We start from the raw sequence: 143,534 nt of genomic DNA, 5'->3' as shown, positions 1-143,534 counted from the left end.
TCACGGTAGGTGTGCAGGCAGCAAGCACCAATGTATCTCCTCCAGCTTGCCAACAAGTCATCAGTACCCTGTACCTTGCACCAAACTCAGGGTATTTTTGCCTGAAGCTGATGTTTTTCATGTGTGATTTTTATTCTTTCCCACAGACGCTGCTCGGCACATGTATAGCTAAGAGTGTCTGAAGGACTTTACACCCATGTGAGAGGTTCCTTAGAGGTATTCAGAAACAGAGGGGCACGGTGTTCTCTGCTGCACTGCACAGCTCAAGTCCAGCCAGGCTGCGTATACAGCTCTCCTTCTCCTCCAATGCTTGAGAGAATGGGAACTCTCTATACCTGGAAATTAAACAGCCTAGAACCTTCCCAGCTTCTGGCATAGCTTCCTTGGGTTCGCCATGTTGGCCCATGGATGCTCTTGAATCTGAGCTCTGAGGAAACCCAGGTTCAACATACTCTCTGTCTTTACTCAGAGAAGGACTAGGCTGGCACCTGGCGGGGGGTGACAGTGTGACCCACTCTGCTGCCTACAGAGCCCAGTGGAGCTCCGTCTCCTGCTGGACCTCAGGCCACCTCTGCTGTCCGTGTCCTCATCTCTCGGTGGTCCTTTGGTGCTGATCTATTGGAAACGAGACCTGCTATATTCCCAACACCAAGTGTGCCAATGGGAAAGAATCGTGACATCAGTTGTAAAATACACAAGAGTGTTCCCCCATAAAGCAGGTGTGTGGTTGGTTTTAGTGGTGTGTGGTGTAATGCCAGATTCTTCCCCACTCCAAATCTTAACATTTTCTAAACACCCGAGGCAAAGGAGTCGGATATTTTTGCCTCCAGCATAGTTCCAGGCTGTCCCCGGTCCTGGTTTGGTCCCTTATCTGGAAGCTGAGCCAGGCTTCTACGGAAACAAAGCCAGGGTAGAGGGAAGGTGAGAAGCATCTAGAATGTTCTAGGCCAACATGGCGGCTCTAGTGCTAACTCTGACACCTGCTGGAGCATGAGTACATATGGCAGAGCAGAAGGAAAGTCCTCTCACCCAGGATATCAGGATGAGGTGTGCCAGGTGGTCCTCTCTGCCGGTGTGAACTGCTACAGTGACAAGGACAGCTTAGAAAGCAAAGAAATGACCTGGAAGTAGATGCTCCGAGGAGCCCAGGGCCATGGGGCAGGGCCAGCCACATGGAGCTTTCCCTTGGCCCTGGGTCCTGTCCCCCTTACCACCATGGCCCTAGAACTCACCCAAACTGCTGTACTTGAACCAACAGCAGATGGCCTGAGGATAGGATGATCTGGTTGCCACACAGGCCACATCCACCTCTTCAGGCAGGACAGGCATCACCTATGTGGCTCAGAAGGACACACGCTAAGCCAACTAATCAGAAGTTGAGCAACAGACTGACGTAGCCAGTACACCCCAGAGCCTTCCCCTAGCCCCGGTCCAGCCATTCAGCAGGTCCTCAGCAACGGTTCTGACCCCAGCTGGACCAACGTTACAGTCAGTCAGGAGATAGAGCCAGTGCTGGCCCAAGACTGCCAGAGACATGGTGGTGTCCCAGCAAGGACGGGGCTGTGTTTCAGAGCCACAGTGCACACAACAGGATCTGAGACACAGCATTGACTGCCCCGCTTCAAGGCCAAAGCTGGAAGTAACTTCTGTGATCCAGAGATGGCAGCGGGAGTCCAGGGTCCAAAGCCAAGAACACATAATAAGGAAATGGAGGTGGTCACCCAGGGGCCCCAGGATGCATCACGGGGGCTTTTTTTTCCCCTCTACTCCTAACATATTTCTTGTTGCAGAGTCAATGGTCTCTGCTGACCAAGAATTAAAAGACTATGAAATGGCCGTGGCATTTTGGTAAAAGAGCAGCTAGAACTTCTAGAAACAACACAGACTGTGACAGAAACAAGGTGAGTGACGGAGCCACGGCAGTCTCTGTTTGATCAAGGTGCACAGGTTTGGCGCACCAGCTGCTGCTGTAAGCACCAGACGGGGAGTTTGAGTGTTGCTTACCCGTGTAGAGTTGGAAACAGGTGCTCCTGACAGCCAGGCCCTGCTCCCTGGTCCTTGTGTCTGTGGCTTCACCACCTTGAACACACAACCTCCAAGCCTGCCATATTTGATTGCCTCTCCTGAGCATTGGGGAGCCCCAGCATCCTCCAGAACCAGACTCACAAGCCTGCATCTCACTTTATTCATGCCTGTTGACTAGGCTTCCCTGGGCTACATCAGATTGCAAAGGAGGCTGGGTAATGTAGTCCAGTGCAAGCCTAGTGGGAGGGAGAAAGGGGTTGGTAAGCATCCAGGCTGTCTGGGGTATGGCTGCTGATGGAAGGGGAGGATCTAGCTAAAGCTAGCTGTGGCCTTTGTCTAGCATGTGGCCCAGCTCAAACACTGTCCATCACTCTCTCAGTTACTCTGTCAGCTCCCTCCCTGCTATTTAACCCAAGTAGGGAGGCTCATTCCCATTTTTGACATAAGGAAACCCCAGTTCAGAGAGAGGCCATGATTTACCCAACAGCACACAACTGCTAAGAGCCCTGGTTGGAGATGGGGCCCAGCCTCCCGACCTCACACCACTGCCTCTCCCGCTAGATAGCAGGGGAAGGAAGAAAGAAAGCAGAGAACGCCTTCATCCCCATTTTCTTGGCTGAGCTGAGGAGCCCACTGTGGTGGTATTATTTCCCCCCAAATATTGTGCACCCTAATAAACTTATCTGGGGTCAGAGACAGAACAGCCACAATACTAAACATAGAGGATAGGTAGTGGTAGCACACCCCTTTAATACCAGCACTTGGGAGGCAGAGCTAGGCAGAAATCCATGTGTTCAAGGATACAGCCAAGCATGGTGACTCACGCCTTTAATCCCAGAAAGTGAGCCTTTAATCCCAGGGAGTGATGGCAGATAGCAGAAAGGTATATAAGGCGTGAGGACCAGAAACTAGAAGCATTTGGCTGGTTAAGCTTCAGGCTTTTGAGCAGCACAGTTCAGCTGAGAGCCATTCGGATATGAGGACACAGAGGCTTCCAATTTGAGGAAACAAGATCAGCTGAGAAGTTGGCCAGGTGAGGTTAGCTGTGGCTTGTTCTGTCTCTCTGATCTTCCAGCATTTCACCCCAATACTTGGCTCCAGATTTGATTTTATTAATAAGACTCTCTAAGATCCATGCTACAGGCCACAAGTCCAGATCAGGGGTCAGGGAAGTGTCAGGAGTCGGTTCCAGCTTTACCATTGGCATCCTGGGGTGCTAAGGTCTCAGAGGCTGGGGGCTGGGGTGCAAGGCAGCATGTCTAGATCTGCCTGACCTGGAAGGTTTAAGAGGCCACCATCAGTGTATCTTCCACCAAGTATTTACACAGTGCCACCTGCATGCCCACAGGTGAGACTGGGGCAAGGATGCATAGAATGCTCCCCAGTTCCTGGCCCCGAATGCCCAATGTGAACTAGGCCCCTGGCCTCCTGTCCCTCATGTCACGGCAGGCTCACTAGGATGGAGGAGGGGACTTCCAGCCTTGTCTTCGAGAGGAGTGGTGGTAGTGAGGGTGATGAAGATGATAATGATGGTGATGATTACGAGGACAGTGATGCTGGTGATGGGGTTGCTAATGTGAATAGTGATGGTGGTAATAAAGATGATGATGTGGTGGTGCCTGTGGTGATAATGATAATTGTGCTGCCGGTGGTGGTGATGGCAATGACGGTGAGGATAGTCTGGTTTTGAGGGTAATAATGATGATGGTGGTGGTGGTGATGGTGGTGGTGGTGATGGTGGTGGTGGTGATGGTGGGGGTGATGGTGGTGGTGGTGGAGGTGGTGGTGGTGATGGTGGTGGTGGTGATGGTGGGGGTGATGGTGGTGGTGGTGGTGGTGGTGGTGGTGGTAGTGGTGGTGATGGTGGGGGTGATGGTGGTGGAGGTGGTGGTGGTGATGGTGGTGGTGGTGATGGTGGTGGTAGTGGTGGTGGTGATGGTGGGGGTGATGGTGGTGGTGGTGGTGGTGATGATGTGATGGTGGTGGTGGTGGTGGTGATGATGTGATGGTGGTGGTGGTGGTGGTGATGATGTGATGGTGGTGGTGGTGGTGGTGATGTGCTGTGGGATGGTCTGTATGTCAAATGTGTTGCTGATTGGTCAATAAATAAATCACTGATTGGCCAGTGGCCAGGCAGGAAGTATAGGCGGGACTAACAGAGAGGAGAATTGAGAGAACAAGAAGCTGGGTGAGAGAGACACTGCCAGCCGCCATGATGACAAACAGCACGTGAAGATGCCGGTAAGCCACGAGCCATGTGGCAAGGTATAGATTTATAGAAATGGATTAATTTAAGCTGTAAGAACAGTTAGCAAGAAGCCTGCCACGGCCATACAGTTTGTAATCAATATAAGTCTCTGTGTTTACTTGGTTGGGTCTGAGCGGCTGTGGGACTGGCAGGTGAGAGAGATTTGCCCTGACTGTGGGCCAGGCAGGAGAACTCTAGCTACAGTGATGTGATGTTGGTGATGGTGGTGGTGGTGATGGTGGTGGTGGTGATGGTGGTGGTGATGGTGATGTGGTGGTGGTGATGGTGATAACGATATGCAATATTTTATTGAGTGTCATATGTCTAGCCATACTTCAAGCTCTTCAGATGTATTCTCCATGTAACTTTCACAAAAATCTCATGAGGAATAGATTCCTTCTTGCTTCCACTTAACAGACAAAGACTCTGAGGCCCAGGGAGGTAAGCAATCTGTTCAGAGTCTGGTGTGGGGAAAGGATGTATTCAGGGATCACATGGCAAAAGCTGGCCCAAACGTTATATGTAAACCAGCAGTCAAGCAGTGGGCCCCGAGCTCCTCAGACTCCAGTCTCTCCACCGCTAGCTCCCTGCTCCAAGCCTTGCACACAGGAAGTACACACAGGAAGGCCTATTGAGTTCAGACAGAGCAGGCTCCAGGGTGGGGAAGCCCCTTTGTTCAGTTGTCAATCAGTATGAAAGGCATGTGGGTGAATGAAAGAATCTAAGTAATTGTTGGCCAGCCTGGGGAGGGGAGAGTGGGCCAGGCCCTGGAAGAATCATTTCTGGGGTGTCCTCCTTGTCTGTTCTCCACCCAACCAGGCCTCCTCAGAATCTACAGCAGCATCTCAACCAAGACCTTCTACTGACAGAGGAGGCCAGGATGCTCCCTGGGCTACCGCCCACCCCTCTTGCCGCCCAGCTGGTGAGGACCCTTCTGGAATGGAAGGAGCTGCAGGTCCCTCCACAAGACTTATAAGGAAAGGAGATGGAGGCAATGGGGGAGGGTAGCTTTGATCCGTAGCCAAAAGAGTGGGGAGTGGGCAACACTTCTGCAGACAAGCTGTTCCTCACCAGCTGACTTTGGTAAAAGAAAGGAAACTCACTAACACCATCTGTTCCCAGAGCGGGGCTAGTGTGGGGCCGGGGGCTCCCGCGACTCCCTCGGCTCCCGCGGCCAGACCCAGTTTCGGGAGCTGAGACAGCTGCCCCCGGATTATTTTGGGAATCGGCTCAACTCCGAGGCACCCCGGCCTTCGAGGCATTTCCCGTCACTCTGAAGCTGTTTGCATGCCCCACCAGGGCTGCCAGCTCCTTCTCTAGCCCTGGATGTCTTCCCATCTTCCCGTTCAGCCCACTATAATTATCCTGCTTCCAGCCTCATCGCCAACAGCAGTTGCAACTGGAGTCAGATTTCATGCAGTGGAGGAGGGAAGAGTAGCCGCTGGACCACGGAGGAGCATGGGAAGGGTGTCTCTCCTCTCAGCCTCCTGTGGGGCACACTTCCTCCACTCACTCCACAAGCATCCTCTCCCAAGCTCCGGGGATGCCCCCACTCCCTCCGGGGATGGTGTGTTTCTGGCTGGATGGCATGGGACCTCTTGGGCAGAGTTGACATCAGGCATGCTGGAGAGAGCTTGGGGATGCCAGGCACTAACAGAGGCAGGAGGGAGAAGACTAGACCATGAGTCAGCAGCTCCTGCTGTGCCCAGAGGCCAGACAGGGTTAGAACAGCTTTTAACGGGTCACTCAGGCTGTCGTGGAACTGCAGTTAGAAGGGATAAGGCAGGGAGACCAGGGATCTAGACTTGAGGGTGCGAGAAGAGAGGGTGAGCTGGAGAGAAGCACTGGGTTTGGGTGCCCAGACTGGGTTAGAATGGGCCACTGCTCTCAAGTATCGGGGATCATGACACTGGAAGCCTAGATCAAAGAGAGCATGCCTTTAATCCCGGCACTCCAGAGGCAGAGGCAGGCGGATCTCTGCGAGTTCGAGGCCAACCTGGTCTACAAATTGAGTTCCAGGACAGACTCCAAAGGTACACAGAGAAACCTTGCCTCAAAAAACCGAGAGAGAGAGAGAGAGAGAGAGAGAGAGAGAGAGAGAGAGAGAGAGAGAGAGAGAGAAGGAGACAGGGTCAGGGAGTGCAGACTCTGACTTAGAGGAGAGGGGTTTGAGTGGCACCCCCAACACCCCAACAGAAGCCAGGCTCTGGACAGTAACTGAATTAAGAGGAAGTAGCCTGGTGGCTGCCAAGAGCTGGGGACGGGACGAAGTTGTTACCTAATAAGGACAGTTTCCGCTGCAGAGACGGCTCAGCAGTTAATAGAGGACCTGGGTTCAATTCCCAGCACCCACATGGCAGCTCACAACTGTCTGTAACTCCATTCTAGGCGACCTGCCACCCATGGCAAAACACCAATACACATAAAATAGAAATAAATAAAATTAAAAAAAAAAAAAAGGACAGTTTCCATGTGGAGAGGGTGGTGATGACCCTTCAGTGCTGTGAATGAACTCAGCATTGCTGAACCACACAGTTAGCGATCTCCCATCATGGAGACAGGGAGACAGCAAATATTTAAAAAAGAAATACTTTTGTATTACATTTTTATTTATTTGGCAGCTACCATATGAATGCCACCGCACCTATGTGGAGTGAAGTCAGAGGACGGCTTTTGTGGGCTGGTTCTCTCCTTCTACTGTGGGTCCCAAGAGACTGAACTCGGGTCAACACACCAACTCATCTCACATACCCCAAGAACTATTGTAAAAGAAACTCAACGCTCAATGATATAAAATCCATGATGTACATTTTTGCTGAGCATGCTTTTTTTTTTTTTTTACAAGATAGACATATAACATAATCAGGAGAAGAACTGATCAAAAGAAAGAAGCCTGAAATATCACAGACAACAGATGAGTAGACGGAAGTGTTTAAACACAAGGATAAACGGGCCTCAGATTCATGGAAAGTGAAAGGAAGCGTGGGTGTGGGGAGAGCTGGGAGATGTTTTAAATGACCTAAATGGATTCCCAAGGTGATGGAGTCCAGCGTCTGAGGCTGGAAACACAATGGAGATAAAAGCAAAGGAGACCGTGCTGGAGAAGCGATCGATGAGCTTGAAAACAAAGGAAAGGCTGACACAAGAGAAGACACCACTGAGCAACAGGGCGGACGGAGCACTGGCCCAGCAGGCGTGATTCCCCGGCTTTGCCACCCAGCACCTGAAGAAAAAGGAAAGACAAAAATACAGCATCCGCATGTGACAATGTCAAAAGTCACTTAACCTGGAATTCAGGAAGAATCAGAGAGAAGGGGACAGGGGGAAAAAATGTTTGCAGAAATAATGGCCGAAATCTTCCCAAATTTAATAAAAATTGTAAGTCTGCAGAACCAAAATTCTCTACAAACTCAAAACACAAGACAAATATACAAATTGATACCAAGACCCTGCAAGGTCACATGACTGAAAAACAGGGATAAGGCAGGCAGTGGTAAGGCATGCCTTTAATCCCAGCATTCCAGAAGCAGAGGCAGGCAGATCTCTAAGTTCGAGGCTAGCCTCGTCTGGAGAGCAAGTTCCAGAACAGTCAGGGCTGCACAGAGAAACCCTGTCTCAAAAAAAACAACAACAAAAAAACAAAAAAAAAAAACAAAACAACAACAACAACAACAAAAACAGAGAGAAATGGAAAAATCACATAAAACAGCCAAATAGAAAAAGATACAGTGGGTAAGAGGGGAGGAATGGACAGCTTCTCCTGTTTGCAAAGTTTAAAAGTTGGAAGAAAGAACAGCAAAGGGGCTGGGGAGATGGCTCAGTGGTTAAGAACATTGGCTGCTCTCTCAAAGGGCCTGGGTTCAATTCCCAGCACCCACATGGCAGTTAACATCTGTCTGTAACTCCAGTTCCAGGGGATCTGACACCTTCAGGCAGGCATAACACCAATGCATATGAGATGAAAATAAATAAATTTAAAAAGAAAAAAAGAACAACAAAGAATGAAGAAAGAGGTGAAAATAAATAAATAAATAAATAAATAAATAAATAAATAAATAAATAAATAAATTGCTGGAGAAATGGCTCTGTGGTTAAGAACACTGGCTGCTCTTCTAGAGGACCCGAGTTCTATTTTCAGGGCCTATGTAAGGCAGCTCACAACAGACTCTGATTCCAGCTCCAGGGGATCTGGCGCCCTCTTTTGGACTCCAGGGGCGCTGCCCTCATATGCACATACCCACACAGGAATTGTAGATGTAATTCAGTTTAGATGTAGCCAACGGTTTTATCAGACAAGAAACACAGAGCCGATTCAGAGAAGAAAGCCAAGAGGTCAGAGCCAAGAGCCTCACCTTTCCTGATTCAGGGATCCTCCTCAGCCAAGAGAGCTCTCCGAAAAAGAGAGCCCTACTTCCTGTGTGTCTGTCTCCATAGTCTCCTTGTTCTGGCTTCTGATTGGTTGTAAACCCAATCATGTGACTGCCTCATCACTGCCTGTATGTACCGCCCTCCAGGTCCTTAAAGGCATACGCCACCACTGCCACGCACTTGCTATGGCTCTAATAGCTCTGACCCCAGGCAACTTTATTTATACCACCACAAAAATAAATAAAAAGAGTGAAAGAAAACCCTGTCCCCCCGGAATGTCACACCCAGAGACCTTTTTCTTTAGAGTGAATCCATTCCTGAAGATACAGACTCCCTAACAGCATGCTGGCACTGTGGTGAAGGCTGAAAGGGGCTGCTCTGCTTTGAGCTGAGTTTGTCCTGAAAGCCTGTAGGCTAGAAACTTCATCCCCCATGCAGATGTTGGAATAGGGGCCTAAAATTTTTTTTAGATCACTGGGGCTCCACCTCCATGAGCATATGCACAGCCATTATAAAAGGGCTCAAGGCTGCCTGTCCTAGGTCTGTTACTCTCTTTACCCACCTGCCTTCCACCACAGGATGATGTAAGAATACCCAGTAGTGTGGTCTCCTTCACTCTGGATTCCTCAGCCTCCAGAACTGTAAGAAACAAACCTCTGTTCTTTATAAATCACCCAAGTATCCTGTTATAGCAACAGAAAATGAATATACACCACCACACTTGGCATTTTTATACAGGTTCTAGGGCCTGAACTCAGGTCCTTGCACTTACAAAGCACATACTTTGGCAAACATGCTACCCACCCATTCCCAAGTTAGGGAGTGTGAAATGGGCTCGGGTGATTTTGGGGTTATAAATCCCACAGCAAGTGTTCTTACAGGAGACCCAGGAAGAGGGTTCAGAGAAAGAACTAGGGGGGTGAGGTGGAGTGGTGCACACCTTTAATCCCAGCACTTGAGGGGAGGCAGGAGCAAGCAGATCTCTGTGAGTTGGAGGCCAGACTACTCTATAAAGTGAGTTCCAGGACAGCCATGGCGAAATAGAACCTGTCTCAAAAAGAAAGAAAGGAAGAGAGAGAGAGAGTCACAGAGATGGGACACAGAAAAGTGGCCTCCCCCAAGGCTGGGGAGGGGATTTGGGATGAAGACGAGGTAAGGCAGCGTCTCAGCCTGGAGACACAGGTGCGGGTGGACAGAGAACTGGTGGTACAACAGTATGAACATACTTGGTACCATAGAAATCGTGCATGAGAATGATGATCTGGTGAAGTTCATGCCAGAAAAAGTTGCTACAATAAAAAAAAAAATGTGAATGAGGTCCCCCAGAGATGGTCTCAACAGTTCAGAGCATGCACTGCTCTTGCAAAGGATCTGAATTTGTTTTCCCAGCACCCACATCAGGTGGCTCACAACCACCTGTAACTCCAGCTCCTGGAGACCTAAACCGCCTTTTCTGGACCTTGGGGGGCACCTGCACTCATGTGCATACACAGACTTAAAAATCAATCTTTTTGTTGTGAGATGATCTTTTTGTACACTGTGAAGATGTGCCTTTGCCAAGGCACCTTCTGATTGGTTTAATAAAGAGCTAAATGGCCAATAGGTAGGCAGGAGAGGATAGGTGGGACTTCCAGGCAGAGATAGGAACTTTGGGAAGAATAAAATAAAATCTTTAAAGGAAGAGTAAAGTAAAGTAATATAAAAAGAATAAGCCACGTAACAATGGGAAATATACAGGGCATTTGCATCTTATATAGTATTTTAATTAACTTTAAATTGTTAAAAAAGCTAATAAGCAAAAAAAACAAATGCTACTGAGAAACTTTGGACAGTGGGAAAAAACTACTAAATTAAACCATCCTATATATATTTTAAGAATGTTTTAACTTCAGCATGGAAGTCAGGAAATGTGTTACATTGGGGTAGAGGTTATGCCTTTGTTTCCACAGGAAATGAAAAACTATGCATTCCTTCAAAATTAATAAAGATCAGATTTGACTGGGAGAAACCTACTGAAAATCTTGGCTGCAGACATGAAGGAAGAAACCAAGAAAAACTACAAAACAGGTGTTGTATATGCTGATCCACATGGGAACAGCTCTGAGACTGGATGAGACATGATAAATCTTGTTGGCTACAGAGTCCTCATGACTTATTACATGCCATCCTTTCATACAGCATGGATAGAGATTTATATTACAGTTTGGTTATGCAGTCCCAAATGGACTTATAAAGTTAACAGATGACATTTACCTGCTCAATTATAGAACAGAGAATCATCTTTAGCTGACTTGTGCACAGTGCATATTCCATACTTGTATTAATGCAGATATGTATGTTACCTTTAAAAGTGTTTTCAGAAAAAAAGGACCAGACACCAATAATGACAAGTAGCTCAGGTGAGCCAGTCTCTAAAAATGCCTCTGTTGCCATTTCCTCAGAAATCTGCATTCAGGACAACTTCAAAGCAACCAGCTAAGATGGTCTAGTCTCACAGATTACTCCAGCCAGAACTTCAGATAAGCCCTACATTTTCTCATCACACAGAGACTGAAAAACACATGATACAGCTAGTTCTCCCAGGACTGGACCATCAATTATGCCAATTTTCTCAGGGTCCCCTAAAGATGCCATCACCCCCAGACATCAAGAGGTAATTTTAAGAGCATGATGCCCACATTCCCAAGTAGTGGGGTGGGTGGTTTTTGGTTGCTTGGTGGGTTATGGGTGTTTGTCACTGTTTAGAGGGGTTAGTTGCAAGTTGTTATTGGTCATGGTCAGGGAGGAAGCTAAACAAAGAAGGTTAGATTAAGGAATTTCTTTTTTTTCTCCTTTTTCTTTTCTCTATCCTATTTCTTCTAAATGGTGTCCTAAAAATGGGGAGGGAGATTAAAAGAAAAAAAAAGGGGGAGAATATAAGAATGATAGGACAAAAGAATAGATTATTGAATCTACTTTTAGACTAAAAAAACAACTCATCTCAAATATTTTACAGTGGTATGGATTTTTATATACTGATACAAATTTGAGGTTATTTTTGTTATAACATACTGTAAAGTATTATACCTATGCGACTCATTTAAAATTGCAATATAAAGTTCTAGTCTTTGAAAACTACTATTACCCGCTTAGGATAATTAAGACAAAAATCAAACTTGTAGTCATGTTAGATATGTTTTCAAGGTTAAACCAATATATTAAGGTAAATAGGCAGTCTTCCAGCACTTCAGAGATCTATAGAATATGGCATTTAAAAAAGTTTTAATAACATAAGGCTTTTCATGATAGTAAGTCACATATATTCCTGGCAACACCAATCTACTTCAGAGAAGATAATGGGCATCAAAGAATCTCCATATGGAATTTGCTTTCAACATGGCAAAGCTAGCCACTGGGCAAGAAACTGCCCTTGCCTCAACTGCTGACAGTATGCTGTCCAAATTGGACAAGCAGGACACACAAAAAAGGGTGACTGTTGAACTTGCCAAGACAAGGTAGGTCAGTCATCCAAAAAAAAAGTCTGTCAGATATTCTAGGTCTGTAGGCTGAAAATGAGTGCCTCCAATGTTGTAGAAAAAACCTTGGGTGATTGTCCAGGCAGCCAGCTGTTTCTGTCATTTCTATAATTTCAGAAGTTGTTTGCTCTGCACTTCTTGTTTACTCAAGCAGTATTTTATCCTCAGGTCTCCGATGGGAGTTGAAGACTAGATAGTTTTACCATATTCTCTGTTACCAAATTTAAAAAAAACTCACAAAAGAGATGTAAAGTTTATAAAGGTTGAGCAACATAGAAGCTTAAGTTGTTTATCTGAGAAAATGTTTTAAGGTCTAAAAAGATATTTTTAGGTTGGTAATACAAGTTATGATAAAAAATTGGTTTAATTAGGTATAAAACTTTGAACTCACCAAGATAGAATAGATAATAGAGTATTTTCTCTGAATTTGCCAAATACAAATGGACTGGACATTATGAATATAATTCTAACCTGATAATTGTTCTTATTGTATATAGTTTTAACTGTGTTAGAGTTAAGACCTTTTCTTTTTATTTAGATAAGAAGGGGGATATGTTGTGGGGTAGTCTTTTTGTACACTATCAAGATGTGTCTCTGCCAAGGCACCTTCTGATGGGTTTAATAAAGAGCTGAATGGCCAATAGCTTGGCAGGAGAGGATAGGCAGGACTTCCAGGAAGAGAGAGAACTCTGGGGAAACAAAAGAGGTGAGATTCACCAGTCAGACATGGACGAAGGTACTGAGAAAAGGTAATGAGCCACATACATGGCAGAACACAGATGAATAAACAGGTTAATTTAAGTTTTAAGAGCTAGTTGGAAATAAGCCTAAGCTAAGGCCAAGCTTTCATACTTAATAAGAAATCTCCAGGTCATTATTTGGGAGCTGGCAGTTCAAAGAAAGACCTGATACATCTTTTAAAAATGTAAATGAACTAGACAGCATAATCAAAAGGCAGAGTTTTCAGATCCAAGTGTGATGATGCACAACTGTAATTCCAGCACTTAGAGATGGAGTCAGGAGTATCAGCAATGTAAGGTCACCCTGCACTACATAGTGAGACCAGAGGCCAGCCTGGGCTACACTGGATCTGTGATGGCTAGTCTTGGTTTTGACAACTTAACTATATCTGGAATTAACTAAAACCCAAATGGCTGGGCACACCCGTGAGGGAGGGAGTGTTTTTCTTTTTCTTTCTTTTTTCTTTTTTTTTTGGGGGGGTGGGGTATTTTGAGACAGGGTTTCTCTGTATAGCCCTGGCTATCCTAGAACTCTCTCTCTGTAGACCAGGCTGGCCTCAAACTCAGAGATCCACCTGCCTCTGCCTCCTGAGTGCTGGGATTAAAGGAATACACCACCACCACCTGACTTTTTTTTTTAAATATCATTCTTTATTTTTATATAATTTTAATATTAATGATTTATTTATTTTATGTTATGTGCATTGGTGTTTTGCCTGCATGTAGGTCTGCGTGAGGATGTCAGATCTCATGGAACTGGAGTTACAGTTGTGAGCTGCCAAGTGGGTGCTGGGAATTGAACTTGGGTGGTCTGGAAGAGCAGCCAATGTTCTAAACCACAGAGCCATCTCTCCAACCTGAGGGAGCTTTTCATTTGAAGTGGGAAAACCCACTTCTAGCCTGGATCCACTTTTAATCTGGACCACACCTCCAGGGTGGGGCAGGGGGATGCTGGGTGTGGGGGCCTATAAACAGGATGTGGAGGAAGGAAGCTCTTGTTCTTTGCCTGCTTGTTCTCATTCTCATTAGCAAGTCCATTCCTTGACTGGCATTAGGGCCTACTTCTACAGGATTCCAGCATATACTTAAGACCAGCTGAGACATCTAGCCTCATGGACTGAGCAGTTCCTGGATTCTTGGACTTTCCATTTGCAGGCAGCCACTGTCGGACTGGTTGGACCATAGCCTGTAAACCACTCTAGTAAATCCCTTTTCTCTCTCTCTCTCTCTCTCTCTCTCTCTCTCTCTCTCTATATATATATATATATATATATATATATATATAATATATATATATATATATATATACATATAGATAGATAGATAGATAGATAGATAGATTCGTTTTATAAGTTCTGTTCCTCTAGAGAATCCTGACCAATACAAGATCTTATATCAAAACAAATAAAAACAAACAAACAAACAAAACAAAACAAACCACTACCCCTTACTGAGGCGTTATGGACAGTTGATGGTTTCTGGGGAGGGAGAGGCAGTTTTCTTTAAGGGTGGGGTGTAGCTAGAGTTTTTTTGCCTGGCCCACAGTCAGGACAAACTCTCTCACCCGCCAGTCCCACAGTCACTCAGACCCGACCAAGTAAACACAGAGACTTATATTGGTTACAAACTGTATGGCCGTGGCAGGCTTCTTGCTAACTGTTCTTACAGCTTAAATTAATCCATTTCTATTAATCTATACCTTGCCACGTGGCTTGTGGCTTACCGGTACTTTACATCTTCCTTGTCCTGATGGCGGCTGGCAGTGTCCCCCTTACCCAGCTTCCTGTTCTCTCAATTCTCCTCATCTGTTAGTCCCGCCTATACTTCCTGCCTGGCCACTGGCCAAATCAGTGATTTATTTATTGACCAATCAGCAACACATATGACATACAGACCATCCCACAGCAGTGGAGCTCCTGGTTGCTGGACCATGCTCCAATGGATGGCCACACACCAGGAGTCTGTTGGGGGCTAAGGGGATAGGAATGGGTCTGGGAGGAGTTAGAGGAAGAGTTGGGGTGAATATGATCAAAATACATTGTATGAAATTCTCAAAGAATTAATAAAAATATTTCTAAATTACAATAGAAAAAGGGGGGAGGGAGGGGGAAGAAGAGGAAGGAAAAGAGATAAAGGAGGAGTGGAGAGGGTGAAAGGAGGGAGGAGAGGGGAGGTCCCCACGTCAGCGACCCAGCTTCCAGAGTTCTAGGCCGTGGGCTGACCCCCCCTTGACTGAAGGGTCAGCACAGCTCCAATCAAAATCTCAGAGGCTGTTTTAAAATTAGAAAATGACAAACTGACTCTAATTTTACATCCAGATCAAATGAATTTAATAGGGCTCCGAGGAGCCGACGCTGCTTTGCAAAGAGAGAACAAAGCTGAGGACCCACGGCTTGGTCTCACGACTTCGTGGACTCCCCAGCAGCGAAGACCCTGGCGCCGCCACCCGCCACCATGGTGCCCGCTGCACACAGGATGAGCGCCGCCCGGCCCTGGGCCGGAAGTCATGCGGCAAACTGATTTTCCCACCGAGGCACCGCGGAGATTTGGTGGGCGAAGGGAAGTCTTTACAACAGATTGCGCTGGAATAATGAGGCACCCAGCGGGAAAAAATTACAACTCAACCCTTGCCCTCTATGTAAAAATTAACTCAAAATGCATCCAACGCTACACAGGAAGCTTAAATTACAATAATTTTTCTACAAAAAAAAAAAAAAAAAAAGGCAAATGGGGCTGGAACGGTTAGCTTACGGAGGCTCGGTCCAGAGGATCCAGACTCCATTCCCAGCACCCACATCAGGCCTGTAGCCCCCAGCTCCAGGGGATCCAAAGCGTGATTATTTTTAAGGCCAAATGATTGAAACCAACTCTTTGCCAAGGAAGACACAGGGATGGAAAACACAGAAGACACCGCCTGGGACGGACGCTGCCCCCTCCCCAAGTCCCTGTGTTGACCCCCTTGCACACACCCCCACCCCCACCCTACCCCCACCCCCCCACCCCGACCACCACACTATGTGGAGGGATACTATGTGGGGGGTGATTAGATTCAGATGAAGGGTGGGGGTCCCCAGAAGAAAGTGAAGCCTTTCTTTCTCCATCTCCTCTCTCGTAGCCCCCCTTACACACACACACACACACACACACACACACACACACACACACACCCTCGTGAAGACACAGAAAGAAAAACATTAACATTTCTGGGCCAGGAGAAGGGTTCTTCACCAGCCACCAGATCTGCCAGCTCCTCAGTCTTCCAAGTCCCAGCCACCGTAACTGCTCAACAGACTGTTATATAAACTGCCTGGTCTGTGGCATTTTGTTACAGTATCCAGAACTGACTAAATACAGATTCTCAAAAACCCTCCGTCATTAGAGGAATAACATTTAAAATCAACACGGTGGAGATACCACCACGCACCGTTTTGAAGGGCTAACATCGAAAAGACAGATAATACCAAGTGTTGGCAAGATACAGAGTAACTGGAGCTCTTGGGCATTGCAGGTGGGAATGAAAAACAGTATATTTACTTCCCAAAAACCATTTCACAGTATCCTACAGAATAAAGCATACAATTACTGTATGAATCAGTCATGTCAGTCCTGGGTATTCACCCAGGAAAAGTGAAAGGAAAGTGTCCAGACAAGGAGGAGCGCCATGCTCAGCAAATCTGAAAAGACAGGAAGGGCAATCCCTGTCAACGACATAAAAAACTGGACAGTAAGGAGAGTCCTCGTGTTCTGTAGGCAGCGAAAGCATGAATGCGTGATTGGCACCCCGCTGAGGGGGCCCATTGTCAGCAAGCAGAGGGATGGGCTGTGGGCGTCCCACGGAGACAGCAGAATTGCACCAGGGCAAAGAACCCCCACGTGGAAGACCACTTCCCCTCTGATGCAGTTTCTAAAAGATATAGAACAGGCAAAATGACCGTAACAGAAAGTGGATCGGTCACTTCCAAGGCCAGGACTCGGAAGGCTGGGACATCAGGCGGCAGGCTGTTTCAGTGCTTGACCCCTTCTGAAGTGGAGGTATGTGACTGCATAAGCTTGTCAACTGTCATTCACTTTGTACATTTAAACTGGGACATGTTAGTTACTCCTCAATAAAATTACAAAAATTATTATTATCGTCAGAACTTAAGTTTGCTATCAGACAGGAGGTGGGGACGTGGAGGAGCCAAGTGGGCAAGCAGGCAGTGAAGGAGGAGAGAGGGAGCCAAGAGCCCAGGAGGTGAGTGTGGACTCTGGCCACCATGGCTCAGGATGCTCCAAAGAGAACAAATGGGGCCTAGAGGAAGGTCTTCGATGAAAGGTTACCTGAAGTTAGAGACAACTAGCCCCCAGCTACTGTGATGATGCCGCCGCCATGGGAGAGGGACATGTCCCAGAGGCGAGTGGGAGAGAGGAGATATGCGATGAGAACCCCCCACTGTAAGACTTATGAGCAGGCAAGGGGACAGGTGGATGGGAGGTGGGTGGAGGGAAGAGCCTCTAGACCCCTCACATCAGACACCAGTGCCCCAGGTCACTCCCAACTCCACCCACTGTCTTAAGAGGGGTGTCCTGTCCCATCCAGACTCTGCTCCAAAGTCCCCCAAAAGCAAAACTGTTCCACTATACCACCCCAAACACAGACGCCTTTCTTCCCAGAGGCATGAATCTGGGCAGACAGGAAAAAGTCCAGAGAAGTGACAATGGGCTGGCCTCCCCCACATCCCTGCACCTGCGAACCGGTACACCTCTAAGTGTCTGCAACCTCACACCCCATGCCATATGTCTCCCCTAACAGCTTCTCCTCCAGCCTGGATGGACCCAGCTCAGTTCTTTGCAGAAGACACAAAGTCTCACAGGACAGAATGCTCATGGCTCCCTAAAGATGACCAGAGATAGCCTGAACCCAGGAACCAACTACAGGCTCTCTTCCCCAGGGCTCGGGGTGAAGCTCAGGGCTGCAGCTGTAGGGATAGCCTGGCCAGGGTCCTTTGACAAGAAACTGAATCCACTTCTCCCTCATGGTGCTCCTCCGGTCTTTGGGTGATGACCCTGGGCCAAGTGGGGGGCCGACAGCCAGGAGCTGAGTGCACTCAGGCCATCAGCCTTAATGCCAAAGAGCCTATGGCTGAGGAAAGTCAGCTTTGTGGGCAGCCACTAACTGTCCAGGTATAGCCTTAGCAGACAGATTGGGGGCTGTTGAGGTCTGGTCTAGCCTGAGAACCAAAGTCTTTTCACCATAGTTAAAGGCTCACCCAGGACTCCGCAGGCACCCAGAGCGCCACCCTTCCCCCACTCACAGAATACAATTTATACAGCTGTCAAAATACTCTGAGCAAAGCAGGGGTAGGCTCAAAACAGATCCCCATCTGGTGGGGTCAAAGGTATCAGCCCACGTGTACATGTAAGCAGGACGGGTGTGGGAGCGAAGCATGTCACCCACCCACAGTAACAAGGCTGGGGTGGGAGGATCTAGGATTGCTGGGTCCTCCAGAGGTGGCAGGTCCTGAGAAATGGCTTGGGGGAGGCAGAGGTGACTAATTTGGGGTACCACGGGGTGCCCCATCACCCTCTGCCCTCCGTGCATGCTTCTGGAACAGGCTGTAGAGTATCCTCAGTGTGCTCTTGGCATCCTTGTTCACAATATCTGTGGGCAGAGGGAGCAAGGCAGCCTGTCAGGCCAGGCTAGGGAGGACCATTGGTCCCCAGGGATGGAGGAGGGTCCCTTCTCTTGTCTGGGCTTCCCCTGCATCCATGTTCCCTCCCCCAGCAGTGACTGGAAATCTGGCTGCTCTGAGCACTCATTCCCACGGACTTCATTCCCTGCGTGCAGACATGACGGCCACAGCATCCTTCCTAGGAAACCTCACAGCCAGCATCTCTTTATGGACCAGCAAGCAGGCAGACTCCGTTTACCAATGCTTGTCCCCCAACTCCTCACAACCGCTCCCAGTCACATCCACAGCAGGTCATCCGGGCAATGGGCGGCCCATGCACTCACCTTCAGGATTGACAGGGTGGCTGAGCAGGCCTTCATCCTTCAGCAGCTCCAGGGCTAGGGTGACATTGTGCAGCTATGACGATAAAGCCAATCAAATGTCAGCCAATGAGACCCTGGGTCCAGGCACCAGGCTCATGCTGTCACCAATGGCATCTGTCTTTGCCCATCCAAGGTTTGAATCCCTGAACCACAGTAGCAATTAGGGGATACCCAAAATCTCCTTCCATGCCCTGCAAATGGAGAGCTCACTCCCTCGCACCGAGATCCTCATCAGCACATAGCCCTCAGCAGATGCCACATGCTGGACATGGGCCATCAAGTAGACATTGCGGGAGGGAAAGACCCTCACTGAGGAGATTCCATGGGAGTGGGAGGGGAGGGTGTTCTGGTGGAGGTGACACTCTGCGTGTGAGTCTGTCAGGTGAGGGGACTTTGTCTCAGAAGGGAGCCAGGGCTTGCAGGTGGTAGAGCCCCCCCCCCCACCTCCTTAGAAGGTGATAAGCAGTCTTTCTGCTTGGAGGGCCATCAGGAGTAGGGTCATGATGCAAAACAAGAACACTGGGAAGATGGGTCACTGGCCCACAGCTCTACAGGGCTAGGCACCCTCAGGAAGGTCCAGACCAAGAGGAAAGTAGTCTGAGTAAATGCTCAGGCCTGCCTGCCTCTGTGGTCCCAAGTCTCTTCCCACAGAACATCCTGGGAAGAGGGACTACCCATTATTGACACATTCTCAGCAGGAGTGCTGCTGGCCAGCACCCCGGAAGTAAATATCTGTAAGAGGGAACTCCAGCTCCCTCCTGCTCTGCACCGCAGGGTCCCACCCCGGATGCTCTTGACAACACAGCACCCTAGAAAGGGATCTGGGATGTCAAGGAAGAGGTATCTGCGGCCAAATGGTTTTGGCAACTGTTGGATCCCTCACTGAAGGACCTCTCAGAGCCTTGAACACACCAATACATGTCAAGCTTCCAGGGTATTTCTATTTCCCCTGCGTTAATTGACCACAGACTCCATTTGTCACAGCACCTCATGTGGCCAATTTGGGGGAATGCTTCATTCATGCACTTCTGGGGATTGGCCTCCCACACATGCTCTACCACAGAGCCATACCTCCAGGGCTATATTTACTTTTTATTTTGAGGCAAGGTCTCACCGAGCTGTCCAGACTGGCTTTGACCTCACTCTATAGCCCAGGCTGGCCTCAAACTTGTGATCTTTTGCCTCAGCCTCTCAAATAACCGGGGTTGCAAGCAGGCACCAACCGCGGGTCTCCTACACCGCAGTTTCTTCCACCAGCCCCCTCCTCTCTTGGGCCCTGAGCTAAGCAGCTACCCTGTTTCCCTCACTTATTCCAACTCACGATCTGATGTTCTGATGTCATGGGGTTTAAAGCTGACTGTGCCAGGAATGTTGGATGCCTGTGTGGCTGCCCTGTCCTGTAACTGCACTTATTTTATTTTTACACTTATTTATTTATTTATGGAGGGGACTGTATGCCACAGCATGCATGGAGGTCAGAGGACAACGTGCAGGAGTCAGTTCTCTCTTTCCACCACGTGAGTTCTGGGGATCCATCTCAGGTCACCAGGCTTGGCAGCAAGCATGCCTAGCCACTGAGCCATCTGGCCTGCCTATCACTCTCATATTTTACAAATACTTGTGGACCATCAACTGTAGGCCTGCCATACACAAAGCCCAGAATCGGAACAGCGCCTCCTCTCAGGGAGTCCATGCGGAAGAGTGTGTTTGAGCGACTCATGGAACACCAGGCTTCCCTTAGCACACTTCCTCCGCGAAGCTTGTGAACCAAAGATCTGGTCAGGCTCCTGAGAGGCCCACTTCACCCTCCCCAGCCTGTCCTTTGCTTCTAAGCAGTTTGGGATGATGAAGAGAAAGCTCCGTGTTCTACAGAGCCTAGAAAGGCCAGGACCCAGGAGATGCGTTTCTATCTTCCTGAGAGAGATAATTGAACGTGGGAGGAAGCTAGAGCTTCCTGGCTTTGGCGCGTTGATTTCTGCAAAGCAAATGACCACCTCTCTCTGTGTCCCTAACTTGACTCCAGAAATGAATGCTGACATCCTTGCATCTACACTGCAATCAAGCACAACCTGAGAATGAAAGCCACAGTCCTGGGAGGCCGCTCCACAAGAGAATCACCGGGGTTCCGGCTTCCAGCTAAGGACCTGAGTGTTGTCAGCCATGCTCCTGCTCCAAGGGACTGGCCCACAGCTCTACAGGGCTAGGCACCCTCTGGAAGGTCCGGACCAAGAGGGAAGTAGTCTGAGTAAATGCTCAGGCCTGCCTCTGTGGTCCCAAGTCTCTTCCCACAGAACATCCTGGGAAGAGGGACTCCCCATTATTGACACATTCTCAGCAGGATTGGGCTCTGAGCTAAAGCCATGCCTCCACATCTATTCCCTAGAAGGGTCAGAAGAGGATCTAATGGTGGGTTCACAGACTAGCTGTGCCACGAATGCTGGCCCTCTGTGCACTAGCTTGACCTCTGTGCACTGGCTTGACCTGGTTTGGAGCATGTGAAGTAGCAAGCACGGGCCTGGAGTCCCAAGAAGCCTGGCTGCTGAATGACGTGGGCATGGGCCCACATTGCCGAGCCTGGGTTCCTGTGGTGCCTGCCTCCCTCCAAAGACTCTTCTCATGGTTCGTTCCTGATGTCTCACTCCATGGATGTAGGTTTGTCCTACACTGTGAGCCTCCCACAGGCCCGCCCTGCTCCTAAGAAGGGTTCAGGGATGGATTGTTCCTGGGGGACACACTTGCATCAAGGATCTGTGTGGTCCCAGGGGAGCACTACCAGACTCCAAGATCTCGGTCTCATTCTATAAAGTGGGGACACCATCCACCCGCCTCTTCCTGGGGGTACAGAAGGAAAGGCCAGGGAGGTTAAGGCCAAGAGGCCTGGGAGAAGCTTCATCTAGAAGTTTCTACAGGCCTTCCTCATGGCTTGGAATTGAATAAAGACTGTCAGGCCAATGCCATAAATCTGTCTACCACCACCCCCCAAAAAAATCCATGGAGGGAAACCTTGGAAGCTTACCATTTCTGTGGGAGAGCTGGGAGTAAGATAGAATTCCTTCAGATGCAGGAAGAAGCCTTCCAGCTGTCCAATCAGCAGGAGCAGGATGACGCCATCTGCAAACTGCAGGTGTTGTGTGTCAGTCCGAACCCCCCACAGCACGCTGTGAACACTTGGTCCCCAGCTGGACACTTTGTGGGGTGGGGCCTGGCTAGAGGAAGTAGATTACTGGGGGGTGGATCCTTGGAGGGTACAGTCTCCCTGGCCCCTTCCTGCTGGGCTCTCAGCTTCCTGTCCACCATGGTGTGTACAGCTGCCCTCCACCAGACACTCCTGCCCAGGCATGTGGGGCCCGAGCAAAGAGACCACGCCTGAACCTGTGAGCTAAATGAACCCTTCCCCTTGGCTCAGGCATTTGTCACAGTGACATACAAGGAACCACATACAAGGAACTAACACACTAAAGAAAGGAACCAGGCCTCCTGTCCGTGTGGGAGAGGCTGACATGGGAGGGAAGTCGCACCACCTCTCTGAGCCTCGAGTTCCTTCTGAGAAGTGGGATGGCATTCCCAGCTGCATGGGGTTGTCAACAGCAGCATGAAGCAGTTTGAGGGGCTGTCTGCCTCTTTGAATACATTCAATTAAAAGAGCAGTTTCTAACCTTACTACGGAATAGTCTCATGCTCTGTGTGTGTGTGTGTGTGTGTGTGTGTGTGTGTGTGTGTGTGTGTTTTCATATGTGTGCGGGTATGTGTATATGTGTGAATGAATACTCACGCGCATACACACATGTGCATGTAGGGGCCAAAGGGCAATCTAGGGCATTTATTATTTCTCAGGGACAGTCTACCTATTAGGGGGTGGGAGGAGGTGATCTTTCACTGGCCTAGAACTTGCCAAGTAGACAAGGCAGGCTGACCAGCAAGCCTCAGGACTCCACCTGTCTCTGCCTACCCGGTACTGGGTTTAACTATGTGTGCCTGGACTCAGCAGTTAAGACCACTCTCTGCTCTTACACAGAACTGGGGCTTGCTTCCCAGCACCCACCCAGCAGCTCACAACCATCTATAAACTCCAGTTCCAGGGAGTCCGACCCCTCCTTCTGGCCTCTGCGGTGATCAGGCACACAGGTGTTGCGCATACACACCTGTAGGCGAGCACTGCCACATATAAAAAAGAAATGCGTGCCACCGCACCCCAGGATTCTGGCTTGCCAGGCGAGCGCTGTACCAGCGGAACCACCCCCATCATGTCCAGTTTTAAATGACAATTTATTCCCTGAGCTACAGAGAGATGTGTGAAAACAGAGTTCGTATAAAATTCGCCCATCAGGACAGGCAGAGTAGAGCACACGGGCCCATTAATATTTCTGTCTGTTCTGTGTGCACGCTCTGAGATAACGCTGCCATGAGCGTACCATATGCTAATGTAATCCTACTGAATCTCTTCAAACGCACAAAGCACGAGATTGGATGCCGCTGTTCGAAAGGCGCTGTTCGGTCTTTAATGGAATTTCCCCCGATTAAGTCTGTTCGGATGTTATTAGTTTGGGCCCGGAAGCTTCTCTACTGCTGTCCTCAAAAGGTAGCTGAGAAAACCTAACTCTGAGGCCGCCTCTACCGTCCCAGCACGTCTAAATGTCACCCCTGCTCACTCACTCTTGTTTTACCACAGGAGGGAAGGACCGGGGAAGTGAGTAAACCGGAGATATTGTCCTACGGCTCCCCACAGAAAACATAGTCAGAGATGGGTGTGTTGCTCCGGGAAGTCAACAGTGAGTCAAGTGACAGATACAAAATGACACTAAATAGCAGTGCTCCCCGACTCACAATTCCAGGAGGTGGAATTGTTCCCATTTTATAAAGCGAGGAGCCTAAGGTTCAGAGAAGTCCAGTAATTCACCCAAGGTCACACAGCCGTATGGAAGTGCCCTCAGAGCCCGGGGGCACGAAGTGGCAGGCACAGGATGGAAACACACATGTGTATGGCCCTGAAGTCTGTGCTTCCACCCCTCTATGTTGCCACAGCACTCACAAAGCTCACGTGACCACCCACCATGAGCAGTGGCTGTAAGCATAGACTTGAACCCCAACTGCCTTGGTCCAAAACCTAGGACCACCCCTTAATCACTGTGTGACTTTAGCTAAGTTACCTAACCTCTCTGTGTCTTAAAAGTCTCATCTGTTGAATGGGGTTTTAGTTCTCACAGGGGGTAGGGGGGATTGCAGAGTTGACGGCAGGGAGAACTTCGCTCCGGGCAGAACAGGTACCAAGAACTTTCCCGTTTGGCCCCAAACTGGGGACTATGTAGCCTGGCCCTCCCTAGCTAACAGTCACCCACGTGTCCCTGAGAAGACAGCAGCTGTGGCCAGTTCTGCATAGGCCTTGACACATGGCCGATACCCACAGCCTGTGGCGGTCTGCCCAGTGTCCACCAGACCCCATCATCACCCCGTAGAGCCCAGCAGTGTCAGACCTGCATTTCCAACCCCTTGTGCTGAGGGAACACCGGAGACACAGAATCTCCGTGGAGGGCACGGTTAGGTGAGGCACTTTGAATCTGCTCACACCCTAGGACGACTGAGTTTGTGTCCTCACGGTGGGCTGAGCCCTCGGGGCTCAGGACGGAGCCCACTGAGGGTGGCGCTGCGTCAGCTTCTCCAACCACTCCTGGCACCAAGCTCAGAAATGGACCCATCATGAATCTCAGTGCTACGTCTGAATAAACATGATCACAGGGGAGGATCCTCGCTCTGGCTTCAGTATGCCCTAGAGTGTCCCATGACCTAGGAGTCATTCTGATAAATGAGTAACAACAAAGCCAGCAGTAGAGATGGCTCAGCCTTCACAGCTTCCCACAGGCCTCCAGTCCAGCGGCCCCAGGGGCTCCCTGTGGCAATACTGCCTGCCAGCAGCACATCCCACTAGAGAGGGCCCTGAGATCACTGAAGGTAATGCCTCACTTCACTTCCGGTCACACAGTAAGCTTCTCGGGCCCAGGAGCCCTCGTCCCTGCATAGGGACCCACAAGTGTCCTTACCTGGGTGTCCAGACTCTGCACAGACAGGCCCAGGCGCTCCAACTTCTGGTTGACAAAGTTCACGATGGCCTAAGACACAAGAACAAGGACCTCAAGACCACTCAGGGACCCTCATGCCACCTTCCAACCTGGGGTGACAGAAAGCCTTCCCTTCTATTACCCAGTACCCAATTGGCGTGGAGTGAGACCTGTGTCCTCCCCCATCACCCTGAGACACAGGCAGGTGGGTAGTGGGCGTGGGAAGCTTTGATCTCCTACCTCTTCAACGGCATGCACTTTCTCCGGAGCCAGCTTAAATAATTCATCAAAGGCGTCCTCTGCAGACCAGAGCGATAAACAGCTCATTACGACGCTGTTATCTTTGTGCCAAACAGAATGTTTTCACACAAAAGTTTCCCAGAAAAAAAAAAAAACAGTCCCACGGGAGCTACAGCTTGATCTTCGGGTTCCTGAATGAAACAGGCCTGCATCTGGGACACACGGCTCCTTGACTGGGGGTGGGGTGGAGTGCGGCTTCCCTCTCTGTACCTCGATTTCCTCATCTCAAACACCTAGTGAATGCTAGGCTAGGTCATTTAGAGATCAAAATGGGTGACAGGCATGCATATCAGTAACTGCAGTGGGATAAGTGGGTGGGTAGATGGAGGATGGTTGGGTAGATATATATCTGGCTACTTTGTGTATAGATGAATGAATGGATAAATGGGGGTGTGTGTGTGTATGTGTGTGTGTGTATGAATGACAGATGGATATATATATATATATATATGAATAATGGATATGTGTGTATGTATATATATGAATGACAGATATATATATATATGAATGACATATATATATGAATGAGGGATACGTGTGTGTGTGTAATGGGTGAATATATATGTTCTTATGAATGGATGGACGGATAGATGGTTGGATATATAAATAGCCAGATGTATGGATGGGTGGCTAGATAGATGGATGGATGGTTAAGTAGATACATAGCTGGTTGGATGGACGATGGGTGAATGGATAGATATATAAATGAATGGATGGATGATTGTATAGGTATATAGATGGATGGATAGATATATAAATCAATGGATATATAGATGAGTGGATGGATGATTGTATAGGTATATAGATGAATGGATAGATATATAAATGAATGGATATATAGATGAGTGAATGGATGGTTGTACAGGTATATAGATGGATGGATAGATGATGGATATATAAATGAATGGATATATAGATGAGTGGATGGATGATTGTATATGTATATGGATGGATGGATGGATGGATGGATGGATGGATGGATGGATGGATGAATGGATATATAAATGAATGGATATATAGATGGATGGATGGATGAATGGATATATAAATGAATGGATATATAAATGAATGGATATATAGATGGATGGATGGATGGATGGATGGATGGATATATAAATGAATGGATATATAGATGGATGGATGGATGGATGGATGAATGGATATATAAATGAATGGATATATAGATGGATGGATGGGTGATTATATAGGTATATAGATGGCTGGCTGGCTGCATGATAGAAAGATGAGTGGGTGGGTAGATAGATGGATAATTGGAAGAAGGAATAAATGGGTGAACAGTTGACTCGTCCATCTGAGGAACAGGTAAGTGAAAGAAGTAACAGCTGGTCAGTGCACTGACCGGTGAACCACTCGCCACATTAGCAGCAGCCATGTTATCGCACACCTACCATTGAGAGTGTTCCATGTGCTAAGCACACCCACAGACACCTCCTTCAGCCCGCACCACCAGCTGAAGAAGTGGGTTCCAGACGAGGAAACTGAGGCACAGACCGGTTAAGGCACCTACCCAAGCCCACCTGGTTAATGAGTGAGGGAAGAGTTAGTGGCATTGGGCATCACCACCATTCTGCCCTTGTGGTGTGGACTGTGGGTCTCTCCCCGTAAGAACAGTACTAAGAAGCCAGCTAAAGGCCAGGCAGACAGAAGGATGGACACATTCATGAACAAATCCTGCCCCAGGAGAGTAAGGGACCACAGTGGAAACAGTTAACAGCTCCATCACAGTTGCTTTGACCCCATCAGAAGGGAAAAATCTTCCTGCAGTTACTAAGTTACTTACGTGAAGGCCGGTCCTTGTGTGCGCTAGAGGAGAAATTGCAGGAGACAGAAAAGCAATCAAAGACTTAGTCAAAAGTCTGCAGCCCTCTCATCACCTAATGTAACAAGCTTGGTGCCAGCAGGGGGCAAGGAGATGGGCTCGGTTTCCTGGGCAATCAAGGCGGGGGAGTTGCAGAGACTCTGCGTGTGGAAGGCAAGGCTAAGAGGCTGGCAGCCTTGCCCTGCGCGCACACACCTCACAACACTTGGATACTGTGTTGTAGGGGCTGGCGGGGGAGGGCTGCACAGGGCTGGGGGTCTCTGCAGCCTGCTGGGGACTGAGAAGCAGCAGGCACAATGAGAGCTTCGCTGGCCCAGCACCTCCTGCACCTCCCACCCCGCCAAGGCCCGGCCCACCCTCACCTGCATCCTGTGAGCTGCTCCACCAGCTTGTCTGACTTCAGGCCGGTCCTGGTGCTCTAAACAGGGGAAGAGGAGGAAATGGGGTGACTCCAGAGTACCCCAGAACCAAGCCCACAGGGCCAAAGCAGTGTAAGAGAACACAGTATACTCTGCTTTGCCCCCATCTCAGGATGCTACCATGGGCCAGCTTCCTTGTCCATTTTTAATGTGATTATTAAACCCATGAGGATAGCACTATGGATACCTCATTCCTAAGACACCCTAGAGAGATGTGTGTGTGTGTGTGTGTGTGTGTGTGTGTGTGTGTGTGTGTGTGTAAATGAATATGTGTTCTGTGAATAAACATACAAATTAATGGTCACCTATGATTTTTCCCCTGCTTATTTTGTGTGTGTGTGTGTGTGTGTGTGTGTGTGTGTGTGTGTGTGTGTGTATGCGTGTGCGTGCATATGTGTGGGGAGTACACACATGCCATATTGGACATATGAAGGTCACAGACAAGTTTCAGGAGTCAATTCCCCCTTCCTACCATGTGGGTCTCCGGGACTGAATGAACTCAGGCTTGACAAGCCAACACCTGTACCTGCCAAGTTCTCTTGTCGGCCTTACCTGATTTACCCAAGTTTGAGAAAGCCATGAAACTGCTGAGCAGTCAACTTTAAGGAAAGACTTGGGAAAGGTGGTAAGGGGTTTGACAAGGCCCAGCTGGATACAGCTGGTTCTGTAAGGCAAGTAGAAGGAAGACACACACACACACACACACACACACACACACACACACACACACACACCATAGAACACAAGCTTGTGCTGCCCAATAACAAAGGTTTCTCAGAAGAGGAGACAGGATGTGGTCTTGGGTGGCAGATGAAAGACATGATATCTAGGGTAGCCACGGAGAGATGGCCACCTGTGACCCAGGAAATATGGTGGCACCAGCAGACCTCCCTATGGTATACCTGTTCCTGCCTCTGCTAGGCAGAGCTGGCTGCTGAGAACAGGGCTGGCTGGCCAGGGCTCTCCTCCTACCCTCCTTGTCTCTACCAGCCCAGCCCCCCACTGCTGTCCTGATGTGATGAGATGTTCCCCATAGGCCCCTGGAGTCACTCCCCATGCAAAGACCCCCCCCCCCATAGATGTAGTGGCATGGAGCAGTATGTTCAGATGACCTGCCCCATCCCACCATCTCACAAGTACCTCAATGTGGATGACTTCCACCTGGACGTTGTCTGGAAGAAGCAGGTCCGGCTGGAAGCGTTTGGCCAGGGCCACCAGGAGATGCAAGGTGGCCAGCAGGTCCTTGTTGAAGATGGCTAAAGAGGAGAAGACAGAAAGTCAGAGTTGAGGGGCTACCAAAACCTGCAGACACCCTCAGAACTGTCCTGTGAAGACCACTGAGGTCAGAATCTGTGTGTGTGTGTGTGTCTGTCTGTCTGTCTGCCTTTCTGTCTCTGTTTCTGTTGCTCTCTGTCTCTATCTCTCTCTTCCTCTCTGTCTCTCTTTCTCTGTGTCTCTCTCACTGTCTGTGTGTGTGTGTGTCTGTCTGTCTCTTTGTCTCTGTCTCTCTCTGTCTCTCTGTCTCTGTCTCTCTCTGTCTCTCTGTCTCTGTCTCTGTCTCTCTCTCTGTCTCTCTCTCTCTCGTGTGTGTGTGTGTGTGTGTGTGTGTGTGTGTGTGTGTGTGTGTGTGTTTACCAAACTGAAGGGTGGATGGGAGGCATGCGCACACACAGCACACTCATTTGTTAACAGGCAGAAATTAGTGAGGCCGGACTGTGAGCGCTGTGCAACCCGGCTGAGAGGTGTGGTGTGTTCAGAGGCTCAGCAGAACCCGTGTCCCTGGGAAGTCATTATCCTTGGGCTGCACTGGCCGCAGTGGTACCCCCAGGACCATGTGCGTAGGTCAGTTTCTCTCCCACCAGACACCTGACTTTGTGTCCAGCGCTTGTGCTCACGCTATGGGCTGCCTGAGGCCTCTGTGTCCTTCTAGCCCACGGTGGTGGTTCTTGGGTGGATGAGTGTGCTGATTATGGAGTGAGAAGCCAGTGCAGACGGTCCCGCCTCCCCTCCCAGGTACCAGCCTGGCTCAGCCCCACGTACTCTCCACGCTCCACTGGGCCTGTTGCTCTTCGACCTGCAGACTCCGGTTGGTGGCCTCCAAGACGACCCCCAGCTTGCGCCTCTGGCTGGCTGAGGTCAGAGAGATTTCCTCCACTTCCAGTTTGAGGGCTGACAGCTTCTCTGAAAGCAAAAGAGCAGTAAGGACCAGGAAGTGCCCGGCAGCTGTCACTGGGACCCTCTGCCGTGAGGATAATGCCACCTTGTTAGAATATATGGATCTGTGGGATATATGCTGTTAATGCTGAGCCCTGGGCAACCCAGAACCCTCAACCAAACATCCAAGGAGTCCCCATCCACATGGGAAATGGGCCAACAGGGCACATGGACCATGTCTGTGAGCGGGATGCAATCCTTCGCGCTGTCCCCTCTGGCCCACCTCATCTTGATCATTGACCCACACCTTGGTATCTGCACTGCTGTGGCCATGCCATTCCACAGGGCAGCGCCCCTGCTTTCTCCACTGAGACCCGGGCATATCGTTCTGTGTCTGGGAGCCTTGGTCTCACCCACAGCCGGAGAGAGGAACAGTAGTGAACTGTGCAGAAAAGCTGACCATGCCTGCTCCCTGAGAAGTACCCAGAAGCCTCGGCGGGGGCTGGAGGATCACTCCGGAGCTCGTATGCCAAGCTCTGCAGAGTAGTAGAGGCTCTGAGAACATGGGTCTGGGCCCTACCGCTTCCAGGACCCCCTTCCTGCACAAGACATCTGCAGGCCAGACACGGGTAGGAAAACTACTCAGAGGCAGGAACTTGGCCTGACTTTGGACATCACTTCCAGGCACACTGGGACCCGCCAGGCAGAACCAGCCCTGCCTCTGCCTCTGGAATGTCCCGCTCAGGATAGCCTGGGTCCTTCCAGCAGCACAGGGAACTCTAAGGACAGGGACAGTTGATGTCCCAGCTCCTAAAATGATCAGACACTTCATAAATGCTAGATAGGCCACAGTGTGGCAGAAGGAGCAGCAGCCCAGACATTAGACACCAGGTGGAATCACAGCTCTGTCCTGCCATGCCCAGGTGTGGGCAGGGTCTCCACCTCTGCAGCTCTGCAATCTGGAAAGCCACAGAGGAGTCCCTCCCCCCCGCCCGGGGTTATAGTAGGAAGCCATTTGAGGGGTCAAGGGGGTGCACTTGGCTCCAAAGCCCCAGGAGCAGCTGCTTAGGAAACACAGGTCGGGTGAAGTGGGGCCTGGGCCTCTGCTTACGGAACAGGTGGTGCAAAATGAGTCCATCAAACATGTCCTCCTCCAGGCTGCGGACGACGATGTGCTCTGGGAGCAGCGTGGTATTGATCCACTCCATCAGCACCTGCCGGTCACAAGGGGACAGCTGACAGGGGTAGGAGTCAGCTGGCCAAGCTCTCATTTCAGGCTAGAGTGACCTCTTCTACCCGCCAACTACGACCCACTCTTCAAGGCCTGGCCAAGTGGTGTCTCTTCCAGAAAGTTCCCCCTGATCTCCCCGAGTGGAGCCTCCTCTGAGATCTCAAAGACGCTCCTCCCAAGATCCTCCACATACCTGCCTGAACCCTGAGGAGCTGTTATCCTGTACACGGGGTTTTAGTACCTGGGAGTCGCCATCACTGTAGCAAATACTTAAAACCGGGGGCGTGGCTGTGGAATTGGGGTGATGGCAACGGCTGGTAATGGGCACTTGGTTACAAAGCCTAGACTGCCCCCAAGAGAGGGTTGTAGAAACACAGAGGCTACAGGTGATGCTGGGGATGTCTCAGGAGGAAAAGAACTGGTGTGATGTTGGAACGGAGGAAGGTGGTGTCAGGGTGGGGGTGGACAGGGGTGTGGTGTCTATAAAAGTCAGGGGCACCAAGCCTGGCTCCAGAGACTTCAGGGCTGGGCGTGATCATGTACCTTCTGTAGTTCTTCAAACTTGGGGTCCTTCCGGGAATTGGGGGACAGGTATTTCTTCTTTCCTCCTGGAAGCAGAGGTGGGTATGACGTGTGTGAGGACCATGAGAGCCCTTGGCAGATATCTCCCTGCAGGTCACCCACTGAACCCGGGCCCCCGGGGCGAACCTAGGCCTGCCTCTCACTCTCACTTCCTCATGAGCACTGGGGGTGCACACTTAAACTCTGAGGTCATCCCTTACCCTGAAGGTCATCAAGCAGATGTGTGGCATCTTCGAGAAACCCCACCTATACCTGCCTCGAGTGGAGGCACAGCCCAAAAGGAGCAATATTACCTATGCTGCCAAGCAGCTCTGGCCAGGGTGTAGCACCAAGGTCCCCTGTGCTCTCTTTGGCTTGGCCACTCCCTTCCATGAGGCCTTGGCCAACAGGGTCCCCACATTTTAAATTCTTAGAACCCTTGGGGCTGGAGAGATGGCTTAGCAGTTAAGAGCACTGACTGCTCTTCCAGAGGACCCAGGTTCAATTCCCAGCACCCACATGGGAGCTCACAACTGTCTGTAACTCCAGTTCCAGGGGACCCTCACACAGACACACACACACACACACACAGGCAAAACACCAATGCACATACAATAAAAATAAATCAATTATTTTTAAAAATAAAATTCGTAGAACCCACAAAGCATCAGGCCCAGAGGGACTTTGTAGATCAGCTGACCTCAATGCACATGAAGAAACTGAGTCAGCACATGGGGCTGACCTGCCCAAGCTCATAAAATATAACCTGCCATGTGACCCACCTAGATGCTAGATCTCCCAAAACCTTGGCGTATCCCCACTCCTGCTGGGAGAATAAGTAGAACATTGCGCTCATGGCTTGGGGTCAACTACTGATAACATGAGTGAATTAGTGAATGAATGTGGAGGGAGGGGAGGAAGACGTGAGTGTGGGATGGAAGGAGGGAGAGATGGAAAGAAGGGAGAGAGGGATAGGAGGAAGGAGGGAGGGATAAATATATGGATGGGTGTATGGATGAAAGGATGGATGGATGATTCATGGATGAGTGAGTGGACGGAGATGAAGAGAGGATGGATGGCGGATGGACAGATAGATGGCTACATGGACAGTCCTCAGGTACAGCTGTCGCGTTCTAGTGACCTGGTCACACACTCTCTCCCTCCTCTGATTCAACAACCCTTGCCCCGCCAGGACCAGCACCTCGTGGGAGCTCCTCCTCTGTGGGCTGGTTCACCTCCTTTGGGAACTGCAGCAGGTTGTAGAGAGGTTCTGACTCCATCTTCTCCTCGCCTTCCCTGGAGGAGACAGGAGACAGAGCGCATCACTGTCCCCAACGCCCAGACTGGCTGCTCGCTCATTCTTTCATTCAGACTGGGAGAGACGGAGGATGGGATCGCATGTGACTCTGAGCAGACAAGATTCGAAGAGCCAAGCGAGGGGGAGGGGAGGGGCCTGGTGTGGAGACATCTGAAGCTGAGCCTTGCGGGGGTGGAGATGGTGCCAGTCTGTGATGATTATTCTTGACTGTCACTGTAGCCGGATCTAGACTCACCTGATAGATAGGCAAGGCTCTGCCTAGATTCCCTCAGTGTAAGAAAGAAAGCGCCATCCCACGCACGAGCTGAATGAGAAAGGAGAAAGTGAACTGAACACATCATTTCTCTCTCTCTCTCTCTCTCTCTCTCTCTCTCTCTCTCTCTCTCTCTCTCTCTCTCTCTCTCATCTTCCCGATACATTTGGCCAGCTGCCTCATTCCTCTGCTGCCATGACTTTCCCGTCACAAGGGTCTGTCTGAGCTAAAGAAGTCCTTCCTTCCTTCCTTCCTTCCTTCCGTTCCTTCTGTCCTTTCGTTGGGGTATTAAGTTAATACATAGGCTGAGGGCAAAGCCTGGGCAAAGGCCTGGTGAGGAAGTGGGTTCCCTGCCAGCCAGGCACACAGGAGCCTGCCCACCACTCCTGGCCAGGAGCTCCAGCCCTCTCTCTGCAGCCAGGAGGACAGAACCCCAGCTCCCACAGAGCCTCAGACTAGTGTGGGAGGGGGACTCTGGGTCAATCTGTATCAAGATGAACCAGTGGGGTGGAGTGGCCATCCATCCCTTCAGGGTCCCTGAATCCAAGACCTGACTCCCCCAGCTGTGGATGGGGTGGACCAGGCCACAGGCCAAAGCCACCTAGACCTGTTCCCCATTCCATGCTGGCTTGGCTTGCAGAGGGAGATTGGCCCATCTGGCCTCTAGTTCTGAATGGGGCTTTCTCAGATGAGCTTGGCATCCCCAGACTTGGGGTGTGGGGCTTCTGCTCATGAAGCCCAGAGCACATGCTTCTTATGGAAGACAAGCAGCACCCTCCCCCCAAGACTGAGGGCAGTATCAGGCCCGAGACCAGCAATCCCCGCTCAGATTCATGAAGGGCGGTGTTAGGCCCCATCAATATCCGCGCGCCCCACCCCCAGCCTCATGATGGACAGTATCAGGCCTGCCCCACACCCAGAGGGGGTCAAATTCAGAAGCTAACGCCTTTCTGGTTCTTTACCCTACTCCGAGTTCTTCTACCCACTTCCCCTCTGAAAGTTTCACTTGCTGCATGGCCACCGTTGACCCTCCCCTGCTGCCCCTCATTCAGTCTCTGCATCTGCCCCACAGCTCCAGGATCACAGAGATAGCTGAGGTCTGGGGTCAAGCCAGAAGAAGTTAAAACAAGGAGCCCCAGAGTTATGTGGAAGGAGAGGCACCGGCGGGGCCTGGGAGCTACCTTCCTCAAACTGGCTGCAGCCTGGGGACCTTGAGAAGCTGAGCCCTGCTCTGAAGCCAGAAGCAAGAGCACAGAGCCCCTGGGAATGAGTCTCAAGCCCCAATCACTGAAGAAGAGGAGAAGAGTTGGGCTGGGGTGGGAGAGCCTGGGCCCCAGCCAGCTAGCTCCTCCTTGCTTGGGCTGAGTGATTATAGGCCAGTTCGCTCCTTCTTTGGCCCTGATGCATCTTTACAGGAGGAGGCTGGATCCTGTGTCTAGCCACGTACACACAGACCTGAAACTGCCTCTGGTGACCAGTCCCAGATAAGTCCCTTCCCTGCACCATATGACAGTTTCTTCGTGGTCGGGAGAGCTCGACTTTCTCCTCACGCAGTGAAGTTCTGAGGGTCCCTGGTCCAAAACACTGCTCATCTGGCTGCAGGAGAGGTAGGCAGGGCCCTGCTGTGTGGACAGGGCTCACAGCTCTTCCATAAAGTGAGGTGACAGCCTCAGCAACAGGGCAGGACTCGGGGTTCCCCTTTGACAGACCCCCTAACTCTGGGGCCCCAGCTGAGATGTGGCTCTGGGTTCCTATTCACGGGGCATCTCTGCCTTCCTCCATGAATGTTAGTACCCGGGCGTGTGAACAGATAGAAGATTCTAGTAGCTCAGGAATCCCACAGGCCGCAGGCCAGATGCACTCACCTGCCTCTTCTTTCCACACCAGGAAACGAAGCCCACTAGCTCAGAGGATAACCAGGTTCCCGACAGGGACAGGTTCCGGTCCGGAGATGGAAGGCAGGGCTTCTGCTCACTTCCTCTGCCACCCTGGTGGCCGCAGGCAGCTTCCTCCTCCGAGTTGCTGCTAAGTGAGGCACCCTAAATCCACTGAGAGACGGCCAGAGCCCCAGCCCTGCCCTGTCCCCTAGTTTCCCAAGGCTCGAGGGCATCTTGGATAGTGTCTCTTATTTCCCTTCCTGCCTCTGCCTCTCCATGTCTAAACAACTGCTTGTCCAAGCAGAAAACCGAGATTAGGACCTCCATAGCAAACGGTGAGCTCTCCACCTCCTTTTTCTCCCAGTGCCCAACCTTCACCTCTGGCTCCACCAGGGCAACATGCCAACCAAGCAGCCCCCGGGGCTGTCCACTAACTAACTTTCTTACTTGCTTGCCTAATTTCTCGATTTCGAGATAGTCTCATGTAGCCCAGGCTAGCCTCATCAAGTTGAGGTTGACCTTGAACTTCTAACTCTCCTGCCCCAACCCATCTCTCACATGCCTGGGTTACAGGCATGGGCCATTTCTTAGTTAGTTGTTCTGTTGCTGTGAAGAGACACCATGACCATGGCAGCTCTTATACAGGAAAACATTTAATTGTTGTGGCTCACTTATAGTTCAGAGATTTAGTCCATTATCATCATGACGGGAAGCAAGGCAGCATGCAGGCAGACATGGTGCTGGAGGAGCTGAGAGTTCTTACATCTTGACTCACAGGTAACAACAGGAAGTGGTCTTTGAAACACTGGGTGTGGCTTAAGCATACACGAGACCTCAAAGTCCACCTCCCCAGTAACACACTTCCTTCAACAAGGCCACACCCACTCCAGCAAAGCCATACCTCCTAATAGTGCCACTCCCTTTGTGGGCCATTTTCCTTCAAACCACCACAGGCCACTACACCCACCCAATAGCCCCTAAATAAAAGCTAGTCTGCTGGTCCCAGCCAGAGTCACTGCACCCATAACCTACCTGCTACAGCTCCCTGGCCCCCACCTCCTCTCTCCACTCAACCCACCAATACCTGCCTGTTCTCTGACAGTGCCATAGACTTTCACTTTGACGTCACACAGCTTGTCCCCCACGTCTTTCCACAACATCCCCGACTAACACATGTGGCTTGGGCCTGCAACCATGCTGGGTCAGGGTTGCATGAATCCTAAATGGTCTTACAATCAAAACCCGGAGTCAGATAGCAGGGTGAAAGCTGAAAGGTCAGAGAAGCAGAGCAAGCCACAGCTACCACCTCTTACCTCACCAACTCCTCAGCCTGACAGAGCCTCTGCGAGAGAGCAAATTCCTGTCGCCTCCTGCCTTATATTCCTTTCTCTGCCTAGCCACCTCACTTCCTGTCTCAATCCTTTTAGTGCTAGGATTAAAGGTGTGTGATCCCAAGTGCCGGAATTGGAGGTGTGTGTGCCACCACTGCCTGACCTCTGTGGCTAACTCTGTGGCTAACTCTGTGGCTAACTCTGTGGCTAACTCTGTGGCTAACTCTGTGGCTAACTCTGTGGCTAACTCTGTGGCTGGCTGGCTCTGTCCTCTGATCTTCAGGTGAGCTTTATTTCTTAGATGACAAATAGCACCACAGGTCAGCCAGTGGCATTGGCTGGTGTCTGATAGCTGTCCTTCCATCAAACCAGGAGCTCTGCAGGGAGGGGCCCATCTCTCCCACTCACTATTAAAAACCAGTGCCTACAAAAGAACCCCGAACAAAAAGGGTTCAGCGAATCTATTTTGATGGCTATTATTGCTTAAAGCACTGTGCTGGTCACTTTCCTTATCAAAATGGCAAAATGAGTGACAGACTCTGGATATGTGACTCAGTGGCTAGAGTGCCTGCCTAGCATGCAGGAGGTCATAAACCAGCACCTCATAAACTGGGCGTGGTAACTGACACATGGAATCCAGCTCTCAGGAGTCAGAGGCAGAAGGATCAGAAGTTCAAGGTCAGCCCAGGATGCAAGAGTACACGAGACACTGTCTTTAAAAAATGAACGAAAAACTGAAAAGAGCAACTTAGGGAAAGAGGGGCTTATTTTGGCTTGCAATTGAGGGTGTGGTCAAGGCAGGGAAGCAGGAGTGTGAGACCGCTGGTCACGTCGCATCTACAGTCAGGAAGCCGGGCGATGAATGTTGGTGCTCAGCTCACATTCCGCTTTGTATTTAGTCGTGGCCCAAGGCCGCCACACATGTTCAGGGTGGGTCTTTCCTTCCCAGTTACACCTTTATACAAACGCCCTTGCAGACACACCCAGAGGCGTGTCTCTCAGGGGATTCCAAATCTAGTCAAGTTGACAGTGAAAATGAGTTGTCACAGGGACCAAGCGGGCTTCCTGGAGAAGAACGTCTTGGTGGCTCAATAGTTTGCCAATTCCGGGGTGTGGAAATGACGTCGGAGGTGGGGGAATCACCATGCAAAGGTCAGGAGGACTTTGGAGACACACAACACAAGGGCTCAGTCGGAGCCCTCCTGAGCCCAGCTGGTCTCAGAGCTTGAATGTTCAGGATCTAGCCTGAGATGGAGAGTTCCATAATGACAGGTGACAAGCAGAGCGAGCAGGAAGCTAGCCACCCTTGCTCTGTGACACATCACTACCGAAGTGGCCAGAGGAGGTGGGAGGCAGAGGTAAAGTGCATAAACGCACCGCACAGGAGTCCTGAGACACTGTCCAAGGGACAGGGTGGGCACTGTCATTTCTGGTCGTCTTAATCTAATTTAGGCTAAAAGGAAAGCAAATGTTAAGGGCGGTCCCTGCATGGAACTTACTCTGCAAGTAGATGTCACTCCATTGTCACCTCTGCTCTACAGGGGAAACCGAGGCTCCGGGCTCCCCCACTGCCATTCCAACACACCAATGCAGGAGCAGGGTTCCTGAGGAAATGGGAGAGCAGCCATGACCAGGACTCGCGCGGCTGGGCAGCGCAGTAACTCAGCCCCAAACTCAGGTCCAATGTTCTGCATCGCTTCTGAGCCCTCTGGCCCCTGCATCATGGCCCAGCAGTCAGTGTTGTGTAGTGCGGTTAGCACATCCCAGTGTGGAAACCAGAGTGTGTTCCATGGTTCCATGAAGGAGACGCTGCACCAGATGAGTGGACTAGAAGAGATGACTCTGTACCCCAGTTCATTGTGTGTGGGGGGGACCCTCTGGAGGCCAGAGAGCAAGCAACCGATGGATCCTGAGCCCAGAAAGAGGCAGCCACTGGAGAAAGAATGAGGGGGCCATGGCCACCCGTGATGCCTGGAAGAGGGCATAGTAAGAGGACTCTACCCCCCAACACCCATGACATACACCTCCCTGTCCTCAACTCCTCCCCCAGCAGACAGACAGTGCCGGGAGCCAGGGCCGAGAGAAGCCCAGCAATGGGGTCCACAGAGCTCAGGACACAAAACGGGAATAGGTACAAAGAGGAGGTGGACAGGACACTCGGGAGCAGTGGTCACCATGGCTCCCTGGCCCTAGCAGCTCCTGTCACAGGCCAACTCTGCAGCAGGTACCACTTGCTGCCAGGAGCCACCTGCTCCTGGCTGCTCCTTGAACCTTTCATGGTCACCGTGGACTTTCTGGGACTGAACTGGATTCTTAAAGAATGGGTTATCAGTCTCCCTCACAGACCGGGTGTCTTCAGGAACGGGCGTCTGGGGTTGGTTTCTTGCTTTGGTAGATTTAGAGGTATGAGGACTCAGTAGCCATGAGAGATAGGAGTCCTTGGAGATTCCCACAGATGGGGTGACACAATCCCCAGTGATCATGTGCAGCCAAGGGTGGCTAAGTCCATAGCCTTGACTCTATGGGGGCTTCTGCACAAATACTAGGAGAGGGTCTATTCCAACATGGAGGTGAGCATGCTCTTGGTGGCCCCTGGAGAGTCTAGCACTTGAAAACAGCCAGCCCAGGCTTTGCACTCTCTGCTGAGCTCTGGTCAGCACGCTAAGGAGACTTGTAATGGTGTTGAAGGAGCCCCTGTCCTCTTGGGGCTGTGGGGCGGATGCAGCTGGGAGACAGACGCAGAATCTCGGCCTGTGACACGTGAAATTGTGACCCAGACTGAAACTGCAGCCTACCAAGCCTCCACAGGAAAGCATGGCATTGTGTACAGGAAGAGGGGATCTGAGCATCCCAAGACTCGGGAAGGAGGGCCTGGTAACCATGAGCCTCCCCGGCCCCAGGTCTGCAAAAAGAGACCCTGCCCGGCCTGGAAAGTGCAGCGTCTGAGATGTCTGTCCTCCAGGAAATGCCGCTCTCCTCCCTTCTAGGCTCCGTCACCTCCCACCCCCAGGCGTACATCTGCCACAGGAGCCATTCAGTTCTGGGAGTTGATGCTGTATGGAGGCTCACCCCAACAGCCCCCCCCCCTTTACTGTATGGTTTTGAATAGGTTGGGCAGGTCTGGGCTGGATAGGGTGACCCTGACTGGCTCTCGCCGTATCTGTGGGCAGCTGGCAGGTGGTTATCCATAACAGCTTCACTCCCAGGCTCCTGTAAAGTAGGGGTTCTGGCTGTTGAGTGCATGACTCTCATCCCTAGCAGGGGAGACAGGGCCCCAAGACTCATCAAATTTCCTTCAGTGTCACATCTGTTATTGTCCCTTTGGCCAAAGCAAGCCACACAGCCAATGCAAGACTCGGCACAGGAAGGTGTTAACTGAGGGCATGGATGAAGGGGAGGGAGGGAGCCCGTTCTAACCAACCAACACTGAAACCAACACAGCTTGGGTGCTGTGCTAGGATAGAGGATCAGGGCCATGCTCAGCAGGGTCTAGCCCAGGGCCATCACGCTGTGGACAATTGATCCAGCCCTGAAACAGATGGCCACCCACTAAGGATCGGCTCAATCAACAGCAGAGAAATCCAAACCAGCTCAGCAGTCCTGAGTGCAGCTAACCATGACAGAGGGTCACAGCCAAACCCAATCCCAGACCAGGGTCCACACTATGGCTTGCTCCCCTGGAGCAGGGTGTGTGTGTGTGTGTGTGTGTGTGTGTGTGTGTGTGTGTGTGTGGCGGGGGTGGGGGGGTGGGGGGGGGGGTGGGGGGGTAGGGGGGTGGGGGTGTGAAGCATTTGTTTAAAAGGCCAAGCCAGAGCCTTGAGCTCTCAATCTTTGCCAAATTGATAAAGCTAAAGGCAGAGTTGAAGCTCCGAGGGTGCATCGCCTTCCTGCCTCTGCAGGGACATGTGGAGAGGGAATCTCACCAGGGGGACTCCAAGGACTGTAGCTGCTTCTGCTCTCCTTAGAGAGCACAGATCCTCACCCACAGCTCTAAGCCAGCAAGTGGGACTCTCATCCAGGGCTGGGCCAAGCAGCACACTCTCACGCCCAGAGGCTGCAGTAGAGATGGCCTCATCCAAGGGACAACTAGCTTTTCCCCTTTACGGTTGCCATTAAGTCAACAGGAGCCAGCGGGCACGTCAAAGCAAGAACGCTTCCCACACATGGCTTGTAGTGTACTGGTGTATTGCTTACAGTGCAGTCAGTGTTCAGTCTCATCCTCACTACCTATGAGTGACTTCACTGTCCGTCCAGTGTGCCCTGAACATTCTATTTCTATGTATATATCCTGTGGCATAGCAACAGTGAGTGGCCCTGTTCCAGATGCCTTGTGGGGACACTTGTATGCTAGTCCAGAGGCTTGCTTACCCCATAGCCCTCTGGGGATCTACTTGTCTGGAAATCTAAGCACAACTCCTCCCAAATGAAACTGCAAGGCCTGAATCTTTTTTTCTCTTGCAGCTAGGAAGGAGGCCCTGGGCTTCGTAATGGCGGCTTTTTGGACGCCAAGGCCATGTATGCCATGCCTGGGTCTCAGCGCTCATGAGGCTGCCTAGTGGGGACAGAATCAGAAGCTCTGCACTTGACCCTAGCGGTAGTAGTACCCACAGCTCAGTCACCTGGCTCTTCTGAGCCAGCCTGGCCATGGAGGTTCCATGGGTACACCGTGGACCAGGATGATGAACAGTGGGCAGTGGAGAAGTATCAGTCCTGGTTTCAGAGCTGTGAGGTGCAGTGGTGTCCGGTGACATCATGACTCCTTCCTATTGAGAATTCATGCCTCCCCCTTATCCCCCAGATTGCCACCACTCCCAGGATGGCCTAAATAAAGCTTGAACAGGCTGTGGTTTAAATGTGTCCCCCACCCAAAGTTCGTGTGTTGAGACCTGATCCCTAGTCACATGCTAATGGTGCTTGGAGATGGGGCTTAAGGGATGGAGTCAGGATTAGATGGGTTCTGAGGATGGGATTCCCAGGCTTGGCTCTGTAGGAGAAAGGGTGACATAAGCTAGCATGTTTACTCTGCCTCTCCATAAGATGCGCTCTGTCCTGTTGTCCTGGGAGGTCCCATAACAGATCTCAACACTGCTGGAGAACTCACTCCCCAACCTCCAGAACCATGAGCCAAACATACTTCTATGCTCTGTAAATTACCATCTTGGATGTTTTATCATAGCAACAGAAAACAAAACTAAGACGGTACCCCAAGCAACCATGGACTCTGAATAGTTCACCAGACACTGGGTGTCATTTGATCTGGCAGTCTACAAAACCAGTGAGTCAAAATGTTCCATGGTCAATGGGGAGAGAGACACTCTAGCAGGCCCTGATCACATACGTGAAGTTCATGAGCAGGTGACTGGGACAGCCTCTCCCTCAGCTCCTTCTGAGGACTCATGGGAAGTCTCCAGCATCTAATCACTGAAGAAGCATCAGGAAGCTTGACTGGCAGGTGGTCTTCTACTGTGACAGCGAGAAGCAGGTGATGTTGCACAGTGACAGCTTTATTCTGGCTCAGGACAGTGCTCAGGCTCTGCTGGTTGAGAGCGCTTCGCATCCAAGAACTACAAAGCTGGGCTCGCATTTTCCTCCGGGCAACGGACATCAATGGGACAGCTGGTCAAATGTAATAAGATCTGCAGGGCCGATAATGCTGCTGCAGTGGTGACTTCCTGAGGAAGACACTCGTACTAAGTTCGTGTCACAGGATAGCATTGGGGAAGACATATGCACAGATAAGTGTGCAACATGTGTACAAAGATGGAAGGAGAGATGATAGGTGGAGAGATGATGGATAGATAGACAGGGATGACACATAGGTGACAGGTGGGAGTGGGGAGATAGATGGGGTGGATGGGTAGACAACAAGCTAGATGGTGGGCAGATAGGTGTAGAGGGAGAGATGGGAGATAGGTAGGTAAATAGATAGATAGATAGATAGATAGATAGATAGATAGATAGATAGATAGATAGATAGATAGGTAGATAGATAGATAGATAGATAGATAGGATGAGCGGATGCTGTCAAGTCCAAAGGAAACTACAGTTCCCCAAACTCCAAAAGGCAGTCCAAATATCCAGAAAATGGGCTCAACCTGGACTATAGGAGGATTTCTGGTGGTTAGATTAAAAAGCCAGCATTCCTCAGGAACTTGTGAAGCCGGTTCCCCTCCACCAAAAGGAGTCATTTCCTTACCTCTGGCAGAAGGGACATGTGGCTACCTGTGGCACTGATCAGCATATCAAAGCACATGCTGGTATCCTAAGTACCTGTCACACATTTCAAAGTCATGCTGGCATCCTAGCCCTTCTCACCTCCTCCTCGACCCTAAACTCCTTCCAGCTCACGGGCACACACACACACACACACACACACACACACACACACACACACACACACACTCAACCTCCTTCTAACCCTGCAGTTCTCACTGTTTACTCTCTGCTCTGCTCCTGCTTCTCTGGCTGTGTTTTCTCCCTTCTCCATCCCCTGCTGTTCTCCCCTCTCTCGAAGACAGCCCTGGCCACGTCCAGTCTGCTGGCTGTGTTCAGTCCACTTCTGTCTCTCTGCTCTGAACTCTTCCAGATCCTCTGGCTGTTCTCTCCCTCATATCTACAGTAAAATCCTTCCCCTTAACCATACCATGGAGTGGTCATGTCATCAGTTTAAATAGATAGCAGGTAGATAGACAGGTGTGGATGGTAGACAGATAATAGACTGATACAGAAGATAGATTATTGATAGATAGAATAGATAGATGATAGATAGATAGATAGATAGATAGATAGATAGATAGATAGATAGATAGAGATAGATGATACTTTACATGAATTGATTGGTACATGATAGAGGGATAGATCAGAACTCACTTTTAAATACCAAGAAATAGAGACAGGAAGGGAGAAATGGGGAGCAGAATATATTAAAGAGGCGGTGGGAACAGCATCATTTACAGACATCCGGTAAACATGAGAACTTCGTACAATTCCTGCAGCTTCTCTGTAAGCTTGAGACTGTGTAAAGATAAGATGTTATATGCATGGAGATCTATCCATCATCTATCAATGGTCTATCTATCATGCAGTTAATATCCATCTTCTGTTTGTGTCTTTTGAGGCAGGGTCTCGCTCTGTAGCCCAGGTTGCCCTAGAACTCACTGTGTAGCAAAGGCTCCCCTCCCTCCTGCTTCAGCCTTTCAAGTGCTGGTGTGAGATTACAGGCACTCACCATCACGTTCCTTCTAATGTTCAAGTCACCCCAGGCCCAGGACACCCTGAGCCCAGGTTCCCCCGGCCCACACCACCATCCCTTGCCTGTTTCGAACTTGCCTTGACACAGTGTAAAGCCCTGGTGTGTTGGGGGAAGGGCTCCAGTGCATCTGGCAGCGCATCAGAGTCCCTGTAGGCCTTCTGAGAAACATTGCTCAACAAAGGTGACGTGTACTTAAGATGTGAAGACGTGACTCAGAGGCAGCGTGACAAGTGTCCTGCCTTAGGTGTCAGCTTCTGGGATGAGCCATGCGGCTCGCTGAAATGTAAGGGGGATGGGGACCCAACAAGTGTGGGGTTCAATCCACTACCTCTTTGGCCGCAGCTCCCTCCCTGGGGGCCTGTCTCATGGTCCGTCTTATCAATGCTCTTCCCACGCTCCCTGTCCACATGGCCCTAGTTTGTCTTCTCACACATGGGCCAACTGACTTCCACATGTCCTCACTTCCTGCTGCACCCCAGTGCAAGTAGCATGAGATGTGGCACGGAGTAGATGTCCAGTAAACAGTTCCTCTGTGTGGTGCCTACATGGGGTTCCCCACACCTTGCCCAGAGCAAAGACCACCCTTGTTGGCCCGGGCAATGATAACTTCCTGAAGCTGAGACGGTGGTTTGCTTACATTCCCTGCTGTAAGACACTGTCCCAGGACAGCACTGACCGGGCCCTTAGCCTGGGAAGGGTTGTATGAGTCACAGCAGGTGGCTCCCTCCTCCTCTGAATTCCCTGTGGTCCCATTCCCCAGACTGACTATAAAGGAAAGAGGGGCCCCACACAAGCCGAGGAACTCCTGGACTGGGTCGGCTTTTCTGGGGACCTGATAACAGACAGTCAGCCCAGGAGGATGGAACAAAACATTTTTTGTGAGAGATAAGGGATACAAAGGCCTGAGCTGCCCACGAAACCCTCAGCTATGGTCCCTCCTCCGAGCTGACTTTGAGCTCCTATACATGCCTAACCACCCCTTGCTGCACCCTGTTGTCCTAATTCACCAGAAGTCATCCTCACGGTCTCCTGATCCAGAACTCAGCTGTCTCTGGCCACTCCATCAGCTCTGATCAGCCAATCAGAAGGTCCCTGGAGGGCCACATGTCATGGCTGGCCTCAAAAAAACTAGTGTCTAGTATGTGCTAGGTAGGCCTTTTTTTCCCTCCAACTTGACACAAGCTAGAGTTACCTGGGAAGAGGGAAACTCAACAGAGAAAACATCTCCGCCAGACTGGCCTATGGGTTAGCCGGTGGGACATTTTCTCGATTATAATTGATGTGGCAGAGTCCAGCCCACTGTGAGTGGCATCACCCCTGGGCAGGTGGTCCTGATTTCTATAAGGAAGCAAGCCACGAGGAGCAAGCCAGTAAGCAGTACTTCTCCATGGCCTCTGCTTCAGTTCCTGCCTCCAGGGTCCTGCTTTGCTTGGGTTCCTGCTCTGACTTCCTTCAGTGAAGGACTATCATGTAAACTGTAAACTGAAACCGGTTGGTTCTGGTTGTGGTGTTTATCACAACAACAGAAAGCAAACTAAGAGATACACACACACACACACACACACACACACACACACACACACACACGTACACACACACATACATATATACATACACACACATACACATACATACACACACATCCACACACATACATCCACACACACACTCATACACACATATACATACACACAGACATACACACACACACATTCACATGCACACATACATATACATACATACATACACACACACACACACACACACACACACACACACTTTTCCTCAGACAGGGTCTCTCATGTAGCTCAGGCTAGCTTTGAACTCATTGTGCAGCAGAGGGTGACCTTGAATTCCTGATCCCGCTGGTGCCGAGATTATAGACATGTGCTACCAGGTGTGGTCTATCTGTCACTGGGGGATTGAGTTTAGCACTATGTAGCCTGGTCTGCTCTTGAACTCAAGGTTCTCCTCCTGCCTCAGCTTCCCAATAAGGGCCTGAGAACTCTATCAACTGAGCTGTGGTCCCAGTTATTAAGAGGAAAACTTTTTTTCATCAAGAGTAAAAGAAAAATCCTGTACAACCAAAAAAAAAAAAAAAAGTCGAGACGGACTACCCAGGAGCTGACAATTGACCTCAGGGTGCCCCAGACTGAGCACAGCGACTTTGGGGAACATTAATTCTTTGTGGTCCTGTGAGCTGTGGGGTGTCAGCAGTCAGCCAAGCCTCCCCAGCTGTGACAGCCGATCCACCTTCAGACATTACGACACATCGCCGAGGGACATGGTACTGAAGATGGCTGGTTTCTGTCCCTCAGAACTGGGAGGCTCAGGCAAAGTAAGCCACCAGCAGTCACTGAAAAAACAAAGCTGGACTGGAGCCCACGAGCCCATCCAAAGCCTAAATCCTTCCCAGAGTTTGTCAGTTTTAGCTAGCTTAACAAAAAAAAGCCGTGAGTACGCATGTATTTTTGTTGTGAAGCGGGGGCACATGTGGCCTGTGCTTAGCGGTCTGAGGACAACTTCGGGTGTTAGTGCTCACCTTCTATCTCCTCTGAAGCAGGGTCCCTTTGCTGTCCCCCGCCGTGTTCACCAGAGTCGCTAGGCTGGCAGGTAGCTTCCAGGGATTCTGTCCACTTCCCATCTCATAGGAGGTCTGGGATTACGGACTCCCAATGCCACACCCAGCACGTAACACTAGAGATTCAGTCTCAGGTCTTCCTGAGTACATAGCAAGTACCCTACCCATTGGGCCATCTCTCAGCCCGAGTCCGTTTAAAGAACATTGCTGACCTGCTGTCTAGACCAGCTAGGCATTTGGGAATAGGCGAAACTGTTCTGAGACAAAGTCTCACTCAATCGCCCAGGCTACTCTGGAACTATATAGAACACTTGGCTTCCCAGTAAACGTAACTCTGTAGAGAAAAATGTACCCGAGGCACGGGACTTCTTCGGGGAAGTGGGTGTGGAACGCCAAGTTGAGGTCGCCATCACCGGCTGGCTTTGGCTTCCTACTCTGTCCACAGAGAGAGCAGGGAAGCCCATCCCCCCAGCCCTTCTGCTCTTCACCAGCCTCTTCCTTCAGCCTGTGCCTGGAAGCATCAGAAGGGAGAGTTCGAGCCAGCCCGGCAATGTGAAATGATGCAGTCTCAGCTCTGGGCGGGGAGGATGGACATGGAATGTGTGAGAAGCAGCCCCCCAAAGAGCCACAGGCCAGCTGGTGCATCCGAGCTCATTACTAGAGTAAGTCGGAGCACACTGTGACACCCCGAGCTTCGTCTCCCGCCTGAACGTCTGGCACAGGAAGGCATGGGTTTGAGCTGTCGCAAGCACGCTGTCCCTGCCGTCTGCCAGGAGGGTCTGATCAAAGCACAGCCGGGGGTTCAGTGGTTTTTATTTAATATCCAGAAATCCAAAGGACACTTGGCTTCGAACAATTAAAAAGACAATAAAGCGCTGCAACATAGAGGGGGGTGGATTTGGCTCTTTGAGAATAAGATTCCCGTTTTGTCGGGCCGAGAAGGATGCAGGGGCTCTGGGGACTCAGGGCTTGCACAACTGGGTGTAAATGGGGAACAAGAGCAGCCTGCAGGCCCACCCAGGTCAGCAGGGCTCCAGTGCCGATCGATCAGTGCAGGACAGAGAGCAGCAACCCCAGACCTGTCCTGCAGACCTGGGGGAGGAGGAGGTGCAGACCTGCCTGACCCTTCCTTGTGATTCCGTGTGCAGGGGGGTGACAGATGATGGCATTTCTACCAGTTTTGGTGGCCAGACCTCTCTTCAAATAAATGTCAGGAGAGAATGTAGACCCAAGCAGTAGAAGGTTCCAGAACTTCCTTGAATTAACAACTCAAAGAGAAGCATTTGCATTTCAGGGGCCCCCCCCAGTGAAAGCCATGGGAAAGTTGGAGGAGGAAGAGGAGGAGGAGGCACTGGTTACCTGAGGGCGTGGAGGAGGACAGCTCTCCCTAAACTAATGGGGACACCAACTGGCTATCTGTGAAGAAAGCCTTGCCTTATGCAGGTGGTCCTGAAGTTGGCCTAGGAACCTTGGTTCTTGGTGCCTCTGTCCCGGCTGTGGTATGAATGCCACCTCCACAGTGAGAGGACAGCAAGGACATTAGGTAGCCCTTCCCTGGCACTTCAGAACCACAGTGGGGAAGGTCCCGCCTTCACGGAACCCTGGCTTCACCAGTCCCGCAGCAGGGCAAAGGAGCCCACTTGGATTCCAAGTGCAACATATGTCCTCCAGATAGGGATGCACAGGAAACCACCACCACCCTTCCCAGACGAATCCTTTCCTTCCCCCTCAGCATCATAGGTCTCTGAAAACCCTTTGCACCAAGGCTTTCTTGCCCCAGGGCTGTGAGACACCCTTGCCAAGACCACCTGTGAGCAGAGCAAGGCGGAGCCGGCAGCTCCCGGATGCTGCTGTGGTTCTGAGCATGTAGGGAAGACAGCACAGGACGTTCCAGTCCGGGCTATTTTGTCAGTGTGGCTCTTGAATGTCACCGCATCCCACAGGGAGACACGGTAATGCCGTTTTAATTATCTCTTCCCCCGCTGGGAAGCCACCTCCAAGCCCATCCCCGGCTTAGCAACAGCGGAACCAAGGGAGGATATTGGACTGTTTTCTGGAACTTCGCTGTTGGCATGTTATTTGGTATCAACACCTCGCTCCACAGCCCTGGTCCGCACGCGGCAAGGAGGGAATCAGGAGAGGGAGGTTCACTGTAGCTGCCGTGAACGCTGAGGGCTCACGGAAGAGGGTGGCTGTGTGGAGGTGGGAGGACCAGGAGAGGGGGTGAGCCACAGAAGCAGGATTCCTGAGACAAGCAGCCAGCCAGCCACGGCATCACCACTCCGCTCTGAGAGTCAAGGAGAATGGGTGGTGAATGGCTTGTGGGAACAACAGCCTTTTCTTTTCTAGGACATGCTGCAGGGGATGCCAGCAGAGTTCTAGGAAGGATGTGGACATTTCCTATGCCCCCACTAGCCGCTGAGACATGCCCCACAAACCTACTCCTGGCGTGTCCGGGGGAGACTGCATTTGGAGACAGGGCCCTTGCCGGCTGTCATGGGGTCAGTGAGGTCGTACAGGGAGGGGATGGGTTCCCTATCAGAACGAAGAGGAGACTAACACAGGAAAGGGGATGGTGTGAAGGACGAGAGAAGCGGAAGTGGTGAAAAACGAAGCCTCAGAAGCCAGCCCTGCCAGCACCTCCATCTCCTACTTCCAGCCTCCAGAGCCTCCAGATGCACGCCTCTGTCATTCTGGCCTCCTGTAGCCCGTGATCAGGCAGCCCCAGTAGTGGATACCCACCCCCTTGTAAAGTCTCTGAAAACGTGTCCATTCCCTAACAGGGCCTCAGAGACGGAAGGTTCCGGCTCCAAGCCGGCTCAAGCTGCACATTCAGAGCCAGCAAGAGACCCAGACATGCCCTGTGCAGCTTCCCCAGGGGGGGCCCCCCGAGGCATTCTGGGTCCTGAGAGTTTACGTAAAAGGTCAGTCAAAACCAGTAAACCACAAGACGGATGGGGTGGGGGTGGGGGGCGGGGACACACGTCACCAGTGTAAGCCTTCTGAGACAGGAGTGAAAAACTGTGAGGATCTTTTTTACTAAGACAAGACCCTGCTTCCACAGAGAGCCCAGCCCAGGGGGTTCCTGAGGACAAGTGGGGCGGAGTCCCTGGAGCCGGGGCTGCTGAGCCCTGCCTGCCATCAGCAATTGCTCCGTGGGTTGGAGCGCAGGTGGACAACCCTCTCCAGCGGAGGGCTAGGCGAGGGCTTCCTTCTTTCCCATCTCCTGATGGCAGCAGAGCGAAAGAGGAAGTGAGGCCTCAAACCTGAGAGGGTGTTTTAAGCACCAAGTTCTCAAAGGCCTAACGGGTTGGCCGGGGGACCATAAAGAAAAAGGGTTTTAAAACAACAACCAAACCAGGCAGGGAGCAGAGAGGAGGGACGCCGCACAGCTGGGATGGGAAGCCTGAGGTCTCCTTGGGGACGTGTCTCCTGGGAAAGCAGGGGCCGTGGATGGACACACCCATTTTTCTTGCCTAGGAAATGGTTCCAGGAGGATCGGCCACTCAGTCACTCCACATCCTTGTACTTGGTGAACAGAGTGTAAAGGACTCGCAGAGTGGATTTGAGGTCCAAGTTCACCACATCTGCAGGAGGGAACAGAGAGAGTCAGCTGAAGAGGCGGGATTTCAGGAGCTGTGAGCTGCACCGCCACATGTGTAGCAGAAAACTGTCTGCCGCTGGGGCCCTGACACACACACACACACACACACACACACACACACACACACACACACACCCCGCTGTCCCACTTTTAGTGCTCTGAGCTTCTCTGGCGGGTGCCTCACCTTCAGGGCGTGCCTTGGGCTTCTTGAGTCCTCCATCCAGCATCAGCTCAAAGGCAAAGGCCACGTTGTGCACCTGCCAGAGACAAGACAGCAGCAGGGTCAGTGCCAGTGAGGGCCACGTCCCCCACACCTGACCATGTCCACACATTCCTTCCTTCCGTGTAGAAAGAACTGACTGCTTCCCTTTGTACAAAGCCCACCAGGACACAGGGGAAGCACACAGGGAGTCCACTGGGCGGAACTTAATAATTCCTGTTCCCCGTGTCACAGATCTGGGTTTAGGGGATGGAAGAATGGCAACTTCCAGCCTGCCCTCCTCCCCCAGGGTTGATAGCCAAGTGCTCCCTCTGAGCCAGAGTCTATCACATGATGAGACATGACAGATTGGGAAACTGAGGCTTGGGGAAGACAACTCCCTTGCAAAGGCACTCAGCTCTGGACATTCCTCCAAGCACAGGGCACCTTCGTGCTACCTGTCAGATAACTAAAGAGCTGGGCATCCATGGAGGCCTGTGTCTCTGTGAGGTAGGTACACTGTTCTTGAGGCAATTGGGGATCCTGTTGGAATTCAGGTTAGCTCAAAGGCCAGCATGAAGGTCTCTGGTTACAGCCCCAACTATCTGCCTGCCCACCCTGCCCTGTCCTGCCCATCCAATGGAGCACTCCATTGAGGCTTCCATTCTGCTAATGATGGCCAGAGGCTCCAAGTAGGAGTTTCTCTGTCCTGTTTAAAGTCTACAGAAGTCAAGACCAACCAAACCATGTGCAGCTTCTACCTGCCCTGAGCAGAGGAGGATGGGAAGGTAGAGCAGCAAACCAGTAAGTTCACAGACACCAGCTGGACAGGCCTGAGAGCTCACAGTGACCAACTGTCTCTCCAGTAGTGACAGTGTCTGTCACTCCGCCCTGGGTGAGCCAGGAATGCCAGCAATAATCTGCCTTACAATGTCAATCGTGAATTAACAGAAGGCAGGAGCCCACAGGGTCTGAGCTGCCTGGTCTTGTGGCTTCCTCCACCCCAGGGCCAGAGAGTGAACCCAGGGTTTCCTGTGTACCAGGTATATGCACTGCCACTGAGCTATTTATTTCTCAGCCTAATGCTGATTGTTTTTGGTTTTGGTTTTGGTTTTGTGAGACAGTCTCATTTAGGCCAGGCTGGCCTCAAACTAAGTCTAGGGAGATAACTTTGAACTTCTAACCTTCCTGCCTCCACCTCTCAAATGCTGGGATTACAGATGTTTATTATTGTGCCTGTTCACACAATGCCAAAGATCGAACTCAGGACCTGCGTATGCTAGGCAAGTACTCTACCAACTGAGCCACATCCCCAAACTAACGTCTTTGGTTAAACATGTAGGCTGCTGCTTTGCTTGAGGGAGCACATGGTACATCTACTCTGTTTGCTGAATCTCTACCTCCTCTGGCACTCTTAAGATGTCACCAAGATGCCCCGGGGCCAGAGCACAGGACCCTCAACTTCAGGCCACAGAGCTGATCAGAGACATTGCCCTGCCCCAGTGCAGGGCATGACCCTCCCAGCCACAAGGACTAGGAGACAAATCCATGGGTCAAGGCTCAGAGAGGTGTGGCAGTAACTTGTGATGACCCTCACCACAATTCCCAGGAGGAAGAGGTCCAAATGCATATGTAAATGTGTGTAAATGTATGTAAATGTACATGTAAATAAGAAAGGGACCCAATCCTCATGCCCGCCTGAGGAGAGGACCCACATCCCAACCTCCTGTCTCCCTGGAGAATGGGTGGGCCCTCTGGATGTGTATCATCACCAGAGGCATCCTTGAAGCCTTCCAGGCCAGGGCAGCGGCCAGCATAGATGTTCATCCTGGTTTCAAAGGGAGAAAGCCAGGCTGGGGAACGTGGCTTCTCCCACCTGGGCAAAGCCTTGTTTGGACAAAAACCCAGTTCTGCTGGTTATCCACAGTTCTCACCAGCCTCCTTATTAGTTTAAACAAAGACAAGATTTCCCAGAGATGATATAGCCACATGGGGGCCTGGATACACAGGGACCTGTTCACCAGACACTCTGACCTCTGGTCTCTACAACTACCTCAGGCTCCCTGGTCCTGATGAGCTCTGTCCCGCTCGGTCCTCACCACACTCGCTCTCCTCCCATGCCCAGTGTGGACTCCAGCATGCCAAGACCTCTCTAATCTGCCCAATTCTATCTCTGCAGGCAAGATAGGAGCGACATTTGGCCACGAGCAGACAGACTGCTCGGTGCCAGGAGCCGGCAGATTGATAAACACTGGCCTGTCCCCTGCTGTTCCCCTGGCTCCCGCTGCGGTTGCCACCGTCTGCCTCCAGGCCTCACGTGGGCCTCACACCTTGGAAAACTAAAGTGGCAGGTGCCATGAGCCCCAAGCAGCTCAGACTGGCCTCTGCCAAGTCCCCGTAAGTGAGGCACTGACTCTTCAGTTGCAGACCTAACTGCGGGGAACCTGGGAGGGACAGAGACGGGCACAACAGGGACCCAGGTGGTGTAGGGTCCATCCAGAGGGTCCTACGAGAGGAATTGTCTAGGAAACCAAGCACAGAAATAAAATATGCGTACATATACACAGCCCCACCACATACACATATATACTCACACATGTATGCTCCTACACACACACACACACACATATACACACACATATACAGATCCACAAGGCATACATGAGGACACATACATGCATACATAAACACACACCCACATACACAGACATGTATATTTATATAAATGAATACACATACATACACATGCATATGCACTCATAAACATAGACAAACACATGTATACATACACAAACACAGACATATACATGTACATACATATATACATATACTGACATACACATACATGGCTGCACACAGTCATGTATATATACACATGAAGAGACATACATGTATACATATGCAGACATAGACATACACATGCATACAGACACACACACACACACACACACACACACACATCTTCAGATGACACAAGCCGCAGACCACGGACAGTGTCTGGGGGACTGCAGCATTCTGAACAATCATCCTCCGCTGTCGATCACTAACAATACGGAAAGCAGCTACTTTGCATAACATTTGCATTGCATTAAGTATTATAAGCCACCAGACAGGATTTAGCATCCACAGGAGGAAGTGTGTAGGCTTTAGACGACATTTCACATGTGGGACTTGAGCATCTGCAGGTTTTGGTACCCGAGGGGGCCCTGGAACCCGTCCCCAGCAGATTCCGAGGGACGATTGTAAATATTTGAAAAAAAAAAAAAAGCCCTATTGTAGCAGGAGGGAAACGAGAAGCAAATTGACACATGCGGGCACACGTCACAGAGCCACACACGTGTCACCCCGGGACATAACATTTGGAGGCTCCCAAAGCAGGCCAGCCCAGAGGGCTGTGTGTGTGGCATTTGACCAGAGTCATTCAAAAACAAAAACAAAAAAACCCAAGCCTGTGGGAAAGACTTGGAGGAGACACGACCAAGCAAACTTGGACGCGCTGCATGCCACAGAGGAGTTTCCTAGTCTGTCTTCAGGGAGCTGTGTCAGATTGAATCCCACATGTTGTGTGGCTCCCCATTCTGAAGGATACTGAGGGGCTGCAGCTGGTCAGTAGCACCAGGGGACATTCCTCCTGTCTACCCCAGTGAGCTGGGGCCGTTCTCAAGAGACAAGGTACTTACCTTCTGGTCAAAGCTGTCGGGGGTCAGATAGAAGTTGTGTAGGGGGACGAAGTAGTCTTCAAGGAGGCCCAAAAGCAGAACCAGGTACACGCCGTCTGCGAACTGCAGAGAGAACTCAGTGACAATTCTGGGGCATGTGTGGGGTGGACAGACACCCTGCATGTGTGTAGGAGGGTGTGGGAATGCCCACAAGCTGCAGTGCTCCCCCCCACCCAGGACCCCCTCCCCACCTCACCATCCCCACCCTGCACTGCAAACTCTCAGCAGAGCTCAAGGAAAGAGCCCATGCCCTAGTCACCCACAGGAGGGGACCAGGGGTCCAGAACAAAGGGCCCTCACTCTTGACACCCTGCCCTGCCCTCAGCAAGCCGGGGAGGGGCAACAGCTGCTTTTCAGGGGCAGCAACTGGCCCCTGAGACATAGAATACAAATTCTGCCAACTTAACCAGTTTTAAACAATTTTAATTTTTAGACTTTATGTGTATGAATGTTTTGCCTGCATGTATGTATGTGCACCACGTGTGTGCCTGGCACCCATGGAAGTCAGGAGAAGATATTGGATGCCCTGGGACTGGAGTTACAGCTGTGAGCTGCTATGTGGGTACCAGGAATTGAACTCAGGTCCTCTGCAAGAGGACCAAGTGCTCTAATGCACAGATCCACCTCTCCAGCCCTTAAATTTGTACTTTTGTGTGCGTGTATGCATGTGCACGCATATACCACAGTCCGCATGTGGAGGTCAGAGGACAAGTCTCTCTCCACCATGTGGGTCCTCGGGGTTGACCTCAGGTCATCAGGCTTGGTGACAAGCGTCTTGACCTGGTGATGAGCCATCTCACTAGCCCCATCTTTACCACTTTTAAGTGTTCCGGGGGCATAAAGAGCAATTCATACTGCCATGCACTGTCACCACCAGCCATCTCCAGAATTCTGTCTCCATTAAACACAGGCTCCCTAGGCACCCCCATACTCCTTCCATTGCTTTTGTTATATTATTATTATTTTATTACTTATATTTTATCTTTTGAGTCAGGGTCATAAATGTATCCCAGCCTGGCCTCAAACTCAAAATGATCCTCCTGCCCTAGCTTCCTGAGTGCTAGAATTTTGTTGTTGTTGTTGTTGCTTGTTTTTTGGGGTTTTTTTATTTTTTACTTTTTGGGGTGTGTGTGTGTGTGTGTGTTATAGTGCATTGTGTATATATGAGTACGTCTATAGGCAAGCATGCAGGGGTCAGAGGACATCAGGTGTCTTCCTCTATTGCTCTCTACTTTATTTCCTTGAGGCAGGGTTTCTCACTGACCCAGGAGCTCACCATTTTCATCTAGTCTGGCTGTCCCGTGAGCCCTACAGATCCTGCTGTCTGGCCCCCACAGCACTGGGGTTGCAGGTGCACATGACCACACCTGGCTTTTTACCTAGGTGTGGGGGATTTGAACTCAGGTCCTCATATTTGTGCAGCACGTGTTCTGGCCCATTGAGCCCACTCCCCAGCCCAGTTATTTTTTTTTTTTTAAACAGGTTCTCACTCTAGCCTAGCTTGGTCTGGAATTTTCAGCCATTTTCCTCCCTCAGTTTCCCAAGTATTAGGAACATGTGACCTCGGCTCCCTTATCCTTTCTAGCTCCGCTGCCTTTTTTTCTTGACAAACCTTTTTAATGGTGGCTCTTTATACACCTTCACCACTCAGACAGCAGTAGCTGTCTACTACTGGGCAAGCAATATTCAGAACTCCTGAATTTGACACTATTTTTTTTATTTTTAGATTTATTTTTGTATGTGAGTGCTTTACCTGCAAGTATGTATGTATGTATAAGCATGAGGTGCATGCCCAATGTCCATGGAGGTCAGAAGAGGACATTGGATCCTCTGGAACAGGAGTTAAAACGGTTTTTGTAAGCGACTATATGGGTGCTAGGAACCAAACCCGGGTTCTCCACAAGAGCAGCAGCTGCTCTTGACTACTGAGCCATCTCTCCAGCCCCCTTGACTCTCTTTTAATTACATGATTTGTTTGGTGAGTATGTGTGCCCACCACGCATGCCCACACATGCCACCGCACACATGTGGAAGTCAGACGACAATTTGTGGGGGTCAGTTCTCTCCCTCAACCATTTGGGTTCCAGGATCAAACTCAGGTTGACAAGCTTGGCAGCAAGTATCCTCACCCTCTGAACCATTCTGCTGGCTCCTGAATTTGGCTTTTTAAAAGCTTATTAAAATACAGAAGGTAGCTTCTGGGGGTACCAGCCACATTTCAACCTCCACATCAATGGTCAGTGACTGCCGTAGTTAATGGCATACCCACAGAATACCTCTATCATTAAAGGAGGGTCCACCTGTCAAGGCCTTTTTCTAACATTCCCAGGCAGGACTCCTGGAGAGGTGGTATGGGCTAGGACCCCTCAGAGGCCTTCAGCTTCCAGGGACTAACATCTCCAAATACGTCAATGACAGCCTAAAGAAGGGGAGGTACCCCTTTACAAGCTCAGACCCTTTCAACCCAGCCCTCCACTGTCCCCGAGGGTCTTGGAGACTCCCACCTGACAGCATTTAAATGAAAAAGGGAACATCACAAATATCTGATTTGAAGAACCTGGAGCTTCAGGGGAAATGCCCCCCTAAGAAGCAAAAGGCGTAAAGTCATTTGTGAGCAGGTGACTGGCCTTCCAGGGGACGAGCCACCAAGCACAGACTTAATAGGATGCCAGCGATGGCCAAAGCAGACTTTGCCCAGTTTATGTGATAGCAGGGAAGAAAAAGACATGAGCAAAAATACAGCTTTCCCCCTCGTCTAAGATGCTCTGGCTGTGAGTCCTGCAAAGCCACATAGGAAATGCTGGGTGGGCTGCAGAGGATGTGGGCCAGTCAGTTGTTCACACAGCTGATGCCAGCCTCCATGATTAGACCACCCCTGGCCTCATGGTGCATGCTGCTTTGCTCTTACACCTCCATGTCTGCCTCCATTTCTAGATGTTAACCCCAAGGAAATAAGCAGGGCACAAATAACTGTGGGTGGAACACCCGCCACTCAGCATGCGCAGAACGGGGAAGGGGTCCAATCATAGGGCTGCTTTCCTCTAATGCAGCCTCACCTGAAGGGAAGGCAATTATTTTAACAGTGCTGGGGAGGGAACCGAGGGCCATAAGCATGAGCAAATGCAGCTGAGTTGCACCTCCCAACCTAAGAAAGTTATGGTTAAAAGAGCCCAGTGCTAGGCATGGTGGTGCATGCCTATAACCTTGGCACTCCGGAGGCTGAGACAGGAGATCACCAAAAGTTTAAGGCCAGCCTGGGCTACAAAGTGAATCCAAGCCTAACTTTAAGACCCTATCTTAAGGAGGGAGGGAGGGACACGGGACACACACACACACACACACACACACACACACACACACACACACAGAGAGAGAGAGAGAGAGAGAGAGAGAGAGAGAGAGAGAGAGAGAGAGAGAGAGAGAGAATGAATATGACTGACACTGAAAAGAGAAATAGCTTCAGACAGAGACATCCATCTCTCGCAAGAAGATGCCCAAATGTATTTAGGGAGGAAAAAACCAACAACACATTACAAAACAGCTGTCCAGTGTGATCGACTCTTATTAAAAAGAGTGAGTGTGTTGTTTTATGCATGAACACTTTGAAAGAGACCAGGCGGAGTTGCGGGGTGGGCAGTAGGGAGGGAGGGAGGGAGAGAAACAGCTTTTCACTTCAGCTTCCCCGGCTTCAGGAAATCTAAAGTGTCACCCAGCAAGCGTGCTGCATGAGCAAACAGCTAAGGATAAGAGCCGAATTTGCAAATCACGGGCATGCGTGTGCATGTGCACACACACATACACAATCTGCTCCCTAAGGCAGACCACACGGCATACACCCAGAATCCCCAGGAGAAGTGCTTGGAACAAACCCCGGGGTGCAGTGGGGTGATACATTATGGTGACTTTCGTTTCGTTGTCCTTATCTTCATTTTCAGACATTTCTGCGATGAACCTGAATTACTTTTTTAATTAGAAAAGCAAATGAGAGAAGTTAAGGAAAGAGAAGGCAATCGAAGAAAACGCCCAGGGGTTTAGGGAGGATCGGCTGAGCATTAGGGATGTCTGCGCCGGGGATTCAGACTCGGGACTCAAGCACACAATGAAGCTGGAGAGAATTCTGTTGGACCCTCAGGGCTTCTTGCCTGCTCAGAGACTGTCACTACAATGGCGCTCTAGCTGGAGGAGAGGGCGTTTGAGATACATATGGAAGAAAGGGTTTGTCCCTATTTCCCCAAATGGATGTTTATTTCTATTCTTGTAACTTGTATGATATACGGGACGGGCAACAGGCTCGTGTCACAGTGCGTATGTAGTCGGATGACAACTTGCAGGAGTCCGTTGTCTCCTTCCACTGTGTGTGTCCCTGGGGATCAAACTCGCGTCCTCGGGCTTGCTCGGTAATCACTTTTACCAGCTGAGCCATCTCGCCGGCCCCAGGTTGGATGGGGCATTGTCTCCATGCTGCCACAGGACCAAATGTGAGGCTGCGGTGTCTCTACCACAGAAGCAGAGGGCACAGAGCGTTCCAGACCCATAGACCTTCCTTCGAAGCAAAGGGCCCTGTGGCAGGGTGGGATGGAGTCGTGGGGGTGGGTGCTAAAAGTTGAACCGTCTCTCCCCAAAATAAGTTGGAGTCCTAATCCCTAGACTCTGTGCACGTGACACCATTTGGAAGCAGGGTCCCTGCTGCACTTGTATCATTAGGGTGGGCTCTAATCCAGCACGATGTTTCTTTGCTCTCATGTATCCATTTCTAGACACTAACTCCAGGGAAGCAGACGAGGTGGGGGTGGGGAGGGGCACAGAGAGCTGTGTGTAGAATACAGATGTACAGACACAGAGATGCAGACACGGGAGGAGGTCCCGGAAGATGGAAGTAACGTATCTGTGGATGCAAGAATAGCAAAGCTCGCCTGCAGAAACACAGCAGAAACCACAGAGGGACTGGGAAGGAGCTAGCCTGCTCACCCTGGGACTCTGGACTCCCAGCTTACAGAGTCCATGGCTTCAGCCTTCAGTCTCTGGCTGCCACAGCTACAGGGGGCAGAGGGTCTGAGCAGCCAGCTTGGTCTGGCTGGGGCAATGCTGTGGGCTACACACTGGAAGCTCCTCCTGAGAGAGACAAGGTGGTCCCACTTGCTGCCACACCCGACCTGAGTTGAGAGCTGCTAGAAGCACAGGCCAGAGGGACCCTTCACCAACGCTCTGCCTACCTGGGTCTCCAGGTCAGTCACCTCCAAGTTCAGCTTATTCAGGTGTTTGTTCACAAATGTGATGAGAGACTGTCAAGGCAGAGAGGCAAAGGCAATATCAGCAACCTTCTGCAGACCACCCGCAGCCCCCAACACGGCAGGCTGAGACCTCCAGACCCTCTTCTGGCGGCTAAAACAAAAAGGCTGTGCATCAGACACCATGCTCTTAAGCCAGCCCGAGTCTTAACGGCACAGTGCCAACAGGGATCAAGCTGTACATTCAGTCTGGTCTATATGACCCCATTGTGAAAGGGCACTGCCATGCCACACATTGCTGGGCGTGGCCTCAACACACAAGGCAAATCTTAGACATTCCAAACACCTTTCATCTCTTATCTCCGCCTTCCCTGCATCCACAGAGCGTTTAGACAGGGTCTGCATAGGCACGGGTCCTATGAAGGGGGTGGATGTGGGGGAGCAAAGATCTACCTTCTTCACAAGGTTGAGCTTGTCCGGAGCGTGGTCGAAAAGCGTGTCGAAGGCATCCCGCTCTGCCATGACATGCAAGAGAGGACACAGAAGTGAGTTCTAGAGAGCACTCGGCTACCCTCATCCCAACCTTCAGCCATCGGTTCTGGAAACAGCCACCCTGACTCCTCAGGATGTTCTGCCTTGGGGTTCCAGTCTGCTTGATCCCTTGAGTTTCTGCCAGAGCAGAGGAGCCTGCAGATTGGCATTGCCCCTGAGTGTGAGTAAAACCGGGATCGTGAGCTGGATTATGAACCAAGAGTGTGTGGGGCTTTCTCGAGCTCTTTTAACGATCTGTAAAGCTTTCTTTGGGCATGGAATCCCAGGTCACACATGGGCACCGACATGCTCCCACTGAGCACCTGAAGTACCCTTGCCTCTCCTTTCCTAAGCTCTATCACTGTCTGTGAATCCCACTACTTCTACTCTTGGCCAGGTCTGCTGCCCCCATTCCTGGTCCACCTCCCCTAACCTGGGGATGGCCACAGCCTCCAGGTTAACTGGCCTCTCCCCCCTCAGCCAGACTCTAAAAGTACAACTGTCTTTTCACCACTAGCCGGTGGAAAACCTACCTCCTCTCATCCTCTTAGACTGTGGTCCACCCTCTCTCCCATGCGCATAACAAGATGGGCACCCTCCCACACTTCTCCATGGCCTTTCTGCAGCCCTGAGGCACAAACATGCCTCAGGGCCTTTGACACAGCCCCACTGTCCCCAGGTTGCTCTCCAAGGTCACCTCCTCTGAAGGGTCCAGGCTTGTATTTATCACAACTTGAAATGACAGTTTCTCCTGCTGGACCTTCGGTTCCTAACTCTCCTGGAGAGATGGATGATCTTCCCGCTCCTGGCCCTGTCTCTGACTCCTACAGCAGGGAGGGTCAGCAGAGGTGCTCAGCGTGAAGGCATCTGAACCCTTGGTGTCCTCCGCAGGCAACCCATTGCCCCCTGAGGTGTCCCACTGCCTCCCTCTTCCTGGGTGAACCACGACCTGCTCTGTTTCATGTGTGCAAGCTGTCACCTGATCGGCACAGAAGTCCCCATCCTTCCCTACGGGAGGCCACCAGAGGACAGAAGCCTTGCAAAATTAGAATATGAAAAAAAACAAGTTGGCAAAGAGAGAACCCTGGAACCCTGAAATCCCTCCCTTCCCACAATGGACACCTCCAGCCCACCAAGGCTGACAAAGAAAAAAAATTTTTTTTTAATCTGAAAATCTGCATGTGCCTCTGGCTCGGGACACAAGCACTCCAAAGAGTCTGTGGGTGGCCTGGGGCTCATTGTAACACTGTGGCACAGCCCTGGGGGTGCAGATTTAAGATGCTAGCGAGAGATGCTGACACACGAATTTGTGTGAACTCCATGTGACAAACAGAGCACTCAGAAAAGCCTACTCTATGCAAATGAACCAAAATACCCTTGCTATGCAAATGAGGGGAAAGCCTGCTCTAAGCCCAGCCCAGCAAATTGGAAGCCTCACTTCCTCACTTGGATCACGCCTCAGTAAACCTGCTGCTCTGGCTGCAACTGTGTGTGTGTCTCTGCTCTGTCCTTTGTTCAGGGACACAAGAACCTGGAACCCCTCCAGAGGTGCCTTCTGAACCCCAATATCTGCTAATATTTGAAAGAAGTGGGGACACAGAAGTCTTTGGGATAAATGGGATAGATAGGCCCCGGTCAAAGCAGAGGCCTGGGGGCTCCAGGGCCAACAGAGGGAGTGGAGGCCCTGGGAGGGACCTGGACCCTGACCTCTGTCTTCTCGGTTCCCGGGGGCATTATGTGATCCTGGGACCCAGCTGGCAGAGAGGCCGTCCACTCTCAGCTCCAGCTTAGAGTCCTGGCGGGAGGGGGGATGCACAGGGAGCCTTCTCCCACCTTGGGGGAGACGGGTGTGCTGAGGACGAGGAAGGAGAAGAATGAAGGAGGCTGGGGTGAGCTGAGCAAGCCAGGGTTCCTAGGAGAAGAGCCAGCCAGGATGGTCTGAAGGAAGCCTCCTATCCACCTAGGCCTAAGAGGAGGGTGCCAGAGATTCAGGCCAGGGTCTGGAGACATCTCCGTCCAACCTCCATCCAACATCTTCAGTCTTGGGGAAGGTGAGAGGCAAAAATGGAGAGAAGGGACCTTGTGTGTGTGTGTGTGTGTGTGTGTGTGTGTGTGTATGTGCGCATGTGCGTGTGTGAGAGTGTGTGTGTGCGTGCGTGTGTGTGCGTGTGTGTGTGTGTGTGTGTGTGTGTGTGTGTGTGTGTCTGTCTGTCTGTCTGTCTGTTGGGGGAAGGGAGGCAGCTCCTTCCCCTAGGAGCCGGTGGGGACAAAACGCCACCCTCAGTCAGCACCAGCTGCCACTCACTTCCATAATCAGCTAAGTCAGATTATCCCCCAGAAAACAATCTGTAAAGGAGCAAAAGGAGCTCAGTCCTCAGGAAGCAGTGCAGCCCTGTAAAGCGGCTTAGGCAGAGCCCCAGGAGCTGAGACTCTTGACGTCACTGGTTTATTTAGCTGGGCCCCTGCTGGGCTGCCAGAATGCTATGTGGGTGGCTGCTGGGTGCCTCCCACGCTGGGCTGCTCACCTGGGCCTAAGAGGACACATCATGTGGCCCCGTGGCCAGGAAGGACCAGGGGCTCTAAACAAGGGTTGGGGGGACAGGACAGAGCTGGGTTCAAATCCTTACCGCGTGATTTGAAAGCCCACAGACTTCAGGCCACTTCCCTAGCTAAAGGATCTCTGCCTCTGTAAGCAGGAACAACCCTGTCCGTTCCCCCACCACCTCTGTGAGCATCAAGAATTGTCACAGGGACAAGCCTGGCTCTCAGGCATGTCGAGGTCCCCACAATTTCCCTCTTGAGCTGAGGAAGTTACTAATCGAGACAGGAGGGTCCCTAATCCCTAATCCACGTTTCTGACTCCCCTTGAAAGCAGAGGCCGGGGCCACAATAAGCCACTCATCCACCGAGAGTCAGGAGGTTGTGCCCAGGACAGGGTTGGGGGCTCCTATTTCTACCCCCTGCAGCCCCTTCTCATAACCCTCAGTGTCTGAGGTTCGATTGACTATCAGGCTGGTCTGGGGCAATGGAGGGATGGAGGAAAGAGTCTTGAGGTCTGAGCCAGGCTTGCTGAGAGAGAGAGAGGGAAGGAAAGGCATTCCAGCCAGAGAGAACACAATGTGCAAAGAGAAACACGAGCGAGCCCAGAGTTGATTTAAGAGCAGGGTGGCCTGGGTGGGGAGAGGCTGACCGGGAGCTACATCGTTCAGTGCAGCACCCTGGGTGCACAGTGACCAGCGGGTGCGAACAGGGGTGTGAACCCCAGGTTAGAGTTTTAGCACCGGTTCTAGTGGAGAGGTGAAGGGAGGAGACTGGATCACAGCAACCTGAGTGTGGGACGAAGATGCTTCTGGTCTTGCCCATCCCATCCTGACAGCGTCAGAAAGGGCCCCTGAGTCGGGGAACTGGGGAGGAAGGGCCACCAGCTAGAGGAAAGGCAACTGGCAAAGCCGTTGCTATGGAGACCAGGCTCTAACCTCCCAGCTCCCAGGAGACTTGTTTCCAGGGAGAGAAAAACCTGCTCCCACCTCAGCCAGGACAAGATGCTGATGGGAAGAAGCTGGGCACCCCTTTATCTGCTGGAATGATGGAAGGGTAACCAGAGAGGAGCTGCTACCCCTGCACACAACACTTGAAGGCCAAGCAGGCTGAGAGAACTGGGTCCAGCAAGGCTCAGCCTAGGGGTTCGGCATGCCGTCTGGGACCCTCCTCACAAGAGACAGCGGTTCAGGGAGGGCTGCTGAGATCATGCAGGCTTGGGGTGAGTGGCTGCCTCCAGGATACTTCTAGAGTCCCGAGCAAAGGAAGAGGCCATTGGATGTGACGACAAACAGCAATTGCCCACCGTCCTGGGGCAGGGGAGCGTACAAGCAAACACTGAGGCTCCTAGGAGTAGGGCTCTAAGTGTGACCCATTATTATAGACATAAATAAGACCACCTGAGGTAGCAGGACCAGTGTATGCTGGTTTGTGGCAGGGGATCCCCAGTGAGTGATAGCTAAGCCAATGCAGGAGGGAACCATGGGTAATTTAGCAGGAGGGTCTCGTGGCTGGAAAGCAGTGGAAGCGAGGGAGTCACGGGGCTGGGCTGGGACACTCAGGAGGTTAAAAAAAAAATCAAGGAGGCCACAGGGGATGTGATGTCTGGGATGTCCTTAGAGGCCACTGTAGGGACAGTGGACAGGAAACAGAAATGACAAGGGGTACTTGGGACCTTCCTCGGGCCTAGCGATGTTCGAAGAAGCTGAGGACTCCGTAGAAACCAACATGGCAGGGGACACTGTGGCACCGAGGGTAGTAGTGTGGCCAGACCCTGGCAGAGCACTGAAGCCAGATGTGACCAGAAATCTTGGGACAGCCAAGTGCCACATCCCCCACCCCCACACCGCCAAGAGGATGTCTGGGAGCCCAGGGAGTCACTGCACCAAGGCTGAGGCTGTCAGGCGCGTAACTAGGAGACCTCTTTGCGTCAGCAGAAGCACAAGGCGGGGGCGAAACTAATTGCCTGTCACTGGCTAATAGTCTGTTTCATCTTATGCCGGAGCCCGTGAGAAGTGAAGTGAGTACAGCCTCCGAGGCCTGGCCTCAGATGTCCCCCAGCACTGTGGGGGAGTCCTGGCGCACCTGGCGCTCTCCTTGGGAGCCACACCCTGTGCACCTGACCAGGTGCTCTTCCCACTGGCCGGGGCTCCCAAGATACCGACCCAGGCTCACCTCCCCCCCCACACACAACCAAGCCAACTCTTTTCAAATCCTCTGAACCTGAAACAGGGCCAGTCCAAACACGGAAGTGACAGTTCCACACTCAGACACGCACTCTCGGGTCCCCCATTCGTCCGTCATCTTCCCGCCTCTGCGATCCCCAGGGGTTCAGAGCCTCCTCCATGTAGAGGAGGCTACAGGGAGAGACATGTCTCTAAACTAGCCTGCACCTGGACAGGGGCAGGGGTCCCACCCGGACCCACGTCTGCCTCCACCCTGCCTCTCCTTCACAGACTGAACAGAGGCTCCCTTCCACCTTCCTTTATTTTGTGTTTAGTAACAGTGACACTAAAGACCAGGAAGGTAGCAGGAGAGCTGAGTTGCTTTAACAAAATGCTGAAAAGCCCATGAATTTTCCCAGCAGCCATAGCACCTGCCCATTGGAAAAGGCTCAGGGGCCACGTGGCTACAGCTTTCTCTCAGACTCAAGATCTTCCAGGCCGTCAGAGCTGTGTCCGCTCTCCGGGGGGGGGGGGGGGTGATTCATATCCTTTGTCCCTTCTTTATAACCTCTAGGTTAGAGAAGGGTGCTCTTTGAGGTTTTGGAGGAGGCACCTGACCCCCAAAGATTTCCCAGGGTCAGGTATACATCTGGAAATGAGCTGGGAGCTTCTAACTGACTTCTGGCTTTTTGGGTTTTGTTTTGTTTTGCTTTTTTGTTTTTTTCCTCACCTCCCTGCCGGCTGGGGAACACTATTATGGCCAAGGGCTTTCTATTTTGAACTGCCCACATCCCTACCTAAGCCAGGAGCCAGGCTTCTACTTCCAAGGGTTTAAATGCACACAGGTTTTTGGTCTCTTTGCCCTCTCTTGCCCAGGGAACAGGGTCAGGTGAGTGGGTAATTACCTCCTTTCCTCCCTCACTCCCTGTAGGTAAGCTAGAGACATTCTCCAGGCTGGACTCCTCCCTCCCTCCAGCCTCACCCCTCCTGCCCAAGTTCACAAGCATGACCTTGAGAACCCCAGAGCTTTCTGGGTTGGCCCCTGTGTGCCCACGGGTCTTAGTGTGTCCCACCCCAAACCAGGGTACTTACCAAACCGGCCCATCATAAGCCTGTGAACAAGAACAAAGTGTCAGATGGTGACTTGGACCAAGTCTTAAGAAGGAGACAGATAGAGCCAATCAGACCCCAGCCCCCAACCTCAGGGCCCCCCCAGGGAGGGGCGTGTACAGATGACTGACATCAGCATACAGATAGTGCCCTCTTTCCTGACACAGTGACCACCCTGGTGTGCCATTTAGAGAGGACAGATATAATGGATGATGGGACATAGGAGTATATTGGTTCTGATCAAATTGTCTCACAGCCATGGCCATCGGATAGAGAAGTGTTTCTCAATCTGTGAGTCGCATCCCTTTGGGGGGATCCAATGACCCTTTCACAGGGTCATATATCAGACATTCTGCATATCAGATATTTACATGATGAGTCATAATAGTAGCAAAATTACTGTTATGAAGTAGCAATGAAAATAACTTTATGGTTGGGGTCACCACAACATGGGGAACTATATTAAAGGGTCACAGCCTGAGGAAGGTTGAGAACCACTGATAGAGGGGTGAGCCTGGAAGAAAAATCATTTGAAAGCTTAAAGATTAATGAGTTGTGAGAACTTGGAAAATGAGGCTGGGAAACCTTGCTGGTGAAGTTTTGAAGGGAATGTTGAAAGTCCCCCAAAGACTCTATGGGGCTTTTTAATGTATTTTAATGTTAATCTGTTGTTCTTCTGCCTATATGTATGTCTGTGTGAGGGTGTTGGATCCTGGAGTTACAGACAGTTGTGAGCTGCTGTGTGGATGCTGGGAATTGAACCCAGGTCCTCTGAAAGAGCAGTTCATGTTCTTAACCGCTGAGCCATCTCTCCAACCCCGTCTATGGGGCTTTTTAGGTGGTATTTTGAGGTAATCCGTGGCTCGGGTCAGCTGGGACTGAAGAATCAGCTGTGATAAACAAAAAACCAGCATTGATGATGTAAAATCTGAGAAGCGTTTCCTTAGGGTCAGGACACAGAAGCTGTGTTTCAGAGGGGGCCAAGGCTGTACCTGGGGCTGGCATCTGAACTTGGTAAGGTGGTGCTGGTTTTGAAGGCGTGAAGGGGTCACAGAGAGAAGCTGAAGCCTGGCACTATGAGAGACCCAAAGAGGCCCTTGATGAAGTGGTAGCCTCTGTTGCAGCAGAAGCCCCAGGATTGAAGGGGTCACGGAGAAAGGCAACACGTGGTAGGGTCAGAGTCCCTAGAGAGGCCAGGAGTGGAGACCACAGCATTTTAGAGATGCCAGTACTATGGGATGACCACCGAGGACATCGGCAAGTATGGCTTGGGGTCCGCGCGAGCCTAGGAGACCAGCTGTGTGTGCTGCAGAGGGGAGAGCCAGAAAGGTCAAGCTGCGCAGGCTCCTTGGCGCCCAGCAGATAGTGAGTCTCAGACGTCAGACACTAAGCTGTTGACACTGCCAGAGTTGGGGTTTGCTTTGAGTTGATTGGGACTGGGACCTGGATTGGATGAGAAGCAGGTTGAGCAAGCCAGTCAGCGGTGCTCTCCCATGACCTCGGCTTCAGTGTCTCCCTCCAGGTTCGTTCCCTGAGTTCCCGCCCTGACTTCTCTTAGTGATGGACGACAACCGTTAAACTGGAATAAGCCATTTCCTCCCTCAGTTGCTTCTGGTCATGGTTGTTTATCACAGCTATGGAAAGTAAACTAAGTTGGTGTGGCTGCAGCTAACCCAGCCACCTCAAAGACCTGTGAGTCATGGTCCTGGAGCCAACTTCCAGAGGATGAGGGTGAGTTTCTGTGAAGCTCAGCTGCCACCCATGTGCTCCCTTCCTAAAGCTAAGAGATTCACTCAGTCCCTAGGCACCAACCTCTAGGGTAGGCAAGTGCTTGGGCTCCATCTTATTAAATACCTACTGGGAAGACCTACTATGTGCAGCACATAAAGAACACAGAACCAAACACCCTGAGTCTGGACCTGGCCAGAGTTTCTCCTCCACAGCTTAGAGCCGGTAACAAGGAAGATTCTGAAAGGCTACAGGAATGGTAAGGCCATTCACCTGGCTGGAATAGCAAGCTGGAAGGGCTTCCTGGAGGGAGAGCCCTCTGGGAAACTAGGAGTTAAGTGTTAACAATGTGCCCGGTGTAATGTGCGTACCTTTGATCTCAGTACTCGGGAGGCAGAGGCAGGCAGATTTCTGTGAGTTCAAAGCCAGCCTGGTCTACATAGTAAGACTTTTTCTCCAAAAACCAAAAAACCCACCAAACTAACCTCAGGCCTGTGCATCCCCAGAGGTGCGTGCAGCAGAGAAGATGCAGGAAGGATATAGGCAGGAGGTGCACCGCAGGGACCATGATGGCCCAGGGACTCTTGTAGTTTTGGCAGGCACCAAATGCTCTACGGATCCATCAGAGCCCCTGTGGCCACAAGGATGGGGGGTGGGGGTGGACAGGGGCCAGACAAGGGACTAGAAAAAAATCTCAGCTCCTTCCTTGGCTACATGGAAGTGTCTGGCATCCAGCAGAAATGGCTCAACGGACGTGTCTCCCTCCCTGACTACAGTGTGCACCTGTGCCTGAAAACACCACTGTGGCCACAGAACTTCCCAAGCCTCCACCCTGTGCCTGCTCTTACATTCCACCCAACCATCAGCCTGGCTTTCTCCCCAGCCCCGGAATAGAGGAACCATGTTCACCACCCGCCCACCCCTACCCCACCCCCCGCTCCTCCCATGACCAGCTCCAGGGGGCACACGGCAGGCCCCCAGAGTGCTGGACACAGCTGGTGGCCAAACCTCTCTCTGCTTTCAGGTTTCGCCCCTGATGACTGTGGCGCCCCCAGCATCTCTTGCTGCCTTCTCTGGTCCCCCTCACCCTGTGCAGATGGCAATAGATAGCTTTGGCTGCTTCTCACAGCTGCACAGGCCCCTGACCACTCAAGGCCAGAAGGTGGAGTCTGTTCCCCCAAATCCCTAGCTCAGGATGACCCACAGAATAAAAGGCGAGGTACAGGAATCCAGGATTAGGCCAGGATGAGGGTACTCAGCTTCCCAGAACATGCAGGGAACTAGAGAGGAAGCCCAGCCCATGAGGAGGAAAGGCAGTATGAGAGGCTGCCTCGGTCCATCAGGACCTGGGAAGCCCTCAGATACAGACCCCACAGGACCAGTCACAGCAAGATTAACAGAACTGCCTGGTTGAGCCCATTCACACGACAGGCTGCAGGCTTGTGAGTAAAATGAAATGACTCAGGAGTGGCGTCTCGAGTCAGGCCACCAAGCCCCCACCCCACCGTGCAGTCCTTGAACTCACCCTTCTGCAGCCACAGACCCACTGTGCTGGCACAACACACAACTCCCACCTGCTCCCCCCCGCCCCTCTGCCCTTCCCTGAGGGCTGCAGGGAGCAGGACGGAACACTCCCGTCACAGGGAACACTGCCACATCTTCAGCTGCTCTGGCAGCCCACTCACCACGCTTGAGTGGGTTCTGTGCCAGTCAGCTGCCGAAAGGCTATAGATGCGCAGCCTTAGCATCCCCGTGAATGGAGCTAGTGGGCTAGCGGACGCCATCGATGTTTTAAACATTGAAACAGGTTTAGTCAGGAGGAGGGAAAGTGGCGGGTTCCTAGGACCCGCCATGGGGCATTGTGGGACCACACACACAGTACACTGTCTAGTTTGTCATTTGGGTAGAGTTTCTCTAGGCTATTTAAAATTCTAGCTTTCTCAGAGAGACCAGAGGACTCCACAGTGTCCACCATAGGACAGTTCTGACTGGTCACATGGTTCCTTCCTCTAAAGGAGCAACTGGTGATTGGCAAGTGAAGAGGAAAACTAGGAAGCAAGCAGGACACAAGAGGCTCCGTGGCCATCCTGAGCTAACATACCTGACATTCTTTTAAATTTTTTTTTTTGGGGGGGGCGGTTGTTTCGAGACAGGGTTTCTATGTGTAGCCTTGACTATCCTGGAACTAGCTCTGTAGACCAGGCTGGCCTCAAAGTCACAGAGACTCGCCTGCATCTGCCTCCCGAGTGTTGGGATTCAAGGTGCGTGCCACCACCACCTGGCTTAAATTTTTTCAATTGTGTGTAATGTATGTGTGTGTGTGTGTGTGTGTGTGTGTGTGTGTGTGTGTGTGTGTGAGAGAGAGAGAGAGAGAGAGAGAGATGTGTGCATACATGTGAGAGTGTGAGCATTTGCAGAGGTCAGAGACTGACTCACCACCTTGTTTTTTGAGGCAGAGTCTCTCACTGAACCTGGAGCTCACTGATTTGGCTAGACAGGCTGACCAATGGGCTCCAAAGATTCTCCTGTCTCTGTCAACACAGTGATGGGGTTACAGATATGTACCCCCATACCTGAATTGTTTTTGTTTTGTTTTTTAATGTAGGTGCTGAGAATCAGTTCCTCATTCTCACACAGCAAGCGCTTTACTGACTGAAGCATCCCTTTGGTTCACCTTCTAAAATAAGGAATTAGAAAGCCTCTGAGGGGAGAGAGACAGACAGGGAAGCCTGGAAGAAAGTGTGTGGAGGCAGGAGACAGGCAGGTACCTCCACATAAAAGCACACACAAGGACTAAAGAATATAGAGGAATACAGGCTTATAAAGGGCCAGTGTCCCTGGCAGAAGCCAGAGTCTGGGGCCTGGCTCGAATGAGGCATGGGTCCCTGGAGGCCAGTTGGTACGCGGTATAAAACCCCGAGGGGCAGCCGCCGTCCACTTACTCTGTGGTCGTGGTCAGTTCCTCTGAGATGTGGCTGGAATGGAGCAGGCCTTCCCGCTTCTGAAAACCCCAAAGCAAGAAAATCAATACACAGACCACGGGGCAGGAGCCACATAGAGAACACACGTGGAACTCATGGGAAATCCCCTCCTGGGTGACCCTGGCAGGATGCCAGCCTAGAGAGGGCCACATACCCAGTGCACACTTCATGCCTGGGCAGGTATACTCCAGGTGATCACAAGGGAGACCCTTTCAGGGTCTATGACTGTCCTCAAATTGTTCTCCATGGTGCCCTGGGATAAGGCCATTAAGCAAGGCTCAAGAGAAACATCCCAGGCAAGACCCACCCAATAAAGCTCATATTCTGCAGCTGGGGCAGGGGACATGGGTAGTAAGGAAGTTCACGTGCTGGGGAGACACCAGAGAAAGAACATGTGGATAATGGCCCACACAGAAGGCCCCAAACATGTCTACCTAGGACCTCAGAACTTGCTTTTCCTTAGTGGCTTCCAATACTAGCGAAGCGGGGCCACACAGAGATGAGCAGTGATGAGTGACGAACTCTGAAGCTGGGGCGAGCAGCACTCTTGAAAAACAAAAGAGCAGAAACGGAGGACCACGGCCATGAACCTGGGACAAAGGCAGGCAGCAGAAGCAGAACAGGGCAAAAAGGACCACTGCTTCCCTGAATGAAGCCAGCAGTGCTGCGAGAAGAAATCCGCCACCACTTGAAGCCCCCAGTTAGTGGCGCTTCACCCCAGCAACCCTGGCAGGCACACAGCCAGGAGGAGAGCCGAGGGGATGGTGGACGGCAGCCCATATACACCGGGAGTTCTCAGAGGCCAGCCAAAGTAACCAGAACCACAGGAATCTGTCCTAACCAGGAGCCCCTCCCACTCTTCCCTGAGCTGGCCTCCAGGGATCCTGTAGACTCATTCTTATTAACAAGTAACAGCGGGTTGGAGAGATGGCTCAGAGGTTAAGAGCACTGGCTGCTCTTTCAGAGGTCCTGAGTTCAATTCCCAGCAACCACATGGTGGCTCACAGCCATCTATAATGAGTTCTAGTGCCCTCTTCTGGCTTGCAGGCAGAACACTGTATACATAATAAGTAAATACATCTTTAAAAACAAAACAAACAAACAAAACCCCAAAAGTAACAGCAGCTGGTGACTTCAGCTTGGCTCACCTCCAGCCTCACGACAAATGACACTCGAGAGCCCACCAAAAGATTCTAGGTATTTGGTTCACTTATTTGCAGGCTAAGCGTGAATGAGGTGCCTATTAGTCGCTGGGCATTGGGAAAATCACTGGTAAACTGAGAGCTGGATAATTGTGTGGTTAGCACCATCACCCCAAGGGAAATCGCGGCAACCCTGAGAAATCAAAAGGCCTGCCCAAAGCTTCCGCGGCTGGGGGTAAGCAAGGCTTGGCCTTCATGCATTCCAGCCATGAAATGCCATGTGCATTTAGATAGTGGGTTACCCGAGCAAGCATACGGACAGCCCAGAGGACCTCAGGCGAGGCAGAAAGAAGCTCTGAACGGAGCTTGGGGTGCTATTTCTGAGAAGCTGCCAGCTAGCTGGACTTCCTCACCCGGTCCCTTCTACTTTGGGCTCTGCACAGACAACTCAGGAACCCTGGTCAAGGCACCGAATGCTGGAGGGTGCTTGCTGGGAGCGGTCAGACTTTCCAAAAATCCAAGCTTGTCTTGGACCAACGTGTGAGACTGAAAGGAAATACCCGGACGGTGAGCCCGCTCAGCACTCTTGGGGCCTGGGGCTGACGTAGGTAGGTTTAGGAACCGTTTTCCCATGTGTCCTTGGGAAGCCTTTCCCGGCCCGCTGCCTATGAACCAGCAGCCAAGACTAGGGCCACAGGAATGGTCCCCCTGGGTCTGCGTCACTCTCGCTGACCACAAACATCCTGACTGGGAAGGAAGCAGGGAGGAATGGCAGGTGACCTTCACTTAATGTCAGAAAGGGCCTTCCCGGCAGGGTACAGCTAAGCTCCCAGAGCAGTAGAGAGGTCAGAACGGCTTCAGAAAACACAGGCTCAGCCAGGTCGTCATGGGCCACAGACCACAGAACAGATAAGCTAAAAATTCAGAGAACGGAGAGAAGCTGGGTGTCTCCGGGAACATAAACACCAACAACATGCAGGTCCCAACTGTGACCTCAGCCCTTTGGCAGACGTGGCGGCTCTTCCAGGCCACATGGGTTTTCCTCACTCAGGGTTCCCACAAGTTGAGGCACATGCCTGGCACCCAGTAGGCACTTAATACATGTTTAAATGTAATGCACGGTGAAATTGTGCACAGGAACTAAGTCGGGCCAGCATCTGTGTGCTTGGAAGACTGAAAAACAGGACAGTATGCATGGCAAATCCACGCCTGGCCCCATTACCAGGACCCCAGGTCCTGGCTCCCTTCTCCAAGTAAATCAAGAGAAATGAACCTAAAAAAAGAGATAATGGAGAATGATAGCTTATAATACGGAGCAAATGTAGAGAGCCTTTAATTTGGGTGTCTATTTCACTCTGCCGGTCACAGCCTCCTCCAGTGAGTAATAAGCACATTCAAGGGGATTGAATTCTGACTCGGTGGCTTTGGAGAGAAATGAACGTTCTTTTCAGAAATCTGGGAAATTAAACCTCAACACCCGTGTGCCACTCTTCAAATCAACGCCATTGTTCCCGCTCCAATCATTTCTCAAAGAGCCAGGGTGAGCTATGCATTTTATCAAGAGGGGAAAAATACAAGGTAGCCTCCTGGAAAACTACAGGGAGAAAAAGTCAGCTTGCCTCGCCAACCGAGAGACGGGCAAAGAGATGGCCCAGTGTGTACTCACCCGGACGACCACCACCTGCACAGTCACGTGCTCGGGAAGGTGGATGGGGGCCCTGAAGTGCATGGCCAGGGAGACGAGGAGGTGAAGAATGGACACCAGGTTCTTTCCATGGATAGCTTTGGGGTGGAGAGGGAAGAAACAGAGGCCTCAGGTCAGATGCAGTAGGGACCAGGGAACCATCTTAAGGGTATGTCTCAAGGAGACCTCTGGGGAAGGGCAAAAGGACCTCAGACAGAGAGAGCTGATAAGGCCCCAGGGGACTTCTGCCTGCTTCTGCCTGGCTTCTCTCTATTCTTTCTTGTTGGCCCAAGGCAACTTGACAACCATGTTCTTTTTTCTTTTTGGGGGGAGGGGAGGGGCAAATCAGGGTCTCACTATGTAGTCCTAGCTGGCCTAGAACCGCTGGCCTCAAACACACACTGATCCACCTGCCTCAGCATCCCGAGTGCTAGGATTAAAGGTGTGTGTCACTGTGCCTGGTCCTGGCAGCCACTTTTAAAAGCATCATGTTTTTTAAAGCAGAGAATCGCAGGTTTCGGGGAGAAGGACAGGTCATAGCCACACACCCACCACAATAACACATGTCATTATCATTGGCACTGGGCAGTCTTCTGCTGCTGTACAATCAGCTGTCCCCAGAGGGGTAGGTGACAAGGGCAGGAGCTGCTCTAGGCCCAATCGGTGCTGGCTGCCTGCTCTGACTCTCCCTGAATGTAAAGTTTCAGGCCAGGTTACAGCAAATCTGTGGAGGGATTTGCAGCTGGTCAGGCACCTCCTACCCACAGCCCCAGCTCCTAGGCTAGAAGGATGGGTCTACTCAACGCCATGCCAAGAAACCAGGGGCAGAGTCAGTCCCATCTCTACAGCCAAGATCCAAGCTCCCTATGCAGACCACAGAGCCCTGGCCATGAAGGGCAGGCTCTGGTACCATACCACATCACACCTGCCTTGCAAGGAGCCAGAGGAGGTGGGGACAGGGACATGACAGATGCCATCAGCTTTTTCAGTCAGCTCATGCCCTTCTGCTCCCTCTGGGCTATGAATTCTGATGCCACAAATCCCTCAAACCAGCTGACAGATGACATTCCTGAACCAGCATGGGCTCCTTGGCACCTGCCTCAGTAGGCCACCCCTATATGGCTCTACCCTGGGTGTTTGGTATCAAGTCTCAACAAAAACTCCTTGGACCAGGCATATAATCCCAGCATTCAGGAGGTGGAGATAGGAGAATCGGGGCTTAAAGGCCAGCCTTGGCTACATAGTGAGTCCAAGGGCTAGCCTGGGCTACACGAGACTCTTAAAAACAATACAAGGTCTGAGGAGATGTCTCAGTCCATAAAATGTTGGCCACACAAGCATGAGGATTCAAGTTGGAGTTTTTAAAAAACCATCTATGGTAGCACATGCTAGTAATCCCAGCACAGGGTAGCTGGGGACAGAAGGAACCCGAATTCACTGGCCAGCCAGCCCTGCCTCACTGGTGAGCTAGCTGCAGGTCTCAGTGAGAAACCCTAACCTCAAAACTAACAAGGTGCATGTTTCCTGAGGAACGCTGCCTGAGGCTGACCTCTGGCCTCCACACACGTGCACTCAGACCCACACAAAATAAACAAATAAATGTGAGCAAATGAGAATCCTAGAGCTGAACCACGGAGGTGGGGTGGGAGAGGGGGGTCGGGGGTGGGGGCGGTGTAAGGGGGTGGGGAGGCAGAGCACTGGTGTGTGATTGTGCCCTTAGCTGTGCGCTCTCCACCCTAGCTTCCCAGACCTCTCCTCTGCCACCTGGCCCCTGGCAGAACCGGTCAAGAGGGTGCACTGGTTTTTTAACCACAGGGCTATCGTTGGATGATTGAAGACAAGATGGAAAGACAAGATGATTGAAGACAAGATGGATGGTTGCTTCCAACGCTCCCTCCCCACACAGAGGCCGCTCACAGTCCACATTCCAGCGCAGTGGCCAGCCGTGGGGCCGAAGCAGGTCTTGCACAGCTTCGAGGACCGTCTGCAACTTCTGCTTCTGCCCGATCTCTGACTGCGTCACCTCAGCCACGTTCAGCTTGCAGTGTGCCAGCTTTTCTGTGGAGACAAGGACAAGGTCATGAGGCAAGAGTGTCCAAGCAGAAGGAGCTGGAGCCATCTGTGCCCTGGCTGGAACAGGGGCACCAGGGGGACCCGGCATCTTAGCCCAAATCCCTGGCCCCGCGGTGCAGTGTTAAGCCAGGAAGCTCTGGCCTTGAGAGGCCATTTCTACTGAGAGAAAGTTATACTACAAGAGAAGGGGCAGTTAAGGATGAAACAGGCACTCAGGAACAGCTTATGACCTGGAAAAGAATCCTTCAAGATGCCACTGGGGGCCAAGCGCAGTTGTGGTGGCAGTCAGGCACCGGAAGGCACAGAGGAAGGACAGAGCTGCTCCAAAGTTGTCCCCTGGCCTGATGCCAGCTCGTACCTCCTAGGTGTGCCTGGGAAGCTACACCCGTGAAATCTCAACCACCTGGCTGCCTGAATAAGGCCCGACAGTGACAATACCAGTTGACAGGCCAGCATGGGTAGGGAAAATCTCACAAAGCCGCGCCCCTAGATGAAGAACCACGGGCAATTGATAATAATTATAATGATAATAATAACAATTTACAAATAAAAGCAAAGGGTGCGGTACGGGGATGAGGAAGAGGAAGTTACTGGGTGGCTGCAGAGAGTGTGGGAAGGGGGGGTGTCCCGGTAGGGTCCCAGACTTCAAATTTCAATAAACACAAAAAGAAAATCTCAGCGATGCTTCCCTGCACTCCCAGGTCCTCCTCTGATCTCTAACATTTTCACACCGCAAGAAGTTTGATTAGAGATTTGCCGAGTTTGTGACTGTGTCGTGTTTTTTTTTTTAAGAGCAGGCAGGAAGCACTCCGGAGGAGCCTGGACGAGAATTGTCACATTCACTCAGGATTCAATTACCCAGACGGAGACCCAGCCGCCTTCAATTTCCTTTGGGAATGGGGGAGGCAGCAGGTGAGAGCAGGTAGCCACAGATACAGCAGCCAGCGCTCCGGGGCTCCTGCTGAAGGCAGGGAGCCCTGTTCCCTCCTAGTCTTTAATTTCAAGATGTGATATTTCCTGACAGGGCTCCTCTGCCAACTAGCAAAGGCCCAGACCCAGGGTGACTGGAGGCAATTTCCTGGAATGTGATTTCCATGTCCTTAGCCCGGAATGCAGGGCTGTCAACAGCCACATTGTCACTGAGATCATGAACCCCATAAGGTTCCACAAAGTTCTGCTGCACACATTTTAGCTGGGCCCAGGAGTTCAGTGTTCTTGCCCCCAACTTCCAGCTCCTGCGGTTAGAACGGTCAGTTCTGCAATCTGTGGACTGAGATGGTACATGGGCTTCTACTGCACATGGTCCAACCCCTCAGTCACATGTTCACTCAACAAACAGCTACTGGGTGCTGGAGACACACAGACAGACAAGAGAGGCCCTCAGTAGGGGGACAGACAGTGAATGTGACAACCAAGAAAGGCCATGGACAGACACATGGCAGGTCGGGCAGAGGTGAGTGTGATGGAGATAACAATCTGGCGGTTCCACACTGCCTCTGGGGACGAGGGTGCCTGCTTCCACGGATTCTCACCACCTGTCACCCATGTCGCAGGCCCCAGCAGGGACACCCACAGCTGAGCACGCGCTGTGGGCGACATGAAAATACACGACAAGCTAGGTCCACAGGGGTGCGGCCACCAAGGACAGGGCAGACACTGGGGAAGGAAACAGGGAAGGATGAAGGGACGAAGAGAACCCAGCAGGCCCTCTTGTCCCCTGCCACCAGCCACGTCACCTAGAATAGCAGAGGAGGCAGCTACATCAGTCAGCGCTAGCTGGGGTAGAGCCAAGTGGTGGCCTACAGAGGCTCATTCTCTAGCCCCGGGCCCAGAGGTCTGAGACAAGGTGTTGGCTGTTTTCTTCTCTGTGTTCCCACATGGATGGCCCTCTGTGTGCAGCTGTCTCCTAAGCTACACTTTTTTTTTTTTAAATGAGATGCGGTCTCCCTATGTAGCCAAGGCTGGCCTTGAACTCAGTTTCCCGCCTGAGCATCTCAAGTGCTGGGATGGGCAGATAGGCAGCATGTCCCATGGCTAGTCTCTTCTCATAAGGACATCAGTCATACTGCAGTAGGGCCAAGCCTCATAACCTCATTTCCAATGAATTACTCCTTTTTAAAACGTGTCTCTAAACACAGTCACATTCTGTCTGAGGGTTAGGATGTTGTCTTAGTTAGAGCTACTATTGCTGTGACCAAAAGTAACTTTGAGAGAAAAGGGCTTATTTTGCTTCTATACCCCAATCATAGTCCATCATCAAAAGCAGTCAGGACAGGAACTCAAACAGGGCAGGCACCTGGAGGCAGGAGCTGATGCAGAGGCCATGGAGGGGTGCTGCTTACTGGCTTGCCCCTCGTGGCTTGCTCAGCCTACTTTCTTTTTTTCTTTTCTTTTTTTGAGACAGGGTCTCTCTACATAATCCCAGCTGTCCTGGAACTCACTCTGTAGACCAGGCTGGCCTCAAATTCACAGAGATCTGCCTGCCTCTGCCTCCCAAATTCTGGGATTAAAGGCATGCACCACCACTGCCTGGCTTCAGCCTGCTTTCTTACAGGACTCAAGACCACCAGCCCAGGGGTGGTCCCACTCACAGTAGGCTGGGCCCTCCCACATTACGCACTAATTAAGAAAATGCCCTCAGCAGTGGCTCTCAGCCTTCCTAGTGCTGTGACCCTTTAATACAGTTCCTCATGTTGTGCTGACCCCCAACCATAAAATTATTTTCATTACTGCTTCATAACTGTAATTTTGCTACGGTTATGAATTGTAATGTAAGTATTTTTGGAGATAGGGGTTTGCTAAAGGAGTTGCGACCCACAGGTTGAGAATTGCTGTCCTATATATAGTCTTGCCTATAGTCTGATCTTACGGAGGCGTTTTCTCAGTTGAGGCTCCCTCCGCTCAGATGATTCCAGCTAGTGTCAAGTTGACATAAAACCTAGCCAGCACTGATGTCAATATGTGAATGTGAGATTAGAGGCTATGACTCAGCCCAAGGAAGCAGGTCCTTTGTCCCGTTGTCTTGCCTTAGGTCTCCATGACACAGTGATTCCACAAAGCAGGGAAAAGAGACTTCTCTGCACATCCATCCGGAACTGATCTGCCGACTGCTGGGGTGGCAGAGGTGCCATGGCCTCCTCTTACCAATATGGAAGGGACGGAGAAAGGCTGGGTGAGCCCTGAGTGCGGCGTGTAGCTGAGGGTGATGGCACACAAGGACTAAGGATGTCCCAGCTGGCCCGGGAGACCCCCAGCCTCCTACATGGACATTCCACCCTGCCCACCAACTTGAGGTGAGTGCTACAAACCCAGGCAAGCTGAAGCCTAGCCTGCTGCAGCAACCCCCTGTTGTTTCCAGCATCCCCTCTCAAGATTAGGGGCTCCTGGGGGGGGCGGGGCCGGGGGCTCACCCTTGATGAGTGCCACATGACCAAGTTCATCCAGGGCCCATGCCACCCTCATCGTTTACCCTCGTCATCCACTCAAAACACCTCCTCAGGCTGGGGGCGTGGCTCAGCAGGTAACGCGCTTGCTTCATGAAGCATGAGAACCTAAATGCATTCCCCACCCCCCCACCCCCCCACCCCCGAACACAAAGAGCAAGGTGTGTCCGTGTGCACATCTGCATCCCAGCATTCCTGGAGGAGCAGGAATGAAAACACAGCAAGAGAAGAAGGTTGTGGACCATCCAGCCTGGAGCAAGCTGAGGTGAGCAAGAGACCCTGCCTCACACACAGGGGAAGGAGGAAGGGTACCTGGAATTGCCCTCTGACCTCCACATGGGCACTATGGCAAACATATTCCCACACTCTCATGTACACGCCCATGCAAAAAACAAACAAACAAACCCCAATACTTCCTACTTCCATGTGCCACTCCGCGGAGTTCCAGACTTCTTTGCTGAGTCTCCCTCATCTTGACCAGTCCTGGCTCCACCACTGACATCATATTGCTCAGCCAGCACCTCTTATTTGATCTATAGCTCTGCCTTTGGAAAGCCCGAGAGCCCAGCACCTACATCAAGGTCACTCCTGGGATCCCTGGTCTCAGGGGCCGTGAGAGTCATCATTGCATCTTATCAGAAGCAGCATTGCCCACGCAACCAGGCATAGATGTGCTGACTGACGTCCTCTTCAGCCTTGAATACTCTTCCCATTGTCCTTTTCTCTGTCCAAACCACTTGACAGAAGAGGCTTCCAAGCTGCTTCTTCAAGTACCGACTAGAGATATTCAAATGAGAGGGTATAACAAGCACTCCACAATACACAGACAGCAGAGCCGGGACAAGCCTCAAGCCTCACACGACACAGCCTGGAGAAGCAATGAGTGGGATTTACAGGCACGGTGGCTTCAGTGCCGCATCTACCAGGCAAGCTGAAGAGGGAACCGGAAGCTGTGCCCATGAGGTCAACAACATCTGCTCTCAAAGATGGACCGGGTCAGGCATCAGTGTGGCTGACAGCCAACCACAGGCAGTGTTGATGAAAAGCCAGAGCCTGTCCTGGGATACCCAGATTCAGCATCAGCTTGAAGGACTGCTCCATGAAAAGGCATTGCCATGGGTGAGTGGGGACGGTCAGAGGTTAAGAGCAGTGCTTGTTGCTCAGTCATGAGAACCAAGTTCAGATTCCAGCACCCAAGTCAGGTGGCTCATAAACATCTGAGCTCAGCTCCAAGAGAAAAATCTGGGTGTGGCAGTCCCCACCTATAACCCCAGCACAGATGGGGGTGGGTGGAGAGGTGGAGTCGGAAGGATCCCAAGAGTTCACCGGCCAGTTAATCTTGCCAAATTGGTGAACTCCCGATTCAGCGAGAGACCGTGTCTCAAGAAATAAGGTGGAGAGAACTGAGGAAGACATCTGACATGGACCTCTGGCCTCCACTCACACATACATACATGTGCACAGGCACCTGTATACACACACATGCAAACACCCATACATACACACATACAATCATGACCCTCGCCAGCCTAATCACCAAGTCCAAGAGTCAGACAGAAGTTGAGTTGATGCCACACTCAAACCCCAGGAGAGGAGGCAGGCTGACCACCCAAGGTAGCCTCACCATCTACTGGGACCTCGTGACACATCATTTGAAGCTCAGTGTGCTCCCTTGGCCTCAGCCAACTGTCCGAAACTCAGATGCCCAGTTTGTAGACATGGCAAGCAGCTAGCCTCAGACAGAGCTGTGCAGGAGTGTGCCACTCTTTCCAGCAGGCCAATGCCTACAGGAAGACACTACAGAGCACTGCCGGAACCCTGAGGTGTCCACCCTAAAACCCGGGCATTTATGAAAACACACAGTCCAGCGTGTTCTTTAAACAAAATTATTAATTAATTGATTGATTGTGGGGGCGTCTGTGTCTGTAGGCATGCAGGCCGCAGTATGCGTGCGGAAGCCAAAGGACAGCTTTGGAGGTCAGTTCTCTCCTTCCACCACGTAGGTCTCAGGGAGCAAAGGCCGTCAGCTTAGTGACATGTGCCCTTACCCAAGGATCTCAACTCTCCAGCTTCATTTCTGAGCCACAGAACTTTATTCTAAGATGGGAATTCTTAACCAAACTTCCATGTTCACTCTTGACCATTTGGTATTTGGCCCAATGAGGACTTTGCAACCCCTCTCCGGGAAATGGTTGGGTCCATGGTGCTAAACACCACCCCCGAGTGGTTGCATTCCATCTAACTCTGCAGCCGGAGCACCTGACTCTGGTCCCAGCATGAGGCTCCGGACAGGTAGACACCCCAAATCCTCACCCATGAGGCCCCCAGTTCTTCACCCATTCACTAGTTGCTCAGTCCATACCTCTGGTCTCCACCCTCCGCTCCTGTGGCAGCTTTACTCTCTGAAACATCTGTCCACATCTGCACTCCAAACTCTGGCCAGAGTCATTTCAGAACCCATTTCAGGGCATCCTGAGCCACACCCAGCTCCAACTCCAGACCTTCCTCCCCACCCACTCTGCACCCAGAAGCCTGGGTAAACTTGGTAAAATCTAACTCAGATCACGGCATGGCCCTGTTCAAAACTCCCAGTGGCTCTTGTGACATGGGATGAAAGCCCTTGTCTACCAGGGCTGGCCCTGTCTATCTTCCCAGCCTTACCCCAGATTCCCACCTCCTTCCCTGCTTCACAACGGGTTCCACCTGGCCACAGAGCCTCCACCACTGAGGCTGGATCTAGAACTCTGCTGAGCTGTGAGCTCTGCAGAGAGACCACCATGGCCACCCAGCCACTCAGCACCCCATAATCTCACCATTCCCTCCTTCACTGGCCATCCCCTTGGCTAAGGATCAGACCTTCCCCATCATTATCAGAAGCCTGGCACTGTGCACCTCCAACAATGTGAAGCCATGGGCTCTGATTCACAAAAAGTATTACTTTGTAACGCTAAGGAAAGAAAAATCAGGACTAGAGTAAAGACTCAGTGCTTAAGAGCACTGGCTGCTCTTCTAGAAGACCTGGGTTCAATTCCCAGCACCCATATGGCATCTCACAGCCATCTATAAACTCCAGTTAAAGGGATCTGGTGCCCTCTTCTGGCCTCCACAGGTACTGCAAGCAAGTGGTGCGTGTGCGTGTACACACACACACACACACACACACACACACACACACACACACACACACGTGCGCGCGCACACACACACACACACACACACACACACACACACACACACACAAACACCCATACACATAAAATCAAAATAAAGAAAGAAAAAGAAAAGAGTGATCAGATGAATCTATATCGGTCCATCTTCTATAGGACAAGATGTCCAAACCCTTCAAAGATGTCATAAGAAGACAGAAGAGTAAAAGGTGGGGCAGGAGTTGGGAGAAGTCAGGAAAGAATAGGGATAGCACAAATGCCCTGGATGAAAAGGCATTTGGAGACGCTGGGTCACTGGGCCTGTCCTTGGGCTGCTGGGAGAACCTGCTGTGGTAAGAAAAGACTTGTACGATCAGGACCTGTGCCCAAGGCACCTGACACACAGCTGAGGGAGAAGAGTCCGGTGCAAGCCTGAGAGCCAATACCTCACCACATCCCACAGCCACCAAGACTCCCCCGGAGGTGATAGCACAGCCCCCAAGATGCGCTCACAACATCCCCGGGAACAACAGCCCTAGGTAAGAGCTGGTCCCAAGGCCATACACATTTTTTTTTTCTATTTGAGACAGGCTTTTGTTATGGAGGCCAGGCTAGCCTTAAACTAGCAATCCTCCTGCCTCAGCCTCCCAAGTGCTAGGATGCCAGGCATGAATCACCACACCAGCCTGAGGCATCATGAATCCCGAGGCACTACCTACCATGCCTCACCCCTGACTTCATTCTTCTCTAGTCTCCTGGCCACTCTTCCCTTATTCTTCCCCAGGAGCTCAGACCCCAGCACTTGGTAAGGTCACCCACTCTGGCCATATGATATGACAACTGTATGGCCTTTATACTCTCTAGACCCATGGCATCTGTCACTGTCTGCTCTGACAGACCACACCCTGTGGAAGGGCAGGGTAGAGGGATGTCTGCTTCAGCAGTCACTGACCTAGAACCCAGCCTTCAGCAAGGCTCAGTAATATTTGATGGAAAGGTTGCCCACCTGTCCATCTTTCCTTCCATCAGTCTATCTTGAGAACACATTCAATCATCCTCAGCCAGAACTTGGAGACAGTAAAGCCTGGAAGTATGAGTGAGGACAATGATAAATTCCCTCATATGGGGTTTGTTGGAGACCCACCCTCTGCCATGTCCCATCCTAAAAGTGCTCAACACTGGATGGAACCAGGCTGGCCAGAGAGATGAGATGAGGGACATGGCTCCTCTCTGAACCCTGTTTCCTTGGTCCATGGCGTGAGCATCCAATAAAACCTGCTGCAGCCCCGTGAGAAACCATGCGTACCCAGCGGAGAAACCATGGAGACAGACAGCAAGGAAAACACAGCCAGAGCTACCAGGAGGTATAAACCAAGCTTTGGGTCAGTTCCCAAAAGCCCAAGGCAAGGAGGATGGTGTCACGTGGTAGGGTCCTGGCACTCACCCAGAAGCTTCTGTAGCACCTGGCCATCGTAGAGGTCTTCCTCCAGCTGCTTCACGATGATGCGCTCCTCCGCCAGCACGTCGTTGATCCAGTCCAGGAGCACCTGCGGGAGGGGAGAGGCGTGTCAGAGTAGTCGGAGAAAGCAGGGTCAGAGCAGGCTCAGACGGGCAGCCGCCCAAAGACACAAGGGCTACCAGACACCTGCCTGGTAACCATGGAGGACAACAGGTATCTCTTGGTCCATGGCCAGAGCACGAGTGGAGAGCCAGACCCATGCATGGAGCTAGGACTTCCTAACAGTCCCCAACAGAGCCCTGGCAGGACCAGGCAGGCTGGGATCCTGCAGGGACCATGGGTAATGGGTGACATATGTCTCCCAACAGAAGCGCTTACAGCTCCACTTGGGCACTGGATACTAAATGAATACGTGCTGGGAAGAGAGGGGGAAGGGGGCCATGAAGCATGAACCCCCCTCCTAGCCTGCACTTCAGCAGCCCTGAGTCCAGAGTCCCAGGCTACTGCAAGCGGTCCCAGCCTGGCTCTGCTGTCCACTGAACTCTGCGGACTGTTCGGCCAATGGAGAATCCACCTGCATACCCTGCAGGGATCACCAAGCTTGTAACGGTCACCCCAACCACATTAGAATGTTATCCTGTCCCCGGACAGAAGCCAGACCTCCTTCCCCCTGCAGCTCTGCCCCTCTCCATCTCCCGATCCTGAGTCCCATCAATGGGATTCCACACTATGCAAACTGCTCCCTCACACCTGGCTTCTCTCAACATGGCGTTTGAAGCCCATCCGTGTCATAGCTCCTACCTCTCCCCCACTTCCGGCTGAACACCTTACCACCGCGTGACCCAGATCTATGTACATCTTCTCTGTCTCCCCCATTGCTGGACAGCTGAGCAGTGTCCCTTTCTGTCCATCAAGCCGCTGGGAACACTCATGGTCAAGTTCTTCGCTTCTATTTTTCCAGACCCACCTTCCCCAGAAGGCTTTTCTTAATAGGTTTTTCCACTCAACACACTGGGAGGGCACGCTGTCGAAGCATGCCCCCTGCACTGTTCATCGTCTCTGGGACAGAGGGCTCCCCAAGGACAATGCTTGCTCACCATCCCACCCAGAATAAAACAGATACCTGCCCAGGCTGCAGCCGTGACCCTCAGACTGTGACTTTCCCATGCCAGCAAAATGGATTAAGCTATCTAATTGGACCCCTGAGCCTCTGGGAGGTAGAGGTCTGTGGCCACTCTCAGAAGGATCAAAGTGCACAAATCCAAATGCACAGTGTCTTGTCGTTCTCTAAGAAAGCAGTGACCGAGAAATTGGCAACAAAGCCAAGTCCCCTCAAGTCCTGACCAGCTTCCAAGGAACCGCAGGAGACTGAACCAGATCACTATTCACAGGGATCTCAGCGCTAATGAGTCACATGTGGCTAGGGTGAAGGGCCACCCAGCCTTGTAGCTCTGTGGATGTGTCAAAGCGTCTCCCGGGGGGGGCAGGGGGAGAGTCGGCGCCCTCTCCAGCTCTCTGGTTGACTGGGCTCCAGTCTGGCCTGTGTTCTCTGACCACTGGGCAGGGCTTGACTGGAAGAAACAGGTTGCAAGGGGCATATCCTAGATGCCCGCTTGTCCTCTGCCCAAGGGTCTAAGGTGTGTTCTCACACTGGAGGCTGCAAACCCCAGCAAGGATTTCCTCTGTGCAAAAAAAAGGCACAATCTCCACTTGATAAGGAATGAAAACACGACAGTGTGCTGAGGTCGCCACGACTGCTGTGCTGACTGGTCTGGTGTCAAGTGGACACAGCCAGGGTCACCTGGGAAGGGGAACCTCAGCTGAGAAAAGGCCTCCACCAGAGTGTCCAGTAGGCAAGCCTATGGTACATTTTCTTGTGATTGATTGATGTGGAAGGGCCCGATTTGGGCTGTGCCGCTCCTGGGCAGGTGGTCCTGGGTGTAATAAGAAAGCACGCTGAGCAAGCCAGTGAGTAGCACTCCTCCATGGCCTCTGCCTCAGTTCCTGCCTCCAGGTTCCTGCTTTGAGTTCCTGCCCTGGCTTATCCGGACGATGATTACAAGGTCTAGGTGTCTTTCCTTCCCAGGGTGCTTTTGGTCAGGGTGTTCATCAGAGCAACAGAAACCCCAAGACAACAGATAAGGGTGGATGTTCTCTGCCCGTCATCAAAAAGGGAAGGGAAGCTTGTGCTTTTCTGTCCTGCTGTCCTGCTGTCCTGCTGTCCCACCTCCAACTGCAAAAGCCACAGCTGCTGGGCCTTCCTTTGCGGGGTCTCCCCTGATGATAAGAACGCAAGTGAGTGTCCGCAGCAGGTTCTACCCTGGGCCATGAGGATGAAGAGAGATGCGTGCAGTCCCTGCCCACAAGGGCAGTGACCTGTCATGGGTGTTAGTTATGCTGGGGACAGTGAGGGCATGGAAGGCACACAGGGTGGACCCAGGGTGAACCCAGAGCCAGCCCTGCCCCTGTCTGCCACAGCGTTCAGGAAGAGTTGACTCCTCCACCCTGAGAGCCAACATGAGCCAACATGGCCGTTAGCTATCGGCCACCATCCTCATACCTCTATCACTGTGTCTCTGTCTCTGGTCACTCCCCTGCATGCTCGCTAGGCTCTTGTCACCCTGCCCATCTCAATGGTTGCTAGAACATGTCAAGCACCTGCTGTTGGGCAGTTGGCCATGACCTTCTCCTAGGTACTGAGGCAGAGGTCTGCTTAAATGCCACCTCCCAGACTGCCCTGCAGGAAGCAGCAGAAAGGGGGTATGAGGCTTCCAGGCACCCCTTGCCACCTGATCGCATATTCACTCGGCCCTCTCCATGCTTTCTCCCAGGTACACTGTGAGCTTGGTGAGTGAGCTGTTTGGCTCAGCACTTATCCCCAGTGGCTAAGATCCCAGTTTGAGGTCTCAAACAAACCAGAAAACTGCCTCGGGGAATTCACATCTAGAAAGGACTCTCTGCCCTACAGGCCCTTCCAGAGGCTTCCTTTCTCAAACACAATCCTGCTAGGAAATCTCGAGAGAATGTTTCTTCTATGAGAATCGAAAACTTAAAGAAGAAAACAACAAAACAAACAAAAACCCCACATCTAGATCTCTGGCCTACTCGGAGCCCAAAGGCAGGAACAAAAAAAAGCTAAAAATGAACTCTACGCAATGGGCCAGGCTCTCGGGGCCAGGAGGCAAGCATCCTCCCCTGTCTCACTGCCACCCCCCCCCCCCCCAGGAGGAGCAGTTGACTTGGGGACATCGCCTGTCACCCCATCATTCTGCTCCCGGTCATCCTTCTTATCTTCTGTTCTACAAAAGAGCTTTTAAAGATAGCATCAGCCATTATTTTTAGGGACTCGTTCATCTGCGAGCCCCAAGTCCTGCGGGTGAATAAGGAGGACATATATTAATTACATCCTTACACGGCACTCGATCACGGCTAGCTCTATGAGCCCGCTCTAACCAGAATAAAAAATTACTTTCCCCTTAGTTCCCTCTGAATTATAATCAGGTCTGCAGTCTGTCTCCCCCAGAGCCATGACAGTTACATTTTAATCATTTCCAAACAGAGTCCTGGCTGTGTTGTCCCCTGGGGATGGAGTTGCACCTTACTGGATTGGGCGGAGTCAGTGGAGACTGAGCCTGGCAGAGCACTTCCATACAACCCAGGCACAAGAGGGAAAAAACCAGCTTCATGACAAGGGTAAGCCTTGCCCAGCAACTGAACGATGAGATATGAAATCTGGAGGGAGATGCAACCCAGCATGAGGTGCCTAGCTGCTCTGGCTAGCCTGCTTAGGAAGGGCTGTGTGGGTTTATTGGGTTTTTCTTCCCAACTCTAAAATGCATCATTCCAACACCAGTTCTCTAACCTCACATGCCTCTGTAGTCAACATGCTTATGACACTCACTGCCCAGAGTCCGGCACCCCAGGTTACGAGCTCAGTCATTGGCCATCAGTAAAAAGAACCACCCTCCAGGCCCCTTCCCTCCCAGAGATCAACAGTGTCAACCCCTTCACCACCCATGTTTGGGTCCCCTTAGGATCATCCTCCATTGGAAGCAAACTGGGGTTTCACCAAATGCCCTCATTAGCAGTGACCCAGGTGTGACCAAGAGTGTGTGCCGTCAGGGAGATCTCATACCCAGGCAACTCTGAGGGTTTCAGAGTTCTGGGCCAGGCCCCGGGGACAAGGACCAAATGGAGACACTGAGCACAGAGGCGTCTCCCCTAAAAGAAAAGCACAAGATGCTTCCTAACAGAACAGTTAATGACATGAAGTATCTCAGCCATAAGCCTCCAACACACTGGCCACCTACAAGAAATTCGGGTTGATTCCAACAGACACCAGAAGAAACGGCCACAGGAAGAAATGCTAGAAGAGGACATTAGGGTGAATCTTTGAGGCTCCTGGGCCCACAAAATGCAGGTCCGTGTCTAAGGTGATGCCTGGCTGGCCAATGCACCCTCCCCACTAGACCTGATCCCTTCCCATGCCCATCACCAGATAATGAATGGCCATGGGTTGAGGTACTGCATTTTCCTGAGTTGGGATTGGACCTTCGCCCCTTAAATGGCCCCATAAGCACAGCAGATGCTCAAAATAGTTTTTTAATGATCAACCTCATCCCAGTGTCTGCCCAGCCAGAGCCAGGGACTTCAGATGAAGGCAGACGGCAGCTCACAACGTGGCAAGGGTGACAATCGCAAAGTAGCAGGGGACAGAGAAGGCCACCAAGACAACAGAGGGAAAACAGAGAGGACAGAGAGCAGAGAGGAAGAAACAAGGCCAGCCAGGCATCCTCAGAAACTCAGCCATGGTCCCGAAGACTGGGAGAGGCTGTGAAGGACAGACGGCCACCATGACCCTGTCCAGAAGGACAGGATGTGAACCAGACCGAGCTGTCCTCTAACCTGCTCAAGCCAACATACCAGATAGGTCTTAAGATTTAAAAAACCCACATCTGGGGAGGCAGGGGTATGGTTCAGTCATGGAGCAAGGTCCTGGGTGCCCTCCCCAGCTCTAGGGGAAAAAAAAAAACAAACAAAACACAAAACCTATTTCTGGACAGCACCCCCACAGGGGACCACCAGAAGCTGGGTCACTGGTCTGCAGCATAGACAACATTCTGAAACAATGAGACTCACACAGTGACCCTGGACACTGAGGTTCCGGAACCATCTGCATAGAGGTACAATCACAAGCTCCCAGCCTCTGCCCCTTCTCCCACAGCCCGTTCCCTGGATCCTGACCCCAAGTGTGCCTCCCCCAGCTAACTGTGCCTGTCTCCAACGGTGACCTTAAGGACAACAGCTTCCAGTGCAGTGGAAGGTTCTCAACCTTCCTAATGCTGCGACCCTTTAATACAGTCCCTCATGTTGTGGTGGCCCTCAACCATAAAATTATTTCTGCTATTTCATAACTGTAATTTTGCTACTGTTATGAATCATAATGTAAATATCTGATATGCAGGATATCTGATAAGAGATCCCTGTAAAAAAGTTGTTCAACCCCCAAAAGGGTCACGACCCACAGGTTGATAACCACTGTTCCAGTGGGTTCTGGGGTACTTCTGGTGAATTATCAAGTCTAAGGTATGCTGGGACCCCTGAGATTGCCAGTGTGTCCTGGAGGAAACTGTCACCTCTAAACATACACTCAGAGGGTCCCTGCTCAGCACAGCAGCAACAAAGCCACAGAGTATGTGGAGCAGAGGGACAGAGGGAGGGAGGCATGGAATGATAGTGAAGGGTCTGAACAGAGCAGACCCGAGGTGCCTGGGAACGAGCCAGGCACCAAGTCCAGTCCTAGCAGCAGCTGGGAGGCTGTTCATCCCACACTCATAGCACAAGTGCGTTATCTGGGCCAGCCAGGACAGCCAGGACAGAAAAAGGAAACGTCCACAGTCCTCCAACACGAGCAAGCTCCCACCAGACCACAGCTATTCTCCCAGCTTGGTACACCTGATCAACAGGACGAGTCCACCAGAACCACTGCACCTACCTCCCACACTTGTCTGTCTCAGAACCCTGCCTTGCCAAGCAGTTCGACACTCTGTACACCTCACCACACAGCCACACGATAGCTGATGAGCCCCCACTAAAGCCCCAGAACTGCTCCCCTGTGCCTGGTGTTCACACTAGGTTTCGAAAGTGCTAGGTCAAGACCAGCCTGCTGGGAGATGAGATCTCAGGCTAGGTTGTCTGAAGTCTAGTCTCCAGATGTGTAGCTGAAGGCCAATGGGATGGCTGTGGGAACGTCTCAAGGCATCTCAAGGACTCGGCCACTGTGGTAGGTGTAGGGCCACCCTGTCTGACTGATGTGGATGGTCAGCTCCAGTGAAGGAGATTTGCTTCCTGTAGCTGCTCTAGGGGACTTCCACAACTCTGGTGGCTTCCCATGGATCCTCTCACACGCCAGAGGCAAGAAGCCCAGAACCGCTGTTACCGAGCTGAGGTCAAGTGTTAGGAGAGGAAAGCTAGCCTCTCTGGAGGCTCTAAGGACCTTGCTTCCCTGGCTTCTCCAGTTTCTAGAGGCTCCCACAGACCTCAGCACACAGCTTTTGTCCTTCCTCCAATCCAGTAGCTGGAGCCAGGCTTCCCTCTTCCTGACACCTCCATCTGCAGCCTTGGCCACCCAGCCCAGATGCAACGGGTAATCTTTCGTTCGTTTGGTTTGTTGTTGTTTTTGTTTGTTTGTTTGTTTGGTTGGTTGGTTTGGGGTTTGTTTTATTCTGTTTTCCGAGACAGAGTTTCTCCCAGGATGTCAGCCAGACCGAGCTATCCTCTAACCTGCTCAGGCCAACGCACCAGATAGGTTTTAAGGTTGGAACTGGCTGTCCTGGAACTCACTATGTAGACCAGGCTGTCCTCAAACTCAGAGATCTATGTACTTTGGCCTCCCGAGTGCTGGGATTAAAGGTGTGCACCATCACTGCCCAGAGAGATGGTTGATCTTAATTGTCAACTTGACACAATCTAGACTCAACTGAGGAGTGTCTACATTGGGCTGGCCTGTGGGGGACTGTCTTAATCAAGCTAATTGATGTGAGGGGACCAAGCCCACTGTGGGTGGCACCAACCCCTAGACCTATGGGGTCTCAAAAAGAATAAGAATGGAAAAGGCTGAGAATAATAGGCAAGCAAATAAGCATGCACACATTCATTCTCTCTGCTCTTACTGTGGATGTGACTAGCTGCTTCAAGTTCCTGCCACCTTGACATGCTCCCAGTGTCGGACTGTAACCCAGAACTGCAAATTAGATAAAATCCTTCTCCCCTGCACAGTGAGACACTGTCTCAAAAAAAAAAAAAAAAAAGGAAAAAGAATCACCCTCAGCCAGGCAGTGGTGGCTCACACCTTTAATCCCACCACATAGGAGGAGGCAGAGGCAGGTGGATCTCTGAGTTCGAGGACAGCCTGATTTACAGAGTGAGTTCCAGGACAGCCAGGGTTGCACAGGGAACACTGCCTTGAAAAACAAACAAACAAACAAATCACCCTCTTTGGGTAGCCATAACAGACATTTCCAGTTCATATTTCTAGAAGGCACAGCGGGCAAGCAGCCCTGATTCCCCTGAATGGACCCTTGTGAAAACTCAAGGACACTGCCATGTGCAGTATTTCAACACACCCAGGTCACCCCAACCAAGTCTGGGTCTCTCTGAGGTATGACCCTATCTGCCTGCCTGTCTCAGGTGGGTGGCCTTCAGGAGTCCTACTGTGGCTTAGATCTGAGCAATCAACGTCTCAAGCTGCCCCTGGACAGGATCAGACACGTGATAGGGAAGGGCAGGCGGTTGCTCCTGGAAGCCACTGAGCCACGGTCCTGCCCACCTGTTTCTGTGACCTTTGGGAGCAAAGCCTCTGCTTTCCCACCCAGCTGACAGTCACACGCTCCCCGGGTGCTCTGGTTTCATTCTATCGCCATGTTAAAACATTTCCAACCAAAGCAGCTGCGGGAAGTAAAGGGCTTATTGGCTTACACTTCCAGGTCCGTCCACCACTGAGGGAAGTCAGGGTAGACATTCACGCAGGAGCTTGAAGCAGAAACCATGGAGGAACACTACTTGCTGGTTTATTCACAGACTCATGCTTAGCTAGCTTTCTTATATAACCTAGGACTGCCTGCCAAGGGAATGGTGCCACCCACAGTGGGCTGTGCCCACCTATATCAGTTAGCAATCAAGACCATCTCTCACAGACATGCCACAGGCCAAGTCGGATCTGGGCAAGGCCTCAGTGGAGACTCCCTTTTCAGGTGACTTCAGGCTATGTCAAGTTGACATTTTAGGACACCAAGGCCCCTCTTCAGATGAGGCCAGGGTGGGGGAAAACAACAGCCTGCTCCCCCAAACGGCTTGAATCCAGACCCCATGGAGCTATAACAACTGGGCCTGTCTGCAGGGTGTATTGATTCCAAACAGACCCTGTACAGCTCTTGTGAGTACCGTGTGACAGCCCCATAAAGGCATAGGGCTGCCCTAGCACATGGGAGCACCTAGAGAACAGAGAAACCCTGTCTCGAAAAACCAAAAAAAAAAAAAAAAAAAAAAAAAAAAGGGAACTACTTGTTTTAAATAAGATAAATAATGAAAATTTTTTGGTCTGAGTTACTGGACTGGACATTGTTAATATATATAATGGAGTTTTTATCTGAATCTGTCAAATGTTAATGAACTAGACATCATTAGTGTAATTTTGGCTGTACATATTGTATATACTTATTGGATAGTTTTTCTTGTATTAGTTATAAGCCTTTTTTAATTTTAGACAAAAAGAGAGGAAATGTGGTGGTATTGTGTTCCCCAAAATATTGTGTACCTTAATAAACTTATCCATCTCATTCTCCAGCCCACACTCTACTCCTCTGTACCCCTTTCTTTTTTTTTTATTCATTATTTCATTTATTTTACATACCAACCACAGTTCCCCCTCCCTCCTCTTCTTCTGTTCCCTCCTCCCTCCTCCTTTCTACCGGTCCCCATCCACTCCTCAGAAAGGGGAAGGCCTCCCATGGGAGTCAACAACACATGGCATATCAAGAGGGGGCAGGACCAAGCTCCTCTCCCTGCATCAAGGCTGAGTGAGGCATCCCACCATAGGGAACAGGTTCCAAAGAGCCAGCCCATGCACCAGGGACAGATCCTGGTCCCACTGCTAGGGACCCCCACAAACAGATCAAGCTACACAACGGTCACCCACATGCAGAGAGCCTAGGTCGGTCCCACACAGGCTCCCTAGCTGTCAGTTTAAAGTCCATGAGCTCCCACAAGCTCAGCTCTGTACCCCTTTCTATTGTAGCCTCATCGGCCCTCTCAGGAGCCTGGAGGCTCAACTCCTCCTTGTGTCTACAGAAGCCCTGAGGCTCCGAAAGAAGGCCTGGAGCCAACAGGGATGCTCCAATCACATCAGACTGTACCTCACCTTGACCAGCTCCTTGAACTTGGGGTCCTCTCTGGAGGTGGGATCGATCATGGTACGCTCCTCATTCTCCTCTGCCAAAGACAGAAAGGGCCAGAGTGAATCGAGGAGGTGGGGTGGAGGGTTGACAAGGATGTCAGGGGGTAGAGGACTCCCTGCTTACTCACATGGGGCAGGAAACAGGGGGAAAAGCAGAGACCCACCATGGTCTCAGCGAGAACAGGTCTCCTGCCTTGTCGGCTACACACCAAGATCAGAAATAAATCATGCAGGGAAGCAGGAGGAGATGAAGCTAGTCTCTATCTCCCCAGCCTTAGACTCCAAAGGCTCTAGTGAGTCTAAACCATGCTGGCATGGGGAGAGAAAAGACAGTGGGTAGCCCTGCCGTGGGCTGGGAAGTGCCCTGCCAGAACCAGAGGGTTGGAGAGAGCTGAGAACACCAGTAGTTACTGGATCACTGTGTAGCGGGTGACTGGTTGAGCCATGCCCTGAAACACCGCCCCTAGTGAGGCGGCAGGTAACTGTTACACCTGCCTATGACCTTGAGGTACCTGTCCCTGGGGCGTGGCCTCTGGGGGCCCCTTAAGACCTGGGATGCACGTATGCAGCTCTTTCCTCACTACCTCGTGGTTTGGGATATAGGAATGGACCAGGGCAGAGGCATCATATACAATACAAGATGTACAGGGAAGTATTAGAAATAGCAAAACCATGCAAAGGGATGACATTTTACCCATCTCCCCAGTTAGGTTTTCCCTCTACGTTCTAGCCTGGATCTGACAGACAGCAAGAGGCCAGTGGAGTTCATCAGGGGAGCAGGACAGGAAGGTGGGGCAGGGATGAAGACACAAGGGGGCCAGAACAGAAAGGACCAGGTCCCACAGACGCCAGGGTGCTGTGGGCCCACTGACCACAGCGGGGATGTGGGGGGAAGTCCAGTTTCCCAGGCAGAGAACAGCCAGGCTGCAGCTGCTGCAACAATCAGCTGCAGTAGCAGTGACAGGCATGTCCTTCTGGCGGGGACAGAACGTCACAGACCAGTGGTCTCGGGTACCAGGCCACCTCTGGGCCACAGGGTGGGCCTCCCCTGCTTCCTCCCCCTGATGCCCTTGTCATGGAAAATCTGGGTAGACAGGGATCTCCATCCGAACCAGGGTTTGGAAATAAGCAGTGTCCCATACCTGCCTTCCACAGTGACTTGCTGCCAAAACACGAGGCCAGGAAAGGCCACTTTGACTGCCACCCTGTCATCGACCCGCCAGGAGTCAGGGGCCTCCCCATCCACAGTTCCCACCCAGCCAGCTGCAGGCCTGGCATGGCTCTTCAGGACAGCCATTGAGATATATGGGGTGTCTGGGACATGTGCCTAGTTTCTAAATTTCTTCACGCTTTGAGACCTTGGGGCCCGCTCTTCCCAGGGAGACTTTCCTCCAGGGATGGCTGTCCTCTAGCCTCCTCCTCTAGGGATTTATGGGGTTCCATACCCTGAGTTAACACTCTCTGCCTCATCTTCTCTCATCCCCTAGGCTAGCTGTCAGCTAACTTGAGTCAGTACCTTGTTCCTGGAGCTCACACCATCCAGTCCTCTACTCAGTAAACAAGCCAACTCCTCCTCTCTCTCCTCCACTTCTTGCCCGGCCCGGCTTGGCCATCTCCTGGAGCTGTGACCATAACAAGCCATGTTCCCAATGCTAGTCATCTACACCTGGATGCCAATGAAACCTGCACCGAAGACAGGAGCAGAAGCCCGCTTCTCCCCAGAGATCTCTCTGAATAAGACGCAGGTTCTCAACCACCACCCACCCATGGGGGGTCCTACCCCAGGGATGGACAGCAAAGGATGTCAAGTGGCCACAGTACCTAGTTGGGTGTCTTCAGGGTGGATGTCCACCAAAGCCGGGGCCATTGGAGAATTGATGGCACTCTTGCCTTCTTCTTGCAAGTCAGTCACTGTTGAGTAAAGAGAGACCCAGTCAGTATGCAGAGAGCCCAAGAGGAAAGTCCCATGTTTCCAACATGGCACTTGCATGCACATCCCTTCATGGTGGCTGGCCCAGAGAGGCCGAGGAAAAGTGCTCCCAGCCCAGAACACACACCATTTTGCTTTGCATCAAGCAGTTCTTCATTCCTTCCAAGCCTGACCAGGCTGTCCACACTGTTCTTTGGAATATGTGACTGAGACATGGAAGCTTCTGGTTGCTTCTAACGGCTTCCAGACCTGCCTGAAGCTGCTTTGGGAGACAAAGCTTAGACCCCAGCAAGGGCAGAGAACATAGATGGAGCGGCCTTCTGTCTCTGGCAGAGCTGTGTCTGGGGTGTGAACAGGCCTGCTTGCACACACGGGTGATCAGAATTTAAAGTGTGCCACATCCTTTGGGACGGAAGTCTGATGGAGGTGTAGTGAACTCTTACATTTTGTGCTGTCCTTGTGTCTATTTTTAAACAGGCTAGAATCTCAGACCAGAAGCCAGCTCAGCCTGGACATATACCTCCTCCCTGCTGGGCACAACCCTTCCAGATCTCTGCCCTGGGAACAGTTAACCTCCAAGAGGGCATCCACATGCAGCCAGCCTGGATGTCCCCTCTCACCTCACTTCCCACGTGGACCAAGCAGAGAGTCATGACAACCAGCCCTCACTTGCTGGTACTCGGGCCTGCAGGGAAATCTGCTTGGATGATGTCCCAAACCCAGCAAGGCATGGCCCACAGCCCTCTTTCTCCCCACATGCTCCACTAATTCTCTAGGTGGTAAGTCACTAAATCTCTATTACCGTCTCTCCTGGCCCCCGGAGGGACATGCTTCCTCCTAAGATTTTAAATCTCTATAGAATGTAACAGCATCGGGATCAAGGCCAGTAGGAAAAACAACGAGCTCTAAGGAAGCGAGTGAGCGAGCTTCCATGCTGGCAGTGTGTGGGCCCAGAGACTGCAAGCTGTGCATAAGCTTGTATGCATGTCAGCTGGGGGTGGGGGATAGTGGCAAGGTTCAGACAGTGTGCGCCCCAGTCCGATGACACCACACAGGATCCTTCATCTCCCCCAGAGACCCTGATGGCCCTTGGTCACAGCCACGGAGGGTGGGGGTTACGGGGGACAGCTTGTACAGATGCAAGGCTTGGCTTCTTCCTGTCTACAGAAAGCTCTACCATGTCTGGAGCCCTGGAACCAGAAATGGTGGCTTCCATACCCCTGGACCTCAGAGTCCAGACTCTAGCCCCAAGATCCAGAGACGGGTCCAGGCCTAGACCTGTAGCTTTTTACAGGCTTGAGTGGAAAGTACCGATCACCGACGGATCACACATCTTCTCTGAGGAGATCTCCAGCGGCAGGTGTCCCACCACTCTATCCTTCCGCCTCAGAACATATACAGTGATACGCCCTCCAAGCTCTGCCTGGAATACCGTCACCACCTCAAAGCTTTGACATGTTGGTCACCTAGCACCCACAGCAGCAGGTGATGGGGTACCACCCTGTATGGCACAAGTGATCCCAACTCTACGGGCTGGGAGACCCCAAGCTGTTAACACCTCCGACCCTGCTGCCTCAGGAGGCATTTCCTGTTTGTTCTCTGAGGTTCCCAGGCAGCCTGAAGAACACAAGTCCCCAGCTTAGAGCAGGACACGCGACCGGCTCTTGAGACACGCCTGTGGATCCAGGTCTGGGGACAAGCCACTCTCTGCCTTCACAAGGACAGACACCAGCTCTCACATCAGCGAAGATGCTGATGTCCAGCTTTTTGTGAAAAAGGAGACCCTCTCGTAAACTTGTACACCCATGTTCAAGGCTACGTTGTTCTCAACAGCCAAAAAGGTGAAAATGGTACAGATGATCATAGATTCAAAACAACAACAAAAAAAAAAAAAAAAAAAAGGAAGGAAAATTATGACGGCCACACCCATGGGGATCCATAAATAGGACTCAGTCATGCATGGAAAGGCTCTTAACCACTGAGCCATCCCTCCAGCCCCTACTAATCATTTCCTAATCCCCCAATCCTCACTATGACTCTGTGAGGGAAGCGGGCAACTATAAAAAACTCTCATGAGTCAGTGACCACCAACGGGTGTGGACTCCCTTTGCCCCACCCCCACCCCCCAAAGACACACAAAGATCCATCCTGGGACACCAGGCGAGTTTAGAAAACAGACCAAATTCCAGCAAATATTTGCACTTCATAGTGAAATGGAGGGAGTCAGACATAGGAAGAAAAGAAACTCTCCAGGGAAATTCAACACCACAGCAGCCCAGTGACCAGGTTTCCCCAAATCCCACCCGGCTAACACTTCAGGGGAAAAGCACAGGGGGTCCCTTATGCCAAGGCCATGTGCAGTGGTTGGGGTGACAGTCAAAGAAAAAAATGACAGTTTCTATTGAGAATGAGGCCGTCCAGGGAGACTCCAGCGAGCCACCTAGGAGAATCATATCATTCCTCTCAGAAAGACCCCAGTGGGTAAAGTACTGAGAAAGCATGAAGGCCCATGACCAATCTCCAAAACCCACATTAAAAAGCCAACACTGGCCCCTGTAACCCCAGTTCTGGGAAGGCAGAGACAGGGGGCTCCCTGGAGCTTACTGGCCAGCTAGCCTAACCCGTCAGCCCCAGTCCCAGTGAGAGACCCCATCTGAAAGAGCAAGATGGACGGCTCCTGAGGCACAACATGAAGGGTGACCACGGGCCTCCACGTGTACCTGCAACATGCACGAACACACAAACACAAATGAAGTATAAAACAATAATAATAACAAAGACTCTGGAGCCACTACATGCATCAGCCCCCTACCTAGACTTGGGGCATGAAGCCCAGGGCCTGGGGAAAGAGACTGGGATTGTGAACTTGATTCCAAAATCTCGGAGTTGGGTGGGGGTGGGGCAGAGGGGGGGGTGGCAAAGAGAATGCCATTATCAAAGCACAGAAACTAGGTCACATAAAACAGAAATTTCCACATCGCCCTTGCACATCAAAAACAACACTAAGCAGGGCCAGGGACTGTGTGACCTTCATAAAGAAGAAGCACGCACACAGAGCCTGCCAGGCTGCGATCCACATGCTCTCCCCAGGGTGGTCCTTCCTGTTCAAGGCCTTGGGGAAACAGAGACTCAGAGCCCAGGAAGAGCGCTGTGAACTTGGCCAAACCTGCCAAGCCCAAGCTCAAACCTCACTCTGCCACATACTTGTGGGGTCAGGCAGGCCCCCTGCACCTCGCTAAGCCTCAGTTTCCCCTCTGTAGCACAAAGGTGGGAACAGTCCCTGCTCCCAGAGGTGTTTAGAGGGATGGAGAAGCACCTGGCTCGGGTTGCACACATAGCTATAAGTTGGAGGCTTAGCTGTGACCAATGGTGGCTACCTGAGGAGGCTCAGGAGAGCCACTACCATGGAAGAGCATGGAGGAGGTACAGGTCCTTCATGTCGGGAGAACGATGGGAGACTTCCTGGAGGAGGCATCCAATGAACCAGTCTTGAAAGAAGGTCAGACTCAGGAGCAGCCTTGGGGATACAGAGCAGTATGTGGTGGTGGTGGTGGTGGCGGCGGTGGTGGTGGCGGTGGCGGCGGCGGAGGCGGCGGCGGCGGTGGGAGGCCCAGCCCAGGGGCCTACAGATACCAAGGGTAGAGGGATCCATTGCCCCAGCCTGAGTCTTCCAGGTATCATACTCGGTGCTGGACGGTTTCCAGTGTTAACCCAATGGGCAGCTCCGAGGACCCACCAGTCTTTCGAGGACGGATTTGGAGAACCTATGTCTTCCGCTCCACCAGTGACCAGCCCACTGAGCTACTGGGTTTCAGTGAATCCCAGGAATGCTGAGGTTTTTAAAGTTATGCTCCAGATGCCAAGAGGATACATACTTCAAAGATGTGATATGCCTATGGCTGGGTGCTGCTAGCTGTGCCCAGCTCCAGACCTGGGGTAGGTCTCTGATGACACCGAGTCCTAGGAGCCTATGGCCTGGCTTTCCCAAGCATCCTCATTGTTCTGAGCTGAACGCCCTGTCCGCACGCAGCCCAGCAGCCAGACATGAAGAGTGGGTATCAATATGGCCCTCCTGGCCAGGAGCCCTCTCGATGCACCGAATCTCCAGGGCTTGTAGGGAGCTGGTTGCACAGAAATACCAGCTGAGGACCAAGAGGAGGAAGCCAGGGAAGGAGGGAGATGGAAGCCAGAGAGGGATGGAGTTGGAAGCCAGGGAAGGAGAGATGGAGGTCAAGGGAAGGGAGAGAGGAAGACAGAAAAGAGAGGACAGGGTGACTGAGGCAAGCCTCTTGTCTCCTCCCTCCCTCCCCAAAGACTCGGTAAGGCTTAGAAAGCAAAAAGTTAGATGCAGGAATGCACACCTTTAATCCTGGCCTGGGGCAAGTGGAGGCTAAGCAGGGCCAGCTCAATCAAGGTCATTCTCAGCCGCGTTGTGAGTTGGAGGGCCAGCCTGGGCTACATAAGACCTGGTCTCGAATTTTTCTTGATTAAAACTTAAAAAAGAAACAATCTGGGGGTGGAGGGGAGCACCTTTCTTGACTTACAGTCTCAGAGGGAAAAAGACAGCTTCAGAAGCCCCCTGCCCGCCCCCTCACGGCCATCACTGGGCGCCTCCTAAGAGCCTGCTATTTATACCTCAGGCCAAGCGCCGAGCTCACAGCTTCGATTTTATTCTTTATCCTTTTCTTTGTATGGCTCCATTTATTTATTTATTTATACCCAGGCTCTTAAGGAAAAAAAAAAAAAGATTTTGGGGGGGAGGGGGTGGGGGAGGGGCAGCCATTTTTTTTTCCTTTTGACATCATTAGGAAAACAGGGCTTTGAGAAGCGGGCTGGTAGAAGACCTAGCCTCCCTCAAAGCGGGGGAGAAACATGGGCACGTGCAGCTACTCTCAACTGCTCACCCCGAGACAGGGACACGGGCCTGGAAAACTGGGGTGCAAGCCCCTCACAGTGAGAGGAGGGGTCTTCAGGGCAGGGCTGGGGGGAAGGGGCTGCAGGCAGAGCAATGGTGACTCCATCGACGGACATCCGCAAAGCAGCGGCATCACACAGTGCCCACAGGGACTTTCTGTACCATAGATACACTTCCCGGTTTTCACAGAGAACAAAGGATCATGGCCGGGGGAAATCTCAGCAAACCCACTCTGAACCAGGATCAAAGCAAAACTCTCACAAAAGGGGCCATGCCACACCTGCTGCACATCAAAAGGAGAATCTGAAACCGGTAGCGGAAAAAACGCCTCAATTTGGGGCACTTAACCAGCCCTCCACAGGCTGGCACCCAGCGGTGCCCTGCCTAGACCTGCTCAAAGACACAGCACTCTACGGAGCCTCGGAAGAATGGAGGAGACAAAGAGCCCATTGTCTGTCTCCCCCATCTCTTCTCCTAGCCAAGGGGGTGCAGGGCCCCCGTGAGCCAGCAACAGAGACCCCAGGACACCTCTGAGAGCCGAGCCTGGGAACAGGAGTTTTCTGTGAATTCGCTAACTCTGTCGAAGTTCTAATTCACCAGTCACAAAGGGCTTCTTCAGAGCCTCTCTGAAAAGAAATCAACTTGGGCTGCTGCACGTGAGGCTCTCCTAGCTCAGACAAGAGCTGACCCCAATAAGATGTAAGAAAGAGTGAAAATGTCATCAGTCTGGGCAGCTGAGGCCAACTGCTGCAGCGACCTTTCTGACATCCTCAGACGTGCACAGGGGTGAGGGACGGAATTCAAGTTGGAGAACTCTTCCTGACACGTGCACACACGCAGACCTTGGCGTGCAAGGCTGATCCATGACAGCGGAGTTCAGCACCAAACATGAGGACCACCGGCAGGATGGATGAGGCCACACCCAGTGTGAAGCGTGGTTAGGCTAGGGAACCCAGGGAGAGTCTGCCGCTCTGCCCCAGATGCAGGAAAGAGGGAACGATGTTCAAACGTCAGAGAGATAGCCTCTTCACCATCGAGGCCCAGCTGGACTGCTGCTCATGAGAAATGGGTTTGGTTTTCCCACACAGGCCACGGCCCAGGGTACTGAGCACAGGATGTTCCAGTGTGTTAACTCAGTAATTTCTAAGAGTAGGTCGTTTCTGCACTATGTTGGCAAGGCCTAGGAATAGAATGTGACCGGGACTTAAACTATTGATTTATGGACTTGTTCTGCTGGGGCCTACTGTACTTCTTGAGACACTAAAATAAGTTCAGACACTAACAAAAGAGAACATGTGCATTTTAAAAGGGTACAGTGGAAAGGAGGCCACTGGCCCACATCAGGAGCCATTGCTGAATGAAGATGACCTCTAGAACCTCTGGGATCCCAGGAAGGCTGTTGGAGGGTAAGACCTGCCTCCAGCTCACCAGCTGATGGCCAACTGCATACTCCCCGCTCCAATAGCCAAGCTGGTACTCTGTCTCACGCCAAAGGAACCAGTGTGATGAAAGAATGAGGCACAGTCACACCCACGCTGAGTCTTTGAAAGACATACCTGACCCTGGGACACTCTGGGCCTTTTGCTCCACTAACATTTTAAATAGAGGAGTTCCCATCGGACACAGCCATCTTCCCAGCAACCCAAGCTGGCCCTGTCACTGGCCCAGGGTGGAAAGCTCCAAAGTAAAGCCCACACTTCTTGGTGGTTCCCAAAGATTCCTGATAAGGGACTGACCTCTCACAAATTCAGCTGTGCCCTCTCCTCCCCCACCCCTGTACCTTCCTCAAAGCCCACGGGAGCCAGGTCCTGTTAGGCCACACTTTGCCCACACTTGAGGTGCCCTTCTCTTATCACAAATGCCTAGGATATACTCTCATTGCACCCACCCACCCATCCTAGATGGAGTTAGGGCCACTCTGGAACATACTCACTTCCCTGTGCCCAGAATCAGGTCTCAGGTCATCGCCGTGGTCATGCATACAGCGCAACACCAGGCCCTGAATGCATGAGCAGAAGAGACATAGGAAGGAGAGAGCAGAGGACTTCACCCAGAGAAAGCTACCCAGAACAGAGACAGTGACTGTCACCTACAGATCACCTCCCAACCACTTTGCTGGATGGAAAAGAGGTCTCCCAGTAAGGCTCACATTAGCCTAGCAGTCGTGGGTCGCCAAGAACCCAATTACAGCATTGCAGCCTCCATGAGCCAAGGGGCAGGAAGCCGCCCTGAGATTAGGGGTGGATTGGGGTAACCAGCCTTGGGCCACGCTCAGCCGCCTCTACTTTCATGAGGGCAGACCAACCATTCACGCAGGTTTCCCGGAGACAGAGACACCCCCCCCCTCCACGCCAGGCAGAATGCATCTGTCTCAGGAACTAGGTGTGATCACCGCACGATGCCTGGTTTCATGTGTGTGTGTGTGTGTGTGTGTGTGTGTGTGTGTGTGTGTGTGTGTGTGTGCAGCTGAAGCTCAGAGCCAGGGTTAAACAGACAATTCCCTCAGCCCCCAAACACAGTCTTTTTCTTCCCTTCTGTTCCCCAGGGTGATCAGAAAAATGTTAGAACTACAGAAAAACGCCTTGAATAGGAAGAAAGGTTTCTGGGTTCACAGTGAAATGTCAAGTTTACCATAGAGGGCCCCTGGGCAGGCTGAATCGGGGACGGGAGGGCCAAGGCCGCCTGGCTCATAGAGAATATGGTCCTCAAAGGATAAAAGGCAGCCTAGCTGTCTCCCCACATGCAAAGCCTCATGGGCCAGCTTCTTCAACTCGGCTTCTGAACAGGAGGGAGAATTCTAGAGGCTAACCAGCTGTCAGCCAGGCATGAGCGTCGGCTGGTCTCTAACACCTGAGTATCGCCGCCCACCCACCCAATCCACTGTGCTCCCTAGACACTGACCCATCCAGCCCTTCCTCCAACACAGTCCTCTACTGCCTCCAGAATCCAGTCCCCACATGCCACAATGTCACCAGCCACCAGTCACCTGGCCCGGATGACTTTTCCAGTACCCTCTCCTCCCTCTGGCTAGGCCTCCCCGAAAGAGCTCAGACCACAGTGCCTTTACTCAGCCCATGCACCCTCCCTGGGGCCACAGCCCACAGCTACTGCTGGAAGTGCAGCCAGAACTTTCCATCTGCCTGTGCCCGACTGGAAGTCATCTCCCAGTTCTGGACCTCGGCTGACAGTCACTACAGTCCAGAGAAACAGGGAGGGGAGCCTCACAGAACAGCCGTGGACACAGTACCCTTCACTGCAGGGGATACTAACTGGGCAGGATCATGAGGCTGTCATGACAACTGTCTGCTGTGTAGAGAGGCTAAGGGCGAGATTGAGGTCTCTCCACTCCTTCTCACCCCCTCACCAGCTCCCAGGCTGGGCCACATTTAGCAAGACTTAAGACTCATCCACTCCACCTGAGCTCACCAGAACAGAACTGTGTTAACTCCACGTTCTGGAAGCCTCAGCTCTCTGCCAGTGCCACACAATGCTCAGGAGATTCAGAAAGCAGTGCCAAGGTCACCGATTATCAAAGGACCCAGACCTCAAATGTCCACCCTCAAGACCAGGCTGGGCCTATTGGGAAGTTCTGGATTCTCTGCCCAGGCACTTGAGGTATGGGCAGTGAGGATTCCAGCAGATGCCCACCAGGCCTCAGGGATAAGCATCCCACCCTGGCTGCAGCCAGCTCTGCAAAGGCACAGTCTCTGCCCCCCCCCGCCCCCCACCCCACGTCCCTGCAGAAAGCAGGTTCCGACATGAGCAAGTACAATGTCTATGGGAGGTGCAGGGCCACCTAGGTTCGAAAAGCTGTCGTAAAGTTAAAATGCAGCCACAGTCCAGCGGGGAAGGAAGTATGGAGGAACAGATGCAGGGGGGTGGGGGGAGGAGCAAGAAGCACAGGCCTCTGAAGAAGGTCAGGGACCTCTGGGACCTCCGCTGCAGGGGCCCAGGTCACCACTAGGGTCAAACCCCAGGGTCTCACACACGCTAGGCAAGCGCTCTACCACTGAATTATGTCCCCAGCCCTTACTTTTCGAGACTGTCTTAGTTAGGGTTACTATTGCTATTATGAAAAGGTTTATCTGGCTTACACTTCCACATCATAAGTCCATCACTGAAGGAAGTCAAGACAGGAACTCAAGCAGGGCAGGAGCTGATGCAGAGGCCATGGAAGGATGCTGTTTCCTGGCTTGCTCCTCATGGCTTGCTCAGTCCTCTTTCTTATAGAACCCAGGACCACCAGCCCAGGGGGAGTCCCATCCATGATGGGCTGGACCCTCCTCCTCCATCAACCACTAATTAAGAAAATGCCCTAAGGCTTGTCTACTTACAGCCCAATCTTATGAAGACATTTTCTCAGTTGAGGCTCCCTCCTCTCAGATGACTATACCTTATGTCAAGTTGCCATAAAACCAGCCAGAACAGTGGTTCAGGCTGTCCTGGAACTCTCAGCTCTCCTTGCCTCGGCCTCCCAAGGGTTGGAATTGCAGTATGTGACATCATATCCAGCCAGGGTCACTATTTCATCTGTCTGGAGGACTTCAGCCCCTGCTTTGAGTCCCAACCTCTGACAAGCCGCTGAAGTCAGCCTCCTGCTGCCCAGAAGGGGGTCCCCTGGCTCGCCATCCGTTTTCTTGCCCCTGGCCCTCAGCTCAGGTGCCAATGATCCCTGAATCTAACCCACAGGCCTCAGCAGGCCTTCTGCTGCAAGCCTCGGAGTCCGTGACTTATGAGGGATGCTTTTGTTACACTTCTTCTCGTCGATCACAATCACACTGCCTTTTCGACAACACTTCAAAGTGATTTTAATCACTAGTCGTGAAAACTTGTCTCTAGCTCATGAGACAGAGACACAGAGAGAGAGAGAGAGAGAGAGAGAGAGAGAGAGAGAGAGAGAGAGAGAGAGAGAGAAAAGAAGAAGAAGAAGAAGAAGAAGAAGAAGAAGAAGAAGAAGAAGAAGAAGAAGAAGAAGAAGAAGAAGAAGAAGAAGAAGAAGTAGTAGTAGTGGAAGGAAGGGAAATGCAAAACCCACAAGAAACTCATAACCATCCAAAGAGCAGGCCCCAAATCTCCCTGCCTGTGGCGGCAACAATCACGTCCCTCCGTGAAAGCTGCACAGAGCGCTCACCAAGGCAGGCTGGGCATGAAATCCGCTGGTCACCCGAAACAGCAGAACAAGCCTGGTCAAGCTCAGCACAGATAGAGAAATGCACTGTGTTGCATCAGGAAAACAGAACCAGCGGCGGGAAGGTTTAACTCCTCGGCAGAGCCGGGGAGGCAGGCTTCCCAACTGTGGAACTAGCATTAATTAATCTGATCGGTAATGTCCCCACATACCCAGGGAAGTCCAAATTGGTTCTGCTGAGAAAATAAGAAGGTTAAATCATTAAGCCATTAACAACAACAACAACAACATAAAAAAGAGGCTCTACTGTACACCTGCCATGGGAACCCCCCTCCTGGGCCGGGAGCAGGAACGCTATGGGCATAGCTCCCTCTAGCGGTCATTTGTGCAATAGCTGTCAGATGAGACGCTGTGGGGTCCAGTTCATTTTCTTTTGCTGAGAGAAAAAAAAAAAAAAAAAAAAAAAAAAAAAGGCAAGGCCTGGACAAGTGGGACGCTCATAAGTGGGGTACTCAGAACACTAGCACTGGGCTCTGTGAGCTGGACTCCTACCAGACATTCAGGGTGTCTGTGTGGTGTTTCATCCAGCTAGAAATAGCCTGCTCCACCCAGCCCCAATGGATTCACACCCGCGGGGACTGATTTTTCACTTCAGGCCAGGCCTCTGAGGGAAGTGCCCCAGAGAAGGAGTCAGGGCTAAAAACATACTCCCTACCCCAACAGTGTTGGGACCGACACACTCCACACACTTCCCAGCACATTCCCAGCACCTCTGCCAGCTCCTTTCTTCCCAGGCACTGTCACTTGTCACTGTTGGACGCATCTGCGCCAAAGGTTTCGCTGCCATCACTTCTGTAAAGGGCAGGCATGTCACCTGCATGTCACCTGCCTGTCACCTGCCTGTCTCCTGCCTTACGGCACCACACTGAGCAGACAAACTGCTCAGAGAACATCTGGCTGATCCTCAGTGAGTTCAGGAGCAAATGGTCCAGCATTCCACAACTTTAATCAGTCTTTGTATTGATTTATATTGATTTTTCTCCATTTTTTTTGTTTTTATTTGTTTGTTTGGTTTTTAGAAGAATCTTGATACATAATCCAAGCTAGCCTCAGATTCATAATTCTCCTGCCTCGTTAGCCCAAATGCTGGGATTGTAGGTGTTTGTCGCCACATCTGACTTAACATTCCTTCCTAGGGACTATCATATCACTATAACTCACTGGGCTGCTTTTCTTCTGCTTTTTTTCTTCTTTTTTTCTTTTTTTTTTTTTTTCCTCCTCCTGAGACAGGGTTTCTCTGTTTAGCCTTGGCTGGAACTCACTCTGTAGACCAGGCTGGCCTCGAACTCACAGAGATGCACCTGCCTCTGCCTCCCGAGTGCTGGGATTAAGCTCCTGAACCTTTTATGGCTGCATCGTGCTCCCCCTTCTGCGACAAGCAAAAAGGCCATTGGATGCATACTGTGGTTAGCGTGGGAGTGCAAGTGGCCCCCTGGGATTTCCAGGCAGAAGGAGAAGAAGCCATGAGCCTGGAGCAGAGACAGTCGGGAGACCCAGGGTTGATGACTGGAGAGGAGAAGAGACAACCCAGGTCCCTCCCTGAACTGGAAGAGGGCAAAGATGGATCCTCACTGAAGTTTCCAGAAGGTTGTAAAGCCCTGCCCTCACCCTGACTGATGACTCTGAGGGCTGTAAGGTGACAGACCCATGTTGTTCTAACCACGCAGGGTCTGGTGCTTTGTTGCCACGGCAACAGCAAAGGCCAAGCCCAGGAGCACGCTGCTTTAATCCCAGCACTCAGGAGGCAGGAGATGCTCGGTGAGTTCAAGACCAGCCTGGACTACGCAGTGACTTCCAAGACAGCCAGGGCTAGATAGAGAGACTATCTCAAAAAGAAAGAAAGGAAGAAAAACAAGAAGGGCTGGCTGCCAGCACGCTTAAACAGCCCTGTGTACTCTCTCCCTGGCCATTCAAGAGCTGTGGAAACGGAGGAGCCTGGGTCACACAGCAGAAGGACATTAAACAGATAGGAAAGCCATTTAACCTCACTGTGCATAACAGCATTGTTCCTCGCAGCAAGGAGCCACGGCAAGACACCAAGGCCAGGGGTGGGGAGGTTGGGGGGTGGGGGATTGACCTCTAGAGAGCAGATCTCCAAACATGCATTGACTTTTATGTGCAGACGCCACAGGATGGATGGATGGGTAGCCACCTCCCCTGAGCTGGCCTCTCAGAAGGCTTAGCCTGGCAGCTCCGGGCTAAAAGGCGGATGATGGGGCCAGGCTACCTCCAGCTTTCCGCCTGCCTGGCCATTTAATAGTTCACAGGAACAGTCGGAGGTGTGCTAATTGCTTGCCCTTTGCAGCCACAGCTGTGCCCCATAAGCCTCCTTCCTCCCGAAGCTTTGTGTCTCTTCTTTGTCCCCAGGACCACCTCCCTGGACCCGAGCCAACAGGGCAAGTGTATCCTCTACCCTGCTGTCATTCCCCAAGCACCAAGTCCTTGAGAACTGCATGGGCATTTTCAAATCTACACACAGGCCGCCGGCTCCCTTGAGGCCCTGGAGGAGGCGGCCTGGAAACTGTGTTCTGAAGGTGACTGTCCTTCCAATCTTCCATCTTCCTGTTTCTGGCAGGTGGGGGGGGACTTAAGAACACGGAAACATGCCCTTCACTGTAAGGTCCTGTGGCCAGCATGGGTGTCATAAGCCAGGGGCAGGGAGTGCTCCTCCAACTTCCCCATCAGAAAGCTGCCCGCTCTGTATTCTCCCCTTCCCTCCCCTTGCCCCATTCAGCATCCAGCTGGAAGTCCCCAATCCAGAAGGATGAGAGAGACGCTGGGGAAGGACCAGAGACTTCAGGGCCAGCTCCATAGAGCAGGAAGCAGACCTCTATCCAAGCCTGCCACCCACTTCCTCTATGGGTTGTCTGACCGCAGCAGGCTGGAAGGGTGTAGCTACTCAAGGAGGGAGCTGCCATGTGCCCAGGGAAGGCAGCAAAGTGCTGATACTCTCATTGCAGCCAAGTCAGTTCTGAGGTCCTTTCCCCATCACAGCAGCCAGGGACGTCAGACACACCTAAGAATGCTCTGGAAGCTCTCTCAGCCTTGAGAGAGGGGAGGGGAAAAGAAGGGAGAAAAGAAGAGGAGAAGAGGCGGAACCAAGCAGCACTGGCTGCTTCCTGCAGGACACTCCTTCCAAACTCAGCTCCGGTCAGGCATGGTGGCACAGGCCTGTGGTCCCAGCACTCAGGAAGCTGAAACAGGAGGATTCCTCAGGGGTAGAGGCCAGCCTGGCTATAGAATGAGACCTTATCTGAAAACAAGCCAGAAAGGGGGCCAGTGGGATGGCTCGGTGGATAAAGGTGCTTGCTGCCAAGCCTGACCTTCTGAGTTCGATTCCCGGGGCCCACAGGGTAGAAGGCAAGAACTGACTTCTACGCAACTTGTCCTCTGACTTACCACACACGCTGTGGCACAGGCATGCACAGATGCACACAGATAAATGCGCAAGCCTTTTAAAAAAAGCATTAAAGCTTGCGGGAGAGAGACGCCTCCGCTGCTGGCATCTCTCTCTCTTGGGCCAGCAGGAGTTGAGCACAGGGCTCTGCAGCAAGACGGCCAACCGGAGCAGGATGTGACACACTGCTCCAGGGGAGATACTGGGAACAAGGACGGTGGGGAGAGTGGTGGACACCTGGGGGAACTGGGCAGCTCCTTCATACCCGGGACTGCAATACAGGCACCATGCTGCTGGAGCCCTGGGTCCCTCTCCTAAAGGACACATAGACCTTCTCTGTCTCTGCAGCTCTCCACCCACAGGAACACATCCAGCAGGTCATCAGGTGGGACTGTGTCTCGAAGCCAATAGAGCAGGTAGGGGGTGGGGCTGAACAGGGGCCCACTTACCAGGTCTACTTCTGCAAATCCCACACCTCTCAGAGGGATAGTGCCTGACACCTAAGTTCCATCTTCAGAACACACACACAACACACATGCACATGCGTGTGCGCACACACGCAATAGCAAATAAGAGCTGAGCACCAGCATTCACTTCTCTCTGCTTCCTGGCAGTGGACACCTTCCTGCCATTATGGACTGAACCCTCGAAATGACCCTTCCTTCCTTCCTTCGGTGGTTTCTGTCAGGGATTCTGTAGTGGCAAAGACACCATGAGTATTCCCTACGCCACCAAAGAGGCATGGTGCCAGAGTCACACAACAGTCCAACAGTCTGGGCGGTGGAGGGTGAAGAGGAGGTGAAGGAGCCTTGACTGGGAACCAGGTCACTGGATCAGCCCCTACAGCCCACTCCCACTTGCTGAGTGACCTGAGGCAGGTGGTTTAACCTCTCTGGGCTCCAGGTGACGCCGCTGTGAAAGAAAAACTGTCACAAGGACATCAGCTACCCCAGTGCTCACACATTAAAAAACGGATGCTGGGTCACCATTCACAGTGAGCACGGAGGAGGTCCGGCTTCTCGGGCCTACCCAGCTCTAAATGCCTCCCCCTGGCTGCTCCAATGCCAAGATGGGGCTGGAGAAATGGCTAAAGCAGGGAAATGCGCTCCCCACCAAGACTGAGTTCCTTCTACAGGACCCCTATTAGTAGAGAGAACAGACTCCCCTCTGACTGCACATGCTGGCTGCGGCATGTGCACTCTACACTACACACACACACACACACACACACACACACACACACACACACACAAATTCTAACCACAGCTTGTGGCTGACAATGTCCCAAGTCCCACTCTTCTGGTTCCAAAGATCCACATGGCCCACCCCACAAGTTAGACCCTCATCTCCCTTGACTGCCACAAGATGACCAAGGGTCCTCCTTCCCCATCATGGACACCAGCATCCCACCACCTTCCCAGGAAAAGGCCAGCCCAGGGCCCATTCTTGCAAAATAATCCCCAAAGAGCAGGGCCACAGCAGCACTGACTGAGCAGGGAAAGGGACAACTCACTGTCAGCAACGTGAGGCCAAGGCGGGTGTCAGGGGTGCTCTCTAGATCCACAAGCAAGCAGCCACAGGCACTGTCCAGGCAGGGGGGATGCACATGTGTCATAAGGGTCACAGGGACATCACCACCATGACTTGCAAATAAGGAGCCCCTGAGGAAGCCACAGAGGCCAGGGCTGTTTGATAAGATAATGCCACTGGCCACATCATATGCAACTTCAGGAACCACGGTGGCAATTCCCCCTACCAGATGCTCCCCAGAGGCCCTGGTGGCGCTGAGAATGGAGGGGGACAACCACCCTGTGGGGTGACTTGAGTCCCACCAAACTCTGCAGCAAAGTGACCAGGAAATTCCCAACTCTGAGCTACCTTGAGGTCTGGGGAGGGGCAAGGGTCTGCCATCTCTTGGGGACAGCTCTATGACCCCAGTGGAGGGTGACATGGCCAGGCAGTAGCGTCTCCTAGTTGTCAAGTACACAGAAGACGAAACACAAGGGTGCTGAGTGCCTGTCACCTGTTACCACGACAACAGAAATCAAATTAATCAACCGCTTAAGCCAAGCAGAACTGTGTTTTGTGTTTCAGTTTTGTGGGAACAGATCTCTATACACACCCCTGAACGGCCTGAAACTCCTGATCCTCCTGGCTCAGCCTGCAGAGTGCTAGGATTACTGGTGTGTCCCAGCAATCCTGACTTTTTTGTTTTGCTTTTTTTGTTTTTTGTTTTTGTTTTGTTTTGTTTTTTGTTTTTTTGAGTTTTTTTTGCAAAAGAAGATTCTGAAAGTGCAGAAGAGGAAGCCAAGGTAAAATTCTATGGCCTTTGCCTGCAATACATCCCCTTTTCTGCAGCCACAGGACACTCTGCCTGGGCTTTGAGCCCCGCGTACTCTGCAGCTATTTGTAGAGTGCAGAAGGGAACCCCGATGGACCTCTCGGGCCGTCTGTGATCAATGAACTCATATAATGTCTGCCATCACCAGTTGCTAGTGGTTGTAATTATAACTACAGCTGTGTGTCGCTTCTTACCCGAGTGGGCAGTTTCAGCTTGAAGACCACACTTAAGGAACACCTAGACACTGTAGATCCATTATTCCACGTGATCTCCCAATGCCACCAAAGGATGCTAGAAACACAAGCTGGACAAGGCTGCTGTGCCCCCAGAAGCTCACAGACAGTTGTCTCTGATCGGCAGGCACACTCTGTCCTAATGAGCCAAGTGTAGCGAGGCAGAACCTCGATGGCCTCCCGTGTGCCCACACGGAGCATATGCCCTGTGTGTGGCATGCATGCTGCACTTCTATCCCACTGGCAGAGCAGAGGTTGCTCACACAGTGTCTCCCCAGGCATGCAGGAATAAGCTGCGCGCTGATGTCGTGATGACCACCGTGACCGTGGCAGGATCTTCCTGCTCCATCGGTCTTACAAGTCTATCAGCCTATAGCTGGCAGAAGGATTCAGGGCCTCGATCAGTGCTCCACAGATGCTCCACAGCCCAGGTAGGTTCAGCAAGGAGAGAGGGAGCCACCCCTCAGAGAGGCCGCCAGCATTCCCTAAAGGGCTCAGCTTTGAGACAGGCAGCGCTAGGCAGCACCACACCAGGAGGAAGGTCCCACCAAGATGTGCAAAGTTGCAGTTGCAACTTCCCTTGGCCACGGACGAAATCCTCTGCACCACCAGCCCAGATAAACCTCTCTTCCCTCAAGGTGTTTTGTTGACGTGATGAGGATGTTAACATAGCATGCAAAGAAGAAATGCAGGAGGGGGGATGCTTAGTGTGTCCCTAGCATGTACAAGGTCAAGGTCGTGGGTTGCAACCCAGGTACTAGAGAGACAGGAGTGCCTTAAAGCCCTTGGGACCTCCTGCACATTGAAGAGTTTAGAAACATCGCTAGCCCTGCTTATTTGATCTGTACCTGGGTTCCTGACCCAGGTTCCTAAAACCCTTGTCATTCCTTGGGAGACAGGAGCATCTTTTGTTCTAATGAGGCAGCTTGTGGAGGTTCCTGCATGGGACTGGTCCCAGAAGGACCAAGGTACCATGAGAAGCTTGGAAATGCCAGCTCTCCTGACTTCTGGAGAGGGAAGGGGCTGCGGTCTGAGCCTCTCATCTGTCCTGGCTTCAGGTGACGCCTCTGTAAAAATCCCTTACCTAGCACAGTTTGGAGGGCTTCCCAGTTGACAAGACATGCCCTCATGTTGGGACAATGGCCTGCCTTAGCTCCAGAAGGGATGCTCCTGTGTTCAGAGTCTCTCAGATTCACCACACCCCTCCTCATCCCACTATTCATCCCAGTCCTTTGCTGGGCTTTCTTAATAAACAATGCACAAAAGAGAACAGTTTCCCAGGGTTCCACAAATGAGCTAAACCAAGGAGGGCATAGAAACCCACTTCCCAGCAGCCCCTTCACAAGCTACAGCCTGTACCTGCACCTGGAGTGATAGTGGGGTGTTCTTGCAAGCCGAGCCTCAATCCCTAGCTCTGATGCTCTCTGGGTACACAGTGAACAGGAAGACAAACCCCAGTGGTGTCCCCAAAGAGCTGTTTGGTGTGGTAAGAGGTCCTCTCATGCCTGCCAGGGTGACAGAGGCACAGAGCCACGTGTGGCCCTCTGTCTCTGCTGTGGCTGTCTGTCTCCTGCAGTTCCCAGCACACTAGCCAAGTGCTGTCCAAATCATCCATTGAGTTCTGGGCTTACAAATCCACTCGAACCCCGGAGCACGCTCACAATACCGACTCGGCCACGTAGGAACAAAGCTCAGTGAAGCGGGAAGTGTAAGTCCCTGGGGTCCACGCACCCACTAGAGTCAAGTGGGCAACCTCGGCCTCCTTGTTTTCACCCATTTTGTGGTCTATTTAGTGCAGTGTTCTTGTGCTTTAGGCTGGTGACCACTGTTTATAAGACCTGGAGCAGCTGCCAGAGCTCCCAAACAAAGGACGACGGTGGCCTGAGGGAGGAGCATGTCACAGAAGCCTAAGGCAGGGTGAAAGACAGTTGGGATCTGAGAGTTCTACGGTAATGAACCGAGAGACAGAGACAGAGAGACAGAGAGACAGAGACAGAGAGACAAAGAGTGAGTTTAGTTTTGGGAGACAGGTATCATGTCTCATGTTGAACTAGGCTTGAATTCAATACGTAGCCAAGGATGACCTTGGCACTCCCAATCTTTCTGGCCTCCTTCTCCCCAGTGATGTGATCACAGGTATGTACCTCCACTCCAAGCTCTCAACAGACTCAACACACGAAGGAATATGTCTTTTGACAGTAGCGCACATGAAGCCTGGTTACGTGTTGATCGGTCCAGTGGAAGCGTAGAGTCTCAGAAGTGGCTTGTTCACAGACAACCAACACAGTGCTTGCAGGGTCTTCATAGAAACTTGAGCGAGCGATCCTGAGACAGGTCCTCACACATGCCTCTTCCAGCTCAACCCAGGTCTCTCCTGCCTGGCTCTTCAAGGGTCATGTGCTAAAAGCATTCTGCAGGGAACCTTAATACACGCCTGTGGTTCTGGCACTCTGGAAGAGGAGTTTCAGCAGGGTCTCAGGTTCAAAGCCAGCCTGGGCTTCATAGTGAAATAGGTAGGGAGGGAGGAAGGGAGGGAGAGAAGGAGGGAGGGAGAAAAGAGAAAGGAGGAAGAGAGGGAGGAAGAAGAGAGGGAGGAAGGAGGGGAGAAAAAGGAGGGAAAGAGGGAGGAAGGAAGGAAGGAAGGAAGGGAGGAAGGAAGGAAGGAAGGAAACTAGTTCCTCTCAGCCCCGATATTGAGGTTAACGATTTCCGTGACCATCAGCCAGGAAGTCCTAACACTGAGGCTCTGTGCATCTCTGAGCATTCCTCCCACCTCTGGGGCACAGGGAAGAACAGAACTTCCAACAGGATGAGCAGAGGAGGCCTGGAAAGGAGGTGAATGTGTCCTGGGATGTCGCATCCACCCCTCCAGCTCTGCTCAGCAAGCACGCCACGTGCAGAATGGCAAGCGCTATTTAAAGCCACAGACAGCAGGCCTTGCTGTTTAATGACACCCAGCCTGCACCTGTCAAACAAGTTCCGTGAGACTTCTCAGAGGAAGCTGTGCCACAGGCAGCAGCCTCTTAAGCAGAGGCCATCCGAGTGAGTGCCATGCGTGGTGCTCCGCACTCAACAGGCAACCCCCAAAATTCAGGGCCAGGAGTACCCCTGTACCCCTAAGAGCATATACCTGGGTGCCATGCCAGCGTCTTCATATCCCCAAGGCTGGCAATGGAAACCCTTTAACAGCACATATGCCAGGAAAAAAAAAATTATTATTTATCTCACGGCTGAAATTACATCACACAAAACACCACAGCAGAGGGAAGTTGGCTTCTGGGGTTGGGCACTGTGGACACAAACAGAGGCTCTTGATCTTCCTCATTAGCTGAGGGCAAACCCGATCTCCCACCCCTTGGAGCCTGAGAGTCTGAACCGAACCACTGGGTGCAGGACCCGGATAATCATAAGCAGCTGTTTTGACTATCTACCTATCCCCCTATCATTTCCTCGCCTCTAAAAAACAAGAGGACAAACAGTGATAACACAAGGGCATGACAACACAGGCCCATCAACCCGGCATGTGGCAGCTAGGAGCAGGAGTTCAAGGTCATTCTTGGTTTTATAGTGAGTTCGAAGCCATCCTGGCGACAGCGGAGTTGGTTGGGGTGGGGGAGGGGCTGTGCTGCTGCTGCTGATAATGATGATGATGATGATGATGATGATGATGATGATGATAGTGAGATTTAGTCACTAACAGAGTTCTGGTCACTGTGAGTTGAGTCAATGTCCCTTGGAACTCACGTCCCCCTGGGACCTGAGAAACTCCTTATTTGAAAATAAGGTATTTGAAGATAGGCTCAAGATCACAGCAGATAAGGGCAGACCCACAGATGCACCGAGGGAATGCAGTGAGAAGAAGATAGAGGCAGAGGTGCACGGGAGGAGGGCGCCATGTGACGTGGGAAAGATGTGTCCCAGAGGTCAGACTTCAGGCAACAGCTGCAGCTGGAAGAGACAGGAAGGATCCTCCGTGGATGGCTGGGGACAGGGTCCTTCTACACCCTGGGCTGTGGTCACCACGGAGACGGGTGTAGTAAAGCCCCACTCTCCAAGCCAGCAGGCAGTGCTGGGTGCTAGCAAAGGGCTAATATTGTCTTTGTTATTTTTCTTCATGGTCTTGTTACTGTCTTATGGATTTTTCTAAAGAATCATTTTATTTTTAATTATGTAGATGTGGGGGGGAGGGAGCATGCACACATGAGTGGCAGTGCCTGCTGAGGCCAGAGGCCTTGATCTCTCTGGAGCTGGAATTCCAGGAGGCTCTGAGACACCCAACATGGATGTCGGGAACCGAACCCGGGTCTTCTACAAGACCACTACATGCTCTTAACCTCTGAGCCATCTCGGCAGCCTGTACATCTGTGGATTTTGAGACAAGGTCTTGCTACAGAGCCCAGACTAGCTTGCAACTTACTCTGTAGACCAGGCTGGCCTCAAACTTTCTCCAACTCTCCTGTCTCTGCCTCCCGAGTGCTGGATTTATGGGTACATGTGCCACACAAGGCTGGTTTTGTTGTTGCTGTTGAATTTCTGAGATAGGTTCTCACTGTGTAGATCAGATTGGCTTGGAAACCGCTGTGTAGCGCAGGCTGGCTTTGACTTGTGATGATACCTCTGGCCCTGGGATTGGCTACACTTACTATTTTCAAGATCCCAGTTAGCTGGAATTTTAATCCCCATCCTAGACAAGGAGGCAACTAAAATTGGGAGAGGTCTTGCCCCGGCTTCAAGCAAAGTGCCTGCCCAGAGAAGCTGGGTAGAGGAGACTCTGGGTCACCATTCTGGGTCCTACCTTGCACCACATTTGTGACCCCACTGTGGCTCCCCAGAACCTAAAGCTGTGGTCTCAGGGCTCAAGCCCCAACCCCAGGCTCTGTGGCCTCTGGCCTTCCTCCTCCACCACCCAGGCCTTGGTTTTGAGTGTCCCTATCTGAACTATCATGAAGTTGTTTTTACTACCCTCTTTCCAGAGCACCCAGTTTTATCCACCAGGTCCCTCCACAAGTGACCAAGGGAGCCCCCTGCAGAGGCCAGTCTGCTCACAGTTCTGGCAAATGCCTGAGGGCTGTGAGGACAGCTCCTACCAAGGTTACAAAGCCTATCGGATGACACATGAGCTCGGTGTGCCAGCTGTCCCCAGACTTCACCCTTGGCCAAGATTCAGCATGGAGTCCTCTGTCTTTGGAGGTTTTAGAAACACAAAGGTTATTTTTAGTAGCTGTGACTGCCCCTTGGCTATTCCATTAGTTTCAGAGGCAAATAATGCCATTCCATGAAACTTGACAGGCTCACATAAGAATTGCTCTCACCAACAAATACTTACCGAGCATGCCACCTCATGCTGTACCCTGCCTGGCTCATTACTTTAAAAAAAATAAATAATTTACTTAGCTAATGATCGTGAATCTTCTAATTCAATTTGCTCCTAAATGTGTTTAATTTTCCCATAATAGAACCACACACTTCGAAAGGAGGCATTTCTGCTGTGTTGAAACAGGAGACAAAGAAGGGAAAAGAGGTGCTGGTGTAGGGGCAAGCCTCTGACCCTAACACTCAGAGGCAGAAGTGAAAGGGTCGTGAGTTCAAGGCCAGCCTGAGTCGCATGGTGAGGCTGTCTCAAAACATAACAAACCAAAAACACACGCAAGGGAGGTGGAATGTGGCTGAGCCCCACCCAGGTCCCTGAGCCACCAGGCTGGAACACATGAGGCCTTGAAGAACACAGAACAGTGTGGGGGCGAAGCTGTCAGAACTTCTATTTGCTTGTTTGTTTCTTTGTTTATTTATTTGTTTTGGGGTTTTCAAGGCAAGGTTTCTCTGTGTAACAGTCCCGGCTGTCCTGGAACTCACTCTGTAGCCCAGGCTGGCCTCGAACTCAGAGAGATCCACCCTCTGCCTCCTGAGCGCTGGGATTAAAGGCGTGCGCCACCACCGCCCAGCCAGAACTTCTTTTTAAATACTAGATTAAGAAGAAATAGAGCTAGGCAGGGGATCAGAGGACCAAGTGCCCTGGCGGTGCCTGGTTTTCGCATGGGTGCTGGAGATGCAAACTCGGGTCCTCGTGCTTGGATGGCAGGAGCAGCATTTTACTTCCTGAGTCATCGTCCCCCCAGCCCTGCGCTTTTCAACTTCGAAGACCAAAGGTCATATTTACTGTGCTTGTAACAGGCAGGCAGCTCCCACTGCGGCCCTGACACGACTGAAGACAGGTCCACAGAGAGTACCCAAGCTGGGAAGGACGCTCAGCTGGTAAAAGGCTTGCTGTCAGCACACAAAGCTGAGTTCAGATCTGCAGCACCCACATAAAAGCTGGGTGAGGAGGCGCTCACACACACAACCTCAGGGCTGGGGAGTGGAGACGAGTAGATCCCGGGGTTTCCCTGGTCAGCCAGCCTTGCCAAAATGTCCAGCTCCAGATTCAAAGACGGCTCAAAAAATAAGGTGGAGGGGCTGGAGAGATGGCCCAGTGGTTAAGAGCACTGACTGCTCTTGCAGAGGTCCCAGGTCTGACTCCCAACATTCACATAGCCACCTGTAACTTCAGTCCCAGGGGATCTGATGCTTTTATCTGACCTTCATGAGGACCAGCCACACATGTGATGCCAAGATAATATATGCAGGCAATAGACTCACACACTTAAAAATAATAGTAAATAAATAAATACCGTGGAAAGCAGTTGAGGAAAATAACTGAAGTTGATCTCTGGCCACACACAGGCAGGTACATCAAACACACAGAGCGAGAGAGACTCATAGAGCAGAGAGAGAGAGGAAGAGACACACACATAGTTAAACACACACACACACAGAGATACATACACACAGACACACCCACACAATGAAAAAAGAGAGGAGACGTGCCTCTGATCTACAGCATCAAAACTATGGCACAGACCAAGATTCAGCAGATGACAGTTCGGGGCATGTGGCCCTCAGCCAGTGTTTGTCAATAAAGCTTTATTGGAACAGAGCTAGACTCATCTGTTTCCACACCCTCTATGGTTGCCACAGCACAGTTCAGTACAACAGAGCCAGCATGCCTTCTGAAGATGAAATATCGATTAACTGCCCCCTTTACAGAAGACCCCAGCTGTAGATAAAGACTGAGAAGCAAAAGGAACCTGGGCTCAAAGACACAGGCCAATACCTACAACAGTACCAACTCAAGTATCATGGTCACAGCCTAGTTCAGTGATGGCAACCATCCCCACATTGCATAGCTAGGAACATCGAGGGACAGGGGATCCAGAATCAGGCAGGTCCCGGGGGGACTTTGTGTGTACCCAAGAAGTCAAAATAGACATGAAATAAAACTCAAAGGTCCAATGGGCCCAGGGCCGGTCCTTGGTGGGACAGGAGGGAAGACTGAATTCCTGACTGTTCTGCCCACTGCCTCAACTCAGTGGGCACAGACACCTGCAATCTCAGCATGCAGGAGGCTGAGGCAGGAGGATAGGGACATTCAAGGACAGCCTGGGCTACATGATGAGACCCTATCTCAAAATAAAGAGTGGGCGGCAGCCAGCTCTGAGACACAGTGCTCGCCTGACAATGCTAGAGCCTGGGTTCAATCTCTAGTGTAGGAAAAAAAAAATCCATCCTTCTGCGCCCCGGATGGTTAAGCCCCTGAGAAGCCACTCCTGGGCAGTCACCTGCCCCCGCTCACAGGAACAAGGTGCCACTTTTGAGTTTGATTTCCAGTTCCTTCTCTGGGGCTGTTGTGGGCCCCGAGGGCTCTCTACAACACGCTCTGAAATGGTGCCTAAAATTAGATGACTCCGACACAAGGAAAATAATAACCAGTAAACAGGGCTGCGGGTGCGGGGACGCGGCCTCGGAGGGCTCTTTACAGCTGGAGGAATTCAATATCTCCCATCGACCTCAACATGCGCTCACTCTGCATGGCCTCCACCGTGGTCACTTGGTGGGTATTTTTATGCCTGTTAAAAAGCACAGCCCATGGGGTAGGCACACAGCTCAGTGTCTTAGTGCTTGCCTAGCCTGTGTGAAGCCCTCAGTTCAATTCTCAGCCTCCCCCTCCGAAGTGTGGAGCAATAGCCAATTTAATCAGACAGAAGCTAAGCTTGAGAAATGGGCTTCGGTCTTTGCCCACTTACCGTGGAGGAGGGGCTCAGAGACTAAACTGTCCATCATGGCTGCCGGTCTTTCATTTAGACACTATCACATCTGATACCTCACAGAAGTCTCCCACAAGGATATAAGACTCTGATGAGACCATTCAGCAAGAGACCAGGCTTCTCCCCTCTCTCAAGGCCTCAGTTTCCCTATCTGTAAAATGAGACTCATTTCAGGCTGAGGAAGGCAGCATACAAGCCTGGCCTGGCAGCTGGGCTCCCATGACAGAGTGTGCTGAAGGCAGGTACAGAGGTGGGTGCAGAGGATTCCTGAGACACACACCCCTCCCCACAAAACATGTCACTGGTTCTCTCAAAATAGCAATGGCTGGACTCGTGTATAGCTAGGAGTTCGCATCCCACAGGAAGTGAAGGTCAATGGTCCGTGGGAGATCATGAGCTAGTCACACAGCACACGTGACCCCATCCCCTAGGGGTGCTTCTCCTATCGGGCTCGAGGAGCATGCAAAGGACATGTGGAATCCTTACTGATTCAACCATGTGATGTGCTCCAAAATGACCAGTCTCAATAAAGATGACCTTGGTCTCCATCCAGCTCCTGCTGCAAACCCTTAAAAGCCATGGGCCAGGCAGGGCCTCGGCCCTCCTCCCTAGGAGCCCCTCCCACTTGGGGACTCTCCTCACTTTGATCACTCTTTGACCTTCTTTATTTCACTCTGGGCACCAAATAACAAACCAGGACACCACTGGCTTGTGGCAGCTTTGGTGACCATCATTGTCCAGCATCTAGCTCCCTGGGGTGAGGTCACCAAGAACAAGAAAGGCTCCATTGCCCCCTCCTCCACCCCCACCCCCAAAAAACACAGCCAGGGCTGGAGAGATAGCTCCACAGCTAAGAGCATCGGCTCCTCTTCCATACGACCTGGGTTCAAATCCCAGCACCCACAGGGTGACTCACAACTGTGACTCTAGTCTCAGGGGATCTGATGCCCTCTTCTGGCCTCTATAGGCACTGCACACACATAGTGCACATCCATATATACACACAAAACACCCATACACATACAAAATTACATTTTAGTTAAAAAAAATTAAATTTCCAGAGAAATAAGAGAACTGGAATAACCACCCAGGGAGGCCATTCTGCCTCATTCTACCCACCCAGGGAGGCAGGCCATTTTGCCTCATTCCACAGAGAATTTGCCAGCCTGCCCAGTGAGGACATGGAGGTGTCTCTGTCTCCCTTTCTGGCCAGCCTTGCCTGGGCTAATTCCACATTCTGTGTGGCCCCTATCTGTCTCATGGACAAGAACTGAATCCACCACAGCTGAGGGACAGCCTCCACCTTCCCTTGGCCTCAGGGAAGCTTCCAGGCCCAGTTTGCTGTCTTCTGAGTACTGGATTAAAGGTATGTGCCTCCTCTCTTGACTATTTTATGCTCAGGCAGACAGTCCTGGATAAATATGTTTGGAATAGGATTTTTTCTAGATTTATTATTTTTATATTTGCCTGTGTGTGTGTATATGTACTATATGTGTACAGTGCCCAAGGAGACCAGTAGAGGGTGACAGATGCCCTAGAACTGAAATTTAATACCGTTTTGGGCCACGTGTGAGTGCTAGGAACCAAACCCTGGTCCTCTGCAAGAGCAGCAAATGCTCTTGACTGCTGGGTCATCTCTCCAGCCCCTTGAACCAGGATTTTAATAAAAATGTAAAAAACATCATCAGTAAGTCAAAAGCAAAACCAGCCAGGCATGGTGGCAACATGCCTTTAATCCCAGCCCTCAAAGGTAGAGGCGGGAGTTTTTCTATGAATTTGGGGCCAAGCTGGTCTACTTAGTGAGTTCCAGGTCAGCCAGGCTGACACAGGGTGATCCCATCTAAAAAGAAAAAAGAAAAAGAAGAAAACTGGGAGTGTAGCTCAGGGTCTGATGCTGGCCTAGTGTACAAACTGTCCTGGGCCCAATCGTGAGGTCTAGAGCGAGGCCAGCAGTGGGAGATTGTAACAGCCACTGTCTACACTGTGCTGGGCCCACGGGTTCTGACCACCAACGCAGGGTCAGGAAGAGGACATCATGTCTGGGGTTTCCCTGATCTGAGATTCCAGTGAGGAGCTCACATGTGCTGAGAGCCTCACGCCGAGTGAATACAACCATCTGGACAACACCAAGGCCAGACTCCAGGCAGCAGGAAACACGGGGCACAGCCCTGCAAGTCTGCTATCCCAGCTTGGAGGGTAGGGAGGATGACAGGAGGATCCATGGGCCCTGCTGGCCCAGTCTAGGGCAATCAGTGAGTTCCAGGGGGACCCTATCTCTAAAAACAGTGCATAGCACCTGAGGGACACCACCTGAGGTTGACCTCTGGCCTCTGTACACATGTGCCTGTACACACACACACACACACACACACACACACACACACACACACACACACACACACACCTGGAGAAAGATGCTAGAAAGCTAGAACTCCACGTCTCCACAAAGTCTGCACTTTACTAGCTCAATCGAGACAGGATTCACACTCTATAAAATTCCCTTATTTAACGACACCAGTCAGTGACTTTCAGAATATTCAGAATGTGTGGCCATCACCACCATCAACTTAAGAACATTCTCCTCACCCCCAAAGCACCCATTCACACTCATTCGCTAGCCCCCACCTCCAACGACCACTTGTCTATTTTGGGGCCCTATTGATCTGCCTACTCTGGATTTTTCATCCCACAATATTTGTCCTTTTGTGAAGGGATTCTTAGCACAGTCCAGATTCTTCCATGTTGCAGCATATACCAATGTTTCCTCCCTTTTCACGGCTGTAGACTATCCCACTTGGTGAACCACCTTTTCCCCCCTCATAATCAGTTAATAGCCCTGGGGCTATTTCTAATCTACGGCTATTATGAATAAGGAACAGAAATGGAAACCTTACACTCACATTCCAGTTCTGATCAAGCCAGCTCACAGCTTTAAAAAATTATATAATGTATATTATATAGTATATATATATGTATATAAAATATAAATATATCATATAAAATATAATTATATAGCCGGGCGGTGGTGGTGCATGCCATTAATCCCAGCACTTGGGAGGCAGAGCCAGGCAGATCTCTGTGAGTTCGAGGCCAGTCTGGTCTACAGAGCGAGATCCAGCACAGGCACCAAAACTACACAGAGAAACCCTGTCTCAAAAAACAAAAAACAAAACAAACAAACAAAAAATATTATATATTTTATTATATTGATGTGTATTTATAATATATACTTGTTATATTATAATTTATAATATATTATACAGTTATATATGGTACTAATATATATTTATATTATATATAATTTTAAAGAATATATGTATATATTCTTCTTCCCCCAAAAGACTCTCCCAACAAGAACGTTAAGAAAGGCATAGAAGCTGATGTCTATGAGAGCAAACTAAATAATTGTAGAAATGCATCCTTGCAATGAGGCCCAAGCAAACAAATAAAACAAAAACACCAGCAGCTGCATACAATAAGATTAAAATTCTCTGTGTGCTGCTCCAACAAAATCTCAAACCATTAAAATCTCATTATACTAATAACACGTCTCCTGCACACATTTCAGGACAACACTCTCTCCCCCTGGCAAAAGGCTTTCAAGCAGCCTCACAGGAAGTTGGAAAATGTCCTCCCTGTCCCCATGAGGGACATTCCAGCTCATCTCTGTAGAAGCCCACACCTGGACCAAGTTACCCTGGGAAAGAGATGGCAGAGATGCGCCCTGGGCACCCAGCTCCAGTCCCTGCTGATTGCTCATACTCAAGCCTTCCCATAGGAAAACAGCTACCCAAATGCGCCATGCTGGGTGGCCCCATTGTATTCGTATGGCTTCCCTCCAAAGACCAGCCTTTTCCTCTCCTCTGGTATTTCTTCTCCCTCTGGTGGGCAGAGTGGGGAGCTGTGGTGGTTTGAAAGAAAATCCCCCCCCCCATAGACTCATAAGGAGTGGCACTATTTGGAGTGTGGCCTTGTTGGAGGAAGTATTCCTGGGGACGGATTGCGGAGGTCTCAGATGCTCAATCCAGGCCCAGTGTTGCTCTCTTCCTGCTGCCTGTGGATCAAGACGTAGAACTTTCAGCTACCTCTCCAGCACCATGGCCGCCTGCTCACCGCCGTGATTCCCACCATGCTGTTAATGGACTAATCTCTGAAACTGTAAGCCAGCCCCAATGAAATGTTTTCCTTTATAAGAGCTGCTGTGGTCGAGGTGTCTCTTCACAGTAACAGAAACCCGAAGACAGGAGGGTGGCAATGGGCTGATGGGTGAGATGCTCACAGAAAGATGCTGGCACCTGTGTGGCTCATGTGACCACCCCCCCCCCAAGTCCTTATGTTAAAATCCACAAGCTGTGGAAGCCCATAAAGACCTCCTCACCCTCTGCAGGAGGCCAAGGCTGACATTTTCCCCTCTCTCACCTCTGGATCCAGCCAGTCATCTGATTCCAAGGACTATGTTGAGAAATCACCAGAGATAAAAGACTTCAAAACCACATAGACATGCGACCCTGTAGTTCTGGACATCATTAAGTCTAAGCCCAAGCTGTCTGCAGGGCTGAAGCCCTCGGGAGAACCGCCACAGGGCGCTCCAGCTTCCGCAGCTCCCCACCTCCTCACCCCACCCCCGCAGCACTTCAGTTCCTCAGCCCTGCTTCCCTCAGCAGCTCCCTCTCTGGCTGCCCTCTCACTCTCCTCCAACAAGAACCTGCGGGGCTGGGGACAGCGCAGCGGCAGGGCACTGGTCCAGCATGTGAGAGGCCCTGGGTTCGATTCCCACTGGTGAAAAAAAGAAAGAAAAAAAAAAAAGCAAGAGGAAACAGAGTGGGGAGGAAGGAAGGGGCCAATAAGCGGGCTCAGCAGATAAAGGTGATTGCTGACAAGCCTGACAACTTGAGTTCAATCCCTGGGACCCACATGGTAGGAGAGGACAGACTCAATCATAATAAAGGGAAAGAGAAAGGCTACCAAGCCCAGTGGTACAGGTTTGAATCCAAAGGTTTGAATCCAAAATGCCTCCTGTGACAGAGACTAATGGGCTTTAGGCAGTGGCTGGACCCTGGGACTCTGCCCTAATTAAGTCACCCCCTTAATGAAATGATCACATGGATTATTGGGGGGACCTGTCTGAGGGAAGATCTTGCTCACTGGAGAGACCTTGTCCTAGCCATGGGAGCATCACTCTGCTTTCTGGCCACTGTGACATAAGCATCCCTGCTCCACCAGGCCCTTCCCATGATGCACTGCACCTCCACAGGACCATAAACAACAGGGTCAAGTGGCCACTGGCTGAAACTCAATTGTTCTGTCATAGCAGCAACAGCCTGACTAACACCACCAGAAACCAGTGACCACACTGTGTGCACTGAAGGCTGACTCACACCAGAAACCAGTGACCACACTGAAAGTCACCTAACACCAGTGACCCGGGACCATGCTGTGTACACTGAAAACCCAAGCTTGTCGCCCCTGCTCACGAGCCTTAATTTAATGACATCCTCAGACCCTTCTGACCATGTAAGACAGCACATCCACAAGGGCTTGGGCTCTGGGGTGAAGACATCTTTGGGATTGACCACACCTGATTTTGTATTCATTTCAAGATAATGTCTCTTGTATCAGTATCTTTCTTGCATGCATCCTGTGCAGGGTGGAATGGAAGACTGGACCCAGGCAGTCGCATTCTGCTAACAGAGCACATCCTGATTCTCGCTGGCCATTGCCTGGTCAGTCCTGCAGGCCCCACAATCCTCCTTGGCTCAGAGCCCTGACTGCCCTGCCCCATCTCCTCTCCCCAGAGACTTCTGCCTGTCATTTATATGGCATGCCTTCTGCAACATTTGGCATTGTGGTGGCATACATATCGCTTCAGTATGCATTTACAGCCCCTTTTCTTGTGATTTGAAATTTACAACTCAGTTGAAATTTACACACCATGACATACATTGATTTTTAAGCACACCTTCAATGAGCATTAGCAGATGAGTGTGCCTGCACATCCTAAACCCTTCTCGTGATAGAAAAGATACACCCTGCCCCGTCCACTCTGCCCCTCTGCTTCTCAGTCCCTGTGAAGATGAGCAGATTCACCTGACCAAAGCCCTCCTCCATGATGCCCTGCCTCACCACAGACATCCCCTAGGTGGCCCCCCAGAGTGGCCTGTCTTGCAGAACTTTCTGGAATCACAACACCTGTTCCTTCAGTGCTGGCTGCTTCAGCTGGGTAGAGAGCGTTATTGAGCATCCATGCCACTGTGTGTGTTCCTTGTCACTACCTGCCTATGAATGGGCATCCATCCACTATTTCTTCCATTGCTGCTGGGCTCAGGAGCTGTTGCTGGGTTTCTGTGTCTTTTTAGGAACACAAGTGTCTGGTTTGAGTAAAGACATCTGAGAGGGAAATTACCAGGGTAGAAGGAGGATGCAGCTTCCATTTTAAAGAAAATCAAGGGCTAGGAAGATGGCTCAGAGAGTAAAGGTGGCTGCTGCCAAGTCTGATGGCCTGAGTTCAAGCCCTGGGACCCATGTGGAGGAAGGAGAGAAATGACTCCTGAAAGTTGTCTTCTGATATCCATATCCAGCCCACCCTACACACACACATACGGATGGATGGATGGATGGATGGATGGATGGATGGATGGATCGATGGATGGATGATGGATCGATGGATTGATGAATTGATGGATCAATGGATGTATAGGTGATGGATGGATGGATGAAGGATAGATGGATAGATGGTGGATGGAGGGATAGATGATGGATGATGGATGGGGTGGATGGATGGGTAGATAATAGATGGATGATGGATAGATGATGGATGATACATAGTTGATGGATGATGAATGGATAGATGACAGATGTATAGATGATGGATAGATTGATGAATGGGAGGATGAGTGGGTGGGTGGATAGGTGGATGATGGATGGATGTATAGATGATGGATGGATGAATGGATGAGTAGATGATAGAAAGATAGATGATGGATGGATGGATAGATGATGGATGAATGGATGATGGATAGATAGATGGTAGGTGGATGATGGATGATAGATGTATAGATGATGGATGGATAGATGAGTAGATGATGGATGGATAGATGATGGATGAGTAGATGACGAATAGATAGATTGGATGGAAGGATGGATGGATGGATGGATGGATGGATGGATGGATAGGTGATGGATGGGTGGATGGATGGATGGTCAGACAGACAGATGTAAGAAAACTGTTTACAAGTCTCTTAGCAACCACACCTCCATCAATCTTGGCAGCATGTAGAGCCACTAGGGAGGCACCAGGAGGCACCCTCCTCTGAGCTCCCAGGAGTGATAATCATATCCCCTCTTCAGTGCAGCATCTGTTATGACCCCCCCTTGCTCTCCTGGGCTGTGTACCTATTTCTTATACAGCTGCCATCTCTGCAGGTCTACAATGCCCACTCTAATGACTCCCAGTTTCCTTTACAGAAGAGGAGACTGAGGTATGGGACAGAGCTCTGTAGCTGTTCCCCAAAGCCAAAGTCCATCAGGGCTGATTCAAACCTCTAAGACCAGTACTCCAACCACTGAGACACCTAGACTTGAGCTCAATAAGTATAAATGATTGATGAGTATTTCCCATCATGGTTTCCCCGTGACACAGCTGACCCAGAACCTCAGGCTAGTGGGAAGACAGGTCCCAAGCCTCATGAAAGCAGACGACAGGATGCTACCAATGTCCCATGTTGCAGAAGGTGTGACATATAAATGACAAGCAGACAGCTCTGGAGAGAGGAGAGAGAGCAGGGTGGTCAGGGCTCTGAGACAAGGAGGATTGTGGGGCCTGCAGGATCGAGGCAGGCCCTCTTAGACAGTGGCTGGCTGCAGAATGAAATGACCAGGGTCCAGTCCTCCATACCACTCAGCACAGAATGCATGCAATTAGTCTCCTCCATGGCATCGTCCTGACTCTCAGGCTAAGTGTCACCAAAATGCCAGGGCTGGAGCTAGTAAGGGAAGAGAATACATACCCAGCTGGTCACAGCTCCAGCTGAGGGGTATAAGAGCTCTTGCAGGTTGTGAGAGCCTCACCTCACCCAGCCTCTGCTCTCCCACAACATAGGAGTCACTTTCCAGCTTGTGAGAAGCAAGCATGCATGAGGTGAGCATGGGCCAGGAATGTCAGAGGACCCTGAGTCTCAGTGGCACTGTGATTGTGACCACTTGGCTTCTGTTCTGGCTTGTTTGGTTTTTAATTCTCTTGCTCTTTCTCTCATGTCTTAGGTAGTCTTCTATCAAGAATAAATACACACACACACACACATACACACATGTATACATATAAACATAAATACACACACTTATATACATTCACATTGTGACAGTTGGTTTTAATTGTCAACTTGCCACAATCTAGAATCACCTGGAAGGTCTCAATGAGGGACTGTCTGGTCCAGGTTGGTCTTTGGGCATGTCTGTGGGAAGATTGTCTTAATTACCTTAATTGAGGTAAGGAGACCCAGTCCACTGTGAGCGGCGCCATTCCCTAGGTTTGGCCTGGACTGTCGGAGAGTAGAGAAATTGAGCTGAGCACTAAGGGTGCATGTATTCATTCTCTCTGCTCTTGACTGTGAATGTGATGTGGCCAGCTCTCTTACCTTCCACATCATTATGAAGTTTCTAGAATTATAAGCCAAATAAACCTTCCTCCCCTGAGTTGCTTTTGGTCAAGGTATTTTTATCACAGCAACAGAAAAGAAACTAAAACACACATTCATACATAAATATACACACAGGGGGACACACACATATACTTCAAGTATGGGTACCTATAATCCTCACTTTGAAAGATCATGTTAATTAAAAAGAGGAGGAAGAGGAGGAGAACAACAGCTAAGCTTTGGGCAGATGTCCCTCAAATCCATTGATACTAAAATAGTCACCTACACTACATGGGCTGAGCTGGAGGCCGCTCCATCATATATTTAGAGCCTAGGCCTGGGGGTTCCAGCTCCCTGCAGTAACCTGAGCCTTGGCCATCCAGCAGGCAGCTCAGGGTCACTGAACCAGACAGCTCTAGACTTAGGAGCACTAGGAGCTATCATCATAGCCTCTTTAACTTTGTGATAACTTAATATTAAAGCCTAGGTTTTGAGATTTGTAAATTTTTAAGTGAGAAGAAGCATAAAACTTTTCTGAAGAGTGACACTTCTTTAAAAGAATAAACTCTCCAGGTGACATTGCCTGGGCAAGCCCATGTGAAGAATGTGGACTGGTTGACGAGCAAGGAAGAGCTCAAATAACAAAGTCAAGGATGGCATTTCAGGAGGTCTAAGCTCGAGGACCCTGTGTTCAACAACCAACACACACACCAGCCTAAGAAAGAGCCCTGGGGCTGCTAAGGCTCCCTGACTTCTCTGGTGGGGCTGAGAGCCTGTGGAAAGGCCCAGCACAGGGTTTGGAGGTTTCTGCTGCTTTGCAAACTTGCTTGCCTGCAGCACAGACCACAGGGGCAGAGCAAAGAGAATGCTTTGGGGTCACAGCAGCTGAGCGCAATGTGCTTGGTTTTCACTGTCGACTTGGCACACACTGGTTAGATCGCCAGTGAGGGATTCTCTGGAGAAGATCAGCCTGTGGGTGTGTCTGTGGGGGGCTGGCTGTGTCTGGGGGCAGGGAGTGCCTGCATGTATGTTAGTGTGCCTGGTGCCCAGGGATATCAGAAGAGGGCGTCAGATCCTCTGGAATTGGTGTTATGGATGGTTATGAGCTACCATGAGCGTGCCAAGAATCAGACCCAGTCCTTTGCAAGAGCAACCTATGCTCTTAACCACTGAACTATCACTCTATCCCTGCAGGGCAGTATTTCTCAACCTGTGGGTTGTGACCTCTTGACGTTAAAAGAACCTTTCACCATCAGAAAACACAGGTATTTTACATTACAATTCCTAACAGTAGCAAAATTACAGTTATGAAATAGCAATAAAATAACTGTATGGTTGGGGTCACCACAACATGAGGAACTGTATTAAGGGTCACAGCATTAGAAAGATAGAGTACCACTGCTGTAGGGGATTGTCTTGGCTGCCTTAATTGTTGTGGGAAGATCAGCCTGAAAGTGGGTAGCACCATTCCCTGGCCCAGAGCCCTTGACGGCTGAGGAGTAAGTCCACTTGCATTTTCTTTCTGCTCTTATCTGGCTGTGGCTAGAGCTGCTTCACATCCCTTCCTTGACTTCCCAGCCATGATGGCTGTAACCTGCAGCAGTGACTGGATCCCTGGATTATGTTTGTCAGGGTGTTTTACCAGAGCAACAGGAATGCAGCCAGAACAGAGTTAAGGTCCCACCACTCCCCCAGGCAGAGACGTCTACAACTCTGTTACTAGCATCCAAACACCTGTCAGGTAGAGCACTGAAGGACTGGACAGCCAGAGTTGCTGGAAAGATGGGAGCCCGGGAAGGGGTTTCTGTTCCAGCAATACCACTCAGACAGGTCGGGAGGCACTTGGTTCCCAGGACCGTTTCAAGTCTGTAATTGAGCTAAGTTTGCTCCCAAGCGGAACCTCACTTGACCCCCTGCTCTACCACCAAACTAAAAGTGTCACTTGTCAGTATTCATCATTAAGTAACTCTGCTTAGCAGCCACGCCATGCTGACAAGGCTTGTTGGCTCCTTTCTCGAATCCTATGGAAGATGCCGCTATGGCTTCGAGATGGCAGACACTGAGACTGATAGGGATGAAGCCACCCATCCCTGCAGGCAGGCTGTAAGCTGTGCACCCCTACAATACTGTCCTTGATGCCCAACACTCTCTACAAACCAGAACCAACTCAGCAGAACAGCAGTCAGAGGTATTCACCTGCCTCCATTCAACTTGATATAAGAATGAAGGCGAGATCCCACAGCCGGGTGTGTGGGTCCCCACAGCACAAGCATACTTGGGGCACAACTGATGCTACTTGCTCTAGACACAAATTCTTCCTCAGTCTGCAGTTACTCCTAACCAGAAGTCCCTCTTTAGAATATGTGTTACTAAGAATTAATGATGCAGAGGCTGGCAATAGATTGCTCATGTCTGCACTCTCTTACCCCAACAGCCATTAGCATAGACAAGATTAATACCATTAAGCCAAGTCAAGTTTATATTCCACTTCATAAGAGTGGGACGTTCTCCAGTCCAAACGTACTCATTGGGTGTTTACTTTCCTAAAAAGTGAAGCATACAGCCAATGCAAAGAGAAGGAATTGTTTTCTTTGAGTGCGCTTTTCTTCTTCTTCTTCTTCTTCTTCTTCTTCTTCTTCTTCTTCTTCTTCTTCTTCTTCTTCTTCTTCTTCTTCTTCTTCTTCTTCTTCTTCGTGATGAATCACGTATTTGCCGAGAAGAAAATAGCTAGGTACAGGGAGCTGACCTCGGTCAGCCACGGCAGGGCAGAATCAATCAAAAGAGCACTTTAGAACCAGCACGGCAGGTGTTGGCTCACTTTCGCTGTCTAAACACCCCTTAATTATTCTGAGGACTGGATGGGAGCAACGGGGTGAGCCGCTTCAGAGTGTTTGGTAAATACTAATTCCACAGAGGTGAGATGGGAATGGAATGCAAGCAGAGTGCCACTAGGGAGCATTGGGTTGGATAGATGGTTGACTGGATCCTTCTGGGGAAACCAGGACCTCGATGTAGAGGAATCACGGAGTTAGAAGAGAAAGCGTAGCTCAGAAAGGTAGAGGTCGAAAGAGACACGGTTCTCGGGGCCAAGAAGCACCTCTTGCTCTGCTGAAGCCAGGTTTCCAAGAGATCTCGGGAAGCCGCCAAGAAAAGCAGTCGCTACAGGTCAAGGCATTCCCGGGGACCATAGAATGCATGTGAACACTTGGAGGAAGCCTGGATTTAATTTTATGATCAGAAAAATAATGGCAAGAAACCCAATGAAGCCAAACGCAGCTGCCATGAAAGCCCCCTCACATTCTCTCAGAGAGCTGCACAAGCCCCAGGGGGGTTTGCTCCTGGACCTAGCAACATCAGGAAAACAGGTGACAGACAGCTGGCTGCGTGCTGGGGACCTCAGCTCAGAGAAGGGAAGGCTGGACAGTGACTGAGGACACAGGAGCTGAGAACCCAGACCACCTAACTGGACCTTTCTTCATGGACCAGGAGCTGCCTCCTTCCCAGCAAGATGGCCTGCTTAATGACCTTCTAGGGAAGAAAAGGGCCATATGGGGCTCAGCTCTGTAGTACCGCAAGGGCTTAGCATGCTCACGGCCTTGTCTTCCATCCCCAGTACCCTGGGTTTGGAGGTTTGGAGAAAGGCTCTGTGGACCGGTTTCTCTCCATTGGCAGGGTCTCTAGAGCCTCACAGCTCCTTGCTCCTCTTTCTACTAGAACATTCTAGAAACCAAGCACACATGCTCTCATTCCTCACCTGCTGACACCCACCTGCTCCCACCTCTCTTCCCACCCTACTGAGGCTGTTACACTGAGGCTGACTCCACCTATATATCCACATCTCCACCAGTTTCCTCACTGTCCACTCCACAATGTGGCCTACAGGGCCAGTAATGAATGTCACCCAAATAGGTCATTCTTGCTGAACCCCAGGACCTCCCTCTGTGGCTGACCATGGCCCCACATGCCATACCACAGCTCAGCCACAAGGCGGCCCCCTGCAACTTCCCCAAAAGGGCCTGGTTGAGGGGTCTTCTCAGGGGACTCCCTGCTTCCTCTGGCTAATTTATCGTCACCTTCTGTTCTCACGTGTCCTGGTTAAGTTTCATCATCAGGTTGACACAATCTGGGAAGAGGGAACCTTAATTTAAGAACTGCCCCAATCAAATTGACCTGTGGTCCCGTCTGTGAGAGAAAGGTCTGGATTGATGATTGACACAGGAGACTCGGGACTTGTATGAGCTAGCTGAACAAGAGCCAGAAAGTGAGCCAATAAAAGTGGGTTCCTCTGTGGTCCCTGCTTTAGCTCCTGCCCCACCCTCCCTCAATGATGCACCATGACCCAGAAGTGTAAGCCAAATAAACTCAAATAAAATCTAGCAGTTTATCTCCAAGATCCCCACATCTACTCACCCTTCCCCTGACCAGGCCTTGCTGTCCTAAGTACAGGGCCTGAGCCAGGTTGGCTCCTGAGGTCCCCAGGACACAGCCAGCTGTCTGTCACCTGTTTCCTGATGTATTCAGGTCTAGGAGCAACACTCCCCCTAGGGTCTAGGCCTCAGGGGACAGTGGCTTCCCCTCCTTCTCCTACTAGGGCCCACTGGGATGCGGGAGAATTTGGTTGCGTTTTCTTTCTTCTTGCACAGCACGGAGTAATTTCAGAAGTGTGGGGCTAGGGAAGCCGCTCAGTGGGTAGAGTGCTTTGCCTAGCGTGAACTAGGCCCAGGGTTAGACCCTCAGCCCCACGTGAGCCAGGCAGAGTGGCCCATAGATGCAGAGGAAACTTAGCCGGACAGCGAGTAAAGGGAGCCAGTGTGAAAAGCCTCAACCACTTGGATTCTGCTCATGATTCTAGAAAAGACAAAACTATGGAGATTGTTTAAAAAAAAAAAAATCCAAGAGTTTAGGGGCCTTGGGAGAGGGAGGGTTGGACAAACAGTGCAGAGAGGAAAAGGATCTTGGGACAGTGGCCTTGCCAGGTGACCAGGCAGCAGGCATCCTTCATTCTACATTGTCCCAACATTCAGGATGAGAGCAGCCCCACTGTCAACTATGGGCTTCGAGGCAAAAACTTTAGTTGGTTTAGGGCTGAGATGAAGTTCCACACTGCCTGGAAGAATTGGGGGGGGGGGGGGGACACGCACACGCCAGTCTTCGTTCCATTTTGCTAGGAATCGAAAGTGCATGCAGATAGATAGATAGATAGATAGATTGATTGATTGATTGATAGATTGATAGATAGATGATAGGTAGGTAGATAGAAGACAGATAGAAAAGTGACTGAAACATATATTGACAGATGATAGACAATAGATACAGACAATTGATAAAGTAGATAGTTGATAGATGATAGATTGTATAACTATATAGTATAATGTATCATACATTACATATGTGTGTCTTAAGGAAACTGGGGACTAGAAACCTCTTATCTACTCCACTCATGGTCTGGTGGCCTGGGCTCTCTGAGAAACCCCAACGCTGGTCCCTGGGGAGTAGTGCCTGCCGTTAGAAGCCTGTCCCAGAAGCAGAAGGGCCTCCTGGGGAGTTGAACCTGTCCCCTTATCACCCAGGACCTCACTGGAGGACACCTGTGCCTCTAGGACTTTAAACAGCTGCAGCTGCAGTCCCTGCCCCATCCTTGGACCTGTGGGCCTTTCCTCCTGCAGCCACAGGGGACCCTGTGTGGGACATCTTTCCGCAGCACCTCCCCCACCCCATACCCTGACCTCCAGAGGTTTGAAGCTGGCTCCTGACCTCTCAGGGCACAGACTCAAGACTCCCCATGGGGAAGCCCGAGTGTTGTAGGCGTTCCCTTCCGTTTTCCAATGTGCAGTTAGTCACACTTCCCTTTTCTGACCAGGCCACCCAGTGACACCGTAGTGCCTCTGCTGGGCTGAATCACGCCCCGTTCATTCTTAGACACTTCCTGTGCTGGGCACCCTAGCACCGCCCCACCTCCTACCCCCACCCCCTGGAACGTGATGGAACATTTATCCCCTCTTTGCTACTCTGCCAGGCACGGTAGGGCTAAAGTGCCCATACGTCCCTGAACCTTGAATTTCACCAGCCACCGCTCCTCACTTCCGAGGTCCTCAACTCAGGAAATGTCCAGAGGCCACCCTGGACTTTCTGACAAAGGAAGAGAAACAGCTAAGCGTTTGGCTGGGAGGCTGGGAAGCTCCATACCCTCCCCCTGGTCATTCCCTAGCAGGCATCCATGCATAAGCTCCCACGGCCCAAAGTCAAGGCTAAGAGCAGTCAGGAGGGCCAGTTGCCAAGGCAACAGGTCTGCAGAAACACTGGCAGCTCTCAACGCTCAATTATTCAAGACCTCATTACACAGTCTTCACATTTGCCCCTCCATTCCTTCTCCACTCCCCAGAGGACCACATGGAAGCCATTCAGCCCTTCCAAGGTTGAGCCTTCCTTCCATTCCTGCCTCAGAGACCAATTAGGGTTTGTGGCTTTCTGGTTATTGGGGTGACAGGTGCTCCAACCTTGAGAAACGAGGCGGAGGGCCCAGCTAACCCACCAGGGTGGCAACACCAGCAGAAGCAGCAGGCAGAGGGAGGTGCTGGTGGGGTTCTGGGTGCACTTAAACTAGGCCAGACTGGCCCTCTGTCTTCTGGACACACGTGACCTCATACAAACCAAAGCAGAGAAGCACTTAGGATTGGAAACCGAGGCCAGCTCATTACTTGTCTTGTGTATCCCTCATGTTCCAACAGTAGACGTACTGCCTCAGAAAAGCTGTAACAGGGGCAGGGCCGGCAGCTCAGTCAGCAAAGTGCTTGCATGAGATCCAGAATTCCATCCCCGGCACTGATGATCTTTAAAAAGTCAAAAGCCCAAGTGTGGCTCGTCTGTAGGCTCGAGTCAGGGGAGGTGACGACAGAGGACCTCCGGGCTTGCTGGTCCAAGTCAAAGAGCTCCAGGTTCAGTGACAGACTTGGCCTCAAGAAACAAGATGGTGCCGGGCGGCGGTGGTGGCGCACGCCTTTCATCCCAGCACTCGGGAGGCAGAGCCAGGCGGATCGCTGTGAGTTCGAGGCCAGCCTGGGCTACCAAGTGAGTCCCAGGAAAGGCGCAAAGCTACACAGAGAAACCCTGTCTCGAAAAACCAAAAAAAAAAAAAAAAAAAAAAAGAAACAAGATGGAACCCAGTGCAGCGGCACACGCCTTTAATCCCAGCACAGAGAAGGCAAAACCATGTTGGTCTCTTAAGTTCTAAGTTTCAGGCCAACCAGGGTAGATGGTAGGTAGGTAGGTAGGTAGGTAGGTAGGTAGATAGATAGATAGATAGATAGATAGATAGATAGATAGGTAGATAGATAGATAGATAGATAGATAGATAGATAGATAGATAGATAGATAGATAGGTAGGTAGGTAGGTAGGTAGGTAGATAGATAGATAGATAGATAGATAGATAGATAGATAGATAGGTAGGTAGGTAGGTAGACAGACAGACAGACAGACAGACAGACAGACAGACAGACAGATAGATAGATAGATAGATAGATAGATAGATAGATAGATAGGTAGGTAGGTAGGTAGGTAGATAGATAGATAGATAGATAGATAGATAGATAGATAGATAGGTAGGTAGGTAGGTAGACAGACAGACAGACAGACAGACAGACAGACAGACAGACAGACAGATAGATAGATAGATAGATAGGTAGATAGATAGATAGATAGACAGACAGACAGACAGACAGACAGACAGACAGATAGATAGATAGATAGATAGATAGATAGATGATAGGTAGATAGATAGGTAGATAGATGATAGGTAGATAGATAGATAGATAGGTAGGTAGATCGATAAATAGATGATAGATAGATGATAATGAGGAACATTGAGGAAGACACCCAACACGACCTCTAGCCTGTACGTGCATGCGCGTGCGCGCGCGCACACACACACACACACACACACACACACACACACACGGAACACACAGAAACTGTAACCATTCACACACTCACACTCACACGTGCTTTTCTATGAGAGATTTTCTTTATTAGTTTTCATCCCCAACATCACCATATTCCCGTTCCAGGGCCCTCTGACAATTACAGCTTAGGATCACGGGACTTCCCATCAGCTTCCACACTATGGCATCTACTCCCAGGGTCCTGAAGGATATGAGCCTCCCCTCTACTTTCGGAGGTTGGGATGGCGGTATCCAAACCACATCAGATTCACACAGATGGTAAGCCACGAACGGGCGGCAACACACCGGCAGTTCCCGATACAGGGGAGGCTGAGGCAGGGGGATCATCACTTAAACCCAGGACTTGGAGCCCAGGCTTGGTGACAGAGCATAACCCCAACTCAAAAACAAACACAAAACCAGCCGATGGAAAGAACGGAGGTCCGTCATTGTCATATCGTGTGAGGAGAATAAGTGACTTTCAGACAGGATCACAAAGACTAAACTACACGGGACAGACAAGAGGTCAACCGCTTACTCTCATGAGACCCGATGAAGATGAACGGGAGTGCAAGCCGGCCCGTAGGGTCTGCAATGGAAGATCTGAGAGGCGGGTGGGGAGGAGACCAGGCTTGCCTGCCTGCCCTCAGGAAACTGGACAATCTAGTTTGGTAAAGGGCTTTGTGGGGTTGAAGGCCCGGGGAGGCAAGTCTGGGCCAGGTATGGGGGCCACAGGATCTTCAGGGGTTCTATCAAAGTGTAGGCAGTACCTCACCTCCAGACAAGCTCTGCGTTTCCCTACGTGTCCTGCCTTTCTAGATGCCTTGAAAGGCCAGAGTGCGTCTGCCCATAATTTAGGGCCTGAAGGCTCCTTTAAGAGTAAATATATCACCCCTGTCCTTCTGGCTCACGGGGTGTTTATCAGTCACCTCGGGGACTAGCTTGTCCCTGAAGGTCCAGGAAGGCTTTCTAGGAGTCAGCGTGGCTCCAGTGACTGGAGGAGACCCTCTGGGTAGCCTAACAGAGGATCCCTAGCCAGCTAATCCCCAGGAAGTCGGGCCCTGGAGCTCCTCTCTACCTGCCCTTTCTCTCAGCAAGCCCCTCCCATTTCTGGTGAGCGCCAGGAACCTCAGCCCAAGGGCAAGAGCCTCCAGGCCAAAACAATAGAAAAGTCCGGAATGTCTGTTAAGGGGAGGGCTAAGAACTACGCTGTGCTTAAGGCACTGGCCAGGGAACAGAAGTTACATCCCTTGAATTTTTTTTTTTTTTTAAGTTTAAAAAGTAAAAGGATGCCGTTTTTAAATTACTTTCCTGTGCAAGGGACATGACTGGGGGACTGGGGTGGGGGTGGGGAGCTCGTAGCCCTGGTTCCAGGCTTCTCCTGCTCCTGGCCTGTGTGTCTTGTGCCCTTTCACTGACTCCCAGTTTAGAAACCAAGCCACGCGTGCCGGCATCAAGCAGTCAGCAGCCCATCCTCTCCACCACGCATGTGTCCAATCACTGTGATCAGAGTGTCACGCGACAAGGGTAGGCACGAGAACCACGGCATGCTCGGCCTGTGTCCGGAGCAGGACGCACGTCCTAGGCACGGGGCCAGCACTGCAAAGGGCGCAGGGACAGGGACTGGCCTGTCCCAAAGGTCGCGGGCAGTGCATCCCGGGCGCAGAGGGAGGGCTCATTGGCGCCGCTGGGGCGGGCAGGGAGCAGACACCCAGGGGACACCGCTGGGACCGGGCTGGCGCCAAGAGGACACGGGGGCGCACTCACCCTCCCTAGTCTTCTTCTTCCTCGCCAGCGTGCCGCCCAACTTGCCCAGGAAAGACTCGTCCTTCTTCATCTTGGGGGCCCTCGGGGTGGGCGATCGCGGTGGCGCGGAGGACATATGTGAGTGCGCGCCACCCACCGCTGGCCGGGGAGTGGCCAGGAGGGCGCGGCTGCGGCTTCCCCGCCCCTGCCTACTGACCTCGAGGTCCCGCTGCTGCAGCTGAGCTCCCCGCCCGCAAAGCAGCGGGACCCTGCGCGTGGTGCCAGGCACCACCGCCCCCCTTTTGTGCGGCCTCAGCGTGCTGGAAGCCCAGACTCAATTAGTCCCACAAATATGTAAAGTCAGCTGCTGAATCTGCCAGGATCCCGGGCATCCCTTATTGGGTCGATGCTTGGTGTGTAGTGGGTGCCTTTGTGGGACAGTGGCCTCACAGAGCGACCCTTCCCCCAAGGCAAGCTCAGCCAAAGGCTTCCATGGGAGCAGGAAGAATCAGGAAGGGTACCTGGAGGAAGACCGCAGGCCCAGGGAAGGATATTAGGCTACCATGGCCAGGTTTGAGTTGCACAAAATGGACGTGTTGCCGACCTGAGAACAGGAGACGGTGAACAGGGATGAGGTCAGGCAGGGAGGTCTACTGGGAGGGAAGTGAAAGGGTTTCTAGAGACACCGGCGGGGGGTAGAAGCTGAGGCAAGCTTTGGCAGAGGGAAAGCCAGATGGCCTGTGGCTGCAGGCGCAGGGTGGGTGCATGGCTCAGCCGAGATAGGAGCTATCAGGACCTGGGCTGGGGTAAAGCTGCCACACCTAATCATGGGAGGGTGGGAGGGTGGGAGAGGGTTCCCTGGGGTGGGGGTGGGGTCGGGATGGTTCCCTCTCCCTTTGCGCAGGCTCAGATCCTCACTCCCTCCGGTGAGCGATTTCAGTTCAGTACAGGAAATAGTTACAATTCACATTGCCTGGAGGGGTGGCCAAGCTGCCCTCGCCTTGGAATTCGTCATGGAGAACGGGGTGCCCCGTAAGTACCTATGGCCAAGCGGGGAGTAGGGGCAGTGGGGGACTCCAACAGGAGGAGAAGGAGCAGAGGGCCAGGATTTAGGAAGAAATAGGGAAGACAGAGTTATTAGAGAGGCATAGTTTCCAGAGACATAGTTTCCAGAGACATAGTTTCCCTTCACTCGGAGAGATAGAAAACTCACAGGCAGGGACAGTCATCTCTCACCCCCAGCGCAGGTCCTGGCAGCTCCACAGAGCCACCTTCCCACTCACTCACTCTCTTGGCATCACAGGCCATTTGGCTTTCCCTGGCCTACTCCTCAGTGCTGAGGCTGCTCCCTTCCTAACCATGGGGGAGCCTCTGAGACCCCAGGACCAGGGAAATCTCAGAACTGCAAACGCCCTGTGTCCCACGGGACGGTTAATCTGATTGTCAACTTGATGAGCTCTTGGATCACCTTGGAAACGAACCTCTGGACATACCTAGAGGGTTATCTACTCTGGGCAGGACCGTCCCAGGAGCTGGGCTCCCACCTGAATAAAAAGCTGTGGTGGTTGTTCTTGGGTATCCATTTGGCCACATCTGTAATTAACTAAAACCTAAGTGGCTGGGCGCACCTGGGAGGGATTTTTCTTAATTACATCACTTGAAGTGGGAAGAGCCACCCTGAAGCCCGACCTTTTGAGGTGGGAAGATCCACCTTTAATCTGGGCTACTTCTTCTGCCTGCATCTTATACAAGGGACATGGAAGGATGAAGCTTTTTCTCTCTCCTGCCTTCCCTTGCTCTTGCTGGCAAGGCTACTCCTCCACTGGCATTAGAGCCCAGTTCTTCCAGATTCTGGCACATATTGAAGGCCAGATGAGACATCCAGCCTCGTGCACTGAACAAGTACTGGATTCTTGTACTCTTCATTGGTATGCAGCCATTATTAGACGAGCTGGAACACAGCCTATAAGCCACTCTAATAAATCACACACACACACACACACACACACACACACACACACACACACACACACACACACACACACACACAATCAGTTTTGTTCCTCCAGAGCAACAGTGAATCCTGACCCCTTTGGGATCAAATGACCCTTTTGCAGGAGTCGCCTAAGACCATCAGAAAACACAGATATTTACATTACAATCCATAACAGTAGAAAAATTACAGTTATGAAGTAGCAATGAAAATAAGTTTCTGGTCTGGGCTCACAACAACATGAGGGACTGTATTAAAGGGTTGCAGCAGGCCGGGTGGTGGTGGCGCACGCTTTTAATCCCAGCACTCAGGAGGCAGAGGCAGGTGGATGTCTGTGAGTTTGAGGCCAGCCTGGTCTACAAAGCGAGATCCAGGAAAGGCGCAAAGCTACACAGAGAAACCCTGTCTTGAAAAACCAAAAAAATAAATAAATAAAAAATAAAAATAAAGGGTTGCAGCGTGAGGAGTTGAGAGCCACTGCTCTAGAGATCCCTGACGAATAGAAAGGCGAAAGGGAACTGAGTCACAGCATTCATCTCTCTCTGCTTCCTGACTGTTGGTACAATCTGAACAGCGGCCGCACACTCCTACCACCGTGCCTGCCCCACCTTGATGGATGCCGTACCTTCAAACTGCAAGCCAAAATAAACCCTTCAGTTGCATCTGCAACAGGTAAAACAACTAATATCCATGACAAGGGTGTGGCTGACGGAAGGGGGACCGAGAGGAGGAAACTTTCAAAGATAAATTAGCAAACCTTTTGGAGTGCATGCCAGAGTTAGGAATGGGAAGGTAAAAAGGGGGTCTTGAAGGCATCTCCATCTCAAGAGGGAATCTCGAGCTCATCATGAAAGATCATCAGTGTAGTCACTGATACTCCTGTGAGGTGGGGACACTGCCGAGCAGGGCAGAGACTTTGGGACCTGAGAGCTGGAAACAGACTGTCATGCCTCCGGCTTCTGTGGCTTCTAAGAATCTGTTCCACTTAGAGGAGCACACAGAAGACACTTACACTGTTTCGTGAGGCCCCAGCGCACCCCAGATGGAAGATCGCTGGCCAGGATGGGGCAAGAGAGAAGGAACTTGGAACTGGGAACCAGAAAGAAAATGGAAGAGAGCTGTCTTGGTTCTGGTAGAATGCAGGACAGCCAAGGTGGGAGACTGAAGCATCAGTGGCTGTCCTGGGCACAGGGAGGGGCCACTGACTCGAAAAGTCATGAGACTATTTCATCAGTGACCAGCAAGCACACAGAAGTCTCAAATTCCATTGGTAGTTTCTAATTTGAATACCGTAGAGACAAGTTGAAGCCTGCCTTTTTAAAAAGGGTTATTTTGTTTTTAATTATGTATATGTGTGAATGTTTGTGCAGGTTTGTATACATGAGTGCAGGGGCCTCAGGAGCCAGAAGAAAGTATGGATTCCCTGGAACTGGAGTTATAGGTGGTGTGAGTTCTGGGAACCAAATTCAGGTCCTCTCCAGGAGCAGTGCGGTGGTTTAAATGAGAATGGCCACCATAGACTCATGTATTTGAATGTTTGGTCCCCAGCTGGTAGAACTGTTTGGGAGGGATGAGGAGGTGTGACCTTTTTGGAGGAGGTATGTCACCAGGATCTGACTTTGAGATTTCAAAACCCTATGCCATTTCCAGTTAGCGCTCTCTCTCTCTGTCTCTCTCTCTCTCTCTGTCTCTCTCTCTCTGTCTCTCTCTGTGTGTGTGTGTGTGTGTGTGTGTCTTATGCTTGTCGATTAGACGTAAGCTCTCAGCTACTGCTCCAGTGCCATGCTTGCCTGCTGCCATGCTCCCATGACTATGATTATCACGGGCTCAGCCTCTGAACTATAAACCCTGATTATGTTGTCTTTTATTTTATTTTCCCCGGAGCTGAGGACCGAACCCAGGGCCTTGCGCTTGCTAGGCAAGCGCTCTACCACTGAGCTAAATCCCCAACCCCTATGCTGTCTTTTATAAATTGCCTTGGTCATAGCGTTTTGTCACAGCAACAGAAAAGCAACAAGACAAGCTGTATATACTCTTAACTGCTGAGCTGGCGCTCCAGCCCTATTCTCGCTTTTTTAAAGTGCCATACATCATAAAGAAGAAGCCTGAGACTTCCAGCTCCTGACAGGGGCCCCTATGTTACGAGAGAAGAAGCCACAGACAGGGATGTTTGTTGTCAGGGAAACTGACATGGGCTACACAGAACAGAGGGGGCCTGGCATCTGAGTTGCATAAACCAGAATCCACTGTCTGTGGTGCTTGCTCCATGGTGAAGTCTGTAGCGCCCTTCCCTGGTGAGGGATGCCTTCTGCGGTCCCTTGGGCTGAGAGCTGCGCATTCAGCCTATTTTTCACGCACCACTTGCTGCAAGATGAGGTGCTTCCCTAGTCAGTGCCGTTTGGAAGACGATTTGAGACTCTTGCAATGGTTAAAAATGGATTTTCATCCCATAAATGTCGCTGGTAGCAACTGGAAGCATTCTTAGAGCCTGAGGAGATGGCTTGCTGCACTAGTGTGAAGACCTGAGTTCATCCCCCAGCATTCATATCAAAAGCTGTGTGGGGAGGCGCACCCTTGTAATCCCAGCACTTCGAAGGCAAAGGTGCCCTGGGGAGCGGGGAGGGGGGCTCCCTGGCCAGCCTATCAGCCTGTCTAGATTCATCAGCAAGCTCTGGTCCCAGTGGGAGATCTTGATTCAGACAAACAAAAAAGATGGACGAAGCCAGGTGGTGGCGCACGCCTTTAATCCCAGCACTCGGGAGGCAGAGGCAGGCAGATCTCTTTGAGTTCAAGGCCAGCCTGGTCTACAGAGTGAGTTCCAGGACAGGCTCCAAACCTATACAGAGAAACATCTCAGCAGCTAAGAGCATTTGCTGCTCTTGCAGAGGACCTAAGTTGGGTTCCCAGAACCCACGTGGAAGCTCACAACTTCCTATGACTCCATCTCTAGGATATCTGACGTTCCCCTTCTGGCCTCCAAGGGAAGATCCCCACATGTGCACATACACATACACATAGGAGAAAATCTTAAAGATGTTTTAAAAGATGGACAGGTCCCGAGGAACGGTACCCAAGGTTGACCTCTGGTTTCCACATGAGAGTCACATATGTACATGTGTCCCACACATCAGTGAACCCAGAAACACACACACACACACACACACACACACACACACACACACACACACTTCTTTGATGGCTTTGCTTTCATAATTTGCATTTTCCTGATAGAGAGAAAGGAGAAATGTTGACCTCTCTCCCCCTCTCAACCCTCAAGCTCTCCCTCCTGCTGGCTTTCTTCTTCTCTGTTGATACGGCTCAAGTCAGACTTTCCAGAATGCCAGACTTCAGCAAACACAAACACTAACCTAGTCCAAAGCAAGCACCTAAATGGATGCAGAGAGAACCTCGTTCCCATCTCCGCAGACACGGTCCTCTGCCTCTTAGTATGCAGTGCACACAGCCTCCGTGACTCCGAGGATGCATCCCATTTAGAGGATAATTAGGAAAATCGGGTTAGGCACAGCTGCTCCTGTCATAGAAGCCACTTGACTGGCTTTTGATCTGTGGTTTCCAGAGATGCCGGGTCCTCATAAGCTGAGCGAAGGACAGGAATACACACTTTAAGAGCTCTTAGTACACAGGCCCTGGGCCCTGCCCTGGGCTCCACGCTGGGTGGTATCTGCCGGTCTCCATTATCTACATTCCTGTCACCTACCCCATACATCTAGAGTCACAGGGTAATGCATTCAGGTGGCCCAGGGTCTAGTGTGGTCTCTCTGGGACCAGAAGAGAGCTATGCTATATGAGAACAGGAACCCCAGGATGACAATGTTACAAACACCAGCACCTCTCACCTGGCCCCAAACTTCAGCATAAGCAAAACAGTGATCAGAGATGGGAGGGGCCGGGGGTGAACAGCCAGCCAGTGTTTGTATACCATACAATCATATTGACCAAATACACAGCATAGGGGCTGGGGGTGGAGCTCAGTGAGAGCGTGTATTCATTACTTTTCTATTGCTATAATAAAACACCACACCCAAGGCAACTTACAAGAGTTTATTTGGGCTTACAGAGGTTTTGAGTCCACAATGGTGGAGCCCACTCTCAGTACCATACTTCCTCCACCAAGATCACATCTACATCATAATAGATGACGAGAAGCCAGGTGCACACGAACACCCTCACTAGCAGTTAATACCCGGCAATCTCCATTCTCATCTAAGGTGGTTACCCAGGTGGGCACCCGTGAGTGATCAAGAACCTCACAGGTGTATATACTCAAGGGAGAAGTCACCCAGGTGTGCCCCGTCATGTTAGCATGTTAGCATTTTCCACACACGCAAACTAAACCTGCAGCCTGTGGTGGAAGTGCTGCACACGCACGCACGCACGCGCGCACACACACACACACACACACACACACACATTTGGGCTCTTTGCTCACCACCTGTCTGGTTCATCTGTCACCCACTTTTCACATTGCTGCAACAAAACATCCAACAGAAACAGCTTAAAAGGGGACTTGTTACTGCCCACCGGTCCAGGGAACCTCAGCCTTCGATGGCAGGGAGGGTGGGTGTTCTCTCCATATTGGAGAGAGCACAGGATCATATCACACAGCCAACTAGAAAACAAGGAGCCAGACTAAACCTGGAAATTCGCACAAATCTGCCCCCACCCCCCCCACTCCCCACCCCCTGCCCCGTGAGACATTTCCACCTGCTAGACCCTACTTTTCAAAGGTTCCACAACGCCCCAAATAGGGC

General features: G+C 51.4%; 2 protein-coding genes across 2 annotated transcripts; both read right to left on the bottom strand.

Annotated features, from left to right (window-relative positions):
- Positions 1-17,003: 17,003 nt before the first annotated feature.
- Parvg (parvin gamma) lies at positions 17,004-35,068 on the bottom strand. Its single transcript, XM_052747490.1, has 14 exons — positions 34,925-35,068; positions 33,042-33,110; positions 32,690-32,784; positions 31,471-31,535; positions 30,808-30,910; positions 29,583-29,723; positions 28,683-28,798; positions 27,486-27,541; positions 27,085-27,107; positions 25,224-25,282; positions 24,966-25,034; positions 21,947-22,048; positions 18,892-18,964; positions 17,004-18,537 (listed from the first exon to the last, which is right to left on the bottom strand). Exons 3-14 carry the CDS (start codon positions 32,766-32,768, stop codon positions 18,428-18,430), a joined length of 996 nt encoding a protein of 331 aa, XP_052603450.1. The 5' UTR covers positions 32,769-32,784; positions 33,042-33,110; positions 34,925-35,068; the 3' UTR covers positions 17,004-18,427.
- Positions 35,069-46,896: 11,828 nt separating this feature from the next.
- On the bottom strand, positions 46,897-137,039 carry Parvb (parvin beta). The gene is made up of 13 exons (XM_052748516.1): positions 136,791-137,039; positions 94,126-94,215; positions 92,269-92,339; positions 82,836-82,938; positions 74,647-74,787; positions 72,712-72,827; positions 69,865-69,923; positions 65,177-65,196; positions 59,304-59,365; positions 58,836-58,904; positions 53,584-53,685; positions 49,889-49,961; positions 46,897-49,687 (listed from the first exon to the last, which is right to left on the bottom strand). The coding sequence occupies exons 1-13, from the start codon at positions 136,903-136,905 to the stop codon at positions 49,611-49,613; spliced, it is 1,098 nt and encodes a 365-aa protein (XP_052604476.1). The 5' UTR covers positions 136,906-137,039; the 3' UTR covers positions 46,897-49,610.
- Positions 137,040-143,534: the final 6,495 nt, after the last annotated feature.

Source organism: Peromyscus californicus, unplaced genomic scaffold (genome assembly GCF_007827085.1).
Source record: "Peromyscus californicus insignis strain IS unplaced genomic scaffold, ASM782708v3 Scaffold_20__1_contigs__length_68692818, whole genome shotgun sequence".
In the NCBI taxonomy this organism is placed as follows: domain Eukaryota; kingdom Metazoa; phylum Chordata; class Mammalia; order Rodentia; family Cricetidae; genus Peromyscus; species Peromyscus californicus.
The sequence above is the reverse complement of the archived record's forward strand: the minus strand, read 5'-3'. Positions and strand labels throughout refer to the sequence as shown.

Excerpts from the sequence above, each read along its gene's own strand:
- Parvg (XM_052747490.1), bottom strand. The coding sequence starts at position 32,768 with ATGGAGTCAGAACCTCTCTACAACCTGCTGCAGTTCCCAAAGGAGGTG. Across the intron at positions 29,724-30,807 it reads CATTTTGCACCACCTGTTCC|AGAAGCTGTCAGCCCTCAAA; the intron begins GTAAGCAGAGGC and ends TTTTGCTTTCAG. Across the intron at positions 27,542-28,682 it reads TGGAAGTCATCCACATTGAG|AGCACCAGGACCGGCCTGAA; the intron begins GTACTTGTGAGA and ends TCCCCTGTTTAG.
- Parvb (XM_052748516.1), bottom strand. The coding sequence starts at position 136,905 with ATGTCCTCCGCGCCACCGCGATCGCCCACCCCGAGGGCCCCCAAGATG. Across the intron at positions 72,828-74,646 it reads ACTGCGCTGGAATGTGGACT|CTATCCATGGAAAGAACCTG; the intron begins GTGAGCGGCCTC and ends TCCACCCCAAAG. Across the intron at positions 49,962-53,583 it reads CCGACAGCTTTGACCAGAAG|GTGCACAACGTGGCCTTTGC; the intron begins GTAAGTACCTTG and ends TGTCTCTGGCAG.